General features: G+C 47.2%; 2 protein-coding genes, 2 long non-coding RNA genes and 4 pseudogenes across 7 annotated transcripts; 4 read left to right on the top strand and 4 right to left on the bottom strand.

Annotated features, from left to right (window-relative positions):
- Positions 1–10044: 10044 nt before the first annotated feature.
- Positions 10045–12167, bottom strand: LOC147978295 (uncharacterized; annotated as a pseudogene).
- Positions 12168–12970: 803 nt separating this feature from the next.
- Positions 12971–20051, top strand: LOC125542584 (uncharacterized). Its single transcript, XR_007297962.2, has 3 exons — positions 12971–13287; positions 13366–13452; positions 18427–20051. It is a non-coding gene; the product is annotated as an uncharacterized LOC125542584 (long non-coding RNA).
- On the bottom strand, positions 15938–18371 carry LOC125542583 (uncharacterized). Its single transcript, XM_048705666.2, has one exon. It carries the CDS (start codon positions 17981–17983, stop codon positions 16049–16051), a length of 1935 nt encoding a protein of 644 aa, XP_048561623.2. The 5' UTR covers positions 17984–18371; the 3' UTR covers positions 15938–16048.
- Positions 20052–22480: 2429 nt separating the features above from the next.
- On the top strand, positions 22481–22906 carry LOC147978296 (uncharacterized). The gene has a single exon (XM_087514701.1). The coding sequence runs from the start codon at positions 22481–22483 to the stop codon at positions 22904–22906; it is 426 nt and encodes a 141-aa protein (XP_087370827.1).
- Positions 22907–23210: 304 nt separating this feature from the next.
- LOC125546569 (G-type lectin S-receptor-like serine/threonine-protein kinase SD2-5) lies at positions 23211–88796 on the bottom strand (annotated as a pseudogene).
- Positions 88797–96815: 8019 nt separating this feature from the next.
- LOC125542586 (uncharacterized) lies at positions 96816–112487 on the top strand. 4 transcript variants are annotated; one of them, XR_007297964.2, is made up of 5 exons: positions 96816–97170; positions 97242–99804; positions 99886–99955; positions 110804–110944; positions 111513–112487. It is a non-coding gene; the product is annotated as an uncharacterized LOC125542586 (long non-coding RNA). The 4 variants fall into 4 exon arrangements; XR_007297963.2 differs by lacking the exon at positions 110804–110944; XR_015618057.1 differs by lacking the exons at positions 110804–110944; positions 111513–112487 and adding an exon at positions 103583–106361.
- On the bottom strand, positions 101161–103575 carry LOC125542585 (G-type lectin S-receptor-like serine/threonine-protein kinase SD2-5 pseudogene; annotated as a pseudogene).
- Positions 112488–123777: 11290 nt separating the features above from the next.
- On the top strand, positions 123778–126241 carry LOC147978297 (germin-like protein 11-1; annotated as a pseudogene).
- Positions 126242–144179: the final 17938 nt, after the last annotated feature.

Genomic DNA, 144179 nt, shown 5'->3' on the forward strand with positions numbered 1-144179 from the left:
TGTTTCCAGCTTAGATCACGCGATGAGATTGGACGTAGATCGGTAGGGGAGAGATCTCCGCGCGCACCCCAGTGTTCGAACCTCAAGGGTCTGCCAGAACCCGAAATCCGACATTTGGCGCGCCAGGTAGGGGTGCGCCGGAATCTTTCTTCCGCTGTTCGCGTGTGATCTTCCGTCGTGTCCATGGCTGACGCTTGTCGGGCCCGAGCTGAGCGCCGGGCTGCTCTCGCCACCCGCGTCGCCCAGACGGCACCCGTCGGCGGACGCCCTCGTCGTTCCTCGTCGCCTGCCAACAACACCGCCACCGGCCCGGCAGGGAACGAGCAGCAGGCCTCGTCCCAGCATCCTTCGGTGCGGCGGGAGGGCCGCACCGCCACACCGTCGCTAACTCCAGCCGCTTCGTCGTCCCACGCCCGTCGCGCCCCCACGGACGCGCACGCCGCGCTGCTCCTGGAAAGAGAGCTCTTGCACTACCATCCCGTCGACGACCTCTACGAGGACTGGCTCGCCTGCATCACCGAGCTCGTCAGCGCCGCAGGGGGCTCCTCCTTGCCGTCCCTCTCGCTGCCCCGCCCACCATTCCGTGCAGGAGGCGGGGTTCAGGAGGTGCGTCCACCACCTCCTCCCCAAGAAGGTGCCCTGGCTCCACGGCGCGCAGCCCCAGGGCGAGACCCTCCGCGTCCGGCGCTTGCGCAGCAAGAAAGGAGCTGCCAAGAGATCCCTCGTCCCCAAGAAGGTGCTCGCGCGCTCCCAGCGCCGGCGCTCCAAGATCGCGTCCCTGCACCTCCACGCCAAGACCCCGCCACTACTAGGGAAAAGGCTAGCAGCAGCGCAGGTTTTGTGCTCACTAGTAGCGCGGGTAGGCACGCTACTAATAAGGCGCTACAGCTATTTCTTAGCAGTAACGCGTGCCCGCACGCGCTACTGCTAGGGCGAATAGCTGCAGCGTTTGTTCACTCCCGCGCTACTGCTAATGTAACTACTGGCAGCGTGTTTTCTCGCCATCGCTACTAGTATTCTTTTTTTATTTTGTTTATTTTTAGTGTTTTTATGCGCCATAGGACAAATATTGGTACAATACCAGTAATGAGGTTTAAATCATTATGTCCATAACAGTGTGTCAAATGAAGGTGGATTAGGTTCAAGTGGAGGCAATATGTGGTGCATGTCAAAAATATACTACTAATCCAAGTTTGGACTAGTAGTACTTTCGATGTGCACCACATGTTGCCTCCACTTGAATCTAATCCGCTAGCACAAGCTATTTAATCATCATCATAGTCATTACCACCAACAATATTTATTTAATCACCACTAACACTAGCTAATAATAATCATCATAGTCATTACCACCAACACTAGCTATTTCATCATCATAGTAATAGTGTAGCACATCATCATCCTCAAACTCATTTCTAGCTAGCTAATCACACCTGCTGCTCTCTCTTAGGTAAAATAACATAAAACATGTGTAGCTCTCCTCCTTGATCAAGTTGGAGCATGCAGATGAACCTGTCTCCTAATCGTGGGTAGCGCATCTGTTTGCTGCCCCCTAGTACTTTTCTGCGCTTCTCCATCACACATTTAGTCCACTCTTGCACTATTAAGCATCCTTCGCTAATCTTGAATGCACTAAAGTAATTTGTAGGATATCTTGGCTGTAAGCTAATAATACTCATGGTACCTTTAGTCTCGATCCCATAAGGCACAACATTCATCGGGAGTCCCTGTTGAAGAACATCGTATGGTAACATACTTAGCAATGAAGTTTACCTTCAAAAATAATATATGGAAAAGATGCGCTGAGGACAAATAGTAAAAATCTTACCATCCTTCCTAAATAGATGTGACCATAGTTCATGACGAACACTATTGGTCGCACTTTTTCAGTACTAAGATTTCTAAGTCCAGGAAGAAAATTTGTCTTGACGGTATCAAGATCCTCAAGCCATGAAACATAATGACTTAGCTCCTCGCAGTTTAGTTCAGCCCTGGGACAGTAGTAGGTCCTGTCTACCAAGCGCTGGACATGTTTTGCATCCAAAACAGGTGTAGTCGTCTGAATTGTATAATTTTGCATGGAAAATATAACCATGCTCGGTCTTCAAATAAACTTTATTTACCTCCATAGTATGGCTGAAACCTATCTTATCCAATACAAAAACTCTTGCATGGCAGGGGATACGCTAGTAGAATAGTAAAAAATATATAAGTTGAAGCAAATGAAGCAGATGTCATGCTTAATTACGAAAAAAGACTTGTCGTTGTGACTTACTGTATCCACTTCGAAGTTCTCGTCCAGCTTGATGCTGAAGCGCCTATCATCATCTAGGAAGATTCCGTCGCACAGGCCGCGCTCGTCTTCGCAGTATTTGCAAATACCGAAATCCTTTTTGTCGTTAGACATTTCCTATGTTCATAGTTAAAACATTAATTGAAAATCGATAAAAGACAACTACCAGGATACTCAACACACAAATCCGGGGCACTCGATATTTCCTACATATTCTGGCAAAAGTCATGCCAAAATTCACGGAAAAATCCGGCATGACCTTTGCTAAAATAGGATATATCGAGCGCCTGAAATTTACCGGAACGGAAATGAATCAACACTCCGGCAAACACATAGGCCACTCGGAGGTGTAACCTGCAAACATGACCGGCCACTTGGATATTGAGCAACACAAGATATACATTTCAAAATATCTTATAAGACTCAAATTAGCATGCATTCAATAAGCAAAAGTAAATCATCTCATGCGTCCGTACATCGTCGAATATTATCACTAATACATCCCGAATAGTGTCATACATATAACATCACTAGTACAACTAAAACCCTAGCACACGACGGGTATCGGCGCGGGTGGTGGACACCCACAGAGAAGGAACCATCACGGGATCATAGCTCCAGTGAGATCCCTGGAGAACCTGCCAGGTATTGGAGAACCTGTGCTCCAACGCAAACAAGTAGCGACGGACGTGCGCGTCCTCCTCACTGACACGGTGACGCACCACCTCCGCGGAGTCCTCGAGCCTCTGGACCATCACTGGCCCACGCGACCGCCACCAAAGAAGGTTCGGGTCAACGACAGGCTGGCTCCTCACCAACCTGCGCCCCCCGGTAGGTAGCGCCTCCCAGTACCACCCCGGCGGAGCCCAGTCCCGGACATGGCCCATCTGGTCAAGCAGGTGTCGTCCTCCGCCGACTCGACGACGAGGATGCGGGATAGGCATCGTGCACATCGATGCGGGAAAATTGCTTTAACTAAAAAAATAGCAACAAGTTCTTACTAACTAGTTCTATTAATTCAACTAGTTCTTACTAAAAATAAACTTACTATAAATAAAAATATTCTAGTACCTAATTAGTACCTAGTTCTTACTAACTAATTAGTACCTAAGAACTACTGCCCTAATTACCATCTAATTTGATGAACCTATAGGGGTGGAAAGTGGTAGCGGATATTCCAATTATCCAACTATAAAGTGAAATAAGTGGTCAAATTTTACTCATTTTATGATTTATCTTAGAAATTTGATTCGTTTCCATCCTTACATGAACCCTAACTCATTTGAGCCACATCCGCATCCGATTTGTTTCCACCCTAACTAATTTGATGGAGGTAGAAACCCTAGGCAAAGGTAGGGGAGAGGGAGGAGCAGGCGTGCTCACCTCGGGTGCCTGCGATGAGGGAGGGGCAGGCGGCGTCGAGGTCGTGGTCGGGGCTCCGGTGCGGCGTTGAGGTCGGGGGGCGGGGGCGGCGTTGAGGTCGGGGTCGGGGGCGGCGTCCCAGGCGGCGTTGAGGTCGGGGGCGGGGCCGGCGTTGAATCTGGGGTCGGGGGCGGCGGGGGGAGAGCGCGCGGCGGCCGAGGGGTGACGGCGGCGGCGAGAGTGGAGTTGATTTGGGGGATGAAGTGGCCGTGGGAAAGGACGAACCGCGTGGTTAAGTCAGAAGTACCAGTAGCGCGTTCCAGGAAGGGCGCTACTGCTACGTTAGCTACAGCGCATTCTGGAATACACGCTGCAGCTAAGGAGATTAGCAGTAGCGCTGGGCCATTATACGCGCTACTGCTAGGTTGGGCTAGCCATGTGCGCCCAGTTCAAACGTAGCAGCAGCGCTTTTCGCTAGTACGTGCTACTGCTAAAGTCATAGCAGTACCGCGGTTTATTTACGCGTGCTGCTACTAAGTAGCAGCAGCGCTTGATTTTGTACAGCGCTACTTGTAAAATTCTGTGTATAGGCTTTTCCCTAGTAGTGCGCGCTGCTCCAAGCGGCGGCGCGCGGTAATCCCCAGGAACAAGCCCAGTACCAGCAAAAGGCACCGGTGGCCACAGCAGGCTGCAGCGCCCTCACCCCCGAGCTGCGCGGCGTCGCATGGCCAGGCAAGTTCAAGCCTGACCTGCCCCCCTTGCTACGATGGCACGCCGGACCCCGCGGAGTTCCTACAGCTCTACGAGCTATGCATCGAAGCCGCCAACGGAGACGAAAGGGTCATGGCGAACTGGTTCCCCATGGCGCTCAAGGACGGGACCTGCACCTGGCTCCTGAACCTGGCTCCTGGCACAATCTCCTCCTGGGACGAGATGTGCACTCGCTTCATCGCCAACTTTCAGGGCACTCGCGACCGGCCCCCGGCCGTGAGAGATCTGCGCCGCATCAAGCAGCAGCAAGGGGAAACCCTGCAGAAATACATCCAGCGCTTCAACAACGCTCGCCTCAAGATCCCCAAGGTGACTGAAGAAGCCATCATCACGGCCTTCTCCGATGGTGTACGTGACATCAAGATGAAGGAGGAGCTAGCAATCCATGAAGACCTGTGCATATCCCTGGAGCTGTTCAACTTGGCGACCAAGTGCGCCAGGGCTGAGGAAGGGCGCCTTTCCCTCCTCAAACTCCCGGCTGCCGACCCAGAAGAGAAGAAGCCCAAGGCCAAGGACATGAAGCGCAAGGGGGCTGCCGTGCTTGCGGTGGAGCCAGATACCAAGTGAGGCAGGGATTAGCCTGAGTCATCCAAGGGCAGCCGGTACTGCATGTACCACGACCTCCACACCCACAACACCAACGAATGTCAAGAGCTCAGGGCCGTGAGAGATGGACGTGTCGGCCGACGCCCCGAGCGCAACGACAGGGGCTATGGCTGAGGAGGAGGAAGAGGTGGCGGACAATGGGAAGACCGTGACCCTCGCCAAGGGTGGTGTGACCGACCTCGCGAGGATCGCTGGCAGGACCAGCCTCGCGAGGGAGGCTGGAGAGATCAGCCTCGTGAGGATCGCCCGCACAGCAACACATGCCTTCCTCCTCTGTCGCCACCGCGAAGGAGGAACGAAGGCCAACATCAAGACGAGGGGGCTGGGGGCTTCCAGGAGCCGCGCGCGATCGCTTGCATCTTGGGTGGCGTGCAGGCCCCAGCCTCACAGCGCATCTTCAAGCAGTTTGCTCGCGAGGTGAATGCAGTCCTCCCCAAGCTTGAGGCCATGCGCCCTCTCAGGTGGTCTGCGTGCGCTATCACGTTCAGCTCAGCGGATCAGCTCAAGTGCACGGCAACGACCGGAGTCCTCCCGATGCTTTGCTCCCTGGTCATCAGCAATGTGCAGGTCACCAGGACCCTCATTCACGGCGGAGCAGGACTCAACGTCCTGTCCGTCGAGACGTTCGACAATCTCCAAGTGCCGTACGATCAGCTTCAGCCGACCAAGCCCTTCTTAGGAGTCACTGATGGTTCCACTGTTCCAATAGGGCAGGTTCGCCTTCTAGTCACCTTCGGGCAGCGCAACAACTACCGCACCGAGCTCATCGACTTCGACGTCGCCCACATCCGTCTGCCATACAAGGCCATCCTTGGGTACCCAGCCCTGGTCAAGTTCATGGCAGTGACTCACCATGGATACAATGTCCTCAAGATGCCAGGAAGCGGTGGAGTCAATCACCGTACCCTGTGAAGAAAGGGACGCAGTGTGTTCGCTTGAGCGCGCTTCCAAGCCGCAGCAATCGAAGACCCGGACCACAGGAATGGAAGACTTCCCGAGGCGACCCTTAAGAAGAAGAAGGTTTCGCCTGGCCCAAGCCATAAGGAGGCAAGCGCCTCCGGAGGTGTTGCGTCAGGATTTGCGCCCAATCAGGGAGCGCCACCATCTCTCGCATAGGAAGGCGCGCCCGGCGCCCTCCTCGGGCAGGGCTCGGGGGCTCTTTCTTGGAGAGCCACCGACCTTGCCAAGGTCGCGAGGGAGGCGCTCGGGCACCACTTGGAGGGGTGCTTCCAGGCACGTTTCCCTCAGGAAGGTACAAGGCAAGGAAGACCAAACCCTCAGGAGCTCATCGCAAGAAACACCCAGGAGCTACAGGAGTCGAGAGTCATGCGCGGCAGCCACCGCTTGCCCGCCGTAGCCCCACATCCATGCGAGGATGGTGGGCCGCGCGTCTGCGTTGACGTGCCAGGGCTCAACCGAGCCGCATCTCAGGAGCGCCTCTGTCCTTCGCGCGCGGGGCGTTGCGAGGGTCCACCTCACAGCTACGTTCGCATGCCTTTTGGCCTGCCGAACGCGGTCGCCGCTCATCAGCGCCTGCTGAGGAGCATGCTGGAGGCCCAGGAGGTCAGGCATTGTGCAGTCCTGGTGGAGATGGAGATGGCCCTCGGAGACCCACCTGCGCCTCCGGAGCCTCTCGAGGCTCCTGGGCCTGGGGGCTCGTGAGGGTCGACGTCATCATCGCGCATCACCCACTTCTTCAACATCACTTCATCTTCAACGGCACCAGGTGACATCTTTCTAAGTTCCGTTTTTGGCTGGGAGCGCCCACATGGCCGCATCATTCCCAGGTCGCGTGGGTCCGTCCATGCGCCATGTATCCGTTTTGCTTATGCTCTTTACTTACCTTGTTGGGGGTGCCCCTCGGGCTGCATCACCCCCGAGCTGCTCGGGCCTGGCCCAGCGGCGTTTGCTTTTTTCGTGTCTATTTAAAATGAATTTCCTCCTGTGTGCTCAACATACCCGACCTAATCGCCTGCTCGATTGACGCCTACCTATGGAGCCGCTCACTCTGGCACGGCATTTGCGCACGGGTCCATCCCTGCAATGCCGATAAATCTGAGTGGTCGAGCTCTGGCCGCGGCAGCCCCGCAAGGCGCCACCTCACCAAGCCCTCAGTGCCCCAATCACTTCCCCGGAGCGACAAAAGGTTAGCTGGCAACCGTAACGACAGGTCTTGTTTCTCTTCATGATTGGTGTGCAGGACCTACTCCAGGAGCAACGCCGGGGATGTCGCGAGCTGTCTCTCCCTCTCTTCGGCACGGGCCGCTTGCACGTTAAAAGGGGAGCGCCTGAGCATCGCGACTCATGGGCTCCTACTGGCTCTCCAGCCCTCACCCACTGGCCTTGACCCACGGCATCGCGACCTGTCATACCAGCAGCGGCTGAGCTCGCTCGAGGGCCGGGAACTGAGGATGTAGAGCATTAAAGAAAGTGCGGGGGAGTGGGAAGAAGCTCGCGAGGACCTAACCCAGCAGCGCCTCAGCTGCCACCACTCGGGCCGGGCGCTTCATCGAGGAACTGCACCAAACTCAACAGATAAGTCACGCCCTTAGAAGAGTTGGACCAATGCAGCGCCAAACCCTCGCCCAGTGCGGCTCTGTCATGGCGACGTTGCCTTCCTTTCTCGCCCAGCAAGGGCTGCTTGAGCGCTAAAGGGGACCTCCCGAGCATCGCGACTCGGGGGCTCTTAGCGGACCTCGGGCCGCTCACCTCCTGGCCTTGACCACGGCATCGCGACCTGGCATACCAGCAACGGCTGAAGCCTGCCTGGGGACTGGGACCTGTCAGCATAGAGCGCCAAGTCCTTGTAAGGATAGAAAGGGGGAGCCGAGCTGAGACAGGACAAGCACCTCGCATTGATTCATATTAAGGATATAATGTTCACAAAAGACATGGTAGGCGCCTTACATCCCCCCACGGGGTGTTGCTTCGATTCCTCGTAGAGAACAAAAGTACTAATCCTAAGGAACGCTAATCGCCCACACCTCCGCAAGGGACGCCATCATCAACAGTGGGCTGCTCAACGTCAGCGCAAACCCCATCCAGATCAGTGGCGTCGGTGACTGGACGCAGCTGCCCCGCTCCGAGCACGGCGCGAGCTCGGGGGCTCGTAGCTATCGTCGCTCGTCTCTGGAGTCGCGAGGAGCTCAGGGGAGCCGCTAGATTCCCCAGCTCCTCTGTTGCTGCCTAAGGAGCTTGCTAGAGGGCCGATGGGTGGGCTAGGTCCTCGCCAGTTCGTTGCCCCTGCCGCTCTCCCTGGGGCAGCACTCTAGCCGGCGTCCTTCAGCATCGAAGACCTTGAAGAGCATCAGGGAGGGGCCGTCGTATTCAAGATGAATTACGAGGGCACCTACCGTCCGGCAGACCCGGGCGATTTCGCCCCAGCCCCGGGTCATGAAGACCTTGCCCGGAGCGACGACCGCGACCTCCGCTCCGGTCGCAAGGGTACTGTAGTCAGCGTGCTGCAGCCAGAGCTCCAGAGCCCCGTTTGACGGCATCTCGAAGGCGAAGGAGGGAGGAAGGCGGATCCAAGAGCTTGGAGGCATGGCGGCGTGGAGCACGAGCTCGCGAGAGGAGCGCTCGGCGTGAACTCCAGGAGGAACGACACGCACCACCGTGACTCTCCGGCATCGACGGAGGCACCGTCGATGTTGCTCGACGCCTTCTCCCCCAGGACCCACGACGTGGGCGTACAAGGGTAGCGGAAACCCAGGCGGCGGCCGCTCATACCAGGGCCTCGATGCCTTCGGCTGAGCACCCTCATCTCGATGGCAGAGGACCAGCCGCTTCTTCGACGGAAGTGGGTCAGGACCCTCTCGGGGGGCCTTTCCCTTCTCTTCTGCAGAAAATCGGCGGATTGGTGCCATTGGCGTAAGGAGAAGTAAGAACAAGGAAGGAGAAGGAAAGGAGCAGCAGGAAGGGATGAACTGAAGGGGCTCACGCAGCCCCGTACTTATAGCCGGAGGAGGCCAACCGCCGAGCACCACGATCACAGGTAATCATGACCGGTCTCTCTGCATGCAGGGACTTGTCAAGTCGTGCGGTCTCCAAGGCGTCGTGGGGAAGCGCAGACGCCCACGTCCAATCAATCGCCACGTGGCGCCCAAGGCCGCAGGCTGTTGGGGCCCGCGGCGCTTCGCGCTTGCCCCTTCACTTCCCTGCTAGGCCAAGCCCGGGCGCGCCTTGGGCCCGGGGGCTACTGTCGGTGTTCTGGGAACGGGGGTCCCCAGACTTGCCTGCCTGCAGCCTGCGGCGTGGCTCAAGTGGGGGCCCAGCGCGGCCCATCTTCATCAGCTCAAGCTCAAGACCCTCGCGAGGGGCCAAGCCTCGCGGGGCGGACGACAGAAAGCTTCCTCAGAGGCAGCCTCATCAGGCAGGCTCGCGAAGAGGCAGAGAGATCAAGGCAGGGGTACCTCGCGAGGAGCCCGTGACGCAAGCCATGATGATCGAGACCAGGCGGGCGCCTGCCTGCGCACTGTTCTTGTTTCCCCTTTGGTGCAAAGGGGGCAAGCACAGGCCAAGGCATCGGGCAAAGGTTACCATTCCGGTGCAACGAGACCAAGACCAGCAGAGCGGCAGGATGGAGGTCACCGTGGAGCCCAAGACGGCGCTATCACCAATGCTTTTGGCAGCCGAAGACCATCTTTGGTCAGGATAACTTGTACTAGATGTTCCCCTTCAAAATGGCCAATTGTTGACGCCTTTCCCGCTCATTATTTGGGAGAGGCCCAGGGCCTCTATAAATAGAGCTAGCCACCACAGAGTAGAGAGACATCGAGAGATCCGATAGAACCCTAGCAGAGAGAGAGAGAGGCGACTGAACTCACCAAAGCAGTTCATCGCACCAGCTCAAGAACGCCTCTCGCGAGGCTGTTCTTCCCTTGTACTGTTCATCATCAGCCCCTGAGGCAATCCACCACACCACACACTGGAGTAGGGTATTACACCACAACGGTGGCCCAAACCAGTATAAACCTCGTGTCCCTTGTGTTGTTCGTTGTTTCCAGCTTAGATCACGCAAGGAGATTGGATGTAGATCGGTAGGGAAGAGATCTCCGCGCGCATCCTAGTGTTCGAACCTCAAGGGTCTGCCGGAACCCGAAATCCAACATACACATGTCAATGGTCTTCCATAGCACCCATGTGGCAACACCATAGCAATTGATACTCCTCTGCCACATTTGTAATTGTGGGCAAGACAATATGGCGAAGCCAACCGCACCATGCTCAGCCTGGATGATCCAATGGCTGCCACGTGGGAAATCAGCATCTATAACGGGAGGCCCACTAATCACAGCTAGGCTCTGCTCATCCAAATCAAACTTACGCATGCCGTCGCTTATAGATTCCAGCAACCAGTAAAGTGCATTATCAACAAGCAACCCAGAGATACCTTCATAAAAAAGGTGACATGTAACGGTTCCTGAAATGATATCACCCCATACGCCAGTCTCTGAAGAGTAAACACAAGCGATAGGTGGGTCATATGCTCCGTTATCAGAGATCAACACCACGTTGAAGGGGCTCGAGTGGCAGCTTCCGTGCACGTGGTTATGGTGGACGGAAGCGCAGAGCATAGCCCTGTTGATGCGTCTTCCTACGAACTCTGGCGGAAGGGCTATGCGGCGCTGCCCGCCGGTGATAGGGTCGCTCACGATGACCTCATTCGGCCGATTGTACGTGAACGTGAGGACGCGGCCGTGGCGGCAATCAAGCAGCTGGAGCATCCTTGCTGCGGTCGCGGAGATGCAGGTCGAAATGGCTGGGAGGGATTCGGTCGGGACGGTCCATGATGGGGGTGAAGAAGAAATCATCCTTGCCTTGGTGGAAGAGGCTGAGGAGGGGCGGCTTCCGGTGGTGGAGGCGGAAGCGGTGGAGGAACTTGGGGTCGGTGGCGGCGCACCGCCACTGCTTGCAGACCGCGGAGGCCCGGACGAGCGAGGAGGGCCGCGGCGGAAGACGGAGGAGGATCTCCCTCAGGAGGTCGTCGTCTTCGATCGGCGAGGCCAGCGCCGCCGGGACGCAGATCACTCTAGCGCCCTCGCCAGTCGCGCGGATCTGGGAGCGGGGGCGGGGGCGGGGCGAGCCACTCCAGCTTCCTCCTGGCTCACCATAACATGGGGATGACGGCGGGTCATTCCGACGGCCTCCTCACTCGAGTGGGTTTGGGGGCTGCGGCGGCGAACATCCCAGCAGTTTGGACATGTATCTTGTAGGAAGATTCTATATTTTTTTTGCAGGTGAAGAAGAAATTTGAGTTAGTAGTTGCTGGTTGCTGCAAGTATATATATAGTGAAACTGAGTAAAAGTGGTGACCAGTCTATACATATTGCAGCACTGTACAAATAGTAAGATATTTGGTCAAGATAACACGGCGATTCACAAAACCATGCCCCCAAAAGTGAGATCCTTCTTTGCATATTTGCACAGCAACACAATATAATATAGTCAAACATATGGAAAAATTATTTGCATGCCGGAATATCATTAGAATCCATTGATCTGAAGAAATATATAAATACTTGTTTTATTTAATTCAATCATAAAAAGTATATTGGTTCAGGAATATGAGTTAATCTGATGCATGTATCTTGTTCTAAGCTTCTCCTCTCTGGCTGCTTTCTCCTCCTTCCGATTGCTCTGTTGAGATTCTCTTTAAGAACATTCAGTAGAAGGAAAAATGACTTCAAAGGAGAGACGTATTTCGAGAAAGAAACTGCAAAAATTCAGTACTGGTTTAGTAGCTTCAGAAAAATATGCAATTGATACACATCATTTTGTTGTGTGCTTAAGAACAATACCAATTAGGAGTACAACTTAGGGTTGCTTCTTGTGCGACTGAATTTCCCTAAAGCCAAATTGGCAATGGATTTCAGAGTGCATGTACATTAGAGAATAGGTTAAAGCATCTTACATCAAATACATGTGGACTCGGGAGTTGTGAAGGGCTGTAGAGAGCACGAACGCCCAATAACGAAGAACAAAGACTCAAGAAAACAACATGAAAAATAGATCGAAGCATACATACGACTGAGGATGCGGCAGAATTTCTCAGAGATGAACACAAACTTCGAGGCACAACAGATCGATAGAAGGACCTGAATCTGCGGCTGCTCCCCCGCACACGGACCGCCATGCTTCTTCCTCCTGTAGACATGGGAATTAGTATTCAATGATCATCCGATGAAGTACAAAAAAAAGATGGAAAAGAGAGAGCACCTGTGATGAACACAAACACGCAGGCAGCTTCAGCTTCCCATTGTTCTCGTCTTGGCCGCGACCACGCCTCTGCTCGTTTGGCAACCTGGACAAGCGACAATCAGAGAGAGCAGTACAAAAGAAGGGGGCGAGATTACAGGGATTAGTAGCGGCAAGAATGGAGGGGAGCTGCCAGTGCAGCGCATCCCCAGCATCGGTGTGAAGGGAGGCAACATTGAAGGGGCGGAAGAGTGGGGCGGCAGTACGCGGTGGGCGTCGGCAAAGGGCAGGCCGCGCGTGGAGTGGATCGGCGATGGCGGCCGCAGCCAGGTCACCGCACCCGCGATGCCCAGGCCGCCATGCGACGCCTAGGCCATTGTGTCCTTCTCAATGAACGGCATCATCGCCGTGCTTCCCTTAGATCTCTGTCCCTCTTCTATGGCCGGCGCAACGAACGGGGCCGGTGGCAACCCCCTCGTCTAGATCCACCACAACAAGGAATGTGGAGCGGTTTTGTAAAATAGAACCGGACCATGGGAAAGAAGGAAAGACACAGGAATACGTGGGTGCGGGGTCACTTGTGGCAGCGTGGGTAAAACATGGTTGGCGTTAAACATCCAAGCCACATGAATCGTAGGATTCAACCCTTTCGATGGATGAGATTGTTTGGTTCTCCGCCTTCTCGTGCTTTTATTAGAAACAGAGCTGAAGCGCTACAAAAAACTGTTCTACATTCCGTGGGCTGCATAGGCTGGGCTTTCTACGCCTGCATGAGGCAGGGGCCTGCTCATACCCTTCCTCCTTGCCCCTAAAAAAATCTAAGAAGAAAAAAACACCTTTCTCCTCCAGCCGTTGCCGGCGGCGCCCCATCCGCGGCGAAGTCGCCGGTGAGCTGGGCCGTCCGGAAGCAGGGCATTGCTGCCGCCATTCCTCCCGCCCAGTACCACATCTTTCCACTACGCCCCATCAGCAGGCGCGCCGCCCCTAATCGCCGGCCTCCAGCGAGGGGAACCGCGTTGCCGACTTCGGCTTCATCCCCTCAATCCTCGTCGGCGGAGGTAATTAACCAACTCGCTTATCAATTACTCGCTCGGCCAGCAATTCAATGATGAAACACTCACGCATGGGTTCTTCAGTAGGGACAAGCATGGCAGGTCAAGGATAAGGATGGGGATGGGGATGAACCACACCAACGCCAGGCAATTCAATGTATTGCAATCTAGGTATGCGATAATTTGGTGCAACAGCATTACATTACGTCATGAGTCCAAAACCGAATGGGATTAAACTTGGCGTAGCTGATGTAGATGTAGTCATGTGTATATGTCTTGCTGATGTAGTGATGTGTATATGTCTTGGTACAGTAGAACATTTTCATGGCTTGGGTTCATCTGTTGGCGGGTGGTGCAGAGGAAAAAAACCAATTGTTAGGAGGCATCATTATAGTTGACAAGTTTACTTACCGATTCCAGTTCTTGCCCCGTGATTATTTTGTCACGAAGCTTATCTTGGCTATCAAACCATGGACCGTCATCCAACTCCTCCTACTCAGCATTTCCATCACAACCATGCCACAGCTGTAAACATCTGACTTTGAAGATGTTGTTCCAAACTTCAGAAAATATTAGTAGCATTTAAATATTTCTGAGCACGACAAGTTAAACAGTTGAAAGCCGTATTTTTCATCTTTTGAGAAAGCCGAGCCATCTTTTTAGACATAAGAACTTGATGCACATCACTACCTCCTCTGCCCTCTGGTCATCATTGTATAGCAAATATCTCATTGTGCAGTTATTTTTATTAAAAAAACTCTGAATTTCAGCAGTCCCCATAAAATGAGTCATTTTTTTCTGAAACAGAAGTTCTAGTATTGCAGAAGGGTGTAAAGTCCATTTGTAGCCCTCTTCGCAAAATAAGAATTTTTGTCAGATCTGCATGATGGCCTCTCCATGTAAAACTGAAGTATCACATAGGAACTGTGAAGCAACAAAGAGAGCTTAGAGACCAATAAAGGAACTCACTGCGTTTCCAAACTTAGTGGATTATTGCTAGTACAAAAAGCACTTGTTGATACTAAACATTTGGTGCTTATTAGTGTCTCGAAGTCCTAATTTGCTTTCATACGGTGCATCTCTCTGCTTTCTCCGCACATGTGGAAAATTTAAACACGCTATTAATTTCAAGTACAATTACTAGAAACAGATTTGCACGGGAGAAACTGGACAAAAACAATAAAATTGACTTATTCATCTGCTGTAGAGGCTCAGAAGCTGCTAGGAATCAGCTCAAGACCAAGACGTCTTTACCGACGAAAATGTCTTATTCACTATGATGGTTCTGCGGTTCCCGTGCAACAGAGAAGGATGGCCAGAGCCTTGTTATCTTGGGTTCTCTGGCCAATATGTAAAGAATGCAAACCAGGCTTCTTAATATCCTGGAGTACTGGAGCAGCAACCTTGAGTTAACAGTTGATTAGGTCCTTGAAGTGCTTCCTTCGCTGGTGAATACGGTTACAGGGCAGGGATAGTGTTATGTTTAAAAGAACCTCATGGGGCAAAACACAGGAAATATGTTTCAAGATTGAAGATCCGTGGGGCACTGTGACCTTAATTGATGAAAACGATATATGTGTGTAGATACTGGAAAAATCTGGGCAATTTATAGTTAGTTTATAAACTTTGCAAACTAAATTTTAATCTGAGTTCCTCGTCCTACTCACATCTTTGCAAGCTACGAATCTGTATTCTTTGTATTGAAAATGTAGCAAAATCCTTTCACAGTCCATGGAAGCAAGAATAAACATCTCATCAATTATCAACACTTTTTGGTTATCTGGGATTTAAGAAAGACAAAAAATTATTAATGCACGTACATTTTACAGTTTTCTCGTAACGCCGTACAATAGCTTTGAGCTACCTTTTCTTCTTTTGAGGAAATCAAGCTGTACCTAATGTCATAAAAACCAAGTGGACATGTTGCAGAACATAAAGCCACTTGCGCTAACTAACATACCAACTGACCGATGTTTATTAGTTAGTCCCTCGGATACAATTACAGGGCTGGGATAGTGTTAGGGTCAGAAGAACCTTATGGAGGGAACCCGGGAAATATGGATCAAGATCCAGGAACTGTGTGACACTGAATTGATGAAAATGATATATGTGTGCGGTTACTGGAGAAATCTAGGCAATTTACAGTTAATTTCTTAGATTTGCAAGCCAAGTCTCAAATAGAGTTCCTCTTCCTATTCACAATTTAGCTAAAAATCTGAAATCTTTGGATTGAACATGTAGCAAAATCCTCAGTCAATGGAAACAAGAACTAATAAATATCTCACCAATTATCAAACTTTTGGTTATCTGGAGTGTTAAAAAAGGGCAAAAAATATCAAATGCTTGTAGCATTTTACAGTTTTCTCAAAATGGCTTACAATAGGTTTGAGCCATCTTTTCTCATTTTGAGGAAATCAAGTTGTACCTAATGTCATAAAACGGCAGTGGAAATGCTGCAGAACATAAAGGCACTTGTAGTAACTAACATACCAACTGATTGATGTTAATTAGTTAGTCCCTCAGATTGCCAATTTGCTTTTACTCTGCATTTATCTGCTTTATTGGAGCTACGAGAAGTTTAAAACTTGTTAGTATTAATTTCAACCATGATAGCTCAAAGCAGGTTTGTGTTACAAGGAAAACCTGAACAAAGGAATACAAATAAGTTCATCTGATTGTAATAATTTGAGAAAATACAGCAGATCATAGCTTTGGGAGAATCCCCTACTCACAATCTAATTGGCTACCTTGTCAGGATCGTCTTGTTTCACCTGGGGCCTGATACATCTGAAGCTAGAGGTGGAGCTGAAGAGCTCACATTTGCAACACTACCAAAATTTGCTGGATTCACAACAAAGTTATGATCTATGTTGATGTCTATATTCATCGCACCTTCCAATACTTTTACCACCTCAGACATTTTAGGCCTTTTTTTGCAATCAATCTGCAAGCACCACATTGCAAGCATCATCATCTGAATTGCGTCTTGTTTGTGTGCTTGCATGTCGTTGCTGTTATTGTCAATCAAATCTACCAACCGATCACTCTTCACCTTTTCCTCCAATAGGCTGATGAGATGGATGCTCTCTTCTGACCGGGAAGTGTCGAGGTTCTTTCTTCCACTGATGATTTCCATGACCACGACACCGAAGCTGTAGATATCCGCCTTTTCCGTGATCTGTGATGTCAACCATTCAGGAGCTAAATATCCAGGTGTGCCTCTCATTCTGGTAACCACTTGGCTCATATCCCTGTCTATGAGTTTGCATAGTCCAAAATCAGAAAGTTTAGCATTAAAGTCATCATCTAAGAGGATGTTTTGTGGTTTGACATCCAAATGAGCAATTCGTTTTGTGCACTCCTCATGAAGATAAGAGAGGCCCTTAGCTATATGAGTTATAATCTTGCACCGCGTGCTCCAATCCAGAGGAGAAGCATCATTGTCATGTCGACAATAGACCCATCTGTCCAAGGATCCTTTGGGCATGTACTCATATACCAAGAGCCTGTGGGATTTCTCTGCACAGAAACCAATCAATCTCACCAGATTAATATGGTGAATGCTGCCAATTGTCTGAACCTCTGCCGAAAATTCTCTTTTCCCCTGGCCAGATCGATCCAAACGTTTTACCGCAATCCTTTCATCAGCAAATTGTCCCTTGAAAACAGACCCAAATCCTCCTTCCCCGAGCTTGTCTTTGAACTGCTCAGTTGCTGCTTTTAGCTGTTGAAATGTGAATCTCATTGGTGTTCCTTGTAGCTCCCCAAACTCTTCCTCTTCCTCTTCCTCCATCTCATGCCGTTGTTGGGTTCTTCGTTTACAAAAATAGAAAGTGACGAGGAACAGAAAGATGAAGCCGCCTATAGGAGCTAAAATTGCAACTACTGTTCTTACAGTGGAGGATTTTGGTTTCATGGTTGTTGGCCCACTAGGTGTTACCACAGCCGGGGGTGCAGGCAGAGGACTCGGCGGTATTGCTTGATTGGTCAGGGGACAAAAGACTACCTTGTAGTTGGTGCCGGCCGGGCAACTGAAAGTGCTGGTGGCATCATCCATGGGGTAGCTGTAGGCATCTGGGCACAGCCGCTTAAAGAATTTTGAGTAGTTCGTGGGGACGCAGTTGCTTGTCGCGCTCCCAGTACAGCAGTAAGTGTCCCCCCCGAAGATCCTGCATGGACTGTTACAACCCCCCGGCACCATCAGCTCGTCTGGGCACTGATATGTGATGTTGGCTGCGCACCTTGGGCCCCTGCTGCATTCTGACCTTCCCTGAACCAGCACCGGCAGAAAGTCCATGGGCACGTTGAAGCCATCGATGAGGGAGATGTCGAAGAAGTCACTCGTTTGGCCTTGGCCAAGCGTGAACTCGCCCATCGTGTTGGGCGGTTGACCATTGTCCTTGCAGGCGAGCAAGCCGCCACAGCCGCCAGTTTGGCACGACCCGTTGCCTTCGCCATTGAATGAGCAGCCTGTGCGTGCCCAGATGCGCCCGCTCGTGGTGCCAGCGGGAACGTCCATCTCCCACATCTCCCCCGGATCGAGCTTCACGCCACCACCAACCGGAACAGCGGCTGGCCACACGGTGTAGGAGCATCGGTTGATGACACTGAATGTGGTGGCCTCGCTGGTGGCAGCGAGGAGTAGGAGGACGAGAAGGAGAGGCAGGCGACAGAGAGCCGAAGAGGTACTCGCCACTGCCATTTGTGTTATGATTTTGCTTGCACCGAACTTGAATCAGAGTTTGAGTTGCGAACTTGCAACTGGGCTCCTGTGACAGCTAACAACATGGAAGAATGATAGGGGATTGCCGACAGGGACTGCATCTGTGTGTTGAATCATTCAACGATCAGCATAAAAACAGCCTAACATGCTCTGTAGCGATGACTGTTTGATAGGACTAGACTTGCTTGCGGTGCTTGTTTTCTTGTTTAGTCCCTTTCAAATTTGTACCTGTACTGAGTCTTCCAAAAAAAAGGGAATCTGTGCATGTGTATAATCTATTGTTTGATTAATTTTGCTGCCTAAAAAAAATCTTGAAGCTGATGTGGAATGGAATTTTGTTTTATGTTTGCCTTTCATGAAAATCGTTAGATTGCACATCCTAATTTGTTCATTCCTGATCTGCTGTGTTATGGTTTTTATAGCTACAGTCAGACCCAGAATCTTGAGTCAGCAACCATCTAGGTACCTGGTGGTTGGGGACAAGCTGAAGTTGACAGCGGTTGGCAGCTGCCTGGAAGCAGCTGGAGTCCTCCTTCACTCGTCAACCCGTCCTCACTCGCCATAACTCTGCGGTTTGCGTGCAAACGTGGGTGGGCGAAAACCTTGTGATCTTTGCGAACATCTCTGTTAATTGTTAGCTGTTTACTTTTAACACATTTTGTAGGGCCGAATCTTAGGTTGCACGACCTTTTTGGTTGTGCCGTTGATAGAAATGAATCTAGCAGCTGGTATTAGCTGGTTGGAATTCTATTTCTCAGTACTGGTATGTACCTTGTCTCTTCCAAATTAATTGTAGTTCTAGTTTGTTAATTTTTTAGCCTGGTACCACTGTCAAGAAGGGAAAACCACCATGGTTTATTTTAAAATTGCTGAGCAGTCAGCATTGCATTAACACATGAGCAGGTTAATTAATTAAGAGTTCCATTGAATGAACTGGATTACTGGAATAAACAAAGACTTGACCAAGGCTATACCATCTATGTGGCTGCGATTGTCCTACTGAATTACCCCGCCTCATATATATCACAACTGAAAGATATCCCATAATACGAGTATTTGGCAAGCTTTGTTATTTGTTTTAATTCTAAGCATGCTTGCCCTTGCTCCTGAGATAGTCTGAGTGCATGAATTCGAAAGTTGGAGGACTAACCCAACACCATTAACCTTGCTACCCAGAGAATAGACGCCAGCTTGATCAAGATGATCTTCAAGTACCCCGGGTCTGAAGAAGACTAATCTATCCTCTATTTCAGTCTTTATCACGAGTAGCTTGCCAGGATGTCGGGGTCTCGTGGGTACTTCTGTCTTAAATTATAGTATCAAATTGTTGTTATGTTTGTAGTTCTGTTCTAGCAGGTTCAAGCTTACTGATAACGCATCTGATGCGTGAAAGGAATGGATGTGATGGACGCTGACAAAAATGGCTCCTGCAAGAAGCATTTCTCAATACTCCTATCAGCCGACCTACGTATCTCGCTGAGAATTAAACTAGAGTTTTCTGTGGTTCTCCCTACGATGTCGAAATGGCTACCGAAAGAGATCATACCGCAAGAATGGTTACATTTTAGTTCATGCAGCATCAGAGATTTATATATAGTACAGAAATATATTTAATGGTTGATCTAATGAAGCAGCTAATGGTGAACCTGATAAAATTAATTTGGTGCTGACTAGGGTGGCAAAAGCCTTGTGGGAATGCATGTTTTGCATATTTTTATCTTTGAGAAAACCCCAAAAGCTTTGCAACTAGATGTATTGATAGAAAAAGAGGTTATGCACAAGCCGAAGAAAGGGCAAAACCCAAAATTACAACGCTACCCCAAATACATGTAGCATTTTACTTTCTATTGCAACAAAGTTAGGTTCAAGCCATATTTTCCCTTTCTGAGGAAATTTAAGTATTAAACCATATTTCCCCTTGTAGAAATTAAGCCATATTTTTAATGTTCGGCACTGCCTATGTCATGAAAACCAGGTACAATCGGTGCAGAACTTAAAGGCACTTGTGGTAACTAACTGATCAATGCTTATTAGTTACTCCCATAAATACCCAGTTTAATCCCATGCCCCCTTCCCCTCCCGGGTCGCACGCGCGGGCGACCCCGGGGGGACGAAACCCTAACCAGCAAGCCACCTACCCCAGATCCACCAGGCCGCCGCCGCCGGTCCTGGCGGTGGTGGCGGCCCCCTAGCCGCCGAAGGCAGCGGGGAGGAGAGCGCGCCCGGCGGGACTGTCTTCGCGTGAAGGAGGGCTTCATCGGGCGGTGCTGTGAGGCGGTGGGTGGCGAGAGGAGGGTCGTGGCGGAGCTGCGTGAAGGCTGGCGGAGGACCCGGAGCTCGGAGGGGTGAGCGGCCATGGAAGCGGCGGCGCGGGCCTGGATGCGGCGATGCAGAGGCTGTGGCGCGAGGTCTGCGTCCGTGCGGCTTCCTCGGGCCATGGAGGCGGAGCTGGCAGCGCCGCGGCCGTCGGTGGTGCTTCCTGGAGGCGGCGGAAATCGTAGTGGAGCTGCCACCAGCGGCCATGGAGAGGGTGCTGCGGGCTAGATCTGGGCCCAGCCAGGGCCCGATCTGGGCTGGGGCCCCGGTCTGTACGGCTGCTGTCAGGAGCGTGACATCAGCGTGCGGCCGTCCCTTGACCACAGGAGGTGCTCGACGGTGGGGGTTGTGGGTGCTCGGCCAGATTGGAGTTGGTAGAGAGGTGGGCTCTCGTCGTGCGGGTCGTCGGTGTTCCATGACACATCGGCCACGACATTGATTTCCTGCGGCGGCGGCGGTGTGAACAACGTGGATGGCTGCCCCATTCCGGTGGGCGAGGAGGATGGTGTGCGACGTCACAGACGAAAGTCTTTGTCCGCCTTCGGTCGGGGCCGGCGACGACGACGACGCCCGTGGGTGTCGTTTCCCTCCTTGGAGGCGTCGCCGAGGTGTGTCGACACGGTACTTGCTTCATTGTGGTATGGTTGATGTCTCCGGGCGAAAGCCTAGGTTTGCAGTTGGACCGGCGCGATAGTGGCGTCCTCGACGTCGTTCCTCTCTTGGGAGTATCGTGTTTGGAGACACGGCTTGTAGGTCCTAGGTTGCTTTCCTCCGGCGCTTGCTGCTTTCCAAGATCGTTCTGTAGGGGCGCTATGCACACCATTTCTAGTGTGTCCAAGACGACGCCTTTCTCGGGATGGACCAAATTCCGCAATCCACCCTCTTTAGGATGGCGCGTCAACGAGGAAAGTCAAGATGAAGATGTTCTTTTTGGAGGTGGCGGCATTGGTTGAGACGCGGCCTTGCTGCTCAGTTTAGGACAGGCTTTTCTTCTTGTTGTTGTTGTTGTCATGTGTGGGGGGCTGTCTTCGGACTGGCCGGTGTGGAGTGTTGTGACAGGTTGTGCGCAAGGGATTGTTATTTTCGTGTATTCAAACCTCTATCTTCTATAAAGCTAAGGTACGCAATTTGCGTACTCTCGAGAAAAAAAATACCCAGTTTACTTTCATTTTGTTTATTTTCTTGTTTTTCTAGTTATGATTGTTGCTATTAATTCAACTGTGATAACTAGAAGCAGATGTGCATTTATAGAGGAAAACTGGATACAGGAATAAAAGATGAGTTTATGTATGGTATAGTACAGGGCTGCCTCTCGCCGTCCGCAAGACCTGCTCGACGAGTCTCGAGTCAATCATCGACAAGCTCGGCCACAAGCTATCCACCTGGCGAGCCTCCATGCTTTCTCAAAGCGATCGCCTTGCCCTAGTGCCGCACGTCCTCTGCGCCATCCCCACGCATTTCCTCGCGGCCATCGCCTTCAACAAAACGGCCATCAAGAAGGTGAATCGGATCATCCGCGGATTCCTTTGGGCAGGCCACAAGGAGGCCAACGGAGGCCAATGCCGCGTCAACTGGCAGCGGGTGTCCCGCCCCATCTCCCTCGGCGGCCTTGGCGTACGCGACATCTACCGCACGGGCCTGTCCCTGTGCGTCCGCTGGCTGTGGCTCCAGCGCACAGACCCCTCACGACCTTGGAGCCACCTTCCTACCCCCCACGACGCCGACGCAAACGCCATCTTCCGCGCCTCCACAAGCTGGCAGCTTGGCTCAGGCAACACTTGTCGCTTTTGGACTGACCACTGGATCAACGGCAAGTCCGTGGCTGAGATCGCCCCTCTCGTCTACACCCTCGTCCCGCGCCGCCTCCGCAAGGACCGCAGCGTGCGCGACGGCCTTCACCTGCGTTCTTGGGTCCAAGACATACGAGGCGCTCTTGGCCCGGCGGCCATGGTGCAATACGTCGACCTCTGGCGCCAGGTGCGACACACACCGCTTTCCTCCACGCCGGACGTGCTCTCCTAGCATTGGACTGTTTCCGCCTCTTACTCGGCGAGCTCCTGCTACAAGGCACTCTTCTTTGGTGCTTGCAAAGATCCCCACTGGCGACTCACCTGGCGTCCATGGGCGCCTCTCCGCGTCAGGTTCTTCCTTTGGCTTGCCATGCAAGACCGCTGCTGGACCGCGGAGCGACTTGCCCGCCACGGCTTGCCACACGAGGATGCATGCGCTCTTTGTGATCAGGAGCTCGAGTCCATGCACCACCTCCTCGCGACATGTTCGTTCTCGCGGCAGGTTTGGCACGAGGTTCTCGGCTGGGCTCGCATGGCCGTCGATCTTCCATCTGCGGACACACCTTTCCAAACTTGGTGGGGTTCCTGCATCGACCGCTCGCCGGCCCCTGTGCGAAAGGGCCTCTCCTCCCTCATCATACTCACGGCATGGTGGCTCTGGAAACACCGCAACACGTGCATCTTCGACCGAGCCACTCCCTCCATCACCCTAGTCTCCGGCACCATTAAGGATGAGGTGCGCCTATGGGCAAAGGCAGGCGCCAAAGGGCTGCTTAACATCATCCCCGGCGAGTAGCTGCTCGGCTAGACTTTAGGGCTGAGCAGACCCTTGGTTCCAAGTCTGCTCCAACGCTCGTGCACCATGCCTCCGGCGTTCATGGCCTTGTAAGCATTGTAATCCTATGCTACATTCTCCTTCTATCAATACAAAGATACGCAGCTTGCGTATTCGCGAAAAAAGAAGATAAAAATAACCCGAGATAGGGGTTTCAAATTGTAGTAATTTCAGCAAATAAATACTACAGATCAGGGCTTCTGTTCTAAGTAACAAAATCTACTGCTCACAGTCTAATTGGATATCTTCTCGGGACGGTCTCATTTCACCTGGAACCTGATAGATCTGAGCCTACAGGTGGAGCTGAGGAGTTCACACTTCCATCATTACCAAAATTAGCTCGACCTGTTGCGACAAAGTTATAATCTATGTTGGTGTCAACATCCATGGCACCTTCCAGGACCGTGACGACTTTGGACATTTTAGGCATTTTTTTGCAATCAATCTGCAGACACCACATTGCAAGCATCATCATCTGAGTTACATCCTGCTTGTGTGCTTGCATGTCATTGCTGTTATTATCAATCAAATCTACCAAGCAATCACACTTCACCTTCTTCTCCAATAGGGTGATGAGATGGATGCTCTCTTCTGACCTCACCTTTTTCTCCAATAGGGTGATGAGATGGATGCTCTCTTTTGACCAGGAAGTGTCTAGGTTCTTTCTTCCATTGATGATTTCCATGACCACGACTTCAAAGCTGTAGACATCTGCCTTTTCTGTGATCTGCAATGTCAACCATTCTGGAGCTAAATATCCAGGTGTGCCTCTCATTCTGGTAACCACTTAGCTCATCTCCCTGTCAATGAGCTTGCATAATCCAAAATCAGAAAGTTTAGCATCAAAGTTGTCATCTAAGAGAATACTTTGTGGTTTTACATCCAACACTAGTAGAAAAAGGGTCAAATGTGAAGCACATTAGTGCCGGTTTGAATTTGAGCCGGCACTAATGTGTCCATTAGTGTCCATTAGTGCCGGTTCCAACGGCTAGGCAGGCGGACATCATTAGTACCGGTTCGTGGCGAACCTTTAGCACCGGTTCATGCCACGAACCGGTACTAAATTGAGTGGTGGCAGGATGTTGTCAGTCCGGGGCCCCTCCAGCACCTTTAGTACCGGGTCGTATCACGAACCGGTACTAAAGGTGGTCCTACATACACCCTTCGTCCACCCGAGCTCGCTCTGTTCTTCCCCTTCCCCTCTCCTCTTTGTTCTTTCCCTCTTCCTCTCAAACTCATCACACATTTTGCCCAAAATTTGTCAAGATTTGAAGGCCCCCATCCATTCAAATGATCACAAAGGTTAGCAACTTTGTCCTTTCATCTCTCATTGCTAGATTAGCTCTTGCAATGCTTTATATAGTGATTGATTTGTGAGTTTAGTAATTTGGGAGGAATTATATATATGTGCTAGTATTTGATTTTTATGCAATTTGAGGTCAAAAATAACACTTAGTTTGCATATGTAGGTGTGGTTTACTTAGTGCCTTCTAAATCTCCGTCGTAACCACCGTCGATCGCCCGCAACGTCCCATCGCCGGCACCACCTTGTGGTGAGCCTCTTGTTCATGAATGTTTTATATAAAAAAATGATGTTTGTGTGATTTGGATATATAGTTACTCGTATAATTATCTTACCCATACGTTGTTTGTTATACATAGTGCCATGGTTTTGATATCTGTCCCCGTCGGCCCTTGTCTGGGTTATGATTCAGATGTGGTATATTCTCTTTTAAAACTATTTATTGCATTTCGTGTTTATGACAAATTATGCCCATCAAGTTGACATAGATATTTGTTTGTAGGAGGTAGTTGAACCGGAAATTCCAACCGACCCTATTGTCGAGAGGTTAAATTTAGTTGAAAGAGAAAACGAGGATTTGAAGGAAAAATTGAAAAGAATTGAGGGGGAGAAGATGGAATTGGAGTTGCATGTTGCCGATGTCGTCGATGATAACAAGAGTAAGATGGAGAAAATGCGCTTGAAGATTAGAAAGATTAGAAAATATGCCATTCATAGTGAGGCTTGGTATCATTATGCTGTTGGATCAATTGTTACCTTAGTTGCGATCTTGATCGCATTTGTTGTTGCATTTAAATTCTTTAGCTAGAGAGTTATTTGTTTGTTGCATTTAAGTGTTGTATGAACTTTATGTATGAACTTGTATTAATTTGGTATTTTTCGGTGTTGTGTAATGAAGATGAGACGACAATGGATGTACGATGACCAATACTCTCCCGAGTTCATTAATGGCGTGCAAACTTTTCTGCTTGCGGCTGAGGCAAACAAGCGGGCGGATGGTTTTATGCCTTGTCCATGTGTTGGATGTAAGAATGATAACAATTACTCTAAGTCAAGAACCATTCACGTCCACCTGTTTAAGTCCGGTTTCATGCCCCGCTATAATGTTTGGACCAAGCACGGAGAAAGAGGGGTTATGATGGAAGACAATGAAGAAGAAGAGGATGAAGACAACTATCCTGGCCATGATGGGTTCCCTGAATACGATGATACTGTTGGAAATATGCCCTAGAGGCAATAATAAATAGTTATTATTATATTTCCTTGTTCATGATAATCGTTTATTATCCATGCTATAATTGTATTGATGGGAAACTCAGATACATGTGTGGATACATAGACAACACCATGTCCCTAGTAAGCCTCTAGTTGACTAGCTCGTTGATCAATAGATGGTTACGGTTTCCTGACCATGGACATTGGATGTCATTGATAACGGGATCACATCATTAGGAGAATGATGTGATGGACAAGACCCAATCCTAAGCCTAGCACAAGATCATGTAGTTCGTATGCTAAAGCTTTTCTAATGTCAAGTATCATTTCCTTAGACCATGAGATTGTGCAACTCCCGGATACCGTAGGAGTTCTTTGGGTGTGCCAAACGTCACTACGTAACTGGGTGGCTATAAAGGTACACTACGGGTATCTCCGAAAGTGTCTGTTGGGTTGGCACGAATCGAGACTGGGATTTGTCACTCCGTGTAAACGGAGAGGTATCTCTGGGCCCACTCGATAGGACATCATCATAATGTGCACAATGTGTTCAAGGAGTTGATCACGGGATGATGTGTTACGGAACGAGTAAAAGAGACTTGCCGGTAACGAGATTGAACAAGGTATCGGGATACCGACGATCGAATCTCGGGCAAGTATCGTACCGCTAGACAAAGGGAATTGTATACGGGATTGATTAAGTCCTTGACATCGTGGTTCATCCGATGAGATCATCGTGGAACATGTGGGAGCCAACATGGGTATCCAGATCCCGCTGTTGGTTATTGACCGGAGAGTCATCTCGGTCATGTCTGCATGTCTCCCGAACCCGTAGGGTCTACACACTTAAGGTTCGGTGACGCTAGGGTTATAGAGATATTAGTATGCAGTAACCCGAAAGTTGTTCGGAGTCCCGGATGAGATCCCGGACATCACGAGGAGTTCCGGAATGGTCCGGAGGTAAAGAATTATATATAGGAAGTGCTGTTTCGGCCATCGGGACAAGTTTCGGGGTCACCGGTATTGTACCGGGACCACCGGAAGGGTCCCGGGGGTCCACCGGGTGGGGCCACCTGTCCCGGGGGGCCACATGGGCTGTAGGGGGTGCGCCTTGGCCTATATGGGCCAAGGGCACCAGCCCCAAGAGGCCCATGCGCCAAGAGAAGGGGGAAAGGAAGAGTCCTAAAGGGGGAAGGCACCTCCGAGGTGCCTTGGGGAGGAGGGACTCCTCCCTGGCCGCACCCTTCCTTGGAGGAAGGGCCAAGGCTGCGCCCCCCTCTCCCTTGGCCCTATATATAGTGGGGGAAAGGGATGGCAACAAAACCTAAGCCCTGGCGCCTCCCTCTCCTTCCCATGACACATCTCCCTCCTCCCGCAGCGCTTGGCGAAGCCCTGTTGGAATCCCGCTACTTCCACCACCATGCCGTCGTGCTGCTGGATCTCCATCAACCTCTCCTCCCCCTTGCTGGATCAAGAAGGAGGAGACGTCGCTGCTCCGTACGTGTGTTGAACGCGGAGGTGCCGTCCGTTCGGCGCTAGGATCATCGGTGATTTGGATCACGACGAGTACGACTCCATCAACCCCGTTCTCTTGAACGCTTCCGCGCGCGATCTACAAGGGTATGTAGATCCACTCCTCCCTAGTTGCTAGATGACTCCATAGATAGATCTTGGTGACTCGTAGGAAAATTTTGAATTATTGCTACGTAACCCAACATTGGCATCATGAGCTAGGTCTATGCGTAGTTTCTATGCACGAGTAGAACACAAAGTAGTTGTGGGCGTTGATTTTGTTCAATATGCTTGCCGTTACTAGTCTAATCTTGATTCGGCGGCATCGTGGGATGAAGCGGCCCGGACCAACCTTACACGTACGCTTACGTGAGACCGGTTCCACCGACTGACATGCACTAGTTGCATTAGGTGGCTGGCGGGTGTCTGTCTCTCCCACTTTAGTCGGATCGGATTCGATGAAAAGGGTCCTTATGAAGGGTAAATAGCAATTGGCATATCACGTTGTGGTTTGCGTAGGTAAGAAACGTTCTTGCTAGAAACCCATAGCAGCCACGTAAAACATGCAAACAACAATTAGAGGACGTCTAACTTGTTTTTGCAGGGTATGCTATGTGATGTGATATGGCCAAAAGGATGTGATGAATGATATATGTGATGTATGAGATTGATCATGTTCTTGTAATAGGAATCACGACTTGCATGTCGATGAGTATGACAACCGGCAGGAGCCATAGGAGTTGTCTTAATTTATTTATGACCTGCGTGTCAACATAAACATCATGTAATTACTTTACTTTATTTCTAAAGCGTTAGCCATAGTAGTAGAAGTAATAGATGACGAGATAACTTCAAGAAGACACGATGATGGAGATCATGGTGTCATGCCGGTGACGTTGATGATCATGGAGCCCCGAAGATGGAGATCAAAAGGAGCAATATGATATTGGCCATATCATGTCACTATTTGATTGCATGTGATGTTTATCATGTTTATGCATCTTGTTTACTTAGAACGACGGTAGTAAATAAGATGATCCCTCATAATAATTTCAAGAAGGTGTTCCCCCTAACTGTGCACCGTTGCGACAGTTCGTTGTTTCGAAGCACCACGTGATGATCGGGTGTGATAGATTCTAACGTTCACATACAACGGGTGTAAGACAGATTTACACACGCGAAACACTTAGGTTGACTTGACGAGCCTAGCATGTGTACAGACATGGCCTCGGAACACAGAAGACCGAAAGGTCGAGCATGAGTCGTATGGTAGATACGATCAACATGAAGATGTTCACCGATGATGACTAGTCCGTCTCACGTGATGATCGGACACGGCCTAGTTGATTCGGATCATGTAATCACTTAGATGACTAGAGGGATGTCTATCTCAGTGGGAGTTCATAAGATGAACTTAATTATCCTGAACATAGTCAAAAGGTCTTCGCAAATTATGTCGTAGCTCGCGCTTCAGTTCTACTGTTTAGATATGTTCCTAGAGAAAATTTAGTTGAAAGTTGATAGTAGTAATTTTGCGGACTAGGTCCGTAAACTGAGGATTGTCCTCATTGCTTCATAGAAGGCTTATGTCCTTAATGCACCGCTCAGTGTGCTGAACCTCGAACGTCGTCTGTGGATGTTGCGAACATCTGACATACACATTTTGATAACTACGTGATAGTTCAGTTAAACGGTTTAGAATTGAGGCACCGAAGACGGTTTTGAAACGTCGCGAAACATATAAGATGTTTCGAGGGCTGAAATTGGGATTTCAGGCTCGTGCCCATGTCAAGAGGTATAAGACCTCCGACGATTTTCTTAGCCTACAAACTAAGGAGAAAAACTCAATTGTTGAGCTTGTGCTCAGATTGTCTGAGTACAATAATCGCTTGAATCGAGTGGGAGTTGATCTTCCAGATGAGATAGTGATGTTTCTCCGAAGTCATTACCACCAAGCTGCTAGAGCTTCGTGATGAACTATAATGTATCGGGGACATATATGATGATCCTTGAGATATTCGCGATGTTTGACACCACAAAAGTAGAAATCAAGAAGGAGCATCAATTGTTGATGGTTGGTGAAACCACTAGTTTCAAGAAGGGCAAGGGAACAAAGGGATACTTCATGAAACGGCAATTCAGCTGCTGCTCTAGTGAAGAAACCCAAGGTTGAACCCAAACCCGAGACTGAGTGCTTCTGTAATAAGGGGAACAGCCACTGGAGCAGAATTACCCTAGATACTTGATAGATGAGAAGGCTGGCAAGGTCAATAGAAGTATATTGGATATACATTGTGTTCATGTGTACTTTACTAGTACTCCTAGTAGCACCAGGGTATTAGATACCGGTTCGGTTGCTAAGTGTTAGTAACTCGAAATAAAAGCTACGGAATAAACGGAGACTAGCTAAAGGTGAGCTGACGATATGTGTTGGAAGTGTTTCCAATGTTGATATGATCAAATATCGCACGCTCCCTCTACCATCGTGATTGGTGTTTGCGTTGAGCATAGACATGATTGGATTATGTCTATCGCGATACGGTTATTCATTTAAGGAGAATAATGGTTACTCTGTTTATTTGAATAATACCTTCAATGGTCTTACACCTGAAATGAATGGTTTATTGAATCTCGATCGTAGTGATACACATGTTCATGCCAAAAGATAGTAATGATAGTACCACCTACTTGTGGCACTGCCACATAAGTCATATCGGTATAAAACGCATGAAGAAGCTCCATGTTGATGGATCTTTGGGCTCACTCGTTTTTGAAAAGTTTGAGGCATGCGAACCATGTCTATTGGTGTATATGCATGAAGAAACTCCATGCAAATGGACCGTTTGGACTCACTTGATTTTGAATCACTTGAGACATGCAAATCATACCACATGGGCAAGATGACTGAAAGCCTCGTTTTCAGTAAAATGGAACTAGAAAGCAACTTGTTGGAAGTAATACATTTTGATGTGTGCAGTCCAATGAGTGCTGAGGCATGTAGTGGATATCGTTATGTTCTTACTTCACAGATGATTTGAGTAGATGTTGAGTATATTTACTTGATGAATCACGAGTCTGAATTATTGAAAGGTTCAAGTAATTTCAGGGTGAAGTTGAAAGATCGTCGTGACAAGAGGATAAAATATCTATGATATGATCATAGAGATGAATATCTGAATTACGAGTTTGGCACAGAATTAAGACATTGTGGAAATTGTTTCACAACTAATACAGCCTGGAACACCATAGTGTGATGGTGTGTCCGAACATCATAACTGCACCCTAATGGATATGATGCATACCATGATGTCTCTTATCGAATTACCACGATAGTTTATGGGTTAGGCATTAAAGACAACCACATTCGCTTTAAAAGGGGCACCACGTAATTCCGATGAGATGACACCGTATGAACTATGGTTTAGAGAAACCTAAGCTGTCATTTCTTAGAAGTTTGGGGCTGCGGCGCTTATGTGAAAAAGTTTCAGGCTGATAAGCTCGAACCCAGAGCGGACAAATGCATCTTCATAGGACACCCAAAACAGTTGGGTATACCTCCTGTCTCAGATCCGAAAGCAATAAGGGATTGTTTCTAGAATCGGGTCCTTTCTCGAGGAAAAGTTTCTCTCGAAAGAATTGAGTGGGAGGATGGTGGAGACTTGATGAGGTTATTGAACCGTCACTTCAACTAGTGTATAGCAGGGCACAAAGAGTTGTTCCTGTGGCACCTACACCAATTGAAGTGGAAGCTTATGATAGTGATCATGAAACTTTAGATCAAGTCACTACCAAACCTCGTGGGATGACAAGGATGCGTACTACTTCAGAATGGTACGTAATCCTGTCTTGGAAGTCATGTTGCTAGACAACAATGAATCTACGAGCTATGGAGAAGCGATGGTGGGCCCGGATTCCGATAAATGGCTCGAGGCCATAAAATATGAGAGAGGATCCATATATGAAAACAAAGTGTAGACTTTGGAAGAACTACTTGGTGGTCGTAAGGCTGTTAGGTACATATGGATTTTAAAAGGAAGACGGACAATGATGGTAAGTATCACCATTAAGAAAGCTCGACTTGTCGTTAAGATGTTTTCCGACAAGTTCAAGGAGTTGACTACGATGAGACTTTCTCACTCGTAGCAATGCTAAGAGTCTGTTGGAATTATATTAGCGATTACTGCATTATTTATGAAATCTTGCAGATAGGATGTCAAAACATTGTTTCCTCAATGATTTTCTTGAGGAAAGGTTGTATGTGATACAACCGGAAGGTTTTGTCAATCCTGAAAGATGCTAATAATTATGCAAGGCTCCAGCAATCCTTCTAGGGACTGGAGTAAGCATCTCGGAGTTGGAATGTATGCTTTGATGATGATCAAAGATTTTGGGTTTATACAAAGTTTATGAGAAACTTGTATTTCCAAAGAAGTGAGTGGGAGCACTATAGAATTTCCGATGAATATCTGTTGTTGACATATTGTTGATCAGAAATGACGTAGAATTTCTGGAAAGCATATAGGGTTATTTGGAAAGTGTTTTTCAATGGAAAGCCTGGATTAAGCTACTTGAACATTGAGCATCAAGATCTATAAGGATAGATCAAAACGCTTAATGGTACTTTCAAATGAGCACATACCTTGACATGATCTTGAAGGTGTTCAAGATGGATCAGTCAAAGAAGGAGTTCTTGCCTGAGTTGTAAGGTATGAAGTTAAGACTTAAAGCTCGACCACGGCAGAATAGAGAGAAAGGACGAAGGTCGTCCCCTATGCTTAAGACATAGGCTCTACAGTATGCTATGCTGTGTACCGCACCTGAAATGTGCCTTGCCATGAGTCAGTCAAGGGGTACAAGAGTGATCTAAGAATGGATCACAGGACAGCGGTCAAAGTTATCCTTAGTAACTAGTGGACTAAGGAATTTTCTCGATTATGGAGGTGGTAAAAGAGTTCGTTGTAAAGGGTTACGCCGATGCAAACTTTGACACTAATCCAGATTATTCTGAGTAGTAAACTGGATTCGTATAGTAGAACAGTTATTTGGAATAGCTCCAAATGTAGCGTAGTAGTTGCATCTACAAGATGACATAAGAAATTTGCGAAGTACATACGGATCTGAAAGATTCAGACCCGTTGACTATAACATCTCTCACAAGCATAACATGATCAAACCCAGAACTCATCGAGTGTTAATCACATGGTAATGTGAACTAGATTATTGACTCTAGTAAACTCTTTGGGTGTTAGTCACATGGGGATGTGACCTTGAGTGTTAATCACAAATCGACGTGAACTAGATTATTGACTCTAGTGCAAGTGGGAGACTGTTGGAAATATGCCCTAGAGGCAATAATAAATAGTTATTATTATATTTCCTTGTTCATGATAATCGTTTATTATCCATACTATAATTGTATTGATGGGAAACTCAGATACATGTGTGGATACATAGACAACACCATGTCCCTAGTAAGCCTCTAGTTGACTAGCTCGTTGATCAATAGATGGTTACGGTTTCCTGACCATGGACATTGGATGTCATTGATAATGGGATCACATCATTAGGAGAATGATGTGATGGACAAGACCCAATCCTAAGCCTAGCACAAGATCATGTAGTTCGTATGCTAAAGCTTTTCTAATGTCAAGTATCATTTTCCTAGACCATGAGATTGTGCAACTCCCGGATACCGTAGGAGTGCTTTGGGTGTGCTAAACGTCACAACTTAACTGGGTGGCTATAAAGGTACACTACGGGTATCTCCGAAAGTGTCTGTTGGGTTGGCACGAATCGAGACTGGGATTTGTCACTCCGTGTAAACGGAGAGGTATCTCTGGGCCCACTCGGTAGGACATCATCATAATGTGCACAATGTGTTCAAGGAGTTGATCACGGGATGATGTGTTACGGAACGAGTAAAAGAGACTTGCCGGTAACGAGATTGAACAAGGTATCGGGATACCGACGATCGAATCTCGGGCAAGTATCGTACCGCTAGACAAAGGGAATTGTATACGGGATTGATTAAGTCCTTGACATCGTGGTTCATCCGATGAGATCATCGTGGGACATGTGGGAGCCAACATGGGTATCCAGATCCCGCTGTTGGTTATTGACCGGAGAGTCATCTCGGTCATGTCTGCATGTCTCCCGAACCCGTAGGGTCTACACACTTAAGGTTCGGTGACGCTAGGGTTATAGAGATATTAGTATGTGGTAACCTGAAAGTTGTTCGGAGTCCCGGATGAGATCCCGGACGTCACGAGGAGTTCCGGAATGGTCCAGAGGTAAAGAATTATATATAGGAAGTGCTGTTTCGGCCATCGGGACAAGTTTCGGGGTCACCGGTATTGTACCGGGACCACCGGAAGGGTCCCGGGGGTCCACCGGGTGGGGCCACCTGCCCCGGGGGGCCACATGGGCTGTAGGGGGTGTGCCTTGGCCTATATGGGCCAAGGGAACCAGCCCCAAGAGGCCCATGCGCCAAGAGAAGGGGGAAAGGAAGAGTCCTAAAGGGGGAAGGCACCTCCGAGGTGCCTTGGGGAGGAGGGACTCCTCCCTGGCCGCACCCTTCCTTGGAGGAAGGGCCAAGGCTGCGCCCCCCCTCTCCCTTGGCCCTATATATAGTGGGGGGAAGGGATGGCAACAAAACCTAAGCCCTGGCACCTCCCTCTCCCTCCCATGACACATCTCCCTCCTCCTGCAGCGCTTGGCGAAGCCCTGTTGGAATCCCGCTACTTCCACCACCATGCCGTCGTGCTGCTGGATCTCCATCAACCTCTCCTCCCCCCTTGCTGGATCAAGAAGGAGGAGACGTCGCTGCTCCGTACGTGTGTTGAACGCGGAGGTGCCGTCCGTTCGGCGCTAGGATCATCCGTGATTTGGATCACGACGAGTACGACTCCATCAACCCCGTTCTCTTGAACACTTCCGCGCGCGATCTACAAGGGTATGTAGATCCACTCCTCCCTCGTTGCTAGATGACTCCATAGATAGATCTTGGTGACTCGTAGGAAAATTTCGAATTATTGCTACGTAACCCAACAGATACAACAATGGGGGAAGAAGCTGAGCCGGTAATGCGGGAAGAAGCTGAGCCGGCAATGCGGGAAGAAGCTGAAGAAGAGGCATCAGATGAGCCCGTTGATGATCTAGGTCGGGCCATTGCCGATGCAAAGAGAAATTGCGCAAGTGATTTGGAGAAGAAGAAGTTGCAGCGCATGTTAGAGGATCACAAAAAATTGTTGTACCCGAATTGTGTAGGTGAAAAGAAAAAGCTGGGCACCACACTGGAATTGCTGCAATGGAAGGCAGAGAATGGTGTATACGACAAGGGATTTGGAAAGTTGCTGGTAATGATAAAGAATATGCTTCCAAAGGACAACGAATTGCCTGAGAGTACGTACGAAGCAAAGAAGGTTGTCTGCCCTTTAGGGTTAGAGGTGCAGAAGATACATGCATGCCCTAATGATTGCATCCTCTATCGCGTTGAGTACGAGGATTTGAACGCTTGCCCGGTATGCGGCGCATTGCGCTATAAGATCAGCCGCGATGACCCTGGTGATGTCGAGGGCGAGCGGCCCAGGAAGAATATTCCTGCCAAGGTGATGTGGTATGCTCCTATAATACCACGGTTGAAACGTTTGTTCCAAAACAAAGAGCATGCCAAGACGATGCGATGGCACAGAGAAGACCGTAAGAAAGACGGAAAGTTGAGAGTACCCGCTGACGGGTCGCAGTGGAGAAAAATCGAGAGAAAGTATGGGAAGGAGTTTGCAGATGACGCAAGGAGCGTATGGTTTGGTCTAAGCACAGATGGCATTAATCCTTTTGGGGAGCAGAGCAGCAACCATAGCACCTGGCCTGTGACTCTATGTTTGTATAACCTTCCTCCTTGGTTGTGCATGAAGCGGAAGTTCATTATGATGCCAGTGCTCATCCAAGGCCCTAAGCAACCCGGCAATGATATTGATGTGTACCTAAGGCCATTAGTTGAAGAACTCTTACAGCCGTGGAATGGAACAGGTGTACGTACGTAGGATGAGCACATGGGGGAAGAATTTGACCTAAAGGCGTTGCTGTTCCTGACCATCAGTGATTGGCCTGCTCTCAGTAACCTTTCAGGACAGACAAACAAGGGATACTGCGCATGCATGCACTGTTTGGACGATACCGATAGTATATATTTGGCTAATTGTAAGAAGAATGTGTACCTGGGACATCGTCGATTTCTTTCGAGCAGGCATGCCATAAGAAAGAAAGGCAAGCATTTCAAAGGTGAGGCGGATCACCGGACGAAGCCTCGCCACCGTACTGGTGCTGATGTACATGATATGGTCAAGGATTTGAAGGTAGTCTTTGGAAAGGGTCCTGGCGGACAACCTGTTCCGAATGACGCTGACGGACACGCACCCATGTGGAAGAAGAAATCTATATTTTGGGACCTGCCCTATTGGAAAGACCTAGAGGTCCGCTCCGCAATCAACGTGATGCACGTGACGAAGAATCTTTGCGTGACCCTGCTTGGCTTCTTGGGCGTGTATGGGAAGACAAAAGATACACCTGAGGCACGGGAGGACCAACGACGTATGCACGGAAAAGACGGAATACATCAGGGTCATGCCAGCTACGCTCTTACCAAAGAAGAGAAGGAAATCTTTTTTGAATGCTTGCTCAGTATTAAGGTACCGTCTGGCTTCCTGTTGAATATAAAGGGAATAATAAACATGGCAGAGAAAAAGTTCCAGAACCTAAGGTCTCATGACTGCCACATGATTATGACGCAACTGCTTCCGGTTGCATTGAGGGCGCTTCTACCGGAAAACGTTCGATTAACCATTGTGAAGCTATGTGCATTCCTCAATGCAATCTCTCAGAAGGTAATCGATCCAGAAATCATACCAAGGTTAGAGAATGATTTGGTGCAATGTCTTATCAATTTGGAGTTGGTGTTCCCACCATCCTTCTTCAACATCATGACGCACGTCCTAGTTCACCTATGCGAAGAGATTAACGTTTTGGGTCCTGTATTTCTACACAATATGTTCCCCTTTGAGAGGTTCATGGGAGTCTTAAAGAAATATGTTCACAACCGTGCTAGGCCAGAAGGAAGCATCTCCAAGGGCCATGAAAATGAGGAGGTCATTGAGTTTTGTATTGACTTTTTTCCTGACCTTAAGCCGATTGGTGTTCCTGAATCGCGGCATAAGGGCAGACTGGATGGAAAAGGCATGCTAGGAGGGGATCAAATAATATGTATGGACGGGCATTCTCTCACTGAAGCACACTACACAGTTCTACAGAATTCCACCTTGGTGGCTACGTATATGGACGAACACAAGAATTTTCTACGCTCCAAACACCCAGAGCGGTCTGATGACTGGATTACATGTGAACAAACCAGGAGTTTCGCCGGCTGGTTGCAGACACGTACCATGCATGATGCCTCCATTGAAGATGACATGTACTCGCTGTCTCAGTTACCATCTTTGAATATAATGACTTTCAAAGGGTACGAGATAAATGGTAATACATTTTACACGATCGCCCAAGATAAGAAGAGCACCAACCAAAACAATGGTGTCCGCTTTGATGCAGCAACCGAGACGGGAAATGAAACATATTATGGTTATATATAGGGCATATGGGAACTTGACTATGGACGTGGTTTGAAGGCCCCTTTGTTTCGGTGCAAATGGGTCAATATGACACGAGGCGGGGTAACGGAAGACCCGCAGTACGGAATGAAAACAGTGGATCTCAACAATCTTGCATATGCAGACGAACCATTCGTCCTAGCCAATGATGTGGCACAGGTTTTCTATGTGAAGGACATGTCTACCAAGCCGAGAAAAAGAAAAGATAAGGAAGTGAATGCATCATACGATGAGCCAAAGCGGCACATAGTTCTTTCTGGGAAGAGAAACATCGTGGGAGTGGATGACAAGACAGACATGTCAGGAGATTATGAAAATTTTGATGAAATTGCTCCATTCACAGTGAATATTGACCCGAGCATCCCGTTAAATGATGAAGATTTTCCATGGTTACGGCGCAAAGGGACACACGTGAAGAAAAAGTTTCACACCCAAAGATCTGGGATGTGATCGGCTTCACTATCATCACTGTCTTCTGTGTTTCACACCCAGGAGGGAACCTCTGTAATAGTTAGGGTAGTTATGTGTTTTGGCATTTGAAACGCGAAGAAATTTTATGTGCAAACAAATTCTTTCATTCATTTACTGATTTTTTCAGCTAAATTGAAAAACACTTCAAATGAACTCTGAAAAGGTTGAAAGTTGGCATGGTATCATAATTTCACCCACATAGAATGTGCAAAAAAGTAGAGAGGGTTACGGCAAAAACTGGATACACTCCGTGTACAAAATGGACAATCTCTTTCGAACTATTAGGGTTCCGGACGAAAACTCATATGTTACAAAGGCATTTCATTTTTTTTAAATAACCTAAGCATTACCAAATTGAATATAATGATAAAACACACTAATATTAAACATAATAAAAAAAGAATCACTAAAAAATGTATTTTTAAAGTTAAGTTATTCACAAACTAGTGATTCACACAAATTTCAAATAATTCAAAATTTAAACTATTCAAATTTGAAAACTACCGGCATTAACTGAAAGTTTCTAAATTTTTGTACCTAAAGCAAAAATATTCACAAAGAAACTCTAAAGACAGCAAAAAATAACTAAAAAATAAATAAAACTAAATAAATAAAGCAGAAAAGAAAAAACTAAATGAAAAAAGCCCACCTACTGGGCCACAGCAGCCTGCATACGACTAGAAACCAAATTCTAATTGGGTTAGAATGCAGGCCCGCTAGCCCAATAGGCCCATCAAGGCATAGCAGCAGATGTAGGCCCGGAAGGCCTGCTTAAGAGACGAGCTCGAGAGAGCTACCGCACTGGGGCTTATAAACCAGTGCGGGCGCCCCTCGGCTAGCGAGGTGGGACTAAACTTGTCGCACCGCACCTGCGCCAGCGCACCACCTTTAGTACCGGTTGGTGGCTGGAACCGGTACTAAAGGGTTGGTCTTTAGTACCGGTTCCAGCCACCACCCGGTACTCTTTAGAACCGGTTTCGTCGTCCGTGTCGCCGGCCCGTCCCCGTCCCCGCACCGGCCCGCATCCCCGTCCCCGCACCAGCCCGCGTCGCCGTCGCCGTCGCCGTCGCCTCGACCTCTCCCGCGATGTGAGCCTCAGTCCCCCCTCTCCTCCCTCCAATCGAAGCCGCCGCGCGTGCCGCCGGCGCCGTCGATCGCCTTGGCTCGCCGTCGCGGGCGTCCCCGGTTCCCGCACCGCCGCCTGCACACACAACACACACACATACACACACATATAGAATTTTTGTTTCGTTTTTAGTTTTTAGTTTTCTATTATTAGTTATTAGTTTTTCTATATTAATGTTATAGAAATGTTAGTTATATATAGAAATGTTAGTTTTTTCTGTATTAATGTTGTAGAATTGTTAGAAATGTTAAATAAAACATTTGTTATAGAAATGTTAGTTTTAGATATGGTCAATGTTTTTTTAGTTTATTATATTTTTAGTTATAAAATTTAGAATTTGCATATATGAAATCACAATCCATCATTTAAAAAATGTTACTTTACTTCTCCGGCGTATAGTATTTGTTGTCGACGATGCCCGGCCCGCATCCTTGCCGTCGACCCATTCGCGACGACGTCCTGCTTTAGAGGATCCATGTCCGGGACTGGGCTCCGCCGGGCTGGCACTGGGAGGTGCTACCTTCAGGGGCGTGACGCTTGGTGAGGAACCCGGCTCCGGGCCCCATCGTCGACCCTGATCTCCTTTGGTGGCGTTCGCGTGGGCCACTTTCAGTGCGGAGGGAGCCGGCCCCGCCAGAGGTGGTACGTCGCCATGTCAGGGAGGAGGACGAGCACGTCCATCGCTACATGGCTGCTATGGACGTCAGGTTCTCCAATAGCTGGCAGGTTCTTCGGCGAGATCACCCGAGCTATGATCTAGTGATGGTTCCTTCACATTGGTTGTCCACCGCCCGCGCCTCAGGAACCACGAGTGGCCTAGATTACTCTCTAGTATTCGATCTTTATTAGCTAGCTAGCTAGCTAGTGATGTATTCGATATATAATATTCGAGATGATTTATTCGAGATTATATATATTATTCGAGACGATGTATTCGGGATTATATCTACTATTCGAGACGACGTATTCGAGATTATATTCGATGATGCTTATTATGTACTATGATTGATTCAGTTTTTCCTTATTAATTGATTGCATCCATGCATTGTAATTTGAATATATTTCTTTTGGATTAGTTAAATAAAAGCTATGGCGTACAATACCGGCACAGAGGGAGAAGAGGCCCTGTTCAATATCATATGCAATCCTCGCGGGCCAGATGATGATCAGAATGAAGAAGATTATGACGGCTCCGAATATCTAAACAACATCGGGGAGGGTGATATGATATTCGATCGCGACGACCGAGTTGATGAAGTCATGAACTATGAACATGACGAAGAAAATGTTGATCTTGAAACAACAAAGACCGGCGAGGTATATTTATATAAGCAGGCATCTGGTGATCATCACATGTTTTAAATGACTTGAAGATATATTAACGAATCGATCTTTCTTCTTTCAGCCATACGGATCGAGCAAATCTTCAGGCAGCAAGACAGTACGAGGCCCGAACAAAAAGTCGAAGGAGGGCGTAAAGTACAATATCGTGGCCATCAAACCTAATGGTGAACCATTAGCGCCTAAGAAGATTGCGGACAAGTTCATTTGTCAGTGCGGAGTTCTTGTGAAGGACCAACTCCCGATCTCCCTTCAAGAATGGAGAGACCAAGCAAAGCCACGTCCAGATTTTACTTTTGTCAACGACAGACAAAAAGTTCTACTTTGGGAAACTCTCATGGAACATTTCACCCTACCAGATCATTTCACAGATGCAGAAGTGGAGAAAGTCAAGGACGCTGCTCTTAGGAAGATGGTGGTAGAATTGAACAACCATAAGAAACGTGTATGGGCCCAGTACATGAAGGGAGGAAAGAAGACTCCAGTATTCAAGGGAACACTAGAGAAGCAAAGTGCTCATTGGGACGATTTCATGAAATTCAAGGAATCGGAATTATCTAAGGAACGATCGAGAATAAACAAGGCCAATGCCGCAAAAAAGGATAAGTTCCATAAGCTGGGGCCAGGTGGCTACGCGGTGGCAATGCCTAAGTGGGATAAGTCTGAGAAAGAGATGGAGGATGCAGATGTCACTCCAGTTACATTGAGCTGCCCCCCTAGGTGCAGGACTTGGTTCTATGCGCATGGGGGGGAGTTGGACCCGAAGACAGGCTTAGTTTCGAAGAAGGCATGTCTGAACGGAGCCGAAGATAAGATACTTGTTGCAATAGAAGAGGCTCGATCGGGGGTGTTCGAGCCCAATAGAGAGAACGACGAACTTACGCGTGCCCTGGGAAATCCTGAACACCCGGGAAGAACACGAGGCAAGGTGTCACAGCCCTAGCATTAGCCTTGCTTGTCATTGCATCATCATCTTGCATCATGTTTAAATTCCTTTTAAACTTGAAATGGGGATTGTTGAAACCCTAGCACCAGATCAAGTCAATAGGTTCAACCTAAAATAATCTTCAATGATTCCAAAATGCCTTTGAAAATGTTCATTATTTTTGTTAAAGGTGAAAACCTCTGCCAAAAATGATGCAAATATTTTTAGGCCATTCTGGATAATTGAACTAATTCATAAAGTATTTGAATTGGGGCATTTAATTGCTATAAATATTATTAAATGCTCCAGAAATTATGGAAATAGCTAAGGGCCTCTGAGAAAGTTCAGTTATTGCCCATAATTAATTTCAGGATTTATAGAAATGATTTGGTGTTTTTGCTAAATCAAAAACTAATTGCAAAATTAAAAAAACTGAAACAAATAATAAAAGAGAGGTAGAGAAGGCCACAGGGCCACCTACCTAACCTACCTGGCGGCCCAGCTGCGGCCCAGCACTGTTGGCCCAGCCTAGCAGGCGCCCCCACTGTCTTCAACCTCCTGCCAGTAGGCAGGAGGGCGTGTGCTCGCCGCGCGCCGGCACGCGCCGGCCACCTCCTGCCTCCCTGCCTGTCTCCCCATCGCCCTGGCGTTGCCACGCACCCCCCTGAGACCCCTCTCTCCCCCCCCCTCACTCGCTGCTCTCTCTCCCCTCCCCTGTCTTGCTCTCTTCCCCACCACCGAGCGTGCCCGCCGCCGCCGCTCGCTACCACGGCATCCACCGGCCACCCCTTGACCCCTCTCCGTCTCCGGGAGCTCCTCCATCGTCTACTACATCTCCTCGACGACGAAAGCAAGCCCGGATGCCCGGAAGCGTCGCCATCAAGCTCGTCCCCGCCGCCTCTGCCCGGAGATCGCCGCCGCCGTTCCGTCGTCACCAAGCCGTCCCCGAGCCCACTTAGCGTCTCATCCGACTCCTCGTGAGCTCCTCTTCCCCTCCCTCACTCCGTGCACTCGATTTCGTCCCCTAGCTAGCTGCCCCGCCGGACCCGAGAGCTCACCACCGCCGGACCTCACGCCGCCGTTTCCGTCGCTCTTGAGTACGCGGACGTGCTCCTAGCATCTCTAGGGAGCTAACCCGCAGCCCATCCTGCCCCCTAGCGCACCGCAGCACCGCGCCCGCACGCACCCGAGCTCCGGCCGCCGCCGGCTCATCGCCGTCGCTGTTGCACGCCGCCCCAGCACCCGCAGCTGCCACCGTCCGACGCGCCTCGTCGTGCTGGTCCCGTAGAACCCATCCGCATGACCTCTTGTCGCCGGAAACGGCCGGACGAGGACCTCCGTCGTGTCCTGCTTAGCGTCGGCGGCTAATCGCCGGTTAGCCGACGTGGACATCATTAGATTAGGGGCTAACTAACCCTATTAGTTTAACACTAGACACTGACAGTGGGACCCGCTTTGTTAGTTTACTGGATAACAAAAATAATTAGATTACTTAATAAAACCAGCGGGACCCACGCGTCAGAATTGACCTGCTGACGTGGCCGTTGACCAGGCCCACATGTCAGCGACTCTAACCAGTCCTGTGTCACTGACCAGTGGGCTCCACTGGTCAGGTTTGACCTGGATGGCCCCTGTTGACCTGCTGAGGTCAGCATGACGTAATGCTGATGCAATAATGTAATTTCTGGATTTATTTCTATTCAGGAAATTCCAGAAAGTAGCCAAAACTTCTAAAATTCATAGAAAATTATCTATAACTCAGAATGAAATAAATTATATATGAAAAATTATCAGAAAAATTCAAGGAATCTATTTATGGCATTTGCATGCATGTTTGAACAACCTAGGGTTGCTGTACAGGGCAATTTGCATAATTGACATTTAAATAAGCACATATGGAGTTTGAATTTGAACCCTTGGTTCAAACCAACTTCATTTAATATGATTGCTAGTTGCATTAGCTCAATCAACAGCATATTGCCATGACATTATCATGCATCATAATTGTTGCATTGCATTGATTGTGTTCCTCTTTGTTTGCCGGTATTTGCCCCCTCTCGATAGACGTGGTTCTGACGATGAGTTCGATGACACCGATGAAGAACTATACTATCTTCAGAAGTGCCAGGCAAGCAAAACCCCCTTGTTCATTCCGATACAATCCCACTCTCTCGCTCCTGCTCTCTTTTACTGCATTAGGACAACAACGATTCAACTGTTACTTGCTGCGGTAGTTGAACCCTTATCCTCTGCATGACCTGTCATTGCCACAGTAAATAGATGAAACCCACTAGCATGAGTAGGAGTTGTTTGAGCCCTGATGTGCCTACTCATTCATGCTTGTTTGTCATGCCTGCTATTGCTTAGAGTTGTGTCAGGTCTGATTCATTGGGGATGAATTGGAACAGTGATGAACATGTCCTACTGTGTGTGAGCTAAGTGTGTGAACACGATTTGGTAAAGGTAGCGGTGAGAGGCCATGTAGGAGTACATGGTGGGTTGTCTCATTGAAACCGTTCTTAGGAACTGAGTTCTGTGTTTGTGATCCATGACCAGCTACTACCACGCATTGGGCCCAAAACCAATGGACCCTCTCGACTTATTAACTGCCCTTGTCCTCTGTCCAGGAGTTGCAACTAGTTTCTTCTATTTGTAGGATATGTGTTGGCGGCCGTGCATAGCGCTGACCCTAGGGGTGGGCTATGATGCGGTAGATACACCATGGCACGGTGTACCGGGCGCCCGTTTGGTGTCTCGGGAACCCTGTACACATCGTTTGGGGCTGTGAGAGAAACTCCGGCCGGATCTCCTCGCGGATGGAACCCGAATAGGCGATAAACCTGGACTAGAGACTTGTGTGGTTAGTCAGGTCGTGGCCGACTCCCTCGCCAGGCTTCCGCTTGAAGGTTGCCGAGATACATGACGTGTACATGGTGGTAAGTGGCGAGAGCGTGTGTGAAGAGGTACACCCCTGCAGGGTTATAAATGATCTATTCGAATAGCCATGTCCGCGGTAAAGGACTTCTGGGTTGCCTATAACAGTTCATAGACAAGTGGAAGTGGATACTCTAAAACCCGCAAGATAAGTGTGAGTGCTATGGATGGCCTTCTCATAGGGAGACGGGAGCGGATCCATAGTGGTGTATTGAATGGTGAATATGTGGACTCGTGTGCGCCACCTCAAAAGAGTTACTTGGAGTCGTAGTTCAAGTTAGCCACTGAGTCAAAGCTGGCTTGCTGCAGTCAAACTCCACCACCCCCCCTTGTTGATACCGATGCATATGTAGCTAGTTCTGATGTAAGTCTTGCTGAGTACCTTTGTACTCACGTTTGCTTAATTTATGTTTTGCAGAGAGACTTCAGTCTCGCTAGTAGTTCCGTGTGGACTTCGACGTTTAGCTTGCTGCCTCAGCTACGATCTTGTGCCCTCGGCAGGTCTGGTAGATAGTCAGGCTTCTCAGCCTTTTCATTTGTAGATGTCTGTCCCCAGACATGTTAAGCTTCCGCATGTGTTTTGATTTGTATGCTATGATTGTTGGGTCATGAGACCCATGTTTGTAATATCTCGCTCCTCGGAGCCTAATGAATAAATACTTGAGTCGTAGAGTCTTGTTGTGATGCCATGTTGTATTTACACATATCGAGCATATTGTGTGTATGATTGAAATGCTTGGTATGTGTGGGATCCGACAATCTAGTCGTTTATCCTTGGCAGCCTCTCTTATGGGGAAATGTAGTCTAGTGCTTCCTTGAGCCATAGTAGTCTGCTACAGCCCGGTTCACCGGAGTCCTGCTAGCCCAGCACTACTACTCAGGACACTTGACTGGCCGACATGTGTTTCACTTCGTTCCTGTGTCTGTCCCTTCGGGGAAATGTCACGCGGTGACATCCGGAGTCCTGCCTAGCCTGCTACAGCCCGGTTTACCAGAGTCCTGTTAGCCCAGTGCTACAGCCCGGATTCACACACTGCTGACCGACATGCTCGAAGTTGATTCATGTATGCCTGTCTCCATGGGTTAGTGCCGCTTTGGGTTCACGACTAGCCATGTCGGCCCGGGTTCTCCGTCATATGGATGCTAGCGACACAATCATATACGTGAGCCAAAAGGCGCAAACGGCCCCGGGCCATGGTAAGGCGACACCCGTGGGAATACCGTGCGTGAGGCCGCAAGGTGATATGAGGTGTTACCAGCTAGACCGATGTGACTTGGAATCGGGGTCCTGACAGCTTTGGTATCAGGGCCTGACTGCTTGTAGGATTAGCAAGCCAACTAGTCGAAGTCGTGTCTAGAAATGCTTTAGTTATATAAGGGAATTGATTGTGGAAGGGAACGTAAGGCTCTTTTTACTCCTTATACCTTATGCCTTCTGATCTGAGTCACCCTCTTCTTTTCTGCGGGGGTTAAGAACTAGGCTTCTCTTCTATCTCTCAGGATGACGTGTTACTAAACCGTAGTTGCCTAGGATTGTTGAGTTCAAGCCTCAGTTCAGTTCTTACTACTTCCATATGTCATAGCTGGCCTCAGAACTTTGATATGATGTTGTTGAGTGGTTATGCCACCATTTTGCAGAATGTCTCAAATATGTTTGAGCATTTACAGCCGTTATGCTGTCCGCGTCATCCCAGGTCTCTAAATAGTCTGATGCATTTGCAAATCCTTTCTTTCCATTTCTGATATCCTTTGGGCCAGATTAACCACACTAATCGGTGAGTTGAGGCACTCTGTTGCCTCGACATATAGGTTGGAGCTAGTATTATGACCCTAGGTGTCTTAGAGGATCACCTAGTAATCTAGCCATGTCTTGTGTTCTCAGTATGATGATTCTGGCCATCATTCTCGAAAGCATCCCGTGATGCCATTTAGTTAGTAGGTATTCTATTCCTGGGTTTTTGAACCCAAGATTCACCGTACTTCATGTTGTTAGTATTTGCTAGTTCCCTTAAGATATTAGTAACCTTTGCGATAGTCCTTGAGGTCCGTGGTATTTCCTTCTTCCAAATACCATGAACCATTAAGGCGGAAGTTCTTTGAACCAAAAGATCACCATTAGAGTACTCCTGAGGAGTTCTCCATTCATAATTGTGATTCTGCCAGTTCTACCTTTCTGCATGGGTTATCCAGAAGAAATGTTGAGCTTGCTCGACATACTAATCTATGGATCCACAACTCAGAAAGATATATGTTCCTTTGAGTCGTTCCTCTTTAGTTGTTTCCTGACCTTTGTCTATCAATTGATAGTCAAGAGTATGTGTGCATTCGTGTTCATCGATGCCTATTATTCTTGTGGTCCGTCAAGCCATTCTATTCCGGAATGACTAGGAGAAACAAACTCCAGTACCTCGCCACTTCTAGGATTGGGTCAACGTAGTTGTATTTCGCGGATTAAAATGCCAATCCAGCTTTTGCTCTGTTCTACCTTGGAGCATTACCATATTATGTCAAGAATGTCATGGGAATTGCACATCGTCTTATGAATTCTTGATACAGTGATACTTCTCGCCATCATTATTCATTCCTCGGTCCCGTGTTGTCGCAACCAGAATGCCGGCAAGTGAACCATGATGTGTGAAATCAATACTCCTAGCAACTAGTTGCTAGGTAGCTAATGGATAATAATTTCTTTCTTAGTGTGTTGGTTATTGAATCATCATCCTAAGATTGATCGTGCTACCTAGTCCAATTTTCCTGGTGCACTCTTCGATCAATGAGTTAGGATTGTGTCAGTCCCTCGCTCTCTTGATCATATTGTCTTTCTCTGAAAAGCGAGATTGTTCCCGAGCTTAGAAACATATCGGTGGTTCGTGATTTTTTGAATATTTCCTCGGAAGTATCACTAGGTTGCCCCCTGACTGTTATGTTGAGCTCGTGATCAAGTTGGTTTCTTGTAAACCACCCCTTCTCCAAGAATCTGTGTTGGATACCCTGAGCTAGTTGGTTAAGCTGAACAACAACTTGGAGAGTTGGAAGATGAAAGCTTGTCCGGCTCAGTTCATTCCAAGGGATATCCTTGTGTGTGTGTGTGTTGAAGAAAGATGATATTTTTATCGATTGTTCCTCGGGATCGGTTGTTGAATCTATCGTCTTGTCCAAACCTTGATTTGAGTGTGGGCTATCGTCAAGTCAAATAAGAACCAACGATGTTCATAATGTTGTCTTACTCGTGGGTTTCCTCGAGCATACACCGTTATATCTTTTTGGGTCTGACCAATGCTATCACCTTGTTCACATAATTATGGAATTCCATCTTCACGAAAATCTGGATGACCTGTTGTTGAGCCCATCGACAATATTTTCATCTTATCCATGATTCATGTTGAACATTAAGCTAGTGTTGGAAACTTTGAATGCATTTCTTCATGCTAGCTCATGAAGCATATGTTTGGTATAAGAAGTGACTTCCTCTAGTTCACGTGCATTTGAAGCAAGTTGCCGCCATGAATTTGGAAAAGTTTGTTTCGCTTTCTCTGGAATCATCCCAAGTCAGTCATGCATACGTGCGAAGTATTCTGTGGTCTGGAGACTTGCAACCTTCATTCTATGTGAATCCCTAGCACACCAACCCACTGATTGATTTGTTCAAGGAGAAGAAGTTTCTTCTTAAGAGTTAGACTTATGCAAGGACTTCGATATCCTCGATGATGGTTCCCACCTGAACTCGGTATTATTTTATTATAAGACTACTATGTGGTCATGCTTGTTTGGGACAGCATGTTCACATGTGTTTTTAGCAGAACCAGCTCATGTTTTGGAGCATGCTACCGTAGTCTATTTCCCGAGAATCCTGCAACGTCATCTCGTCGACTTGTGTTGCAAAATTTCGTTTTTCTCTCTAGACTTGATGAGTCTGGAATATCCTCACACCAACCAGATCTGAATCTCAGGCAGATATGATGGTTGGACCTTTTCCCAGGAATTATAATGTTGGTCTTTCTAAACCGGTAAGGTGGATGTCGTGGCCAACAGACCCAGCTGGAAGACCTATCATTGTAGTATCTTGATTGAGGAAGTTGGCCACCTCCCCATAAGGATTTCGTAGGATTTACTCCAGTAGTTATTCCTTATGGATTCTTGTGCTCCCGAAGTCCGACCTTTTACTTGATGTTCTAGATACCAAACCATATCTATAAATGGGTTACGCTACCACATCAAGGAGAACATTAGAAGCGGAGTGCTAAATGTCTCTCGGTCGAACATCCAGATTTCGTTTCCTTGGCATCGCTAAGGTGAAATCTGAGAAAGTGTTGTCCTCCTTTGTATCTGCATTAACCATCACTATTCATCATGGTAGTAGGATGTGTTGCCAGGATCCTCGGCACGGAGAACATATCCCCCCGAGGTGGCGGACGTCGTTGCTTTTACAAATCCCCCCGAGGCAACCTTCCATTGCAACCCGATTCCAGTGGGCTATGCTCGTGTCTTGGTTGATGAGGTGGTGGACCAATATTCGGGGCTAGAGCTTGACATTCCTGGAGGTGACGAGGATCACACACTGGGAGAGGCCAAACATCGTATCATCCTATGGAGAAAGGATTGCATCATCTTTCGAAGGCCACCGACACCGCGTCAGCCGACTCCTCGTCGAAGTCCGCCATCGAGTCTGCAGACTCCGGCTCCTCCAAGTCCAGCAATGCGTCAGGCCACTCCTCCTCCTCCAAGTCCGGCAAAGCGTCAGGCCACTCCTCCTCCAAGTCCGACACAGCGCCAGACCACTCCTCCTCCAAGTCCGGCACAACTTCAGGCCACTCCTCCTCCAAGTCCGACACAGCTTCAGGCCACTCCTCCTCCTCCAACTCAGCCACGTCTGTCGTCCCCGCCGCCTCAGCAATCACGGAAGAGAGCCGCCGCAGCTATGGTGCGTAGCGGTACAAGTCGAGGTAGTACGGGAGGTACAGGCGGAGGCAAGCAATTTCAATATGGTCCAAGCCTCGCGCCTCTTCCGTAGAGGCCTTATGACATGTCCGAGGAGGAAAACACAGCCATAGTGAAGGCCCATGTGGAAGCCCATTTTGCACTGAAACCGCCACCGCCGCCAAGGGAGAAAGTGCTTGAGGAAAAGATTGACCACTTTATTCGTATGGCTAGAGCACCAGCTCCCAAGCTTGTTGACACAGACTATGAGAGCCACCTCAGGATGTTAAATCGAGCACGTCTACAGAACGAGGCGAGCTCGAGCTCGAGCAAATCAGCTGGCAAAAGGAGCGGTAAAACCGTTCCCCAGCTGGGAGAACAGGCGGCGCAATCAATCCCCCGCTGTGCCAACAACACATGAGAGTACGCGCGCCCAATATTATTGTGGGCAAACCGTTAACGTTCCCGGGCTGGGCGATGTGGTAATAACCGAGGAGCATATTGAGCAGGCTGAAAGGCTCATGATCACCGTTGGACAACTCCTCGATATCGAGCCCATGTCTCCTCTTAGAGAGGAGGAAATAAAACGGAAATATGTTCGGAGCCAACCTTTGGTCGAGCCAGACGAGGTCAAGAAGCTCCCAACGAGAATGTATGAATTGCATCAATGGTACATGAACATTACTAAGATTTCTAATCGAGAGTCCCTCATGGTGATTGTCAAGAAGGATCATTACTTCCATGAGAAAGTTGTGTCCGTTGAGTATTCAGAACTATTTCTGTTATACAATCAAGACGCACTCGACAAATCTATCCTCAGTTGCTATTGTCTGTAAGTGATTTCTTTATGTAATTTAAGTCTCAAGCTAGCTGTAGTGATCATTTTGATCAATCATTACCTGTAATTATCCTCAATATATTCTTTTCTATGGTATTATGCAGGATGAAGATGTATGAAATGAAAAAAGGTGCACGCTATGGCATTGGGTTCATTGACCTAAATACCATCAATGAATACACATGGAAATTAGATACATATTATCGAGCAAGTGTAGAGGAAAGCATGCTAGAGTTCTTCAAGCGCCTCAAATACAATGACGATATACTACTTCCTTACAACTTCCTGTGAGTCACACTGTCTTGTACTACAAATTCTATTTTTGCTTACTAGCTACCTACATGTTTTTGCTTACATATATATGCCCGCTTAATTAAGACATGCAAACGTGTGTGCATGTAGTTTTCACTGGATCTTGTTAATCATTAAAGTTGATGAAGGAACTGTTGGGGAACGTTGCAGAAAACAAAATTTTCCTATGGTTTCACCAAGATCCATCTATGAGTTCATCTAGCAACGAGTATCGGATGCATCTACATACCTTTGTAGATCGCGAGCGGAAGCGTTCAAAGAACGGGGATGAGGTAGTCGAACACGACGTGATCCAAATCACCGGAGATCCTAGCACCGAACGGACGGCACCTCCGCGTTCAACACACGTACGGTCAGCGTAACGTCTCCTCCTTCTTGATCCAGCAAGAGGGAAGGAGAGGTTGAGGAAGATGGCTCCAGCAGCAGCACGACGGCGTGGTGGTGATGGAGCTGGAGTACTCCGTCAGGGCTTCGCCAAGCGCTATGGAGGAGGAGGAGGTGTTGGAGAGGGAGAAGGAGGCAACCAAAGGCATGGATGAAAAATCCCTCCTTCCCCCACTATATATAGGAGGGCCTAGGGGGGCGCCGGCCCTAGGAGATCCAATCTCCTAGGGGGGCGGCGGCCAAGGGAGGTTTCCCTCCCCCCCAAGGCACCTAGGGGTGCCTTCCACTTGTGGGACTCTTCCCCTTTGGAAACCCTAGGCGCATGGGCCCCTTGGGGCTGGTGCCCTTGGCCCATGTAGGCCAAGGTGCACCCCCTTACAACCCATGTGGCCCCCGGGGCAGGTGGACCCACCCGGTGGACCCCCGGGACCCTTCCGGTGGTCCCGGTACAATACCGGTGCCCCCGAAACTTGTCCCGATGGCCGAAACAGCACTTCCTATATATAATTCTTTACCTCCGAACCATTCCGGAACTCCTCGTGACGTCCGGGATCTCATCCGGGACTCCGAACAACATTCGGGTTACTGCATATACATATCCCTACAACCCTAGCGTCACCGAACCTTAAGTGTGTAGACCCTACGGGTTCGGGAGATATGTAGACATGACCGAGACAACTCTCCGGTCAATAACCAACAGCGGGATCTGGATACCAATGTTGGATCCCACATACTCCACGATGATCTCATCGGATGAACCACGATGTCGAGGATTCAAGCAACCCCGTATACAATTCCCTTTGTCAATCGATATGTTACTTGCCCGAGATTCGATCGTCGGTATCCCAATACCTCGTTCAATCTCGTTACCGGCAAGTCACTTTACTCGTACCGTAATGCATGATCCCGTGACCAGACACTTGGTCACTTTGAGCTCATTATGATGATGCATTACCGAGTGGGCCCAGTGATACCTCTCCGTCATACGGAGTGACAAATCCCAGTCTTGATCCGTCTCAACCCAACAGACACTTTCGGAGATACCCGTAGTCTACCTTTATAGTCACCCAGTTACGTTGTGACGTTTGGTATACCCAAAGCACTCCTACGGTATCCGGGAGTTACACGATCTCATGGTCTAAGGAAAAGATACTTTGACATTGGAAAAACTCTAGCAAACGAACTATACGATCTTTAAGCTATGTTTAGGATTGGGTCTTGTCCATCACATCATTCTCCTAATGATGTGATCTCGTTATCAATGACATCCAATGTCCATAGTCAGGAAATCATGACTATCTGTTGATCAACGAGCTAGTCAACTAGAGGCTTACTAGGGACATGTTGGTGTCTGTTATTCACACATGTATTACGATTTCCGGATAACACAATTATAGCATGAATAAAGACAATTATCATGAACAAGGAAATATAATAATAATGATTTTATTATTGCCTCTAGGGCATATTTCCAACAGTCTCCCACTTGCACTAGAGTCAATAATCTAGTTACATTGTGATGAATCGAACACCCATGGAATTCTGGTGTTGATCATGTTTTGCTCTAGGGAGAGGTTTAGTCAACGGATCTGCTACATTCAGGTCCGTGTGCACTTTACAAATATATATGTCTCCATCTTGAACATTTTCACAAATGGAGTTGAAGCGACGCTTGATGTGCCTTGTCTTCTTGTGAAACCTGGGCTCCTTGGCAAGAGCAATAGCTCCAGTGTTGTCACAGAAGAGCTTGATCGGCCCCGACGCATTGGGTATGACTCCTAGGTCGGTGATGAACTCCTTCACCCAAATTGCTTCATGTGCTGCCTCCGAGGCTGCCATGTACTCCGCTTCACATGTAGATCCCGCCACGACGCTCTGCTTGCAACTGCACCAGCTTACTGCCCCACCATTCAAAATATACACGTATCCGGTCTGTGACTTAGAGTCATCCAGATCTGTGTTGAAGCTAGCGTCGACGTAACCCTTTACGACGAGCTCTTCGTCACCTCCATAAACGAGAAACATTTCCTTAGTCCTTTTCAGGTACTTCAGGATATTCTTGACCGCTGTCCAGTGTTCCTTGCCGGGATTACTTTGGTACCTTCCTACCAAACTTACGGCAAGGTTTACATCAGGTCTGGTACATAGCATGGCATACATAATAGAACCTATGGCTGAGGCATAGGGGATGACACTCATCTCTTCTATATCTTCTGCCGTGGTCGGACATTGAGCTGAGCTCAATTTCATACCTTGTAACACGGGCAAGAACCCCTTCTTAGATTGATCCATATTGAACTTATTCAATATCTTATCAAGGTATGTGCTTTGTGAAAGACCTATGAGGCGTCTTGATCTATCTCTATAGATCTTGATGCCTAATATATAAGCAGCTTCACCAAGGTCCTTCATTGAAAAAATCTTATTCAAGTAGGCCTTGATGTTGTCCAAGAGTTCTATATCATTTCCCATCAAAACTATGTCATCTACATATAATATGAGAACTGCTACAGAGCTCCCACTCACTTTCTTGTAAACGCAGGCTTCTCCATAAGTCTGCGTAAACCCAAACACTTTGATCATCTCATCAAAGAGAATGTTCCAACTCCGAGATGCTTGCACCAGCCCATAAATCGAGCGTTGGAGCTTGCACACCTTGTCAGCATTCTTAGGATCGACAAAACCTTCCGGCTGCATCATATACAATTCTTCCTTAAGGAAACCATTAAGGAATGCCGTTTTGACGTCCATTTGCCATATCTCATAATCGTAGAATGCGGCAATTGCTAACATGATTCGGACGGACTTTGGCTTTGCTACCGGTGAGAAAGTCTCATCGTAGTCAACCCCTTGAACTTGTCGATAACCCTTAGCGACAAGCCAAGCTTTATAGATGGTCACATTACCATCCGCGTCTGTCTTCTTCTTAAAGATCCATTTATTTTCTATGGCTCGCCGTTCAACGAGCAAGTCAGTCAAAGTCCATACTTCGTTTTCATACATGGATCCTATCTCGGATTTCATGGCTTCTAGCCATTTGTCGGAATCCGGGCCCGCCATCGCTTCTTCATAGTTGGAAGGTTCACCGTTGTCTAAGAACATGATTTCCAAGACAGGGTTGCCGTACCACTCTGGTGCGGAACGTGTCCTTGTGGACCTTCGAATTTCAGTACGAGCTTGATTAGAAGTATCTTGATCATTATCATTAACTTCCTCTCTAGTCGGTGCAGGCACCTCAGGAACATTTTCTTGAGTTGCGCCATTTTCCGGTTCAAGAGGTAATACTTCATCAAGTTCTACTTTCCTCCCACTTACTTCTTTCGAGAGAAACTCCTTCTCTAGAAAGGATCCATTCTTGGCAACAAAGATCTTGCCTTCGGATCTGAGGTAGAAGGTATACCCAACAGTTTCTTTAGGGTATCCTATGAAGACGCATTTTTCCGACTTGGGTTCGAGCTTTTCAGGTTGAAGTTTCTTGACATAAGCATCGCATCCCCAAACTTTTAGAAACGACAACTTAGGTTTCTTACCAAACCACAATTCAAACGGTGTCGTCTCAACGGATTTCGATGGAGCCCTATTTAAAGTGAATGCGGCAGTCTCTAAAGCATAGCCCCAAAAAGATAGCGGTAAATCGGTAAGAGACATCATAGATCGCACCATATCTAATAGAGTGCGATTACGACGTTCGGACACACCATTACGCTGAGGTGTTCCAGGCGGCGTGAGTTGTGAAACTATTCAACATTTTCTTAAGTGTGTGCCAAATTCGTGACTCAAGTATTCTCCTCCACGATCTGATCGTAGAAACTTGATTTTCCTGTCACGTTGATTCTCAACTTCACTCTGAAATTCCTTGAACTTTTCAAAGGTTTCAGACTTGTGTTTCATTAAGTATACATACCCATATCTACTCAAGTCATCAGTGAGGGTGAGAACATAACGATAGCCACCGCGAGCCTCAACACTCATTGGACCGCACACATCAGTATGTATGATTTCCAATAGGTTGGTTGCTCGCTCCATTGTTCCTGAGAACGGAGTCTTGGTCATTTTACCCATGAGGCATGGTTCGCACGTGTCAAATGATTCATAATCAAGAGACTCTAAAAGTCCATCTGCATGGAGCTTCTTCATGCGTTTGACACCTATGTGACCAAGGCAGCAGTGCCACAAGTATGTGGGACTATCATTATCAACCTTACATCTTTTGGTACTCACACTATGAATATGTGTATCATTACGCTCGAGATTCATTAAGAATAAACCATTCACCATAGGAGCATGACCATAAAGTATATCTCTCATATAAATGGAACAACCATTATTCTCGGATTTAAATGAGTAGCCATCTCGAATTAAACGAGATCCCGATACAATGTTCATGCTCAAAGCTGGCACTAAATAACAATTATTGAGGTTTAAAACTAATCCCGTAGGTAAATGTAGAGGCAGCGTGCCGACGGTGATCACATCGACCTTGGAACCATTCCCGACGCGCATCGTCACCTCGTCCTTCGCCAGTCTCCGCTTATTCCGCAGCTCCTGCTTTGAGTTACAAATGTGAGCAACTGCACCGGTATCAAATACCCAAGAGCTTCTACGAGTACTAGTAAGGTACACATCAATTACATGTATATCACATATACCTTTTGTTTTGCCGGCCTTCTTGTCCCCTAAGTATTTGGGGCAGTTCCGCTTCCAGTGACCACTTCCCTTGCAATAAAAGCACTCAGTCTCGGGCTTGGGTCCATTCTTTGGCTTCTTCCCGGCAGCTTTCTCGCCAGGCGCGGCAACTTCCTTGTCGTCCTTCTTGGAGTTCTTTTTACCCTTGCCCTTCTTGAACTTAGTGGTTTTATTTACCATCAACACTTGATGTTCCTTCTTGACTTCTACCTCTGCTGATTTCAGCATTGCAAATACCTCAGGAATGGTCTTTTGCATCCCCTGCATATTGAAGTTCATCACAAAGCTCTTGTAGCTTGGTGGAAGCGACTGGAGGATTCTGTCAATGACCGCGTCATCCGGGAGATTAACTCCCAGCTGAGTCAAGCGGTTATGTAACCCAGACATAGTGAGTATATGCTCACTGACAGAACTATTTTCCTCCATCTTACAGCTGAAGAACTTGTCGGAGACCTCATATCTCTCGATTCGGGCATGAGCTTGAAAAACTATTTTCAGCTCTTCGAACATCTCATATGCTCCATGTCTCTCAAAACGCTTTTGGAGCCCCGGCTCTAAGCTGTAAAGCATGCCGCACTGAACGAGGGAGTAGTCATCAGCACGTGTCTGCCAAGCGTTCATAACGTCTTGGTTCTGTGGGACGGGTGGATCACCTAGCGGTGCTTGTAGGACATAATCTTTCTTGGCAGCTATGAGGATGATCCTCAGGTTCCGGACCCAGTCCGTATAGTTGCTGCCATCGTCTTTCAGCTTGGTTTTCTCTAGGAACGCGTTGAAGTTGAGGACAACGTTGGCCATTTGATCTATAAGACATATTGTAAAGATTTTAGACTAAGTTCATGATAATTAAGTTCATCTAATCAAATTATTCAATGAACTCCCACTTAGATAGACATCCCTCTTCTAGTCATCTAAGTATAACATGATCCGAGTCAACTAGGCCATGTCCGATCATCACGTGAGACGGACTAGTCAACATCGGTGAACATCTTCATGTTGATCGTATCTTCTATACGACTCATTCTTGACCTTTCGGTCTTCTGTGTTCCGAGGCCATGTCTATACACATGCTAGGCTCGTCAAGTCAACCTAAGTGTTTGCATGTGTAAATCTGTCTTACACCCGTTGTATGTGAACGTTAGAATCTATCACACCCGATCATCACGTGGTGCTTCGAAACAACGAACTGTCGCAACGGTGCACAGTTAGGGGGAACACTTTCTTGAAATTATTATGAGGGATCATCTTATTTACTACCGTCGTTCTAAGTAAACAAGATGCCAAACATGATAAACATCACATGCAATCAAATAATAATAGTGACATGATATGGCCAATATCACATAGCTCCTTTGATCTCCATCTTGGGGCTCCATGATCATCTTGTCACCGGCATGACACCATGATCTCCATCATCATGATCTCCATCATTGTGTCTCCATGAAGTTGCTCGCCAACTATTACTTCTACTACTATGACTAACGCGTTTAGCAATAAAGTAAAGTAATTTACATGGCGTTTCTCAATGACACGCAGGTCATACAAAATAAAGACAACTCCTATGGCTCCTGGCGGTTGTCATACTCATCGACATGCAAGTCGTGATTCCTATTACAATAGCATGAACATCTCATACATCACATATATATCATTCATCATTCATCACAACTTTGGCCATATCATATCACAAAGCACTTGCTGCAAAAACAAGTTAGACGTCCTCTAATTGTTGTTGCAAGTTTTACGTGGCTGAAGTGGGGTTCTAGCAAGAACGTTTTCTTACCTACGTGAAAGCCACAATGTGATTTGTCAACTTCTATTTACCCTTCATAAGGACCCTTTTCATCGAATCCGCTTCAACTAAAGTAGGAGAGACAGACACCCGCCAGCCACCTTATGCAACTAGTGCATGTTAGTCGGTGGAACCGGTCTCACGTAAGCGTACATGTAAGGTTGGTCCGGGCCGCTTCATCCCACAATACCGTTGAAGCAAGATAATACTAGTAACGGCAAGAAAGTTGACAACATCTACGCCCACAACAAATTGTGTTCTACTCGCGCAAGAAGAACTACGCATAGACCTAGCTCATGATGCCACTGTTAGGGAACGTTGCAGAAAACAAAATTTTCCTACGGTTTCACCAAGATCCATCTATGAGTTCATCCAGCAAAGAGTGATCGGATGCATCTACATACCTTTGTAGATCGCGAGCGGAAGCGTTCAAAGAACGGGGATGAGGTAGTCAAACACGACGTGATCCAAATCACCAGAGATCCTAGCACCGAACGGACGGCACCTCCGCGTTCAACACACGTACGGTCAGCGTAACGTCTCCTCCTTCTTGATCCAGCAAGAGGGAAGGAGAGGTTGAGGAAGATGGCTCCAGCAGCAGCACGACGGCGTGGTGGTGATGGAGCTGCAGTACTCCGTCAGGGCTTCACCAAGCGCTATGGAGGAGGAGGAGGTGTTGGAGAGGGAGAAGGAGGCAACCAAAGGCATGGATGAAAAAGCCCTCCTTCCCCCACTATATATAGGAGGGCCTAGGGGGGGGGCTCCGGCCCTAGGAGATCCAATCTCCTAGGGGGGCGGCGGCCAAGGGAGGTTTCCCTCCCCCCCAAGGCACCTAGGGGTGCCTTCCACTTGTGGGACTCTTCCCCTTTGGAAACCCTAGGCGCATGGGCCCCTTGGGGCTGGTGCCCTTGGCCCATGTAGGCCAAGGTGCACCCCCTTACAGCCCATGTGGCCCCCGGGGCAGGTGGACCCACCCGGTGGACCCCCGGGACCCTTCCGGTGGTCCCGGTACAATACCGGTGCCCCCGAAACTTGTCCCGATGGCCGAAACAGCACTTCCTATATATAATTCTTTACCTCCAAACCATTCCGGAACTCCTCGTGACGTCCGGGATCTCATCCGGGACTCCGAACAACATTCGGGTTACTGCATATACATATCCCTACAACCCTAGCGTCACCGAACCTTAAGTGTGTAGACCCTACGGGTTCGGGAGATATGTAGACATGACCGAGACGACTCTCCGGTCAATAACCAACAGCGGGATCTGGATACCAATGTTGGATCCCACATACTCCACGATGATCTCATCGGATGAACCACGATGTCGAGGATTCAAGCAACCCCGTATACAATTCCCTTTGTCAATCGGTATGTTACTTGCCCGAGATTCGATCGTCGGTATCCCAATACCTCGTTCAATCTCGTTACCGGCAAGTCACTTTACTCGTACCGTAATGCATGATCCCGTGACCAGACACTTGGTCACTTTGAGCTCATTATGATGATGCATTACCGAGTGGGCCCAGTGATACCTCTCCGTCATACGGAGTGACAAATCCCAGTCTTGATCCGTCTCAACCCAACAGACACTTTCGGAGATACCCGTAGTCTACCTTTATAGTCACCCAGTTACGTTGTGACGTTTGGTATACCCAAAGCACTCCTACGGTATCTGGGAGTTACACGATCTCATGGTCTAAGGAAAAGATACTTTGACATTGGAAAAACTCTAGCAAACGAACTATACGATCTTTAAGCTATGTTTAGGATTGGGTCTTGTCCATCACATCATTCTCCTAATGATGTGATCTTGTTATCAATGACATCCAATGTCCATAGTCAGGAAATCATGACTATCTGTTGATCAACGAGCTAGTCAACTAGAGGCTTACTAGGGACATGTTGGTGTCTGTTATTCACACATGTATTACGATTTCCGGATAACACAATTATAGCATGAATAAAGACAATTATCATGAACAAGGAAATATAATAATAATGCTTTTATTATTGCCTCTAGGGCATATTTCCAACAGGAACAGTTGAAGTACTGGACTCACTACTTAAGAAACAAAGTGACTACACCATCGTGAAGGGGATAGTAAACAGGTAATTTCAATCATTATTAACTATATCTCGGCCTATTTAATTAGTTCGTCATTTCCTGGTAAAAACTATTTAATAACTCCTTTATTCATTTTCTTTGTCGGCGGGCAGGGCTTGGGCAAAGTTCATCAACGTCACTCCAGGCCAATGGAAACAAAACCTGAAATGGTATCGACCCAAGGTAAGTAATTAAGTAGTACTAGCTAGCTAGCTGCCATCTCTTTAATTATCATGCTTGATTAATTGTTATCTGATCAAATTCCATTCTCGTAAAGGCCCTGAACCAGGCGCTGGGGAATAATCTGTGTGGATACTACGTTTACGAGAACATTCGCATGATGGCGTCCGAAAGGAGCAGATCTCAAAGACAGGACTAGGTACGTTTGTCAGAACACTATTCACAATTTTTACACCATTATCAATATCTAGTCACACAACTAATACACATGCATATTGATATCCTTCTTAACAGTTCAGAGAGGTGCGGGACAAGCTCCTACCAACGGAGCGCATAAAAGCAATTAGAGAGGAAATAGCGGGATTTTTGCTCGACCAGGTCATAGATACGAACGGAGAATACTATTACCCGCTACCGTCCCCATGAACCACTTTCAATTGTCATCGTACTCCGAAGGCACCAATTAGGCTAATTCCACTGGCTCCGAAGGCACCAATTAGGAGAAATTGTATATAGCTAGCTAATTGTATATATATATACATGTGTGTATGTGTGAATTAATGGTGGTTGTGAGACATTCGATGATATATATATATATATATGATCGGTTCTACTCGAAATTCTATTTAAATATATGCATAACGTGTACAATATGTCGTATCGTAAAATACCAGGAAACGAAAAAGAATTAAATGGAAAACACAAAATTAAATGAAAAATAAATCATAAACCCAAAACCCCCCAACCTTTTAATACCGGTTGGTGTCACCAACCGGTACTAAAGGGCTCCCTGCCCCGGAGCTGGCTCATGGCACGTGGTTGCCCTTTAGCACTGGTTCATGCGGAACCGGTACTAAAGGGGGGGGCCTTTAGTCCCCACACTTTAGTGCCGGTTACCGAACCGGTGCTATAGCCCGGTTCTGCACTAGTGCAAATGAGCAATTCTTTTTGTGCACTCTTCGTGAAGATAAGACAGGCCCTTAGCTACGCGAGTTATAATCTTGCACCGCGTGCTCCAATCTAAAAAAGGGGCATCATTGTCATGTCGACAGTAGATCCATTTGTCCAAGGATCCTTTGGGCATGTAGTCATATACCTAGAGCCTATGGGATTTCTCTGCACAGAAACCAATCAATCTCACCAGATGAATATGGTGAATGCTGCCAATGGTCTGAACCTCTGCCGAAAATTAACTTTTGCCCTGACCAGTTTGATCCAAATGTTTTACTACAATCCTTTGACACCAAATTGTCCCTTGAAAATAGACCCAAATCCTCCTTCCCCGAGTTTGTCTGCGAATTGCTCGGTTGCTGCTTTTAGCTGTTGAAATGTGAACCTCATTGGTGTTCCTTGTAGCTCCCCAAACTCTTCCTCTTCTTCCATCTCATTCTGTCGTTGTGTTCTTCGTTTACATATAAAGAAGATGCTGAGGAACATGATGGTGAACAAAATGAAGCCTCCTACAGGAGCTAGAATTGCAACAACTATTCTTACGGAGGCAGATTTCAGTTTCATGCTTGCTGGCCCGATAGCTGCAGGCAGAGTACCTGGGGTCGGGGGTGTTACATCCGTTAGACTTAATCTTGATTCCTTGTATCTGCATGTTTGAGTTTTGCATATAGTTTAGTCTAGGAGTAGAGAGTCCTGCTAAGTTTCAGCGAAGGTGTGACGGGGAGGCGAGATGCCGCGCTGCCGTGCGATACGGTGAGTATGGCGAGATATCGAGGCGGTGTGAAGCCGTAGCGCTGCGTGAAGCGGCAAGTCGCGCAAGGGGCTGGTGCGTGACAGGTTGAGCTGGGTGATCCGGTATGCTCTTGTCCGGTTGTTAGATGCATGCGTACGGATGCTAGCCATGTGACTTGGTTGGTTTGTTAGCCTGCATGACTGGCTAGGTAGCAGATGGAAGCCTGGCGGAAGTGCTGGACTTACGTGCATGTAGATATATATTTGTTAGTTGCATGCATGAGCCGTTAGCTACACAGCTGCGTCTTGTTGACCTTGGAGAGATTCCAGGAGATGTAGTGCGTGGAGTTTGTTGGGTTAGTGGCGTATTAGATGGATTAGTGGGTTAGTGGCCAGAGAGTGCCGGCTAGTTTTTTTTTTGCAATCAATTCAGAGAGCTTTATTCAAACAAGAGCATTCCTTGGACAGTCAACCATAAGGCTTGTCACAAGGAAGTTGGGAGTCTCATCAAGTCAGCTTTCCGTTACATGCAATGTGCAAGCACGCTTAGCACATAGATGAGCCGGAACATTTGCTGACCGATTTACATGTTGAACAACAAAAAGAGAAAAATCACGAGCTAGCTCTCCAATCTGAACTAAGATAGGTGCCACAATAGATCTCGAATTGTGGCGAGAATTCCAGAGATCAACCATCTCCATGCAGTCTATTTCCATTATCACATGTGTGAAGCCTCGAAGTCTTGCAAACAACACCCCGTCACGAAGTGCATAAGCTTCAGCCAAGAGGGGATCGGTGATTCCCATGTATGGTTTACACCAAGCTCCTAACATCTTGGTTGCCGAACGAGCCACACCACCTGCACCTCCAGTGCTTGTGTCGAAGTCAATGGCGCCATCTGTGGTGATAGAAATGTGATCAAACTCAGGTGGCCGCCACCCATGCCCCGCCATGGTCATAGTAAGATTCCGAGGAAGATCTACAATGGCGAGAGCCTCTCTCGTCAGACGCATTGATGTTGCCGGATCTGTTCCTTCCTCATTGTGTTTGATTTTGTTGCGGGAGTGCCAAATGGCCCACATGATCGTAATGATCAGTGGCCTGTCCTTCTCTGAGAAACGATCATGACATAATATATCCCTCGCCCAAGAGTCTGGATGGAGCTGAGGTAGATGTAGATCAAACCATGACCGAGCCTCGTGCCAGAACCTCTTCGCATGTGAACAGTACATCAAATCATGTTGGAGGTCTTCATCTCTAGCTAAGCAGATATTGCATCTGCTATTCTCACTTATATGTCGCCTCTTGAGTGTGTGCTCATCTGGAAGAATGTCGCGGATAACTCTCCACCAGAACACCCTCACCTTCGGGACAACATTGAGCTTCCAAAGTGCAGACCACAACTGTTGATCATCCCATGAAGTACTGGTATCCGTCCATTCCTCTAGAGCTAAACGCTCTTTCTGAGTCATAAGAGCACGGTACGCCGTCATGAGAGTATAGTTGCCTGACTTATCGAGCGCCCAAGCGAGAAAATCTTCACCACCGCCTTGCCTCAATGGAATATTAAGAATGGCCTAGGCATCTGGCGCAATGAAATTGTCTCGGACCACCTCCTGTCGCCATGACCAGTTATCACTATCTATCATATCAGAGACCTTGTCGAGTGTGGTAGGCGATGGTTGCAGCAGTGGCATCATGGAGATGGTTCCCGGAATCCATCTGTCAGTCCATATAGAAGTGGATGTGCCATCTCCAATTCTTTTGATCAAACCGGCTTGGAGAGCTTCCTTGCCCGCCATAATTGCCCGCCATGTCTTGGAAGCTGACTTGGGCAGCGTAGCATCCATGAAATCAACTTCCGGGAAATACCGTCCTTTTAGCACCCTTGAGCACAATGTATCCGACTGTGTGAGCAGCCTCCACCCTTGTTTGCCCAACATAGCTAGATTAAACTGGTGCATGTCCCTGAAGCCCATGCCCCCTTTGCACTTTGGCGTCGTCAATTGTTCCCATGAGACCCAATGCATTGCCTTCCTGTCAAGAGAGCTGCTCCAAAAAAAATTGCCATTGGGGAGGTAACACTCTTGCATACCTTCTTGGTTAGAAGAAAAGTGCTCATACTAAACGTTGGTATGGATTGCACCACTGATTTCATCAATGTTTCTCTGCCTGCACATGCCAATAAACGTTCAGACCACCCTTTCATCTTCCCTCGAGCCCTGTCACCAATGTGGTCGAAAGTTTCACTTGGGATGCGCCCCACAGCAGTAGGAAGACACAGGTACCGTTCGCTAAAGGCCTCAACTTGAATGTCCAGCATCGCCTTGATTGTTTGCCGCACCGAATCAGGGGTGTTTGTACTGAAGTAAATTGTGCTTTTATCTCTATTAACCCTCTGTCCGGAGGCATTGCCATAAATCTCCAAAATCGTATTCAATCTGTCCACGCTTTGTCCACTTGCACTGATGAATATAAGACTGTCATCTGCAAACAATAAATGACTGACCCAAGGTGATCTGAAGCTAGCTCTGATCCCCCTGTCAATATATCCCCCATCATATGACTTGATCAAGGAAGATAAGCCCTCTGGACAAATTAGAAATAAATATGGTGATACGGGATCTCCCTGCAGCAAACCTTTCGAAGGGGTGAAAAAAGGAAGAAGCTCCCCATTGACCCGAATCGAGAATCTGAGAGAAGATACACGCTTCATAATGAGTCTAGTAAAACTCATAGAGAAACCCAATCTCAACATGATGGCCTCCAGGTAGTGCCATTTGACTCTATCATATGCTTTCATCATGTCAAGCTTGACAGCACAGGAATAATTCTTCCCCTTCTTCCTCCGCTTCATTGTGTGCACACTTTCATATGCAACTAACACATTGTCGGTGATCAAGCGTCCAGGAACAAAGGCACTCTGTTCTTCACTAATAATTTCATCCATAATACTCCGCATGCGATTAGTGATTGCCTTGGCAGCAATCTTATACAGAACCGGACAGAGAGCTATAGGGCGGTATTGAAGAATTGTCTGTGGATGCCGTACCTTGGGAATAAGAGTGATCAAAGTGTCGTTAAATCCGGTAGGCATGTCACCCCCATTCAGAAAATCCAAAACTGCTCGTGTCACGTCCTCCTGGATAACACTCCAGTGACGTTAATAAAAACCCGCCGTAAACCCATCAATGCCCGGGGCTTTGGAGGCCGCCATTTGGAATAGAGCCTCTGAGGGAGTCCTGGATTAGGGGGTCTCCGGACAGCCGGACTATCTCCATTGGCCGGACTGTTAGACTATGAAGATACAAGATTGAAGACTTCGTCTCATGTCCGGATGGGACTCTACTTGGCGTGGAAGGCAAGCTAGGCGACACGGATATGGATATCTCCTCCTTTGTAACCGACCTGGTGTAACCCTAACCCTCTCCGGTGTCTATATAAACCAGAGGGTTTTAGTCCATAGGACAACAACCACAACATACAATCATACCATAGGCTAGCTTCTAGGGTTTAGCCTCTCTGATCTCATGGTAGATCTACTCTTGTACTACCCATATCATCAATATTAATCAAGCAGGATGTAGGGTTTTACCTCCATCAAGAGGGCCCGAACTTGGGTAAACATTGTGTCCCCTGCCTCCTGTTACCATCCGGCCTAGACGCACAGTTCGGGACCCCCTACCCGAGGTCCGCCAGTTTTGACACCGACATTGGTGCTTTCATTGAGAGTTCCTCTGTGTCGTCACCTTTAGGCCCGATGGATCCTCCGATCATCAACAACGATGCAGTCCAGGGTGAGACTTTTCTCCCCGGACAGATCTTCGTGTTCGGCGGCTTTGCACTGCGGGCTAATTCGCTTGGCCATCTGGAGCAGATTGAAAGCTACGCCCCTGGCCATTAGGTCAGATTTGGAAGTTTGAACTACACGGCCGACATCCGCGAAGACTTGATCTTCGACGGATTCGAGCCACAGCCGGGAGCGCCGCACTGCCACGACAGGTATGACCTAACTCTGCTGCTGAACAGTACCCCAGAGGCCGCGCCCGCATCAGCACCGACCCTTAGCTCGGAGCCAATTGCGCCAATCGAGGACGGGTGGCTAGATACCGCCTCAGGGGCCACAGTCTCAACGGCGATCGAGCCGAACACCAGCCTAATCCTCTGCGAAGCCCGTGACTCCAAGGTGCCGGACTCTTTTCCAGACTCCGAACCGTCCGCGGCCCTGCCAATCGAATCCGATTGGGCGCCGATCGTGGAATTCACCGCCGCGGATATCTTTCAGCACTCGCCCTTCGACGACATTCTGAATTCACTAAAGTCTTTCTCTTTGTCAGGAGAGCCCTGGCCGGACTATGGCCAATAGGATTGGGATGCGGACGACGAAGAAATTCAACGCCCACCCACCACCCACTTCGTAGCCACTATCGATGATTTAACCGACATGCTCGACTTCGACTCTGAAGACATCGACGGTATGGACGACGATGTAGGAGATGAACATGAACCAGCGCCTATAGGGCACTGGAAAGCCACCTCGTCATATGACATATACATGGTGGATACACCCAAAGAAGGCAATGGCGAAGAGATAGCGGAGGATGACCCCTCCAAGAAGCAACCCAAACGTCACCGTCAGCGATGCCGCTCTAAGTCCCGCCAAAGCAAAAGTGGTGATACCGGCACAGGAGATAATAACACTCCGGATAGTGCCGAAGACAACAACAATCCCCTCCAGCAAGATTCAGAGCAGGAGGATGGAGGAGCCAGCTCTCCTGAGAGAGCGGTAGATGGAGAGGAGGAGGATGACAATTACATGCCCCCTCCGAAGACGAGGCATGCCTCGGCGACGATGAATTCGCTGTACCAGAGGATCCCGTCGAGCAAGAGCGCTTCAAGTGCCGGCTTATAGCCACGACAAATAGCCTGAAGAAAAAGCAGCAGCAGCTTCAAGCGGATCAAGATCTGCTAGCTGACAGATGGACTAAAGTCCTCGCAGCCGAGGAATATAAACTCGAGCGCCCCTCCAAGAATTACCCAAAGTGCAGGTTACTACCTCCACTGGAGGAAGAAGCGTATGATACGGCTGATCGGCCACCTCGTGGCCGTGATAGAGAGGCATTCCAGCCAAAAACTCAGCCTCCACCTCGACGCCACTCAAATAAAAAGGCATGGGGAGATACGCCAGACCTGCAAGACATATTGGAGGACAAAGCAAAGCATGCAAGATCGATCTACAGATCACGAGGGCGCACCACTCTGCGAGACGATAAACGTCACGCCGGATACAGTAAAAGCAAATCCGGCCGGGCCGAACACAGCGGGCAAGACCCATTCGGGTTGCGTCGCGATATAGCTCAATACAGAGGCGCCGCACACCCCTTATGCTTCACAGACGAAGTAATGGATCATCAATTCCCAGAAGGTTTCAAACCTGTAAATATTGAATCATACGACGGCACAACAGATCCCGCAGTATGGATCGAGGATTTCCTCCTCCATATCCACATGGCCCGCGGTGATGACTTACACGCCATCAAATACCTCCCACTAAAGCTCAAAGGACCAGCGCGGCATTGGCTTAACAGCTTGCCAGCGAACTCCATTAGCTGTTGGGAAGATCTGGAAGCCGCATTCCTCGACAACTTTCAGGGCACTTATGTGCGACCACCAGACGCCGATGACTTGAGCCACATAATTCAACAGCCAGAAGAGTCGGCCAGGCAATTCTGGACTCGGTTCCTTACAAAGAAAAATCAAATCGTCGACTGTCCGGATGCAGAGGCCTTAGCGGCTTTTAAACACAACATCCGAGACGAGTGGCTAGCCCGGCACATTGGTTAGGAAAAGCCGAAATCTATGGCAGCTCTCACGACGCTCATGACCCGCTTTTGTGCGGGAGAAGACAGCTCGTTGGCTCGCAGTAATAACATATCAAAGAACCATGGTACCTCGGATACCAAGGACGGCAATAGCAGGTCACGTCGCAACAAACATAAGCACCGCATTAACAGCGAAAATACCGAGGATACGACAGTCAATGCCGGATTCAAAGGCTCTAAACCCAGTTAGCGGAAAAAACCATTCAAACAAAGCACGCTGGGTCCGTCCAGCTTGGACCGTATACTCGATCGCTCGTGTCAAATACACGGTACCCCAGACAAGCCAGCCAATCACGCCAACAGGGATTGCTGGGTGTTCAAGCAGGCCAACAAGTTAATTGCCAAAAACAAGGACAAGGGGCCGCATAGCGATGACGAGGAAGAGCCCCGGCAGCCGCACACCGGAGGACAGAAGAGGTTTCCCCCGCAACTGCGGACGGTGAACATGATATACGCAACCCACATCCCCAAGAGGAAACGGAAGCGTGCGCTCAGGGACGTATGCGTTGGAGCCAGTCGCCCCAAAGTTCAACCTTTGGTCCTGTTGTCCGATCACCTTCGATCGCAGGGACCGCCCCACTAGTATCCGTCATAGCGGATTTGCCGTACTAGTCCTAGACCCAATCATTGACGGATTTCACCTCACTCAAGTCCTTATGGATGGCGGCAGCAGCCTGAACCTGCTTTATCAGGATACAGCGCGCAAAATGGGTATAGACCCCTCAAGGATCAATCCCACAAAAACGACCTTTAAAGGCGTCATTCCAGGTGTAGAGGCCCATTGCACAGGCTCAATTACACTGGAAGTGGTCTTCGGATCCCCGGATAACTTCCGAAGCGAAGAGTTAATCTTCGATATAGTCCCGTTCCGCAGTGGTTATCACGCGCTGCTCGAGCGAACCGCATTTGCTAGATTCAATGCGGTACCGCATTATGCATACCTCAAGCTCAAAATGCCAGGACCTCGCGGAGTTATTACAGTCAATGGAAACACAGAGCGCTCTCTCCGAACAGAGGAGCACATCGCGGCCCTCGCAGCAGAAGCGCAAAGCAGCCTCTCAAGGCTATCAACCAGTTCGGCGCTTCAAAGCCCGGACACCTTCAAGCGCGCTCGGGGCAATCGGCAAATAGACCGCCTAGCGCGATCTGAGCTCGCGTAGCAATACGGCGGCCACCCCAATCCCAGCCCAACGGCGAAACTCGTGCCGCGCGTACATAATTACGCTTTAAAAAATACCATGGGCACAGGTTGGGAGGGGGGCACAACTGAGACACGCCCCAAGACGCGGCCTAAACCGCACTAGGGGCTTCCCGTTTGGTTATTTTTCTTTTTTTCAGGACATTAATCTCTGGAAACACTGTCCGGCAACACTATTGCTGAACACATGATGCAGCAACCAAGGAGGCAGACAGCTACGCCATACCATGGAATTCCCAGGTGGATTACAGTAACGAGCGAAATTTTCGATTTAATATCATTCCTCAGCTTGCCCTTGGAAGGGACATAGTCCTACTCTTTGCTTATCACACTATCTATCTCACTCTGCTTTAACGCAATTTTTTGAATAAACAATGCATGACAATTACGACTATTATTGCATTCTTGTTATATACATATCTATGTGTTCATTAATGATGCATTGCAACCGTACACTTTGGTACGGCTAATACACCAGGGGCTTGCGTACCCCACAATACGGTGTGAAAAGTCCGAACACTTTCACAAGTGCGGCACCCCGAACTTATAGCATTATATGCATCAGCTCCGAATCATGTCTTTGGTCAAATGTTGGGTTTGCTCGGCTCCTATGTTTTGGTACCTTACGTTCCGCTCTATCGTCTAAGGTAGCGCTAGGAGAACTACTGCGATTGTGCCCCGGTTCTGTTGGGTTCAGCACCTCAGTAGAGAAAGCTAAAACTGACTGTCATGATAAGGCGAGAGACTGGTCGCTGTTCGGCGAGGTTTTCGAGTCCCTAAAGACTTATGCCGCTTAGAGCGAGGGGCCGGCCCTGTCCAACTTAAAGGCGTGTATCGCGCCCCAAATTCGGCCTTCCGAATACCAGGGGCTTCGCCGAAATTTAAAATTATAAAATTCTATTGCTAAGTGAGAGTGATAAAGCATTATTAGTCCGGTTGCCTTGTTCGCTGTGCTGAGCACCTCCCTCGAAGGACCCAAACATGGGAACAAGAGTGCTCAGGTTTATCCCGAACACCCCAGCACTTGTGGCATGGGGGCAGAAGCCGAGGACTAGCCATCTCTCAGATTGGATAAACAACCAAACAGAAGGTAATATTTTAAATTCAAACAAGCGTTGCATAGTGCATATGAAACAAGTTTTCATAAATACAGGATAAACGAGCAAGTCTCACTCAAATATTACATCTTTTGAACACTCGTCCGCTATGAGACGGGCACCCGGCAGAACACCCTTGTAGGACATCTCGGGGTGGCGGTGCTCCTTGCCCTCCGGCGGCCCCTCCTTGATCAGCTTCACGACATCTAGCTTGACCCACTGCAATTTCACATGGGCGAAAGCCCGGCGTGCACCTTCAATGCAGACAGATCGCTTGACAACCTCCAGCCGCGGGCAGGCATCCACAAGCCGCCTCACCAGGCCGAAGAAGCTGTTCGGAAGGGCGTCGCCAGGCCACAGCCGGACTATAAAGCTCTTCATGGCCCGATCGGCCGCCTTATGTAGCTCGACCATCTGCTTCAGCTGGTCGCTCATTGGCACCGGGTGTTCGGCCTCAGCATACTGAGACCAGAACAACTTCTCCGTTGAGCTTCCGTCCTTGGCCTGGTAAAATTGTGCGGCATCGGACACGCTGCGGGGCAAATCTGCGAATGCTCCTGGAGAGCTCTGGATTCGGGTAAGTAATCGGTAATTTACTTTTACATGCTTGCTTTGCATATAGAAAGCCTTACCCGCCGCTATCTTCTTCATTGCGCCGATCTCCTGGAGGGCCTTTTGGGCTTCGACCTTGGCACTTCTTGCGCTCTCGAGGGCCGCGGCAAGCTAAGACTCCCGCGTCTTTGAGTCAAGCTCCAACGCCTCGTGCTTCGCCATGAGAGCCTGGAGCTCTTCCTGCACCTCGCCCACCCGAGCCTCGTGCTTCTCTCGCTCAGTGCGCTCCTTGGCCACGTTATCTTCGGCCTTGGTTAGCGCTTGCTTCAGGGTTGCCACCTCGGTCGTGGCCCCTGGCAAATATACGTTGATCCTATCATTTTGCAATCGCGTCTTCTTTTATATATACATATCTATAGATAGGGTATTACTTACCCTTGCTCTCCTCGAGCTGCCTCTTGGCAAGGCCAAGATCTTTCCTGGACCCCTCGAGGTCCTGCTTCAGTACGGCGACCTCCGCAGTCAGTGGGGCGGACGCCAGCAGCGAAGCCTGCATATGCATATTGACATACTTATATTAGACTCCTGCGATATTATTTGATCCTCTGTTCGGCTTTTCTTTGTGAACACCGAACAAAGCATCAGGGGCTACTGTCTATGCGGTAATATTTCTACTACATTTTAAAACACTTACCTCAAAGCCTGTTAGAAGGCTGGCACAGGCTTCAGTCAACCCGCTCGTGGCGGACTGAACCTTCTGGACCACCGCACTCATAACAGTATGGTGCTCCTCGTTGATGGAAGACCAACCAGCAGATTGTCCGGCGCCTCTGGATGGACAGAGGTCACCAGCACAGGCGTCTTGCCCCTCTTAGAAGGAGGCCTCCTGCCCGAGCCTGAAACCGCTGGAGGTTCCGGCGTGGTGTTCGGCTGAGGGCCGAACTCGGAGCTCTTAGGGGCCCCGTCCCCTCGGCTCCCGGAGTCCGGAAGGTCGCCTTGAGGCGCCTCCGGGACTGTCTCCCCTCGATCCAGTGCCTCTCAAGACAACACCTCGGCGTCGTCGGCAGGATGAGGGGAGGTGGCGGTCGGGACTAGATCGCTATCCATGTCCAACGAGCCCAGGGAGCCGTCCGATGATACATCGATGCTAGCTCGTGGCGGCCTGCATAATTATGTTTGGCGTTAGGGAAAGAAGTGCGACGAGGGAATGCTATGAGTTATTCTGGTATCTGAATACTTACAATCTCCCCGGGGCTTGGCCTATGGGATTTCTCTGCACAGAAACCAATCAATCTCACCAGATGAATATGGTGAATGCTGCCAATGGTCTGAACCTCTGCCGAAAATTAACTTTTGCCCTGACCAGTTTGATCCAAATGTTTTACTACAATCCTTTGACACCAAATTGTCCCTTGAAAATAGACCCAAATCCTCCTTCCCCGAGTTTGTCTGCGAATTGCTTGGTTGCTGCTTTTAGCTGTTGAAATGTGAACCTCATTGGTGTTCCTTGTAGCTCCCCAAACTCTTCCTCTTCTTCCATCTCATTCTGTCGTTGTGTTCTTCGTTTACATATAAAGAAGATGCTGAGGAACATGATGGTGAACAAAATGAAGCCGCCTACAGGAGCTAGAATTGCAACAACTATTCTTACGGAGGCAGATTTCAGTTTCATGCTTGCTGGCCCGATAGCTGCAGGCAGAGTACCTGGGGTCGGGGGTGTTACATCCGTTAGACTTAATCTTGATTCCTTGTATCTGCATGTTTGAGTTTTGCATATAGTTTAGTCTAGGAGTAGAGAGTCCTGCTAAGTTTCAGCGAAGGTGTGACGGGGAGGCGAGATGCCGCGCTGCCGTGCGATACGGTGAGTATGGCGAGATATCGAGGCGGTGTGAAGCCGTAGCGCTGCGTGAAGCGGCAAGTCGCGCAAGGGGCTGGTGCGTGACAGGTTGAGCTGGGTGATCCGGTATGCTCTTGTCCGGTTGTTAGATGCATGCGTACGGATGCTAGCCATGTGACTTGGTTGGTTTGTTAGCCTGCATGACTGGCTAGGTAGCAGATGGAAGCCTGGCGGAAGTGCTGGACTTACGTGCATGTAGATATATATTTGTTAGTTGCATGCATGAGCCGTTAGCTACACAGCTGCGTCTTGTTGACCTTGGAGAGATTCCAGGAGATGTAGTGCGTGGAGTTTGTTGGGTTAGTGGCGTATTAGATGGATTAGTGGGTTAGTGGCCAGAGAGTGCCGGCTAGTTTTTTTTTTGCAATCAATTCAGAGAGCTTTATTCAAACAAGAGCATTCCTTGGACAGTCAACCATAAGGCTTGTCACAAGGAAGTTGGGAGTCTCATCAAGTCAGCTTTCCGTTACATGCAATGTGCAAGCACGCTTAGCACATAGATGAGCCGGAACATTTGCTGACCGATTTACATGTTGAACAACAAAAAGAGAAAAATCACGAGCTAGCTCTCCAATCTGAACTAAGATAGGTGCCACAATAGATCTCGAATTGTGGCGAGAATTCCAGAGATCAACCATCTCCATGCAGTCTATTTCCATTATCACATGTGTGAAGCCTCGAAGTCTTGCAAACAACACCCCGTCACGAAGTGCATAAGCTTCAGCCAAGAGGGGATCGGTGATTCCCATGTATGGTTTACACCAAGCTCCTAACATCTTGGTTGCCGAACGAGCCACACCACCTGCACCTCCAGTGCTTGTGTCGAAGTCAATGGCGCCATCTGTGGTGATAGAAATGTGATCAAACTCAGGTGGCCGCCACCCATGCCCCGCCATGGTCATAGTAAGATTCCGAGGAAGATCTAGAATGGCGAGAGCCTCTCTCGTCAGACGCATTGATGTTGCCGGATCTGTTCCTTCCTCATTGTGTTTGATTTTGTTGCGGGAGTGCCAAATGGCCCACATGATCGTAATGATCAGTGGCCTGTCCTTCTCTGAGAAACGATCATGACATAATATATCCCTCGCCCAAGAGTCTGGATGGAGCTGAGGTAGATGTAGATCAAACCATGACCGAGCCTCGTGCCAGAACCTCTTCGCATGTGAACAGTACATCAAATCATGTTGGAGGTCTTCATCTCTAGCTAAGCAGATATTGCATCTGCTATTCTCACTTATATGTCGCCTCTTGAGTGTGTGCTCATCTGGAAGAATGTCGCGGATAACTCTCCACCAGAACACCCTCACCTTCGGGACAACATTGAGCTTCCAAAGTGCAGACCACAACTGTTGATCATCCCATGAAGTACTGGTATCCGTCCATTCCTCTAGAGCTAAACGCTCTTTCTGAGTCATAAGAGCACGGTACGCCGTCATGAGAGTATAGTTGCCTGACTTATCGAGCGCCCAAGCGAGAAAATCTTCACCACCGCCTTGCCTCAATGGAATATTAAGAATGGCCTAGGCATCTGGCGCAATGAAATTGTCTCGGACCACCTCCTGTCGCCATGACCAGTTATCACTATCTATCATATCAGAGACCTTGTCGAGTGTGGTAGGCGATGGTTGCAGCAGTGGCATCATGGAGATGGTTCCCGGAATCCATCTGTCAGTCCATATAGAAGTGGATGTGCCATCTCCAATTCTTTTGATCAAACCGGCTTGGAGAGCTTCCTTGCCCGCCATAATTGCCCGCCATGTCTTGGAAGCTGACTTGGGCAGCGTAGCATCCATGAAATCAACTTCCGGGAAATACCGTCCTTTTAGCACCCTTGAGCACAATGTATCCGACTGTGTGAGCAGCCTCCACCCTTGTTTGCCCAACATAGCTAGATTAAACTGGTGCATGTCCCTGAAGCCCATGCCCCCTTTGCACTTTGGCGTCGTCAATTGTTCCCATGAGACCCAATGCATTGCCTTCCTGTCAAGAGAGCTGCTCCAAAAAAAATTGCCATTGGGGAGGTAACACTCTTGCATACCTTCTTGGTTAGAAGAAAAGTGCTCATACTAAACGTTGGTATGGATTGCACCACTGATTTCATCAATGTTTCTCTGCCTGCACATGCCAATAAACGTTCAGACCACCCTTTCATCTTCCCTCGAGCCCTGTCACCAATGTGGTCGAAAGTTTCACTTGGGATGCGCCCCACAGCAGTAGGAAGACACAGGTACCGTTCGCTAAAGGCCTCAACTTGAATGTCCAGCATCGCCTTGATTGTTTGCCGCACCGAATCAGGGGTGTTTGTACTGAAGTAAATTGTGCTTTTATCTCTATTAACCCTCTGTCCGGAGGCATTGCCATAAATCTCCAAAATCGTATTCAATCTGTCCACGCTTTGTCCACTTGCACTGATGAATATAAGACTGTCATCTGCAAACAATAAATGACTGACCCAAGGTGATCTGAAGCTAGCTCTGATCCCCCTGTCAATATATCCCCCATCATATGACTTGATCAAGGAAGATAAGCCCTCTGGACAAATTAGAAATAAATATGGTGATACGGGATCTCCCTGCAGCAAACCTTTCGAAGGGGTGAAAAAAGGAAGAAGCTCCCCATTGACCCGAATCGAGAATCTGAGAGAAGATACACGCTTCATAATGAGTCTAGTAAAACTCATAGAGAAACCCAATCTCAACATGATGGCCTCCAGGTAGTGCCATTTGACTCTATCATATGCTTTCATCATGTCAAGCTTGACAGCACAGGAATAATTCTTCCCCTTCTTCCTCCGCTTCATTGTGTGCACACTTTCATATGCAACTAACACATTGTCGGTGATCAAGCGTCCAGGAACAAAGGCACTCTGTTCTTCACTAATAATTTCATCCATAATACTCCGCATGCGATTAGTGATTGCCTTGGCAGCAATCTTATACAGAACCGGACAGAGAGCTATAGGGCGGTATTGAAGAATTGTCTGTGGATGCCGTACCTTGGGAATAAGAGTGATCAAAGTGTCGTTAAATCCGGTAGGCATGTCACCCCCATTCAGAAAATCCAAAACTGCTCGTGTCACGTCCTCCTGGATAACACTCCAGTGACGTTAATAAAAACCCGCCGTAAACCCATCAATGCCCGGGGCTTTGGAGGCCGCCATTTGGAATAGAGCCTCTGAGGGAGTCCTGGATCAGGGGGTCTCCGGACAGCCGGACTATCTCCATTGGCCGGACTGTTAGACTATGAAGATACAAGATTGAAGACTTCGTCTCATGTCCGGATGGGACTCTACTTGGCGTGGAAGGCAAGCTAGGCGACACGGATATGGATATCTCCTCCTTTGTAACCGACCTGGTGTAACCCTAACCCTCTCCGGTGTCTATATAAACCAGAGGGTTTTAGTCCATAGGACAACAACCACAACATACAATCATACCATAGGCTAGCTTCTAGGGTTTAGCCTCTCTGATCTCATGGTAGATCTACTCTTGTACTACCCATATCATCAATATTAATCAAGCAGGATGTAGGGTTTTACCTCCATCAAGAGGGCCCGAACTTGGGTAAACATTGTGTCCCCTGCCTCCTGTTACCATCCGGCCTAGACGCACAGTTCGGGACCCCCTACCCGAGGTCCGCCAGTTTTGACACCGACATTGGTGCTTTCATTGAGAGTTCCTCTGTGTCGTCACCTTTAGGCCCGATGGATCCTCCGATCATCAACAACGATGCAGTCCAGGGTGAGACTTTTCTCCCCGGACAGATCTTCGTGTTCGGCGGCTTTGCACTGCGGGCTAATTCGCTTGGCCATCTGGAGCAGATTGAAAGCTACGCCCCTGGCCATCAGGTCAGATTTGGAAGTTTGAACTACACGGCCGACATCCGCGAAGACTTGATCTTCGACGGATTCGAGCCACAGCCGGGAGCGCCGCACTGCCACGACGGGTATGACCTAACTCTGCTGCTGAACAGTACCCCAGAGGCCGCGCCCGCATCAGCACCGACCCTTAGCTCGGAGCCAATTGCGCCAATCGAGGACGGGTGGCTAGACACCGCCTCAGGGGCCACAGTCTCAACGGCGATCGAGCCGAACACCAGCCTAATCCTCTGCGAAGCCCGTGACTCCAAGGTGCCGGACTCTTTTCCAGACTCCGAACCGTCCGCGCCCCTGCCAATCGAATCCGATTGGGCGCCGATCGTGGAATTCACCGCCGCGGATATCTTTCAGCACTCGCCCTTCGACGACATTCTGAATTCACTAAAGTCTTTCTCTTTGTCAGGAGAGCCCTGGCCGGACTATGGCCAACAGGATTGGGATGCGGACGACGAAGAAATTCAACGCCCACCCACCACCCACTTCGTAGCCACTATCGATGATTTAACCGACATGCTCGACTTCGACTCTGAAGACATCGACGGTATGGACGACGATGTAGGAGATGAACATGAACCAGCGCCTATAGGGCACTGGAAAGCCACCTCGTCATATGACATATACATGGTGGATACACCCAAAGAAGGCAATGGCGAAGAGATAGCGGAGGATGACCCCTCCAAGAAGCAACCCAAACGTCGCCGTCAGCGATGCCGCTCTAAGTCCCGCCAAAGCAAAAGTGGTGATACCGGCACAGGAGATAATAACACTCCGGATAGTGCCGAAGACAACAACAATCCCCTCCAGCAAGATTCAGAGCAGGAGGATGGAGGAGCCAGCTCTCCTGAGAGAGCGGTAGATGGAGAGGAGGAGGATGACAATTACATGCCCCCTCCGAAGACGAGGCATGCCTCGGCGACGATGAATTCGCTGTACCAGAGGATCCCGTCGAGCAAGAGCGCTTCAAGTGCCGGCTTATAGCCACGGCAAATAGCCTGAAGAAAAAGCAGCAGCAGCTTCAAGGGGATCAAGATCTGCTAGCTGACAGATGGACTAAAGTCCTCGCAGCCGAGGAATATAAACTCGAGCGCCCCTCCAAGAATTACCCAAAGTGCAGGTTACTACCTCCACTGGAGGAAGAAGCGTATGATACGGCTGATCGGCCACCTCGTGGCCGTGATAGAGAGGCATTCCAGCCAAAAACTCAGCCTCCACCTCGACGCCACTCAAATAAAAAGGCATGGGGAGATACGCCAGACCTGCAAGACATATTGGAGGACAAAGCAAAGCATGCAAGATCGATCTACAGATCACGAGGGCGCACCACTCTGCGAGACGATAAACGTCACGCCGGATACAGTAAAAGCAAATCCGGCCGGGCCGAACACAGCGGGCAAGACCCATTCGGGTTGCGTCGCGATATAGCTCAATACAGAGGCGCCGCACACCCCTTATGCTTCACAGACGAAGTAATGGATCATCAATTCCCAGAAGGTTTCAAACCTGTAAATATTGAATCATACGACGGCACAACAGATCCCGCAGTATGGATCAAGGATTTCCTCCTCCATATCCACATGGCCCGCGGTGATGACTTACACGCCATCAAATACCTCCCACTAAAGCTCAAAGGACCAGCGCGGCATTGGCTTAACAGCTTGCCAGCGAACTCCATTAGCTGTTGGGAAGATCTGGAAGCCGCATTCCTCGACAACTTTCAGGGCACTTATGTGCGACCACCAGACGCCGATGACTTGAGCCACATAATTCAACAGCCAGAAGAGTCGGCCAGGCAATTCTGGACTCGGTTCCTTACAAAGAAAAATCAAATCGTCGACTGTCCGGATGCAGAGGCCTTAGCGGCTTTTAAACACAACATCCGAGACGAGTGGCTAGCCCGGCACATTGGTCAGGAAAAGCCGAAATCTATGGCAGCTCTCACGACGCTCATGACCCGCTTTTGTGCGGGAGAAGACAGCTGGTTGGCTCGCAGTAATAACATATCAAAGAACCATGGTACCTCGGATACCAAGGACGGCAATAGCAGGTCACGTCGCAACAAACATAAGCACCGCATTAACAGCGAAAATACCGAGGATACGACAGTCAATGCCGGATTCAAAGGCTCTAAACCCAGTTAGCGGAAAAAACCATTCAAACAAAGCACGCTGGGTCCGTCCAGCTTGGACCGTATACTCGATCGCTCGTGTCAAATACACGGTACCCCAGACAAGCCAGCCAATCACGCCAACAGGGATTGCTGGGTGTTCAAGCAGGCCAACAAGTTAATTGCCAAAAACAAGGACAAGGGGCCGCATAGCGATGACGAGGAAGAGCCCCGGCAGCCGCACACCGGAGGACAGAAGAGGTTTCCCCCGCAACAGCGGACGGTGAACATGATATACGCAACCCACATCCCCAAGAGGAAACGGAAGCGTGCGCTCAGGGACGTATGCGTTGGAGCCAGTCGCCCAAAAGTTCAACCTTTGGTCCTGCTGTCCGATCACCTTCGATCGCAGGGACCGCCCCACTAGTATCCGTCATAGCGGATTTGCCGTACTAGTCCTAGACCCAATCATTGACGGATTTCACCTCACTCAAGTCCTTATGGATGGCGGCAGCAGCCTGAACCTGCTTTATCAGGATACAGCGCGCAAAATGGGTATAGACCCCTCAAGGATCAATCCCACAAAAACGACCTTTAAAGGCGTCATTCCAGGTGTAGAGGCCCATTGCACAGGCTCAATTACACTGGAAGTGGTCTTCGGATCCCCGGATAACTTCCGAAGCGAAGAGTTAATCTTCGATATAGTCCCGTTCCGCAGTGGTTATCACGCGCTGCTCGGGCGAACCGCATTTGCTAGATTCAATGCGGTACCGCATTATGCATACCTCAAGCTCAAAATGCCAGGACCTCGCGGAGTTATTACAGTCAATGGAAACACAGAGCGCTCTCTCCGAACAGAGGAGCACATCGCGGCCCTCGCAGCAGAAGCGCAAAGCAGCCTCTCAAGGCTATCAACCAGTTCGGCGCTTCAAAGCCCGGACACCTTCAAGCGCGCTCGGGGCAATCGGCAAATAGACCGCCTAGCGCGATCTGAGCTCGCGTAGCAATACGGCGGCCACCCCAATCCCAGCCCAACGGCGAAACTCGTGCCGCGCGTACATAATTACGCTTTAAAAAATACCATGGGCACAGGTTGGGAGGGGGGCACAACTGAGACACGCCCCAAGACGCGGCCTAAACCGCACTAGGGGCTTCCCGTTTGGTTATTTTTCTTTTTTTCAGGACATTAATCTCTGGAAACACTGTCCGGCAACACTATTGCTGAACACATGATGCAGCAACCAAGGAGGCAGACAGCTACGCCATACCATGGAATTCCCAGGTGGATTACAGTAACGAGCGAAATTTTCGATTTAATATCATTCCTCAGCTTGCCCTTGGAAGGGACATAGTCCTACTCTTTGCTTATCACACTATCTATCTCACTCTGCTTTAACGCAATTTTTTGAATAAACAATGCATGACAATTACGACTATTATTGCATTCTTGTTATATACATATCTATGTGTTCATTAATGATGCATTGCAACCGTACACTTTGGTACGGCTAATACACCAGGGGCTTGCGTACCCCACAATACGGTGTGAAAAGTCCGAACACTTTCACAAGTGCGGCACCCCGAACTTATAGCATTATATGCATCAGCTCCGAATCATGTCTTTGGTCAAATGTTGGGTTTGCTCGGCTCCTATGTTTTGGTACCTTACGTTCCGCTCTATCGTCTAAGGTAGCGCTAGGAGAACTACTGCGATTGTGCCCCGGTTCTGTTGGGTTCAGCACCTCAGTAGAGAAAGCTAAAACTGACTGTCATGATAAGGCGAGAGACTGGTCGCTGTTCGGCGAGGTTTTCGAGTCCCTAAAGACTTATGCCGCTTAGAGCGAGGGGCCGGCCCTGTCCAACTTAAAGGCGTGTATCGCGCCCCAAATTCGGCCTTCCGAATACCAGGGGCTTCGCCGAAATTTAAAATTATAAAATTCTATTGCTAAGTGAGAGTGATAAAGCATTATTAGTCCGGTTGCCTTGTTCGCTGTGCTGAGCACCTCCCTCGAAGGACCCAAACATGGGAACAAGAGTGCTCAGGTTTATCCCGAACACCCCAGCACTTGTGGCATGGGGGCAGAAGCCGAGGACTAGCCATCTCTCAGATTGGATAAACAACCAAACAGAAGGTAATATTTTAAATTCAAACAAGCGTTGCATAGTGCATATGAAACAAGTTTTCATAAATACAGGATAAACGAGCAAGTCTCACTCAAATATTACATCTTTTGAACACTCGTCCGCTATGAGACGGGCACCCGGCAGAACACCCTTGTAGGACATCTCGGGGTGGCGGTGCTCCTTGCCCTCCGGCGGCCCCTCCTTGATCAGCTTCACGACATCTAGCTTGACCCACTGCAATTTCACATGGGCGAAAGCCCGGCGTGCACCTTCAATGCAGACAGATCGCTTGACAACCTCCAGCCGCGGGCAGGCATCCACAAGCCGCCTCACCAGGCCGAAGAAGCTGTTCGGAAGGGCGTCGCCAGGCCACAGCCGGACTATAAAGCTCTTCATGGCCCGATCGGCCGCCTTATGTAGCTCGACCATCTGCTTCAGCTGGTCGCTCATTGGCACCGGGTGTTCGGCCTCAGCATACTGAGACCAGAACAACTTCTCCGTTGAGCTTCCGTCCTTGGCCTGGTAAAATTGTGCGGCATCGGACACGCTGCGGGGCAAATCTGCGAATGCTCCTGGAGAGCTCTGGATTCGGGTAAGTAATCGGTAATTTACTTTTACATGCTTGCTTTGCATATAGAAAGCCTTACCCGCCGCTATCTTCTTCATTGCGCCGATCTCCTGGAGGGCCTTTTGGGCTTCGACCTTGGCACTTCTTGCGCTCTCGAGGGCCGCGGCAAGCTAAGACTCCCGCGTCTTTGAGTCAAGCTCCAACGCCTCGTGCTTCGCCATGAGAGCCTGGAGCTCTTCCTGCACCTCGCCCACCCGAGCCTCGTGCTTCTCTCGCTCAGTGCGCTCCTTGGCCACGTTATCTTCGGCCTTGGTTAGCGCTTGCTTCAGGGTTGCCACCTCGGTCGTGGCCCCTGGCAAATATACGTTGATCCTATCATTTTGCAATCGCGTCTTCTTTTATATATACATATCTATAGATAGGGTATTACTTACCCTTGCTCTCCTCGAGCTGCCTCTTGGCAAGGCCAAGATCTTTCCTGGACCCCTCGAGGTCCTGCTTCAGTACGGCGACCTCCGCAGTCAGTGGGGCGGACGCCAGCAGCGAAGCCTGCATATGCATATTGACATACTTATATTAGACTCCTGCGATATTATTCGATCCTCTGTTCGGCTTTTCTTTGTGAACACCGAACAAAGCATCAGGGGCTACTGTCTATGCGGTAATATTTCTACTACATTTTAAAACACTTACCTCAAAGCCTGTTAGAAGGCTGGCACAGGCTTCAGTCAACCCGCTCGTGGCGGACTGAACCTTCTGGACCACCGCACTCATAACAGTATGGTGCTCCTCGTTGATGGAAGACCAACCAGCAGATTGTCCGGCGCCTCTGGATGGACAGAGGTCACCAGCACAGGCGTCTTGCCCCTCTTAGAAGGAGGCCTCCTGCCCGAGCCTGAAACCGCTGGAGGTTCCGGCGTGGTGTTCGGCTGAGGGCCGAACTCGGAGCTCTTAGGGGCCCCGTCCCCTCGGCTCCCGGAGTCCGGAAGGTCGCCTTGAGGCGCCTCCGGGACTGTCTCCCCTCGATCCAGTGCCTCTCAAGACAACACCTCGGCGTCGTCGGCAGGATGAGGGGAGGTGGCGGTCGGGACTAGATCGCTATCCATGTCCAACGAGCCCAGGGAGCCGTCCGATGATACATCGATGCTAGCTCGTGGCGGCCTGCATAATTATGTTTGGCGTTAGGGAAAGAAGTGCGACGAGGGAATGCTATGAGTTACTCTGGTATCTGAATACTTACAATCTCCCCGGGGCTTGGCCCTGGGCAACCACTCGTCTTCGCCTTCGTCGGCAGTGGTGGAGCTGTCCGGAAGGAGAGTCCTTCCCTTCTTGGACCCTTCGGCCCCCCAGTTGGGGCGGCCTTCCTTTTCTTATCTCCCCCGGTAGGAGGGGGAGCATTTTCTTCTTCTTCCTTGTCTTCGGGGGAGGAGTGCGCCACAGAGTCATCGGACGGTGAGTCCGACGACGCCTGGCGTCGGGAACTCTTTCGGGTTCCCTTGGCCTTCTTGGTCTTCTCCGGCACCGTATAAGGAGCCGGAGTCAGCATCTTCGCCAGAAGAGCGTCTGCTGGGCCTTCGGGCAAAGGAGCCGAACATTCGATCTGTCCGGCCGTCTCCTGCCAGTCCTGTCAAAGGTCCGGGGGTTTAGATCCCGCATGGAGTCAATCTATAAAAAATAAGTATCCTGTGAGAGGTAAAGCAGCTTACCGCTTTGGCCTGGCACTTCACGCTGAATCTGCGATCCTTAGTAATGGGAGGGGGGACCTCAGCGCTTTTGAACAACACCCTCCAGGCATCTTCGTGAGTTGTGTCGAAGAGCCTGTTCAGAGTTCGGTGCTGCGCCGGGTCGAACTCCCACAAGTTGAACTCCCGTTGTTGGCACGGGAGGATCCGGCGGTGGAGCATGACCTGGACCATGTTGACAAGTTTGAGCTTCTTGTTCACCATGTTTTGAATACATGTTTGGAGTCCGGTCAGCTCTCCCGAACTACCCCAGGACAGGCCCTTCTCTTTCCAGGAGGTGAGCCGCGTGGGGATGCCAGATCGGAACTCGGGGGCCGCTGCCCATGCAGGGTCGCGTGGCTCGGTGATGCAGAACCACCCCGATTGCCACCCCTTTATGGTTTCCACAAAGGAGCCCTCGAGCCATGTTACGTTGGGCATCTTGCCCACCATGGCGCCTCCGCACTTCGCCTGGCAGCCGCCCACAACCTTCGGCTTGACATTGAAGGCACTACTAGGAAAACGGCTATAGATGAAATGATCACTAAGGACGCACCACGTGTGTGGTGCGCCATTAGAATATAGCAATGGCGCACCACATACAGGTACGCCATTAGTAATATATTACTAATGGCGCACCTGGTGTGCGGTGCGCCATTAGAAGTTTTGAAAAAAAAACAAAATTTGTTACTAATGGCGCACCGTGGGTGTGGTGCGCCATTACTAGTTGACATAGTAATGGCGCACCACACCCATGGTGCGCCATTAGAAGTTTAACTAGTAATGGCGCACTGTCCACTGATGCGCCATTACTATGTTTTTTTCAAAAAAAATCAAAAAAAATTTCAAATTTTTTTATATTTTTTTTCAAAACTAGTAATGGCGCACTGTGGGTGTGGTGCGCCATTACTAGTTTAACTACTAATGGCGCACCACTCCACGGTGCGCCATTACTAGTTTGCCCGGCTTCCACCGAATGCACCCCCCCTGGACCGCCTTTTCAGTTTAAAAAAAATAAAAAAAAATGATAAAAATGTCAAAAAAATAAAAGAAAATAAGTTTGCCATGTGATATGTGGTCTAGTTGTTGGGAAAATTTACAAATATAAATTTCGACTTTATTTGCAAAATCTCTTTGGAAATTTGTAAAATGGGCATAACTTTTGCATACGAACTCGGATTAAAAAGTTTTATATATGAAAAATCATCTACTCGAAAAGTTACATCCGAATTTAACTGGGGGAACCCCGTTAAACATTTTCAAAATCCCCAAAAACCTAACACAAAAAAAGTTACGGGGCTTTCAAGATCTAGAGGCAAAAAAATATAAAAAAAGGTTTTGAAATTTTTTTAAATTTTTTTTTCAAAAAATGATACGTAATATGACCGGGAAGTTTGAAATATTTTTCAAAATTTCATCATAGTCATGAACATTAACAAAGTCTTAGACATCAACAAGGTATAATAGGATTGATATGCTAGATATATCAACAAGTGCCTGTGAAGTGAGCTGTTGCTGGGGTTGGATAGAACTCTGAAGTTAAGCGTGCTTGGGCTGGAGTAGTGTGAGGATGGGTGACCTTTTGGGAAGTTTGACCACGGAGTGCGATTTGACTTGAGATTAAGCATATTAACCCGAGATTAAGACATAATGACTTGAGATTAATAAAAAAATGGAAAAAAAATTAAAAAAAATTCTGAAAAAAAGTTTAAAAAAAATTGTTACTAATGGCGCACTTCTATGTGGTGCGCCATTAGTATACCAGATACTAATGGCGCACCGTGGGCCATACTAGTGGCGCACCAGTAGTGCGCCATTAGTAGCGAAAATAGGTGCGCCACTAGTAGCCCTTTTTCTAGTAGTGAGGTCTTCAACCATAAGCCGAAGTGGGGCTTGATGCGGAGGAAGGCCTCGCACACGACGATAAACGCCGAGATGTTGAGGATGAAGTTCGGGGCCAGATCATGGAAATCCAGGCTGTAATAGAACATGAGCCCCCGGACGAATGGATGGACAGGGAATCCCAGTCCGCGGAGGAAATGGGTGAGGAACACTACCCTCTCATGGGGCCTGGGGGTGGGGATGAGCTGCCCCTCATCTGGGAGCCGGTGCGCGATGTCGTCGGGCAGGTATCCGGCTCTCCTCAGTTTCTTGATGTCTCCATCCGTGACGGAGTAGACCATCCACCTGCCTCCCGCTCCGGACATGGTTGGAGAAGGTTGAGGTGGGAAGTGCGGACTTGGGCGCTAGAGCTCGAGTGTGCGAAAATGGATGAGCAAAGGAGGAAGAAGGCGTGGATAGAAAGGTGAATCCTTATCCCTTTATGTGGGCGGGCGAAACTAAGCATCCCCACTTGCCTGGTAAAACTCGCTTATCCCCCAAGCACCGTAATCGATGGCGCGGTTGGGTTACCCACGCCCGTATTGATGAGAATCCTGTAATAAGGGGACACGATCTCTGCTTTGACAAGACGTGTCGAAAAACTGCCTCGCGTTATGTGCGGGGCTGGTTAAAGGAAACGGTTCGAATAATCATCGGGCCATGACATAACGTCATACTGTCAAGACAAGTCAGCAAATTAGAATTGCGAAAATATTATTCTCTCTACGGTGGTATGTGGAACTTATTTTGCAGGGTCAGACACTATCCTCGTATTCAAATTCTTTTGTGATGTATTCGGAGAAGGAATCCGCCTTGCAATGCCGAAGACAATACTGCGCGCCGGATTCATCGTCATTGAAGCATGGTTCAGGGGCTACTGAGGGAGTCCTGGATTAGGGGGTCTTCGGACAGCCGGACTATCTCCATTGGCCGGACTGTTAGACTATGAAGATACAAGATTGAAGACTTCGTCTCGTGTCCGGATGGGACTCTACTTGGCGTGGAAGGCAAGCTAGGCGACACGGATATGGATATCTCCTCCTTTGTAACCGACCTTGTGTAACCCTAACCCTCTCCGGTGTCTATATAAACCGGAGGGTTTTAGTTCGTAGGACAACAACCACAACATACAATCATACCATAGGCTAGCTTCTAGGGTTTAGCCTCTCTGATCTCGTGGTAGATCTACTCTTGTACTACCCATATCATCAATATTAATCAAGCAGGACGTAGGATTTTACCTCTATCAAGAGGGCCCGAACCTGGCTAAACATTGTGTCCCCTGCCTCCTGTTACCATCTGGTCTAGACGCACAGTTCGGGACCCCATACCCGAGATCCGCCGGTTTTGACACCGACAGCCTCCCTCACCTCGGTTGCATCATATGGTTTATTCATAAGATCATTCATAGCCTGTGTTACTTTCACCGGAACAAAGTTCAACAAATTATTAACATCATAAAAACCTTGGGACTCATACAAGTTTTGGTAAAAAGCTTGCACTTCCTCCTTGTCCTCTCTTTCTGTTGCACAAATCGAGCCATCCTGACGCCTGAGATCGGCAATTCTATTTATGCCTTTTCTCACTGCTGCTTGTGCTTGAAAGTAGGATGTATTACGATCTCCTTTGCGTAATCAACGGACACGCGAATGTTGTTTCATCCATATCTCTTCCTGATGCATAGTCTCCTGGAGTTTTGTGACCGTACATTTCTCTTCATCTGTCGGGCCACGTCCAACAAACTCACTCCGGAGCTTATTCAACTTTTTCTGAAGCTATCTCACCGTACGTGTGAGGCACCCGAACTCCTTTGCTCCCCATGGACCAAGAGTGCGCCTGAGAAGATCAAGCGGATCTGATATACCTTGCAGTCCCGGGGCGCGAGCATGACCACGCCATGTTTCTGACACAAGCTGATCATAATCCCTGTGTGTTTGCCAAACGTTTTCATATCTAAACTGCCGTGTATGCTGAGATCTACCCGGCAGAGAAGCTTGCACATCCGCTACAACAAAACAGTGATCCGATTCACATGCCGCAAGATGCTTCACTCGGATATACTCATAATGTTGCCGAAACTCCTCATTTGCAAAGGCTCTATCCAGCCTTGCTTTGACATTGGACAGGCCTGCTTGCCTGTTATCCCATGTGTACGCACAGCCTGACAAGCCAAGGTCTTGTAACATACAGTCATCTATAACCTCCCGAAAAGCTCGCATCTGCCCCTCCGGCCTGGGTGTTCTACTGAAGTGTTCTGATGCGAAAAGCGTCTCGTTGAAGTCCCCCATGCACAGCCACGCCGAGCGTGGAATACCGAATAAGGTGCACAGAAAGCGCCAACTATGATGTCTGTTTTCCACTCTAGGAGCGCCATAAAATCCTGTGAATCGCCACTCCAGAGAGTTTTGATTCAAGTCCTTCACCATCACGTCAATATGACTGATACTAAAATTCTTCAGCTCAACTGAAACATCCTTTGTCCAGAACAGACCAATACTGTTGGTGCAAACCCGGAAACCATACGCACAAGATAACCCAACTCGAGCATGAACTCAGAGCAATGGCGACGAACGCCGCGCCCGCGGACCAGCCTGTATCTTGGCAACCTTTATTCACTGGGTTTGGCACTTCAACAACACGATTACACGACCCCTTTTAAAGGCTACGGCAACGCAACAGCCAAGCAATCCACTCCTAAAATGCCTCCACTAGCTAACTAACTCATGCATGCACCAACTGCACGCTCACCGCACCAGCCACTACCTGCATGCACGCCCAGTTCCAGCCTCTTCCAACGGCCATATGACCGGCCATGCATATAGCTAAGCCAGCCACGGCTGCTCCACTCAACGCGGCCAGACCAACGGATCTCTACAGCTGCTACAACACACGCCATAATACATTCATGGTTTATTTTCTAACATACTCTCCCTAAACCACGACATCGTTATCGTCGAAGTTGGTGTAGCTCCCGTCATCGATGTCACCACGACCGTGACCCAGCCCGCAGACCCGACCTGGCGCACCGACGCCAGTTCCACCGTGCTCCGTCACGTCTCCGGTGACATACGCCGAGCTCCTCCTCCGCCGACGACACACGCCTGACGTTCCGCACGCCCCGCGCGCACCCGACGCGCCCGACCACCCCAGTGCGTCCCGCGCGCATCCGACGCGTCCGACGAGCCCGACCACACCAGTGCGCTCACCGCGCGCCCGTGGTCCCGACCCGACGCGTCCAGTGCGCACCCATAACACGCACCGGTCGCGCCCGGCTCGCCGCCGCGGCTTATTGCCCTACACCGCCGCGGCCTCCATGCCGCCATGCAGTGCCTCCATGCCGCCATGCCGTGCTGCGCCGCCGCGCCACCACGCAGCGCCTCGGCGGCCTCCGCAGTCGCCGCACGTACGACGTCACCGCCCGCCGCCTCCGCCACGCGCCATGACAGCCACAGCGCCGCCCACCTCCATGGGCCGACACACGGCCCGGAGCTCCGTCGCGCAGCTGCCAGCGAGCGCCGCCATCGCTGCCACGCCTCCGGCACGGCAAGCACGCCCAAGACACCAAGCTCATGATACCAATTGTTGGCGCAAACCCGGAAACCATACGCACAAGATAACCCAACTCGAGCATGAACTCAGAGCAATGGCGACGAACGCCGCGCCCGTGGACCGGCCTGTATCTTGGCAACCTTTATTCACTGGGTTTGGCACTTCGACAACACGATTACACGACCCCTTTTAAAGGCTACGGCAACGCAACAGCCAAGCAGTCCACTCCTAAAATGCCTCCACTAGCTAACTAACTCATGCATGCACCAACTGCACGCTCACCGCACCAGCCACTACCTGCATGCACGCCCAGATCCAGCCTCTTCCAACGGCCACATGACCGGCCATGCATATAGCTAAGCCAGCCACGGCTGCTCCACTCAAGGCGGCCAGTCCAACGGATCTCTACAGCTGCTACAACACACGCCATAATACATTCATGGTTTATTTTCTAACAAATACCTCCGCTCAACCCTTCACTGTTGACTGCATAGCAGCCACTGAAACCAAGTCCATATTTCAGAAATTCAACACGCTTGCCTCTAATCTTTGTCTCCATGACGAAGAGAAGAGAGGGTCCTTCTTGCTTCACTAAACTGCGAAGCTCTCGAACTGCCTCGGGGTTCCCAAGCCCCCGGCAGTTCCAACTCATGCATCTCATTGGGACAGGCAGGACCGCGCCGCGGTCTCTGCCGAATTTTCAGGTGTAGGCTTCTTCTTCTTTGGCTCACGTGCAAACTCTCTCCCCTCCCCCTCCTTGTCGTCCAGCTTTCCATCAGATATGATTGGGTCTTCTGAATCCTTGCTGTGTTCGCCCTGGCCCGAAGTTAGGGTGTGCGTGAGGCAAACCTCCTGTGTATATAAGTATGGCATTGAGTTAATGAGAAAATGAGGCCGTGAGGGCTGCAGCCACAGTGTAGTGTTTGTTTTCACAGAGAGAGCCTCTTGGCAAAGCTAGCGGTTGGTTTCTCCCTTGGTGCATGTGTGCGTGCGTGTGTGTTCTCATGTGTTCTTGAGAGAGACAAAGAGAGAGGATAGAGTTGTGTGAGGCAGCTCAAAGGTAGAAGAAGAAACGGCGCTGCACCGCAAGGAGGCGGCGCCAACAACATCGGCCGGGGGCGCAAGCAGGGGACTTTCAGCTGTAGAAGATATTGCTTGATTAATCAGGGGACAGAAGATGACCTGGTAGTCTGTGCCAGTCGGGCAAGTGAAAGTGGAAAAATCGTTGGGATTGCTGTAGGCATCTGGGCACATCTGCTTAAAGAAGACCGAGTTAATTGTGTAACTGCAATTGCTTTCCGCACTCCTAATACAAGGATTGTTACACCCTCCCGGAGCCTTCAGATCTCTTGGGCACTGCAATGTGATGTTGGCTGCACAGCGCGGCCCCTTGCTGTACCCTAACCTTCCCTGAACCGGCACCGGCAGGAAGTCCATGGGCACATTGAAGCCATCAGTGAGCGAGATGTCGAAGAAATCATCATCACTTTGGCCTTGGCCAAGCCTGAACTCGCCTAGCGTGTTTGGCGATCGACCACTGACCGTACAGGCGAGCAATCCGCTGCAGTCGCCAGTTTGGCATGACCCGCCTTCGCGAAGGAGTGAGCAGCCTGCGCGCGCCTAGATGCGCCCTGCTGAGGTACCAGCGGGCACGTTCAGTGCCCACGTCTCCCCCTGATCGAGCTTCACGCCATCTCCCGGCAAAGCGGCTGGCCACGCGGTGTAGGAACATTGGTTGATGATTTTGAATGTGGTGGCCTCGCTGGTGGCAGCGAGTAGGAGCACGAGGAGGAGAGGCTGGAGCTGGAGAGCCGAAGAGGTACTCGCCACTGCCATTTTTGTTACGATTTTTTGCTTGTACGCGTTAACTTGAAACAGAGTCTGAGTTGGAAACTTGCAATAGGGTTCCTGTGATGGCTAACAGGGTGGAAGAGTGGTAGGGGATTGTAGATAGGGACTGCATCAGTGTGTTGATTCATCCAACGGTCAGCATAAAAACAGCCTAACATGCCTATAGCCATAACTGTTTGATAAGAACAGACTTGTTTGCTTGCTTGGTCTTGCTTGGTCCCTTTCGAATTGTAGCTGTACGTCTTCCAAAAGAAAAAGAATGGGAATCTATGCATGTTGTTTCATCAATTTTTCTGCCTAACAAATTCTATAAGCTGATGTAGGCCTAAACCCTAACTGCACACTTTTCTGCCTTTCAGGAAATTGTTAGGTTGCACATCTTTAATTTGTTCATTCCTAATCTGTTGTTATGATCTGTCGTGGCATTCCTGATCTGGAATCTGCAGTCAGCAACAGTTTAGAGGCAACCTGGTTGTTGGGGGCAAGCTGAAGCTGACAGCGGTTGGCAGCTGCCTGGAAGCAGCTGGAGGCCTCCTTCACCCGTCGACGACTGGCCCAGCTATCATACGCCGTCAACCACATGGAACCATGCATGCATGTCTCACTCATCATAACTGTTATGACCGACATATTAGGGGCTTAGTTCAATGGGCTGTGACCCAAGTTATTTTATAGTTATTAGGGGTTTAGCCCAATTATCTTATCGTTATTAGGGTCGTTTGCTTAGGTGTCAAGTAAACCTCCTTATATAAGGAGAGGAGATGTATCAATCTAATCAAGTAAGAAGTAATCAGTATTTGCTCAGCTTCCCTTAGGGAGCCGGGAGACCTAACCCTAGCTGCCTCTTGCGCCGCCGCCGTCTCTTCTCCACCACGCAAGGACGGCGCCCAGCCGTCGGCCGCCGCGCCCTCGACCTCGTCTTCCTCCATCTTTCTCCTACAATCTTCGCCCTAGAACCGGCAGAACCCTAGCTCCTAACACTTTGGTATCAGGTAGCTCAGTTCCTATCATGTCTTCGCCGTCGCCCATCCCGTCGCTTCCGCTGCCGAGCGTCACCACCGCGCCGCTGCCCTCCCCGTCCGCGCCGCTGGTCGCATCCTCCGGTGCCACCACCACCCAGATGACGATGCCCTCCACCGCACCACCGGCCGCCGTCTACTCCCCGGCGGAGATCATCGGGGTCCTCAACGATCTCGTCACCGCCGTCCAGGGGATACGGCTATACCTAGCCGGCCCCTATGGGCCGCTGGCCGCCGCGATCGGCCCAGCCGCCCTGCCATGGTATTCGGCACCCGCGGCGCCGACCGGGCCTCTACACCACCACTGGCCGCTTTAGCCGCCGCCCGCCGCCGCGCCCCAATGGCCGCAGTGGCCGGCGCCGGCCCTCGCCGCGTCACCCACGCTACCCGGGTCCTCGCCGCCACCGCCCTGGCAGCCCTGGTAGCCACCGCACCCCAGGGCCACCGCGACGCTGGTCGGGCCACTGCAGCCCTCGCTACAGCTACAACCAGCCCCCGCCACCGCCCTGATCTGGCCACAATGGCTGGCCGCGGCCATCGCCGCGCCCGCCGCCTCCGCCGTTTCCAGGCAGCGGCAGCTGCCGCTGCCGGCGCCTCCGTCGCCCAGCACCGGGCTGACTACAACCGCGCCGGCGGGTGTGCCGATTCAGCAAGTGCGGTACCCGCCCTCGCCGTCCCAGCTTCCGGCCTGGTTGGCCGGACGTCACCGCCGCCAGTCTACACCATGGCCGCGGACCAGCAGGCGCCCTCCCTGCCGTATGACGGGCCCTCCGGCTCCACAGGTTTCCACACTAGCTTCGACGGGCCATCGCTTTCCTGCGGACCACCTGTGCACAACGGACCAATGCCATCTTCTTCGCTGCTCCATATCGTCGAGCCATACACTCACGCGGTCATGCTCAGACACAGGCAAGGCTTTTGCATCTTTCAACAAAAGAAAAGAAAAAGCTTTAGACCCGGCCTGTGATGTATGAACTCTTAATGTGGCTGTCATTAAGAGCCTACAGAATAAATTAAGTTCTTTTTTTTGTGATGTATGAACTCTTAATTTATATACTAACGAATAAATTAAGTTCTGCTGTAGAGCAAGAAGGTTTGTAATGTTAAAACATTTTGTATGTAAAATTAACTCAAGAGAAGCGGCTTTAGATTGTACTAATTTAGAAAGATTCAACATACAAATCTTTTACTCATTTCACTTGGCACGTGATACAATGGACAAATCTTTCACTCCAGATAAGCGGTTCATATTTTCATTGTCCTACTATTCTATTTTTAGTTTTAAATTCATGAATATTTTTAAATAATTTGAATTAATGAAGTTTTATAAGTAGAAAAATATTTTTAACTCGTGGACATTTTTAAATTTGAATAAACTGACCGAAATAAAAAAAACCAGCTAGAAAAATCGCTGAAATAGAAACAGAGCTTTTTTAGTGCTTTTTTAGGCATATTTTTTTGAGGTGTTTATGAGGGATACATAGAAAGAGAGCTTTTTTTTAGGGGTATAGAAAGAGAGCTTTTTTATCAGGGGTTGCGACATTCCGTGGGCTGCATAGATCGGGCCATATACGCCCGCATGAGGCAGGGGCCTGCGCTCAAGAAAAGAATAACTAAAAGGACAAGTACCTACCCTCGAGTTTAGGGTTTCACGCCTCTGGCGGCGCCGCCCATCGCCATCTAGAGTTTCCGTCCGATCTACCGCCGGTGTGTTCCCCGCTCGAGCCCGCCCTGGTGCTGGCGAACGGAGGGAGAGGACAGGCTAGCTGTTTGGCCTGACTTGGCGAGCTGTTTCGAGGGTAAACCCTAGATGGCGGCCGAAGCAGGATCGTCCTCCGCAGGTTGGTCGGGGAAGAAGCTGGAGGAGATGCTGCAACACCTGGACCTCAAGGATGATGAACTTGATGATGTGATCGTGGGAGAGGAGTAAACAAAGAAGTACGCAGCCGATGCGCGTTGGCTGGTGATCGGGAAGGTTAACACGACCCGACAGTTCAGCTCATCATCGATGTTTGAGACCATGAAATCCATCTGGGGATTAGCACAAGTGCCAAAGTACAGAGAAGCGGGTGAGAACCTTTACATCTTTCAGATGTTCTGCTTGGGAGATTGGAAGAAGGTTGTTCATGGAGGACCCTGGTTATTCAGGGGGATGGGTATGCTCATTGAGGATTATGACGGGAAGCAAGATCCAGCATCTTTCGTCTTCGATGGCTTGTATGTATGGGCGCAGATCCACAATATTCCAGAATTGTATCGCAAGATCGAGGTAGTTGATCAACTAGCACGGCGGATCAGCCGGGTTAAGGAAACACAACTTTCACCTAGACTTTACTACGAGGGTGACTATGTATGGGTCCGTGCTAGGGTTCTGGTCAATAAACCCCTTACAAGGGTGACTCCGTTGAGTGTGGCAGGTGAAGGCAGGAAATTCCTCCCTGTCAAGTATGAAAAGATACCCTATTTTTGCCAAGTCTGCGGTCTCATGGGTCACAACCATGAGGAGTGTGGAGATGGAGTTTGGGAGGCGAAGGACAAGCAATGGGGTGGCTGGATGCTGGCGCAGCGAAGGGAGATACCCCAGGAGCAGCCAGGTGGCCGAGCTCCTCGAGGAGGCCGCTTTGGAGGCCGAGGCAGAGGAAGATCAGGCCGGGGTGCTGCACCAACCCGCCAAACATCTCCAGTGCGTAAACGCTCATCTCAGGAGGCGGGTCTCTCGGATGCAAAAGAGGGAGAAGAAGATGTTACCAGCCCCTTGAAGCCGATCGACACCAAGGGGAAAGATCAAGGTGAGCCATTGGGGGCCCGTAGAAATCTGGATTTCAACCTGTCTGATACACAGGGCCAAGACCAGCAACCAAAGGTACCTGATGCGGGCATGACAAGTCTGGGGGACAAGAATCAGTCTTTGGTGATTGTCCCTCCACTACCCCCACAGTACGTATCTCCCAGATAATCCAAGAAGGCAAAGACAACAACCTCACCCAAGAAGTAGAACACAAACAAGATGGCATCAGTGGCGGGCTCCGACTCGGAGCGCCGCCAGGCCCAATGAAAATCTTGAGCTGGAACTGCCACGGGATAGGCGATCCCGCGACAGTTCGTGAACTCCGCGACCTCGTGGAGATTAGTTCGCCATCTATCTTATGTTTAGTTGAAACTCAGTTGCAGAAGAGTCGTGTGGAAGGTCTTCGGACATCTTTAGGTTTTGATTTCAGTTTTGGAGTAGGGAGTAGTGGTCGCAGTGGCGGCCTTTGTATATTTTGGAAGAACTCTTTGGATGTTGAAATAAAAAATTATTCCGAGTATCATGTTGACACCTGGGTCAAGGAACCCGGGAGGGAGCAATGGAGGATGACATGTTTTTATGGGGAAGCGACCAGAAGTCTGCGCTACAAGACATGGAATACTATGAAACACCTGAGGGGGGAGAGCACCCTCCCGTGGATGTGTATAGGCGACTTTAATGAGATTCTGCGGCCTGAAGAGCAACATGGTCCCAATGAACGCGACAGCTCTCAGATCGAAGCCTTCCGGGAAGCAGTGGATGTGTGTGGTCTAGCGGACTTGGGCTACCGCAGCCTCGACTAGACCTGGGAGAAGAAGGTAGCCGGGGGACATTATTGTCGTGTTCGGTTGGATAGAGCTTTGGCATCACCTTGCTGGTCTACTCTTTTCCCGTTCGCCTCAGTTGAGCACCTTACCGCAGCAAAATCTGATCATTGCCCGATCCTCCTGGAGACTGACCGGAATGCTGCATGTGTGCGGGCAAAACAGAAACAATTTCGCTATGAGTGCATGTGGGAGCGGGACACGCGTTTCGAAGACATGCTCACCGAGGCATGGAATTCAACGGGAAGAGCGCAAACAGTCACAGAATTGTCAGACAAGTTGTCGGTGTTAGCCGACAGGCTACAACGCTGGGGGAAAACCACTTTCGGTGCAGTCCGGGCCGAGCTCCGCCGTCTACGCAAGCAATTAGAGGAGCTGCGTTCACTTCCTAATCGCACGGGACCGTCGGATGAAGAGGAGCGGGTGGAAACCCGCATGATAGAACTCTGTCTGAGGGAAGAGATTATGTGGCGCTAGAGGGCGCGAATTCAGTGGCTTGCGGAAGGAGACAGCAACACAAAAAATTTCCATCGCAAGGCGAGCGCTCGCAAGGCCAAAAACCGCATTGTTGAGCTGCAACGGCCGGACGGCTCTACCTGTACGGATGAGCATGAGATGTCGGACATGGCCACATCCTTTTACAGCAACTTGTATGCCTCAGAGAACACGGTGGGCATTGAGGAAGTGCTTTCGCACATACCCTCAAGAGTGGACGCTTCCATGAACGCTTCACTAAATGCACAGTATAGCAATGTTGAGGTAAAAACTGCTCTATTCCAGATGTTCCCAACCAAGGCCCCTGGGCCTGACGGTTTCCCTGCACACTTTTTCCAATGGCACTGGGAGTTGTGTGGTGATGAGGTTACTGCTATGGTGCTTCGAGTTCTTAATGGAGAGGATTCCCCGGAGGAGATCAACAAAACGTTCATTGTTTTAATTCCCAAGATTGCTAGTCCAAAAAATTTAGCACAGTTTCGACCGATAAGCCTCTGCAATGTGATTTACAAGATTGCATCCAAGGCATTGGCAAACCGGCTCAAGCTTATTCTCCTCCATATCATCTCCGAAGAACAGTCAGCATTTGTACCAGGACATCTTATTACGGACAACTTCATTTTAGCCTACGAGTGTCTCCACTATATGAAAACAAGGAAGCTAAAGGGTAACAGGTACTGTGCCTTAAAACTTGATATGATGAAGGCTTATGACAGGCTCGAATGGAATTATTTGGAGAGGGTTATGCTCAAATTGGGCATCAGCCCATGTTTCACACAAACAGTCATGAGGTGTGTCACATCTGTCTCTTTTTCGGTTATCTTCAACGGAGGCAAACAGGAGGAGTTCAGGCCCTCCCGAGGCCTCAGACAGGGCTGCCCTATATCTCCATATCTATTTCTTTTAGCTGCTGAAGGGCTCTCTTGCCTCCTGAAATCCACAAACCCTGATGAGATTGCGAATGGAATCACGGTGGCGGCTGGTGCACCATAGGTAAATCACTTGCTTTTTGCAGATGACAGTCTCTTATTCTTCAATGCTACACCGGAGATGGCAAACAGAGTGGATACCCTTCTTCAAAAATACTGTGCGGCATCAGGGCAGCGTGTTAACAAGGAGAAATCCTCCATATTTTTTAGTAAGGGCTGTTCTGAATCCTCAAGGCAAGAGATAAAACAACTTCTTCAAGTTCAAAATGAAAAGCTTTCCGAAAAATATCTTGGACTTCCTGCCGATGTGGGCAGAGCCAAGGAGGGATCTTTCAAATATTTGAAGGACAGGATTTGGAAGCAAGTACAAGGCTGAATGGAGAAAGCACTTTCTGTGGGAGGAAAGGAGGTGCTCATCAAGTCTGCGGCTCAAGCAATTCCCACATATTCCATGGCCTGTTTCAAGCTTCCGAGAGGCTTGTGCCACCACATCAACGGCATCTTGCGGAAGTTTTGGTGGGGATCTAAAAATGGCAAGAGGAAAACTGCCTGGGTCTCCTGGGAAGTCATGACATAGCCAAAATTCATGGGGGGCATGGGATTCCGTGACATTGAGCTTTTTAACCTAGCCCTGCTTGCGAGGCAAGCGTGGCGTCTCCTCCAGGAACCAAATTCCCTGAGCGCTTGAATTCTCAAGGCTGTTTATTATCCCGCCTCGTCAATCCTTGAAGCTGAGCTAGGCAGGAACCCGTCACAAGTTTGGCGCTCCTTGATAGAAGGACGAGACACACTACAATTGGGGCCCGTGAAACGTATTGGCTCTGGCGAGGACACCAACATTTGGGTGGACAACTGGATACCACGAGATTTTAAGCTCCGACCGGTGTGCCCGAAGACGTCTAACCCTCCACAGATGGTGTCAGAACTCATCAACCCTGTCACCCTTTCATGGGATGTCGATGTGCTTGAAACATACTTCTATACAATGGACAAGGAAGCGATCCTCAATATCCCTCTCAGCTCTCGAGTCCGCGATGACTTCTGGGCGTGGCATTATGAGCGCAAGGGCGTTTTCACGGTAAGGTCGGCCTACAAGCTCTTATCCTCTACAAAACAGCAACGTACAGACTGGCTCGAACACAATGAGGGGCACTCGCACGTCGATGCTGATCGCCGGTCTTGGGCCAGACTCTGGGGTGCTGCAATGCCCTCGAAAGTACGGGTTTTCGCCTGGAGGTTGGCCAAGAGTTCGATCCCTACCGGGGATGTCCGAAAACACCGAAGTATGGCTGATTCTGCTGAGTGTGCGATTTGTCACGCGGCGGTCGATACATGGCGCCATTCCCTCTTTGATTGCCGCATGGCCCGATGTGTTTGGGCCCTCTCCGATGAGGACCTGACGGAAACAATAATAACAAACAGGGAGAAGGACGCCAAGCTTTTGGATGCTTTGGTTGGTTGATACCCTACCTTCGGCTGATCTAGCACGTGTATTGGTTACAATGTGGGCCATATGGTGGGCGAGGCGCAGAGCCATCCATGACAACCAGTATCAGAGCCCACTGAGTACCCATACTTTCATCGACAAGTTTCTAGCAGAGCTCGAGATGTTGCCAGACAAGAAAGTACACCCCAAGGACCTACATGTAACTTCCAGGGACCTGCATGTGAATTCCAGGGACCTGCATGTGACTAGAGATGGCCATGGGGTCCGCCTTCGGCTGTGTGGCTCCCGCCGAAGCATCATGATGTCAAGATGAATTTTGATGGCGGCTTTTCGAAGATCAGAGATCGGGCAGCAGCAGCAGTGATATGCAGGGATAAACGCGGCAACTTTCTAGGTGCCTCGGCCATCATCCACGAAGGCCGCCTTGATCCAACGATTATCGAAGCACAGGCCTGTTGCGAGGCCCTCTCCCTCGCCTCTGATTTGCAGGTCTTTTCTCTGTGTGTGGCCTCGGACTGCTTGGAAGTAGTGATGAATATTCAAGAGGAAGTTCCCTGCCGATATTTCTCCATCCTACAAGACATCAAGTACCAGAGGAGTCAATTCCACGATGTAAAGTTTCTTCATGAGAGTAGGAAGCACAACGGTGAAGCACATGCCTTAGCAAAGGCAGCTGCCTCCCTTAGCCCCGGGCGCCATGTGTGGCTTGGCATTTTGCCCGATATTATCTGTATTCCCATGTGTTTGAACTGTTAATAAAGGATGCAGTTGCTCAAAAAAAAAGAATAACTTTTGTCTCAAAAAGAATTAACCTTTCTCCTCCAGCCATTGCCGGCGGCGCCCCCATCCGCGGCGAAGTCGCCGGTGAAGTTGGTCATCTGGCCGCAGGGCATTTCTGTCGCCATATCTGGCGCCCAGTACCACGTATTTCTACCGCGCTCCATCAGCAGCCGCGCCGCCCCTAATCGCCGGCCTCTAGCGAGGGGAACCGCGTTGCCGTCTTCGGTTTGATCCCCCTCAATCCTCATCGGTGGAGGTAAACTCCCTTATCAATTACTCACTCGGGCAGAAATTCGATGATGAAACACTCACGCATGGGTTCTTCAGTAGGGACAAGCATGGCAGGTCAAGGATAAGGTTTGAGATGAACCACATGAAGCGTCAGGCAGGTCAATATAACCTCTATATTGCAATTTACGCGATGATTTGGTGCAACGGCATTGCATTATGTGGTGAGCCGAAAACCAAAAGGGATTAAACATGGCATAGCTGATGTAGTGATGTCTATATGTCTTGCTGATGTAGTGACGTAGTGATCTCTGTATGTCTTGGTATAGTTGGACATTTTCATGGCTTGGGTTCATGGTTGGCGGGTGGTGCGGAGAAAAAACCAATCATCAGGAGGCATCATTATAGTTGACAAGTTTCCTTACCGATTCTAGTCCTTGCCCTGTGATTATTTTGTCACGAAGCTTATCTTGGTTATCAAACCATGGACCGTCATCCGAGCTCCACCTACTCAGCATTTCCAACACAACCGTGCGACAGCCGTAAACATCTGACTTGAAAGATATTGTTCCGAAGTTCAGAAATTATTATACTCCATCCGTCTCCAAATAAGTGTCGTTGATATAGTACAAAGTCGTACTAATTTTGTACTAAATCAGCGACACTTATTTTGGGACGGAGGGAGTAGCATTTAAATATTTTCTGAGCACGACGAGTTAAACAGTTGAAAGCCATATTTTCCATCTTTTGAGGAAGCCGAGCCATCTTTTTAGACATAAGAACAGGATGCATATCACTACCTCCTCTGCCCTCTGGTCATTGTGCAGTTTTTCATTCAAAAAGCTCTGAATTTCAGCAGTCCCCACAAAATGAGTCATTTTTCTAGACAGAGGTTTCACTATTGGAGAACTGTGTGCAAAGTCCATTTTTTTGCCCTCTTCTGGATTTTTTTCTGTTATGTCTGTATGATGGCCGCTCCATATAAAACTGGAGTATTACATAGGAACTGTGAAGGAACAAAGAGAGCTTAGAGATGATTAAAGGAACTCCCTGCCTTTCCAAACTTAGTGGATTATTGTTAGTACAAAAAGCACTTGTTGATACTAAACATTTGGTGTTTATTAGTGTCTCGAAGTCCCAATTTGCTTTCATACGGTGCATCTCTCTGCTTTCTCCACACATGTGGAAAATTTCAAGTACAATTACTAGAAACAGATTTGCAATGGGAGAAACTGGACAAAACAATAAAATTGACTTATTCGTCTGTTGTAGAGGCTCAGAAGCTGCTTGGAATCAGCTCAAGACCAAGACGTCTTTACTGACGAAAATGTCTTATTCACAATGATGGTTCTGCGGTTCCCGTGCAACAGAGAAGGATGGCCAGAGCCTTGTTATCTTGGGTTCTCTGGCCAATATGTAAAGAATGCAAACTAGGCATCTTAGTATCTCTGGAGTGCTGAAGCACCAACATTGACTTCACTGTTGATCAAACCCTTGAAGTGCCTCCCTTGCTGGTGAATACGGTTACAGGGCTGGGATAGTGTTAGGTTTAGAAGAACCTCATGGGGGAAAGCCCAGGAAATATGGATCAAGATCGAAGATCTGTGTGGCACTGTGACCTTAATCGATGAAAATGATATTTGTGTGTAGCTACTGGACAGATCTAGGCAATTTACAGTTAGGTTATGAACTTTGCAAGCTAAATTTTAATCTGAGTTCCTCCTCCTACTCACATCTTTGCAAGCTAAGAATCTGAATTCTTTGTATTGAAAATGTAGCAAAATCCTTTCACAGTCAGTGGAAGGAAGAATAAACATCTCATCAATTATCAACACTTTTTGGTTATCTGGGATGTTTAAGAAAGAGCAAAAATTTATCAATGAGTGTACATTTTACAGTTTTCTTGTAACGGCTTACAATAGGTTTGAGCTACCTTTTCTCCTTTTGAGGAAATCAAGCTGTACCTAATGTCATAAAAACCAAGTTTGACATGCTGCAGAACATAAAGGCACTTGCGGTAACTAACATATACCAACTGATCGGTTTTTGTTAGTTAGTCCCTTGGACTGCCCATTTACTTCTCTGCTTTATTGGAGCAATGAGAATTTTACAACATGTTAGTAATTTTCAATTTCAACCATGATTACTCAAAACAGATTTGCGCTACAGGTGGAGCTCAAGAGCAATACACGTGGAGCTCAACGGAAGCAAATGAGCTCAAAGGAACATTTTAAAATTATTGAACATTTTTCAGCTGGAATACATTAAAATCAGAGAAACAGCCGAAATAAAAACAGAGCTGAAGAGCTACACAAAAAATCTGGGTGCGACAATCCGTGGGCTGCATACTTGGCTGGGCTGTCCATGCCCGCACGAGCCAGGGGCCTTGCTCCTCTTACCCTTCCTCCTCCGACGCTCAAAGAAAAAGAAAAGGGAAACCTTTCTCCTCCAACCATTGCCGGCGGCGGCCCTATCCGCGGCCGAGTCGCCGGTGAAGTGGGCCGTCTGGCCGCAGGGCATTGCCGCGCCATTCCTTGTGCCCAGTGTCACATCTTTCTACCGCGCCCCATCCAGCAGCCGCGCCGCCCCTAGTCGCTGGCCTCCAGAGAGGGGAACCGCGTTGCCGTCTTTGGTCTGATCCCCTCAATGGTCGTCGGCTGAGGTAATTAGCCAACTCCCGTGTTAATTACTTTCTCAGGCAGCAATTCGAAGATAAAAGACTCACACATGGGTTCTTCGGTAGGGAGAAGCATGGCAGGTCAAGGATGAGGACGGTGATGAACCACGCGAACAACAGGCGCAGGCGGTTCAATGTAAGCAGCAGCCTCTCCATTGCAAATTATTTGATGATTTGGTGCAACGCCATTACATTATATGGTCAGTGGAAAACCAAATGGGATTATGGTCAGTAGCATAACTGATGTAGTGATGTAGTATATGGCTAGCTAATTAACAGTCCAAGAGTAACCAAGTACAGTGTAGTTGGACATCTTCATGGCTTGGGTTCATCGGCTGGCCCAGAAACAGAGCAGATTGCCTACCAGTCATTGTTAGACTTGGCAAATTTACTCACTGATTCCAGTTCTTGTCCAGTTATTAACTTTTTCTCACAAAGCTCATTTTGCCTATCAAACCAAGGGCCATCATCTGAGTTCCTCCTCCTGCTCACCATTCCCAACACAAGCATATGCCCTGCCGTTATTAACATCTGACTTGTAGTATAGTTTTCCGAAGTTCAGAAAAATATTTTTGTTCTGGTGAGGCATTGCACTGTTACTGTAGCTGCAGTCAGTGTGATTGTGATGATTCCCCACAAAAAATAAGAAATGTGATTGTGATGATGCTTTCATCCCTAGCACACAGTTTTGTAAGCCCCAAACCTTGAATATTTAGATTTAGATTGAAATTATAGAAAAACCATCTAGCTGCCAACAGAACAAAAAAAATGCTTCCTTTGTTTACATTTAGCAAATTCCTATTTATATAGCCTTTAAAAATTTCTGAGTACGACTGGTTGAACAATTGAATGCCATATTTTCCATCTTCTGAGGAAACCGAGCAATCTTTTTAGACACAGGAACTTCATAGACATCACTACCTCCTCTGCCCTCTGGTCACCATTGTATACCAAATATCTCATTGTGCAGATTTTTTTTTCTTCAAAAAACTCTGAATTTCAGCAGTCCCCACAAAACAGCCATTTTTCTGAAACAGAAGTTCTACTATTGCAGAAGTGTGTGTAACGTACATTTTTTCCCCTCTTCTCAAAAGAAGAAATTTTGTTATATCTGAATGACGGCCACTCCATATGAAACTGGAGTACTACATAGGATCTCTGAAGCAACAAAGAGAGCTTAGAGATCAATAAAGGAACTTCCTGCCTTCCCAAACCTAGTGGATCATTGTAAGGACAAAATTTTAAACATGCTATTAATTTTAAGTACAATAACTAGAAACAGATTTCCATTGGAAGAAACTGGACAGAACAATGAAATTTAGTTATTCATATGTTGCAGAGGCTCAGAGGCTGCTTGGAATCTGCTCAAGACCTGGATGTATTTACTAACCAAAATGTCTTATTCACCATGGCTCTGATTCCTGTTCAACAGAGAAGGATGGCCAGAGCCTCACTATCTTGGGTTCTCTGGTCAATATCTAAAGAATGCGGTCTAGGCATCTTAATATCTCTGCAGCACTAAAGCAACAACATCGACTTCACATTGATCAGGTCCTTGAAGTGCCTCCCTCGTGGCGAATACAATTACAGGGCTGGGATAGTGTTAGGGTTAGAAGAACCTTCTGGGGGGAGCCCAGGAAATATGGATCAATATCCAGGATCTGTGTGACACTGAATTGATGAAAATGATATATGGGTGTATTTGCTGGACAAATCTAGGAAATTTACAGCTAACTTCTTAGATTTGCAAGCTGAGTCTCAATCTGAGTTGCTCTTCAATATGAGCTCCTATTCACAATTTAACTAAATATCTGAAATCTTTGGATTGAACATGTAGCAAAATCCTCCCAGTCATTGGAAACAAGAAAAAATACATATCTCATCTATTATCAACACTTTAGGTTATCTGGAGTGTTAAAAAGGGCAAACAATATCAATAGATGTAGCATTTTACAGTTTTCTCAAAACGGCTTAGAATAGGTTTGAGCCATCTTTTATCGTTTTGAGGAAATCAAGCCGTACCTAGCATCATAAAAAGGCAGTGGAAATGCTGCAGAACATAAAGGAACTTGTAGTAACTAACATACCAACTGATTGATGTCAATTAGTTAGTCCCTCAGATTGCCAATTTGCTTTTACTCTGCATTTCTCTGCTTTATTGGAGCTATGAGAAGTTTAAAACTTGTTATTAATTTCAACCATGATAGCTCAAAGCAGATTTGTGTTACAAGGAAAACCTGAACAAAACAATACAAATAAGTTCATCTGATTGTAATAATTTGAGAAAATACAGCAGTCCATAGCTTTGTTTTACATAAGAGAATCCCCTACTTACAATCTAATTAGCTACCTTGTCAGGATTGTCTCGTTTCACCTAGGGCCTGATACATCTGAGGCTAGAGGTGGAGCTGAAGACCTCACATTTCCAGCACTACCAAAATTTGCTGAATTCACAACAAAGTGATGATCTATGTTGATGTCTATATTCATGGCACCTTCCAATACTTTTACTACCTCAGACATTTTAGGCCTTCTTTTGCAATCAATCTGCAAGCACCACATTGCAAGCATCATCATCTGAATTACATCTTGCTTGTGTGCTTGCATGTCGGTGCTGTTATTGTCAATCAAATCTACCAACCGATCACTCTTCACCTTTTCCTCCAATAGGGTAATGAGATGAATGCTCTCCTCTGACCGGGAAGTGTCAAGGTTCTTTCTTCCACTCATGATTTCCATGACCACAACGCCAAAGCTATAGACATCTGCCTTTTCCGTGATCTGTGATGTCAACCATTCAGGAGCTAAATACCCAGGTGTGCCTCTCATTCTAGTAACCACTTGGCTCATATCCCTGTCAATGAGCTTGCATAGTCCAAAATCAGAAAGTTTAGCATTGAAGTTGTCATCTAAGAGGATGTTTTGTGGTTTGACATCCAAATGAGCAATTCGTTTTGTGCACTCCTCGTGAAGATACGTGAGGCCCTTAGCTATATGAGTGATAATCTTGCACCATGTGCTCCAATGTAGAGGAGGAGCATCATTGTCATGTCGACAATAGATCCATCTGTCCAAGGATTCTTTGGGCATGTACTCATATACCAAGAGCCTATGGGATTTCTCTGCACAGAAGCCAATCAATCTCACCAGGTTAATGTGATGAATGCTGCCAATTGTCTGAACCTCTGCCGAAAATTCTGTTTTGCCTTGACCAGATCGATCCAAACGTTTTACCGCAATCCTTTCATCAGCAAATTGACCCTTGAAAACAGACCCAAATCCTCCTTCCCCGAGCTTGTCTTTGAACTGCTCGGTTGCTGCTTTTAGCTGTTGAAATGTGAACCTCATTGGTGTTCCTTGTAGCTCCCCAAACTCTTCCTCTTGTTCCATCCCATGCTGCCGTTGTGTTCTTCGTTTACGTATGAAGAAACTGACAAGGAACAAGATGGTGAGGAAAATGAAGCCACCTACCGGAGCTAGAATTGCGACAACTCTTCTTACAGAGGGGGGGTTTGGTTTCATGCTTGTTGGCCCAATAGCTGCAGGCAGAGTACTTGGGGTCGGTGGTGTTACCTCGGCCGGGGGCGCGGGCAGGGGACTGTCAGCTGTAGATTTGGTGCAACGGCATTGCATTATATGGTGAGCCGAAAACCAAATGGGATTAAACATGGCATAGCTGATGTAGTGATGTCTATATGTCTAACTGCCATGCTTTAAGCTGATGTAGGCCTAAATCCTAACTGCACACTTTTCTGCCTTTCAGGAAATTGTTAGGTTGCACATCTTAATTTGTTCATTCCTAATCTGTTGTTATGATCTGTCGTGGCATTCCTGATCTGGAATCTGCAGTCAGCAACAGTTTAGAAGCAACCTAGTGGTTGGGGGCAAGCTGAAGCTGACAGCGGTTGGCAGCTGCCTGGAAGCAGCTGGAGGCCTCCTTCACCCATCGACGACTGGCCTAGCTATCATACGCTGTCAACCACATGGAGCCATGCAGGCATGTCTCACTCACCATAACTCTGTGTCTTGCGTGCAAACAAGGGCGGTGAAAACCTTGTGATATTTGCGAACATCGCTGTTAATTGGTAGCTGTTCTTTCACTACCAGAATAAACCCCTATGCCTACGGCCCAGGCCATAGGCATAGCCCTGATTCCCATCAGGACAGGCCTATGCCGACGGCCCCCGTAGGCATAGGGCCGTCGGCAACATATGCGTCGGCGTATCCCGGGATGCCGTCGGCATAGATGATATGCCGACGGTGTCCGTACATCTATGCCGACCGCCAGGGTCGTCGGCAAAGTTCCATGCTAACGGTGGCTGCCGGCGTCGCCGTCAAGTGCTGCCCATAAAGGAGATGCCACGTGGCAGGGCTATGCCTACGGTTGTGCCTTTGGTATTTTTGTAGCGCTGGATCTAAGGTTGCACGACATTTTTGGTTGCGCCCTTGGTAAAATTAAATCTCACAGCTAGTATTAGCTGATTGTAGTTCTATTTCTGAGTACAGTACTGGTATGTACCCTGGCTCTTCCAAATTAATTGAAGTTCTAGTTTTGTTCATTTTCTAGCCTGGTACTACTGTCAAGAAGGGAAAACCACCATGTATGGTTTATTTTGAAATTACTAACCAGTAAGCATTGTGTTAACGACACATGAGCAGGTTAGTTAAGAGTTCCATTGAATGAACTGGAATAAACAAATACTTGACCAAAGCTATGCTCCCTTTGTTGTGGCCGAGACTGCCCTACTGCATTAAACCGCCTCCTATATATCACAACTGAAAGACATTCCATGATATGAGTATTTGGCAAGCTTTGTTCTTTCTTTCATCTCTAAAACATGCATGCTTGCCCTTGTTCCTGAGATAGCTAGTCTGACTTCATGAATTCCAAAAGTTGTTAATTTTAGTTAAGAAAAGAGCAAGATTAAAACAAATATAAGTATTGGATAAAGAATATAAGTAGCTTTGAGATTTCAAACCTGTAAACTAAGTTAGTAGTTGACATTTGATTATACATATTTACTAATCTGACAATTGATTTGGATATCCCAAGAATTAAGACAACAGCATTGAATGATAACATACAGCTAGTAGGAACGGTTGTAAGTTAGGTTTGACTGTCAAACAAAGGGACGATTGCTAATCAAGCCCAAGGCCATGACTTAAGAAGCAGAATGAAGATGTCTGAGCCTGGTCTCTGGTTTGTAAGCCTAAGGATAAGGGAGGCATGGGAGTCATTAACCTGCAGATTCAGAATAGAGCTCTGTTATCCTAAAAAAAAGAATAGAGCTCTGTTAACCACAAAGCTGCACAAATTTTCAAATTTTACACTAAAGTTGATGTGCCAGGAAAACCACACTCCCCTGGCGCCGCCCCGCTCAGGCGACTCACGGGGCAAAAACACTAGCCGTGCCGTCGACCCCCCTTCTCCCCTAGCCTCTCCCTCGCCACATCCGCCAAGGATGGTAGCGGCGGGGCCTCCTGCTGCCCTGCTCTCCCGCGGGGAGCTCTAGATCTGGAGCGGTGGCTCCCCTGGTGAGGCACTACCGGCACGGTGAGCGGCGGTGCGGGCGTTGGTCCCGATGCCCCTGGCCGCGTGGGCGATTGGAGCTCGGTGGATGTGGGCGGGCACGTCATGGCTGCTTCGGCTGCCGGCGGTGCTAGATCTGGTGCCTCCCCTCCCTCCCCTGCTTGGCGTGTGTTCCCTCCTGGCTTGGTTGTGCTTTCCTGGGTCGATGGCCCTCGGGCAGGAGGTGCTGGTGGTGGTGGAGAGCTCTGGCTGGGAGAAATCCCTGTCCGGACATGGTCCGCCGCAACGGCGACGCCTGAGGGCGCCGTTTCCTTTCCCGGAGGCATCGGTTTGGTCTGGCTCCCCCACTTTCCCCTCCCCTTGGTCTCCCGGGCGAAAGCCCTAACTCTGTTAGGCGGCGGCGACGCTCTCTATGCCGCTTTGGGAGCTCTGTGGGTGGTGGGCGCTTTTGGGTGGTAGGTGGCAGCGGTGATGAGGCCCTCTTCGTCCTAGCGTGAAACTTCCTCCTCTGGTGGCCGGATGTGCGCAACGGCGACAAGGAGAGTCTCCGACGGCTTGGTGCGGATGCGCCGACCCTCTCTATGTGACCATCTTCCGATGACATCCAGCCCATCCTGCAACGGTGCGGCGCCTTCGATCCAGGCGAGAAGGTAGTGGCCTTCTTCGAGGATGGTGTGCTGGATGTGCGGTGCTTGGGTCCGTAGCTACTTGGCGACGGCATGCCCCGCTGGAGTCGGACCTTCTCCCCTTCGAGCCGGTGCATTCCTGTTTTTGCTGCAGCATTCATGGAGTAGGACCTCGACGTCTTCCGCTACTGTATCCATTGTATATCCTCGTTGTTCGTAGCGTCTGAGGCTTACTTTGATGTTGTCCAATGTCTTTGTATCTTGCCGCATTATTCTTCTTTCTCTTTGCCCGTGGGCATGCTTGTAATCCTGGCCGGTTGACGGCTTTGTTAATTCAAAGTTGGGCTAGGCTTGAGCACCATCTCGGGCTCGGTTGATGCCTTTTATCTAAAGTTGATGTGCCATGGGTATCTCTTATTTGGAAGACATATTATGATGGAGTGGTTCCTCATGCAACTGTTTTGGTTCTTTTGTGGAGGGATGTTATGAAACTTAGTGATGTTTACAGAAGTATTAATGTTGTCAAGGTTAATATGGGTGACTCCATCCTCTTCTGGTCTGATGCTTGGTTACCCAACGGATCGGTTCAGCCTATGCATGAACGTTTTGCCAAGCTTTTCTCATTTTTGCTGGATGGCAAGATATCAGTCAAGGATTTCTTGGATTCTGGTGATCCTATTTATTCCTTTGCTCTTCCTCTCTCAATTGAGGCCATGGGAGAATACAGTTCCTTGCAACAGGCCATTTCTAATCAACCCAGGTATGCTTCAATTCCTGGCATTTGGTCCTGGCCAGATAAGATGGGTGCATATTCGGCCAAGAGTTTCTATGAGATTATGCACAACCACCTTCCAGTTGATGAGCAATGCACGTGGATTTGGAGTAGTAGATGCACCATGAAAAATCAAGGTTTTTGGGTGGCATCTGTTAAATGATACTCAACACTAGAGATATGCTGCTACACAGACATTGGAGATCAACTCAGGATGGAAATTTCAGTGTCTAATGCCCCACTCATACACATGAGACCAGAGATCATCTATTCTTCGCCTGCAATTTCAGCATCGGAGTATGGACTACTTGCAGATCTACTGGGGGTGGTTTTAACATCACATAATGTCTTTTTGCAGGCAGGAGGGATTTCAATAACCCTCTTTTTTGAGGTGGCCTTGATTGCTACTTGAAACATACTCCCTCCGTTCCGAATTACTTGTCTTAGATTTGTCTAAATACGGAGGTATCTAGCACTAAAATGAGTGTAGATACATCCGTATCTAGACAAATCCAAGACAAGTAATTCGGAACGGAGGGAGTAGATCATTAGGAATGGTATGGTTTTTAGGAGTGAGAGACCCAATTTTGCATTCTAGAGATACAAATTCATTCATGATATTCTTTGATGCCTCGTAGGATTAATTCCTCTGTTAAGCCTTTGTTACTTGCTTGCATTAACTCTCTTCCTTACCTTGTAACTTCCTGTATAGGTCAGTTGCCTACCTTGTAAATATTTCTACATTATCATCCTCAACATAACCCACTGCAATGTCCATCCACCTCGTCCTTGACCCAATGTTAGGAGGGGTTTTGAATGTTGCGCATTATGCCCTGCAGAAAGAAACAACTGAATTCTTGATACCTTGCAATCCTAGCAACAAGCTACTCCCAGATTCCGATCATCTCTAGCTAAATAGTATACCAATGTTTCTCTTGGAAGCTTATATATGTACCTTTGAAACCTCAGATGGAAGCATTTCATGTATGTGTGTGCCTTCAATGTCCATGGTCGGTCGCCTTTGCAAGTCGAAGAGATCGAGTGTCACTAGAGTCATCATTTCCCACCAAACAGTTGTTGGCATCTATTTATAGGTGGTCTAGACATCATGCAAACTAATGCAACTATATTATTGTCACTTCAGTTTGCTTACAAATAGAAATGAGAAATGCTGGAAAATAACAATGCACTAGTTTATAAAGTGTTGTAGCAGCCCTAAACAAAATGACACTGCTCCTTTCGTTTATCATTTCTTAAGTTTTTTTTGCAAAATTCATCTAGGCTTGTAAACTACTGACTTCGTTCTGTTCTTGGAATGGATGCCGAGGAAGCAAGGTAAGAACAGAGGCTTAGAACATCCACTCCCAACCTAAAAAAGATAACCTATAATTGACAGACCACAGTTCACTATTGCAGATCACCATTCTTTGAGCAGATCAGGCTTAAAAAAATATTGTTATATGTCCCTCCGTCCCATAATATAAGATCCTTTTGCAAGCTAAAACAACTTGAAAACGATTTTATATTATGGGACCGAGGTAGTAGATTTTTAATTTTGTAGACTTAATTTAGTTTTAAAACAACACAACATTTTATACACTTTTTCTGTATTGTGCGACTGGGCGAACAGCCAGGCACAGTGTTGTGCAGTGTCACATGTTAAATAAGCCAACATTTTCAATGTAGAGCAACCATGAGCCCACTAGATAATAGTCAGTCTCACCAATGATATCATTAAACACAAAGAACATATTTGTATGCAGTAGTTTTGGAATAATTTTGCACTGCTGAGCTCATAAGTTTGCTGGCACCATGGATCGACCATGTTACAGAAGGTACAACAATTAGGTTGATATGCACGAGCTGCCGTAAATGAATTATCTATCACCCCAAGCCCAATGGCATACATGCAAGCCCCCAGTTGGCAGCCAAGATGGCGTATACGACGTACCCTGGAGGCTTGGATGGCATTCTCTATACCTAAGCTACACCAAACTATTCTCGTGAGAGCTTTATTTGTATGGCATCCCAACTTAGGATGGACGTATGTGCCTTTAACATGGAGAAGGGCATTGGTGGTTGCCATCAAAATCAGTGAGGCTGGGTAAAGTGGAATTCATCTTTCTCAACCACCCTTGTGTATGCAATCGGTTTGAAGTCATAAGGTCTTCAAATAACTTGAAAACAATACACAAATCCGAATTGTAGGATAATATCTAGGCATACATATGTCATTTCCTAGCTTCAAACAATTGTGTCCACTTTCCTTTTTTCACGAATACACACGGAGACGTATCATTTGATTGATAGGTAGAAGGGAGTACAGGGTAGTAACCTCACACAGCGTACACTGAGAGGCGCCGATGAAGTTACAACTGGACAGAGAGGAATGGGTTGCTCGGCCCCGGTACAAGGAGACCAGACTGTAGGGAGAATCCTAGTTAGTCCCTTGGCACCCGCGCGTTCCAATCGCCGGGCCTCGTCCTTGATGCCGGAGATCAGCTGGGCGTTGGAGGGGCGCTGGAGGGGTGCATACCCGCGTTTCCACTTTCCTGATATAGATCATCTTGACTTGCTTTTTCTGCATCTAGAAAACGACACTTTCTGTAAACTTGTTTGAAATTTTCATAAATAGCAGCCACCTTAAATTCTGCATTACTAATACAACTAGCGCCTGTTAAAACGATGTAATTCAGTGCAATATTATTGTAATTGTATTGGAGATGGAGTAACTAGATATATTGATCCAAAGGTTCAGAAAAATGAATGAGCCCCAAGAATATTGCAGCAACATGCAAATTCACAGTCCCAGCAATCAAGATACATACACACCATCCTAGAATATCAACCTATGAGCTTTTTATGTTTTTGTGTTTTTTATGCTGGCCCAAGCAACCAATTTTGCCAAACTAAGAATCACCTCTCAATTGCAAGGCCCGAGTCGAGGAGATATAACAACTTTGGATCTTTGGCTCCACTTGCTACAACACCATCACTGAGACCATAAAGTACTAGCAGTGCCCTTTGCTTCCTGAGAGAGAACAAAATAGCACGCTGCCTGGACGATGATTTGGTCGTTTCCGAGGTAGGCTGCAAAGCCAACAATAATCAACAAACATACATTCATCAGTTGTTCTCTATATTATTTTAGGCATTCCCGTCTCTGAATCAACTCAGGTCGTCAGCCAGCATAGGTAATCAACATGAAGGAACCCTAGCCATAGTCCTCTTGTTTCCAAGGTAGGAAGCAAAATCAACAAACCACGTTTTCATCTCCATCCCTGCGTATGTTGTTCTATTCCGCTCGTCATGTCCAAATTCATACCAATCAAAAACGACATCAGGTCCTCTGATTTTTGTGGTTTCCTATCTCTTTCTGTAATTCAGGACTTCCTTTTTCGCTGAGCAAAGACAACATGTTTTTTTTTAAGCACAAACCGTAGAACAATTGTTCTAGGGTATTTTTCATTAATTAAGAACAGAAGAAGTACAATATATACAAAGTAAACTCAAAGAAAAAAGAAAAAACTGTCAGGATTAGCCAATGCCAGTTCTTGTGACTATCATGTTCAAATTCCAATTGATAGGTTGCTAGTGCAGATCATCAAAGATGTGCACCAATCCATCCTTGTGGAACAACTAGGTGTTTTGCCTTGATTCTGTGCTTCGGTAGTTTGAAGTCCTATTTGAGTTTAAACTTCCAGCAATTTACAATAGGTACCCCATTTCTAAAGAATTTTCCATTCCACGGAATCCGTATGTTCTAGCAACCTTGAATGACAATTTCCATAGCAATTTGAGGGGGAAGCAGCTGATGGGCTAATAAGATATCATCCAAAACAGAGTTACCTAATTTATTTTAGGAGAGGATATTGTTCCATCAATCTTTGGAGAAGCAACAATCCCAAAAAAGATGTCTTGAAGTTTCTTCGGTGTTTCCATTACAAAATACAGAGTCATACCAATCCAGATGGAAGGATTTCCTTTTCAGTAGATTTCTGGAGTTAACGCTATCATATAAGAGTAGCAGAAGAAAATCTTATGTTTTTTTTGCAGGGAGAAAATCTTATGTTTGAGCTTACAAGAACACTTCCAGATCCATTTGAATAACATAGGTTCATCCTCCTTGGGGCAAAGGTCATTGTAGAACTCCACGCACCAGTCAGTTCACCCAAAAGCTCAAGCTATTGGGAAAAGGTGGGCTATGCATTTATACTTCAATATTGCCCCTCACGCGTGGCTCCCTTGGGCCTAAACATGGACCGAAAATGGGCTGCAATCTTATTTTTAAATTGCATCAGCCGGGTGTTAAACTCAAGACTTCTTGGCTTTGATACCATGTAAAATTGCACGCATCAGCCAGTTTGCCCAAAAGCTCAAACTATGGGAGAGGGCCCGACATTATACTCCAATAGTCATGATACATTTTAATTGAGGATTATTTATTTCTCTGCCCACATCATTTCCATAGATCATTAGCATGAGGTTACTTTTCTGATTAATCAGACTCTGAAGCTCAATGAACTAGTTTTGTAGTCTTGAGCAAACAAAGGAGTTTGGAAGAATTGAGTTGAATCTTCAGAATTTATCCAAGTAGCCACAGTTTGATTATCATTTATCACAAAGGAATGCAGTTGTGGAAATTTTTGCCATAAAGGTTGATCACACCGTCATGCCACAGAAGAGTAGCTCTCCCATTACCTAATTGACATATTGCAAAGAAAACATGTTCTGGCAATAATATTAAAATTTGGTCCGTCTGCAGATCTAATGGAGAATTTTGGCCAGGCCTAAGAGGATTACGTGTACACGAAGTTGGGTCGGATCATACTTTGGATGCATTTGGGTTGTACTGAAGAAGGTGGTGTACTGTATCAGATTTTTTTTTCTTGAAAAAAATTGACTGGTGTTTGTATCAGTTTTTCTAGGCAGAAAACAAAACTATATAAAATATAAATGGTATGGAATCTTGCATATGAAAGATTATTTTATTTGTCTCTCTCTGTCCCTCAAAATAAGCTATACTATATAAAATATAAATGGTATGGAATCTTGCATATGAAAGAGTATTTTATTTGTCTCTCTCTGTCCCTCAAAATAAGCTATAGTGTTTGTCTCTGCAGCTTAATCTTCCATTAGTTCCATGCGCTTAACACACATATGTTCCTGGTTCCTAGCACATGTTCAACTATTGTAGAGTGGTGAGCTACCTCATGTGACTTTGACTTGGATGAACCATGGGAGAAGAAGACGGAGAAGGATTCAGGTGAAGAACAACTAGCTAAGCTACACGACAAGGATAGGCTGTATCTGGAGTGCAGATAGGGCATGTGGTTTCTGGAAGCTGCGGTGCCTTCGGAGAGGCTTCGTGCAAAACGTTAAGCCCCTGCAAGACACTTTGATACGGAGAGTCCATTCTGTATGAAGGGTACATATTGCCCAGTACATCAGTACATGTGGTGCCCTCTAGTTCATACGAGATCCTGCTTCAGACGAAACAGCTAAATTCTTGATACCTTCCAATCCTACCAAAAGCATGCATAGTCCCAAATACCAATCATCTCTAGCTAGTACAACAGAGTTTCACTTGCGAGCTTATTTATGTACCTTCAAAGCTTCAAATGGAAGCCCTTCATGTATGCGCCTTTAGTGCGCCCATTGCCAGTCGTAGTCGCAAGTGGAATAGATCGAGTGACTAGAGTCGTCCTTTCTCACCAACCAGCTGATAACGTTTATTTATCGCGTGTCCAGACATTACGTAAAATTTATGTGCAACTGCATTGCTGTCACTTTGGTTTGCTCAAAAATAGATATGAGAAGTGCTGAAAAATAATGATGTACAAGTTTATGGAGCATTGTAGCAGTACTAAAAAGTAATCAAAACTCATTTCAACTAACACTTACAAATTTATTTTTAAAAATTCAAAACTTGCTATGTGAACAGTTATAATCAGCTAACTTGCTAACTCCTTATTTTGAAATTTACTCCCTCCGTTCCTAAATATTTGTCTTTTTAGAGATTTCAACAAGTGACTACATACGAAGCAAAATGAGTGAATCTACACTCTAAAATATGTCTATATACATCCGTATGTTATAGTCCATTTAAAATCTCTAAAAAGACAAATATTTAGGAACGGAGGGAGTATAAAAGATGCAATTACATGTTTTAAATAAACATGTGCAAAAATCTCGTGTGTAGTTGTGAAAATACATTATGGATGAGCGATGTTTCATGGAATACTAGTTTTGTTTGTCATCTGCAAAGAAAAACAAAATGTGGTAGTAGGTAACTACCATAGCCCGCGCGGCGGCACGCCGCGCCCGGTGAAGCATTGTATTTATACGGACCATAAAGACCATTGTTATATTTTTAATGATAGAATTGTACATGACTAAAACCCAAAAAGAGTAATGAAAGATGAAAAAGGAGTACATTTATTGCAACCATGTATGATAAATACCGATGAACGGAAGGGTACTACTAATAAGGTCTACTTATTGGCACCATATACATCCCATTCTATGGAACGTATCATATAGGATGATGCAACCGCATGAAAGTAAATGATTGCAGATGGCCCTAGTTCTGTTAAATCATCTTAGTGTAGCCTCATTTAGGATAGTGCTTGTAATGAAGTGGTAGAGAGCTTTTGCAAATTCCTGTATCTGTCCAAACGGTGTCTTTGCTCCTGTGTATGTCATTATGGTGAACTATGCACTTGAATATAAATTAATACATAATTATCTAAAGCTCGTTGTAAACTATCATAAGATGATAGAATTTTTTTTGAAGGGAAGATGACTGAACTCGAAATGAGATTTGGAACACCAAATTGACCAACACCAGAGATAGAACTTCCAGAAATATTCTCTCTCATATCACCAACATCATCAACAGCAACCATTTCTACAAAATATAAAGAAGGATGAGCAACACAGAACAAATACAAAAAATAATCCTAAAATATACCAGACATCTTTTTTTTGCTTCTCACTAATGAAACTCACCCTTAATAACATTAAACAAAACATCGTCTAAATCTGTATATTCTTTCGAAAGAATGAAAACCAGCGACCAGTAAACGTCACTGAAGCATGGTCATGCTTTTTGTAGCTCATGAACGCTTTGGACCGTGTGACCACGTCCACATGTAACTCTCGAGAACAGTTCAGTCTGAATTCTGAACATAAGATTTTGTCCATTTGTATACTCTACGCACTAACAAAGATCATATTGAAAAGCAAGGGCTCGCCTAAAAGTGTCGCTGCTTCTTGAACACACACACATTGTTTAGAGAGTACTATCAAAGGAGCGCGCCCGCCATGTAATTCTTGAAGAACTATTCAGTCTAGAATCTGAATAGGAGCCCTTCTGCATTTGTTATACACCACACATTGACTCCTGTTGAAAAATAAAGAGTTGTCTACCCTAAAATTGCAAGTGAATTTAGGTGGAAACGTCGTACTTCGTGCGCCGGGTGGGAGTAGGGATCCAGTGCCGCACGGCAGGGCTAAACTGGATGGACACCACGCACGGTAGGGGTCCAGTGGAGCATGCGCAGCTCGATGATCGGCGGGAACGTCAAGCACCAGGGCACCTTGTATTGGTTGATGGAGGCGCCATGAGAGATAGCGTAGTCCATCAGCTCCTCGGACGTGCCGGGCCGGATGACGCGGACCTCGAGCAGCCCGATGGAGCCGTCCGCCACTCTACCATGCATGCACACCGCATTCAGTCCCTCATCCATCTCAAGCGTCGATCGTCGATGGTCTCCTTGTCCACCGTCCAGCCGGCGCCGGCGCCGACCGTCTCCTAGTAGATGAAGTAGTGTCCGGGGATGCTCTTTGTGCTGGTGTACTGTGTACAACGCCATGGACACGCCATGGGGGGAGCCTCGCGATTGCACTGCAAGGAGAGCCATCCACAAAGCAAATGCTATCGCTATGGATAGAAAGACATGGAAGGCAACACACAAAGAAGAGGCACCTCGACTGCTGCCGCCATTATCCGTGCATGCCTCCCACCTACATCTCTCCGTGTAAATCCTCATATGCAGCTCGACGTGCTTGTGGCGCCGTTGCGATACCGCCGCAGCCGTTGCTCTTTTCCGCGAGCATTAGCAGGGGTAATGTGTGTGTGGCCGGCGACACGCTTTACTTCCCCGGACCTGGTGTGTAGGGCGCATGCATGCATCATGTTGGAGGACGTCGTGTCCCGTGTCTGTGACCCGTAACCAGCCACCATCGACTCGGGCAGCTGCGCCGCCGCACCGCAAAGTCTCTTTTACCGGCAACGGGAGCTACCGGGCAACGCACAGCCACTGGGATTCTGCCACATGGTGTGTACCCCCGATACAGTGGCACGTATTTGATATCTTTCCCTGGCTTTAAGCGTTAGTATTTCTCTCTTGTGGGTTCCACCATTAGCAGATAAAGGTAGTATGCATTGTCCTATACTTTTTTTTTCTGACATGGGTACAGGTTATGACACATTCACTCTCTCCTCTCCCACCAACAAACCCATCATTTTATTCACCCCATGACAATTTTAATCATTCATATCTTTTAACTTATAATTTTGTTTATGAAATAATTTATATATTTGAATTAATTGCGCCAAGACATTTAGAACAAGAGCAATCTTGGATATATTTGAAACAAGTTTAATTTTCAACGTTTCAATTAATATATTTCACTCAATATATTTTGTGTGGAACTGCGTATTTTAATGTTTGATACTGATATTTGTGATCAGTGAAATACGTTTCCATTTTGTCAGAAATATGTTTCCATTTGTGATCATTATAGAATTTTTTTATAGATTCAAATTCCTTGCAACATGATCTTCAGAACAAGATCAATCTTGAATATTTTTAAATTAGATTTCAAAACAACATGTTTCATTGTCTTCAAAAAATATCTCGTTACATAGATTTCACTTAGTTCAAAAAATAAATTTCACTAAGTTCATAGATATAAATTATTCCAAAGAATTGAAACATACATTTTGTAACGAGTGAATCACTTTTTACAAACAAGTGAAATATAGTATTTCAATTGAATGACTGTAATATATTTTCTGAAACTAGTGAAATGAGTGAAATCTATCTTTTGTAACAAGTGAAATCACTTTTTTGAAACAAGAGAAATATAGTATTTCAATTGAATGAGTGTAATATGTTTTCTGAAACTAGTGAAATGAGTGAAATCTATCTTTTGTAACGAGCGAAAGCACTTGTAAAGAGATTGTTTTTGTAAAGAGCGAATCAGTTTTCCAAATCACAGAATTGTGTTTTTTCAAACTTGTGAAATGCTCATTTCGGAATGAGTGGAACTATATTCTTTCAAATGAGTGAAACAGTAAAAGTAATTTTTGAGATATATTTTGTAATGAGTGAAAACAGATCTCCAATTCAGCGAAATGCTTTTCTTCAAATATTCTTTGAGATATATCTTGTAATGAGATATATTTTGTAATCGGTTTTCTGAAACAAGTGAAATATAGTTTTTTAGTTGAGCTAGGGTAATGCATTTTCTGAAATAAGTGAAATAAGTTGTTTGAAATAAGTGAAATATATCTTTTTGTTGTGAAACGGCCTTTTTCATTTTTGTCATTTCACTCAATTTTAAGCTCGTTTAAATTATAGCATTGCAGCCCGCGTATTTCTCTCAATTTTTTTAGTATGTTTGTCAAGATGGTTATTCCACTATGGCAACATGAGTGGAAGCAGTTTTTTAAAATGAGTGAATTTTTTTTATTGAGTGAAATATGTTTTTATATAATGAGTGAAATTTGTTTTATGAAATTGGTAAAAATAAAGCTAGTTCAAATGCATCCATAATTGATCTTGTTCTGACGATCTTCTCGCTACGAATTCAAATATAAAAAAAGTTTCAAAACGGAGATTTAGTTCAAAATATATCGATCATTCAAAATATGACTACAAAATAAAATACCCACCTTTGGCATAGAGAGAGAGAATGCATGCAATTGTCCTTCTACCCACTCTCTGGCTCTCTCTGGTGTTAAAGCCGACACAAGCTGACACACCATTGTATTCCTCTCTCCAAGCTTACGTATAACATTAGAAAAGATATCTCATGTTATACATGCAAAGCAAGCACAAATCCCAATATAAGCAGTGGACGGCGGATGCTTCACTGCTAGCTCCCGACACCGGTAAATTTACTTAGTCGGCCGCCGCACGTCCTTTCAGGAACGCGCGTGCAAGGTCGCGGCGCTATACGGCCTCGCCCAGCCGCTGGTCCGCGTCACTGCGCGGAGCTTTGCCCGTCGCCTCATCCAGCAGCATGTCGGCGTCGCACGTCGCGCCCCTGCGTGTGCTCTAGCGGCAACACCCCATGTAGTGCCTCATAGCATGCACCAATCAAGCTGCCTTGCCGCACCACCTTGCTTCAGGCAGTCGCTGCTTCTCCTGCCCTGGTTCCTACCCGTCGGCTAAGGCAGGAACCGACGGTGAGGTGGGATGTAAGGTGCTGCTGGGAGTTGGGAGACGTGCACAGCAACGCAGGTGAGCTCCAGTGACCCGATGAGGAAAGAGGCCGGCGTTTTATACTCCCTCCATTCTAAAATATAGTGCGCCCGCGTTTTCCGAGGTTTCACTTTGACCATAAATTTAACCAACACTACAAGAATCTTGTTAATCCATGACAGAATAAGTCCGTCACAGACCTGTGTAGAACTGTCGTGGAAGGGTGTTCATGACGGAATTGGAATCCGTCATGTATATCGCGTCATAATTTGACCACTGTACACTCCATGACGGATCTTGGCTGTCATGGATGGCACTTAACGGACAAGCTCAGGACGTCGTTAACTTTTCAGCCACGTCAGCATCTGACATGGCGGCCCATGTAGAAATGGGCCATCTAAATATTTTGGCCCGTAAAATTTCAGCAACGTCCATGAGTGGCAGCCCATATAGTAATAATCAACCCAATTAGTATTTACATCCATTAATTTCAGCATAGGCCCACTACTTTCGATCCAGAAAGTTAGTCCATCTCTCTTTCATCATGCATGGAAATTTTAATCCAATAAGAATGGAAATTTTAAGCCAATAAGAATTTGACAGAAAACATATGCTCACATTATTAAAAAAATGAAAATTACATAAACACACCCCAAAATACACCTATACAGGAAATAAAAAAGTTAAGTTTTACAAGTATGTCTCTGAGAAAACTATGCTAATCTATAGCCATGTGGTCGCAGATCCACTTGTCCATGTCGAAGTCTTCAGAACACATGTCTCTTGTAGAAAATGCTCCCCATAAATCAATATCTGCCACATGAAGAAACATTTGTCACTTTAAAAAATATTATAGCCATTAGGTAAACTAGACGAAGTAGCTTACTAATGTCATCAAGTTATATATTTTATTCACTCCCAGGATGCAAAGTAGTGCAACAAATTTGATCTAAAGTGTGAAAAGAAACAACTAGTGGCAGTAGCCCACAGCCAAATCATATCAGCATATTTACAACATTAGATATTTATAGATAATGAATAAATAGTAGTAAAAATAAGAGAATTAGAACAAACATAAAAATGAATTACATGCTGTCCTAAATTCTTAGATGTTACAATGCCTACAAATGAGAATAACGAAGTATCTACTATAAAACAAGAATAAACATGATATTGCTTAAAAGTTAATCCAAAGAAAAGTGCGTGAACTGAAAGTATAATCAAGTTGGCCTATGAGCGATAGAGCAACAAAATATCACAGAACTCCAAGTACAACAGCAACCATTGAGGACATAAATCAGTAAAAAAGATGGCATGACTACCATACAGTATCCACCACACGGACACATGAAATTGAGTGATGGACTTGAATTAATGGCCCTTAAACAAATTTCAGAAACTTCGCATCAACTACAATGAAAAAATTCACATATGCACTACATTCACATTCTCTTTAAATTCGCAAGCCATTGAAATATTCACCGTATAAGTACCATTCAACATATCAATTAACACAAAAAATTTCTTAGTAAGAGAAAGGGAAAATATGCTCTGGACCTATCATTTTGAGTATGAATTGAATTATAGCCAAAGATAGCACAGCAATTAACCATTCATACACAATTGAACATACAATTCTCAGAAAAATGATTGCTCACTAATGATGTCGATGAAGATACATATATAATTAACAAAGCCAATGTATGATAGATTGGAAGACAAAACTTGCAATAGGACTCTGTAAACAATTACAGAGAATGGATGGCTTGCATGATGGCCAACTACCACCAGTTGACAATAAATCAAACACACCTTTACGATGTAAATTTCTGCACAATCAAGTACATCACAAGCATATACCACAACATGTGAGCTTCTGTATACATACAGATATATCCAGCAACTTAAGTTTATGGTGTGAATCTTTTTTGCAGAACACCTTATACCATTAGTTATTCAAACACACATCTATCTTGTATCTTCCATTGCACACTCAACCAAACACCAGTACATCAATTAACAAGCATGTTACCAGAGGAACATCAAAACGTTTCATGTTATGCTAGCAGTAACCATCCGTGCAAAATACGAGGAATACAAAAGTAGCAGGTTCTATATTTAGATCCAGCGTATGTAGATAAACCGGCCATAGCTGAGAAAAATAACAAGTGGGCGTGGGAAGGGATCAAACTCACGATGTGTATCTGCCGTCGTCCGGACACACCGCAGCTGCCCTGGTCCTTACTTTATTGACCGTGTTCATCGGCCTCCAGTCCAATGCGCCGAGCCGGCAACAAGTGGAGACTAGGGTTCGCTGCAGAGCCGCTCTGCTTTGACAAATCTAGTGTCGGGGTTTAGCTCCATGCCGGATCTAGCACACCCAAGACCAGCCACCGCAGAGCCGCTCTGCTCTGACAAATCTAGTGTCGGGGTTGGTGCCGCCATCGAACTCGTGTGATCTACGACACAGGCTGCAGATTAGCCATCGTTATGGAGGAGGGGGCAGAGGAGTGTGGGGCCGGCGGGAAAGGTAGAGGATGGTGGAGGAGGAGTGGGAGTGGAGGCGGAGGAGGTACGGGAGAGGCCGGGGGAGAGAGAGGGCGCAACCAGGAGGTGGAGGAAGGGATGGTGAAAGGAGGGGCCGCCAGATCGAGAGGAGGCAGAGGAGGGAGAGGATGGGGATGAAGACGATGGGGGCGGCGGCGACGGCGGAGGGAGAAAGAGATGGGGGAAGAGAGGCAGAGACTTAGGGTTAGGTCTTATACGGTGAATGATTTAGATGGGCTTTAGTGGGCTCAAAAATTTTACCAACGCGCTAATGAAATTCCAGGCGCGCCCTGCATCCTCCTCGCGTGCAACCTCCTGGCGCCCTCCAAATTCAAGTGCACCCTTCCTTTCTTTTAGTTTTTATATATAATCATCCACACTGACATGTGGGACAAATAAAAAACACGTACAACACATCAACAAGAACCACCCGTGACTGTGTGGATGGTGTATAAACAATGAAAAAAGTGAGGCCTAGCTATCAATCCATGACAGTATTCGTGACGGAACCTCGGTGTCCGTCATAAAGGAGCTACCGTTTTGGCTGTCGTCCGTCTCTTGCTGATTTGTGACGGTTTTCATGACGGTTCCCAAGAACGTCATCAGAAATCCGTCATAGATTAACTGATTTCTTGTAGTGCAACGAGACCAACTGCGGCGGGAGAAAAAATTATATAATTGAAAACTTCTTTCGAATACGAATTCACTGATATAATTTTTACTCCCGCCGCAATCGGTCTTGATAGTTAAATTTACGGTCAAAGTTGAAACACGGGGATGAAGGGAGTACTTGCGTACGGCGGTCAGGCGGTTCAGCGGTGGCACGAGGTTTTGCTCGAGTCTTCAAGAGAGAAAAATATCTGAAGGAAAGGGGCGAGCATTAATTGAAACATCCACATAAGCCGGGTCTAGAAACAACAATTAAAGCGGCACCGCCAATAGAATAACGTGGGCAGGTCACATGCACATCGTAATCAACTGTTGCACCGCCTGCTGCTCTGATTACAGTGCGTGCATGCGGTCGCTGGCTCGCCCATGTTCCTTTGCCGTCTTAGACCTCTCCCAATGCAATGGTGCTTAGATGAGGTGCTAAGTGCATTAAATACCTTATCAACTCAACTCCTCAATGCATAGGTGCTTAACTTGTTGTTGCTAAGCACACTTTATTTAATGAGTTAACACCTAAAGTCTTTCATGCATTGGTCAAATTGTTTCATTTAAGTGGTTTGCCTAGGTTCTCGCGCTTGGCATTGGTTCTTCCTAGGGTCACCAAAGTGCTCTCTCCCCTCTTTAAATGATGTGACATGTCATTTTTCCGCTTATGTGGCATGCTTAGCACCTGTCCACGATGAAGCACTGGGAAGGGCTTTATAATTGGACCCAGCTACCCATCCCTGGTCACCGCTTCGCCCAGTTGCTATTGGTCAGAGAAAGGGATAGATCGACCGAAGAAGCACCGAAGAAGGAAAGGTGTCAGGCCACAAATCTCAACGTGACAGCGACAACAGTTAATCACAGCAACCTGCCCCACATGCAATGGAAAAACGCTAAGCCAACCAAATCGAATGCCACACCCGTTCAAAAAATTTGAATGAAATAAATGGATCCACGAGGCGTTTGTACACCACCACATCCCAAATTAATACCACGTGCCATGTATAGGTTTACCGTAAGGTCTTTTTCAGCCAAGTGGGTGAATCTTGAGGCAAAAACCTTCTCTGGAATAGATGCTTGGGTATTTTCAAAGGTGCATTTCAGATCACCAATTTTTATGCAGGTCACACATAAAAAATCTGTTAAATCTATCAAATGTTTAGTGCACGCTGGCATGTACACATTGGAGTATTGTCTATATTTTGAGGCTATAAGTATACTCTCTTTGTTCTAAAGTATAAGGTGCAATATTTTATTTTGAAAGTCAAACTTTGCTATGTTTAACCAGGTTTTTAGGAAAAATGTCAATTTCGACAATACCAAATTGGTATCATTAGATCCATCATGAATTGTATTTTCATATATTTTTATGGACAAATCCAATCCAATGAGCCTTCTGTTTGTCCACCACGCCATCACCCTGGTTGCGCTTGATTGCTAGAAATGCGACAACTGCCGGGGGAAGCACCCGTTGTACCTGCGGGAATGAAAATGACATATGAGGAGACGAAAGGAAAATAGGATCGGGATCGAGATGCCTCTCTCTGGGTCCACCCCGCGTGAGTCCCAACAAAATCTCACCTGCAATAGTGTAGCACTCTCCCAGTGCACGATCCTAAACCAAGGTGTGCGAGACATGGGCGCCATATATGATTGGGGAGTGCGCAATCTAGAATTAGATTTTGCGTTGGTTTAAATATATTGCAACTGCTGAGAGTAGTCGTACTTGCCACCACAATTAGGATAAAATCATCACAAACAACTCCTTAGTTATAGCAGCATAATATTGATTAGATTTGGTACTTTTAGTGAATATATTTTTAGGAAGTGGTTCAGTTCTCTATGCAAAATATATTAGATCAAACAAATTGAAACAGACACGAGCGAGATCCATCATGAAACAAAAGGTTACATCGTGATTTTCTGAAGTTCATCTATCAACAATTTTTTGCATATCATTTACATTTTTATAAGAATACATTTTTTCACATTTTAAGAGATTATTTCACATGCATACTATGCTTTCTTAGGGTACTCGCGATCTCTTTGTGTTCTTATTAGGGGATCCTCTTGCTTCTTTTTTGTTTTGGTTTTTGAGATGAGGGGATCCTCTTGCTGATTCTCCGCGATCTGTGGCCCTTGTGGGAATACTGCAGGCCCACTAAAAGCCCGGGGGCAAGGTTTGGTAGGCTATTGTGCTGGCCCCTCCTGCGCCACCCTAGTCCCTACCACCGCCGACATAGCTCCGGCGAGGCCTGCAGCGGCGGCGATCTCGAGCCTCTCCTACTCCTTCCATTCGTCTAGAAATCTAATGGAGAATTTCGGCCAGACCTAAGAGGATTACGCATACACGAAGTTGGATCACATCATACTCTGTATGTATTTGTGTTGTATTGAAGAAGGTGGTGCACTGTATCAGTAGTTTTTTTTCTTAAAAATTGACTATGGTGTTTGTATCAGTTATGTCTAGGCAGAAAATGAGAGATTTCCGGATGAAAACAAACTATATAAATGGTATGGAATCTTGCACATGAAAGATTAATTAATCCATGTCTCTGTGTCCCTAAAAATAAGCTTCAGCGTTTGTGTGCAGCTTAATCTTCCATTAGTTCCATGCGCTTAACACACATATGCTACCGGTTCCTAGCACATGTTCGATTATTGTAGAATGGTGAGCTACCTCTGCTTTGACTTGGATGAACCATGGCAGAAGAAGACGGAGAAGGATTCACATGAGGAACAACTAGCTAAGCTACACGTCAAGGATCTGCTGTATGTGGAGTGCAGATAGGGCATGGTGTTTTTGGAAGCTGCAGCGTTTTGGAGAGGCTTCGTGCAAAACGTTAAGCCCCTGCAAGGCACTTTGATATGGAGAGTTCATTCTGTACCAAGGGTTCATATTTCCAAGTACATTAGCACAAGTGGTGCCCTCTACTTCATACTAGATACTGCTTGAGGAGAAATAGCTAAATTCTTGACACCTTCCAATCCTAACAAAAGCATGCATACTCCCAAATCCCAATCATCTCTAGCTAGTACAATAGAGTTTCACTTGGGAGCTTATTTATGTACCTATGAAGCTTCAAATGGAAGCCCTTCATGTATGCGCCTTCAGTGCGCCCATTGCCAGTCGTTGTCGCAAGTGGAATAGATCAAGTGACTAGAGTCGTCCTTTCTCACCAACCAGCTGATAACGTTTATTTATCGGGAGTCTAGACATTACACAAAATTTATGTGCAACTACGTTGCTGTCACTTTGGTTTGCTCAGAAGTAGTAAGCGATCCCTTATGCACCGTGACTATTGCCGATTTGTCAACTGCTGTGAAATCTAATGTGGTACCTTCGCACTGCATGTTCGCAAGCAGCAAAAAAGTTAGTTCAGTCATACCTTGGTTGATCTCTCTATGAGCGACCGATTTTTACCAGTACAATTGCAAACTCTTGCAGTATCTGATGCCACACAGATTAGGCATTGAGTTACTTGAGTTGAGCATCAAGTGCCCTATACATTAGGCATTTCTGCTGTGTGCCAAGTCTCAAGCATTTTCAGGATCAGCTTATCATTTTTTTTCTAGATCTGCAACTTAGTCTGAGAACTTCACATTAACAGGTTCACCCTTTTGCCACAATTCAGAGATGTTCTCTGTAAGCGCTTACTTTGGCCCCAATCCAAAGCAAATTCTCAAGTGAACTCCAAGAAATGTGATACAGGTTACACAGATTTGCCTTTGGCTGCACTCCTTTCTCATCTCATTATTTAGGAGTACTCCATTATTTAGACCCATGATTTTCTACTCCATCTCGGTGTCCAAGAGATGAAGCTCTTCAATGTCCTGTTTTCCTACGTTCTCCTCCTTGTCCTTGTCCTCTATACACCAGCAAGCCTATCAGATAGTCCACCTCTTCAAGATGTGTGCCCTATGGCACCTCAGAGTGAAAGGAAGCTGTTCATGAACGGTCTGCAAGAACCCGATCGAGCACCATACAGGCTTATGATTTCAAGACACTGCTTCTCAACCATGCTGGGAAACTAGACAACATGGTCCGGTCATTGGCGAACATCGTCACTGCTGCTGAGTTCCCTGGCCTCAATACCCTTGGCATGTCGATAGCATGGACCGACATCAACCCCTACTGGTTAGTGCTTCCCCACTCTCACGGTCTCACCCAAGGGCATCCGAGATGATGTTTGTCCACGATGGCAGTGTGCTGGCCGGTTTCTTGGACTCAACAGGTAAGCTGTTTCAGAAGAGACTGTGTGAGGGGGATGTGTTCATCTTTCCCCGTGGTTTGGTTCACTTCATCATGAACTATGGTCTCCGTCTTGCGACAACGTTCTCGATGCTCAACAGTCAGAACCCTGGTGTGGTTGGCATCACCCATGCGATGTTTTCATCAGATTTAGATGTAGTTGAGGGGCTGATGGGTAGAATGATGAAGTTCAGAGAGATGGAAATCCCTGGCAACAACACTGCTGATTTTCCATGGACTTACTAGTGGATCCAATTATTATGAAGTTGATCCATGGATATGATTTTCACGTTTCAATTTGGTTATGTATATGGACATGATTTCAGTCTAGTGATGTGTCTATACTCTATGCTGTATATACCATGTGATGTAGCTGATTAATTTCTGTAGGAATTATAAAGATCAGTATCGCGGCACACAGATTTTTTTGGAAATTTTTGACACACAGATTGGGAGCAGAACCTTCTATCTGTTTACCTTACAGGTGGCTTGTTAAGCCTGGACCCTTGTTGTGATGATAATAGTAACAATAATCCTGGAAGCTATGCATTATCTCTCTATGGTGTTGTTTCTTTGTCGTTAGTGTTGCACAAGAACAACAAAGTTTTTCAGCCTTATTTCAGCTGTGACATGAGATTTCCGTCAAGCGACAGCCCACCAATCTCTTTGATTCGGCATCACCAAGGTTGGCGTCCTTCGTACTGTATGTGTCGTAGCCTTGCTTTTCCTTTTGCTTTACTCAATGGAACTCCATGCTGTTTTTCTAGTGTTGTTGTCTTTTGCTCCTTGCAGTTGAGGAGGTCCCTTTCTTTCCCATGCCTTCTATCTCACTCTGAAAGCTCCCCTCCCCTACTTGCCAATGTAATGTACACTAGTTTGTGAGATGCTTTTGTAGCTGAGAAAATGCTCACTGCTACTAGATGCCAATACTTAAAGTGGAAAAAGAATGATTTTGGTTTCACATATCGACTTGAGAGAGAGAAAAAATCAGCAATGTCCGTCCCCTTTCTCCGCTGACGCCTGTCACACTGCACCGGGGGAGCTCCCGCGGCAGTGATCTGGACCATCTTCCCGGTTCCAACTTCTTTGGGACTAGAATTGCAAAATGTTGTGAAATTTGATGTCATATACCTTGGTATGGAGCATTACATGGTCACAGCACTAGCAGAGATAATTCAGTCCGACTCGATACACCTAGGCATGGTTGGTCTTTCCTTAAGCAGGAAAGTAATTCATGACTGGCTTCTCGTGTACAGTACGCTAGCTGTGTTGTGTGACTTGTGTCTCTGTCATACATCTTAAAGGCTAATTGAGATGAAACTTAAATGTCATATACAATACAATACACTTCCCTTATAAAAAAAATACAATACGCTTTCCTAGGCACAACAGTACCTGTGTATTGTTAGTACCTTCTAGGACTTTGACAACCTCAGACATTTGAGGCCTTCTCTTGCAATCAATTTGTAGAGACCACATTGCAAGCTTTATCATCTGAATTACTTCTTTCTCATGTGGTTGCATGTTGTTAATGTTCTTGTCAATCAAATTTACCAACTGATCAGTCTTAACTTTTTCATCCAATAGGGTAATAAGATGGATGCTCTCTTTAGACCGGCAAGTGTCGAGTTTCTTTCTTCCACTCATAATTTCCATGATCACAATGCCAAAGCTGTAAACATCATCCTTCTCTGGAGGCCATAGTCTGGAGTGAAAATCAGTGATCAGTTTGGAGTCAGACTTATGCGGCAGCTATGCCGAATCAGTAGCAGCTCCAGGGCTGGATGTCTTTTTGAGTGGTTGATCTAGTCGTCCATTAATAAGTTGTAAGTCATGCCTTTTCCGATGGACTAAAGAAATCCGTTGCTGGTGGGTAAAGAGTACACCCTCTGCAGAGAATATATCTATTCGAATAGTCGGGTCCATGGTTAAGCACTACAGTCTGGGATGGGTCAAGTGTCGGTTTTAGTGTCGGTCTTCGGAGGAAAAATTGCTAAACCAGAACATGAATCATGACTTGTGACTCATGATGGTTATGATTACTATTATTATGAACTAACCATTTACATCATTGAATTATTGAGTATCCCTGGGACGGTTCTACCTCCTGAATATTCATTGTGATTACTCTCATATAAGCCCTTTATGTGGTGTCGCGGAGACGCCCGACTGTGGCATGCTTGTTATTCATTTACTTTATAAGCCCTTTATGTGGTGTCGCTGAGACGCCCGACTGTGGCATGCTTGTTATTTAATTACTCTATAAGCCCTTTATGTGGTGTCGCGGAGACGCCCGACTGTGGCATGCTTGTTATTCATTTACTTTATAAGCGCTTTATGTAGTGTCGCTGAGACGCCCGACTGTGACATGCTTGTTATTTAATTACTCTATAAGCCCTTTATGTGGTGTCGCACAGACGCTCGACTGTGGCATGTTTGCTTCTTATTTCCTTTATAAGCCTTTTATGAGACGTCGCTCAGACGCCCGACTGAGGCATGCTTTATATTATTATCCTTTCGAGGTGTCACTTCAGACACCCGATCGGTGCATTCTACTTCTACTCCCATATTACATATTCATGTTGTATAATGAATAGTCCGCTTGCGTGCATCATGGACATTTATTTTGTGATTGACGTATGATCATAGAATAATTCAGGGCATGATTATAATTTGTTATATTATACCCGTGTTCATAATGTTTGCGAGTACATTCAAAGTACTCACTGGCTTGTCCCTGGTTATTGTCTTGGCCAGATTTCTTACGTGGAGAGGAGCGTTGCGATGACAGCCCCGGAACCTACGCAATGGTGATAGCAGCCTCGCGAATATAGGAGTTATTCAGGTCAGCTGTTCCTGTGAGAAGTGGAGTCCCATAGACGCTGATGAACCGCAAACCGCTTCCGCCATCAACCACTACAAACCATTTGTTGTACTCATAGGCCAGAATGGTCTTGTACTACATATTTTGTATTTTGCTTGGAATTTTTGTATCGAGTTGGTGCCTCATCAGCTAATAGTAATCCTGAAGGAAATATGCCCTAGAGGCAATAATAAAGTTATTATTTATTTCCTTATATCATGATAAATGTTTATTATTCATGGTAGAATTGTATTAACCGGAAACATAATACATGTGTGAATACATAGACAAACAGAGTGTCACTAGTATGCCTCTACTTGACTAGCTCGTTGATCAAAGATGGTTATGTTTCCTAACCATAGACATGAGTTGTCATTTGATTAACGGGATCACATCATTAGGAAAATGATGTGATTGACTTGACCCATTCCGTTAGCATAGCACTTGATCGTTTAGTTTGTTGCTATTGCTTTCTTCATGACTTATACATGTTCCTATGACTATGAGATTATGCAACTCCAGTTTACCGGAGGAACACTTTGTGTGCTACCAAACGTCACAACGTAACTGGGTGATTATAAAGGTGCTCTACAGGTGTCTCCGAAGGTACTTGTTGGGTTGGCGTATTTCGAGATTAGGATTTGTCACTCCGATTGTCGGATAGGTATCTCTGGGCCCTCTCGATAATGCACATCACTTAAGCCTTGCAAGCATTGCAACTAATGAGTTAGTTGCAGGATGATGTATTACGAAACGAGTAAAGAGACTTGCCGGTAACGAGATTGAACTAGGTATTGAGATACCGACGATCGAATCTCGGGCAAGTAACATACCGATGACAAAGGGAACAACGTATGTTGTTATGCGGTCTGACCGATAAAGATCTTCGTAGAATATGTGGGAGCCAATATGAGCATCCAGGTTCCGCTATTGGTTATTGACCGGAGACGTGTCTCGGTCATGTCTACATTGTTCTCGAACCCGTAGGGTCCGCACGCTTAAGGTTTCGATGACAGTTATATTATGAGTTTATGAGTTTTGATGTACCGAAGGAGTTCGGAGTCCTAGATGAGATCGGGGACATGACGAGGTGTCTCAAAATGGTCGAGACGTAAAGATCGATATATTGGACGACTATATTCGGACATCGGAAAGGTTCCGAGTGATTCGGGTATTTTTCGGAGTACCGAAGAGTTACGGGAATTCGCCGGGGAGTATATGGGCCTTATTGGGCCATACGGGAATAGAGGAGAGAGTCCAAAAGGAAGGAGGCACGCGCCCCCCCTCTGGTCCGAATTGGACAAGGGGTGCAGCCCACTTTTCCTTGTTCCTCTCCCCCTCTTTCCTTCTCTCCTACTCCAACAAGGGAAGGAGGAGTCCTACTCCCGGCGGGAGTAGGACTCCCCCCTTGGCGCGCCCTCCTCCTAGGCCGGCCGCCTCCCTCCCTTGCTCCTTTATATACGGGGGCATGGGGGCACCCCATAGACACAACAATTGATCATTGATCTCTTAGCCGTGTGCGGTGCCTCCTCCACCATAGTCCTCGATAATATTGTAGTGGTGCTTAGGCGAAGCCCTGCGATAGTAGAACATCAAGATCGTCACCACGCCGTCGTGCTGACGGAACTCTTCCCCGACATTCTGCTGGATCGGAGTCCGGGGATCGTCATCGAGCTGAACGTGTGCTAGAACTCGGAGGTGTCGTAGTTTCGGTGCTTGATCGTTCGGGCCGTGAAGACGTACGACTACATCAACCACGTTGTGCTAACGCTTCTGCTTTCGGTCTACGAGGGTACGTGGACAACACTCTCCCCTCTCATTGCTATGCATCACCATGATTTTGCGTGTGTGTAGAAATTTTTTGAAATTACTACGTTCCCCAACAGTGGCATCCGAGCCTAGGTTTTATGCGTTGATGTTGTGCACGAGTAGAACACAAGTGAGTTGTGGGCAATATAAGTCATACTGCTTACCAGCATGTCACACTTTGGTTCGGCGGTATTGTTGGATGAAGCGGTCCGGACCGACATTACGCGTATGCTTACGCGAGACTGGTTCTACCGACGTGCTTTGCACACAGGTGGCTGGTGGGTGTCAGTTTCTCCAACTTTAGTTGAACCGAGTGTGGCTACACCCGGTCCTTGCGAAGGTTAAAACAACACCAACTTGACAAACTATCGTTGTGGTTTTGATGCGTAGGTAAGAACGGTTCTTGCTTAGCCCGTAGGAGCCACGTAAAACTTGCAACAACAAAGCAGAGGACGTCTAACTTGTTTTTGCAGGGCATGTTGTGATGTGATATGGTCAAGACATGATGCTAATTTTTATTGTATGAGATGATCATGTTTTGTAACCGAGTTATCAGCAACTGGCAGGAGCCATATGGTTGTCGCTTTATTGTATGCAATGCAATTGCGCTGTAACGCTTTACTTTATCACTAAGCGGTAGCAATAGTCGTGGAAGCATAAGATTGGCGAGACGACAACGATGCTACGATGGTGATCAAGGTGTCGCGCCGGTGACGATGGTGATCATGACGGTGCTTCGGAGATGGAGATCACAAGCACAAGATGATGATGGCCATATCATATCACTTATATTGATTACATGTGATGTTTATCTTTTATGCATCTTATCTTGCTTTGTTTGACGGTAGCATTATAAGATGATCTCTCACTAAATTTCAAGATAAAAGTGTTCTCCCTGAGTATGCACCGTTGCCAAAGTTCGTCATGCCCAGACACCATGTGATGATCGGGTGTGATAAGCTCTATGTCCATCTACAACAGGTGCAAGCTAGTTTTGCACACGCAGAATACTCAGGTTAAACTTGATGAGCCTAGCATATGCAGATATGGCCTCGGAACACTGAGACCGAAAGGTCGAGCGTGAATCATATAGTAGATATGATCAACATAATGATGTTCACCATTGAAAGCTATTCCATTTCACGTGATGATCGGTTATGGTTTAGTTGATTTGGATCACGTGATCACTTAGATGATTAGAGGGATGTCTATCTAAGTGAGAGTTCTTAAGTAATATGATTAATTGAACTTTAATTTATCATTAACTTAGTCCTGGTAGTATTAGCATATCTATGTTGTAGATCAATAGCTCGCGATGCTGCTCCCCATTTAATTTTTATATGTTCCTAGAGAAAACTAAGTTGAAAAATGTTAGTAGCAATGATGCGGATTGGATCCGTGATCTGAGGATTATCCTCATTGCTGCATAGAAGAATTATGTCCTTGATGCACCGCTAGGTGACAGACCTATTGCAGGAGCAGATGCAGACGTTCTGAACGTTTGGCTAGCTCAATATGATGACTACTTGATAGTTTAGTGCACCATGCTTAACGGCTTAGAATCGGGACTTCAAAGGCATTTTTAACGTCATGGAACATATGAGATGTTCCAGGAGTTCAAGTTAATATTTTAAGCAAATACCCGAGTTGGGAGATATGAAGTCTCCAACAAGTTCTACAGCTAAAAGATGGAGGAGAATAGCTCAAGCAGTGAGCATGTGCTCAGATTGTCTGGGTACTACAATCGCTTGAATCAAGTGGGAGTTAATCTTCTAGATAAAATAGTGATTGATAGAATTCTCTAGTCACCATCACCAAGTTAGTAGAACTTCGTGATGAACTATAATATGCAAGGGATAACGGAAACGATTCCCAAGCTCTTCGCGATGCTTAAATCGACGAAGGTAGAAATCAAGAAAAGCATCAAGTGTTGATGGTATACAAAACCACTAGTTTCAAGTAAAGGGACAAAGGGAAGAAAGGGGAACTTCAAGAAGAATGGCAAGCAAGTTGTTGCTCAAGTGAAAAACCCAAGTCTGGACCGAAGCTTGAAACTGAGTGCTTCTACTGCAAAGGGACTGGTCATTGGAAGCGGAACTACCCCAAGTATTTGGCGGATAAGAAGGATGGCAAAGTGAACAAAGGTATATTTGATATGCATATTATTGATGTGTATTTTACTAGTATTCGTAGAAACCCCTCGGTATTTGATACTAGTTCAGTTGCTAAGAGTAGTAACTCAAAACGGGAGTTGCAGAATGAACAGAGACTAGTTAAGGGTGAAGTGACGATGTGTGTTGGAAGTGGTTCCAAGATTGATATGATCATCATCGCACACTCCCTATACTTTCGGGATTAGTGTTGAACCTAAATAAGTGTCATTTGGTGTTTGCGTTGAGCATGAACATGATTTGATCATGTTTATTGCAATACGGTTATTCATTTAAGTAAGAGAATAAATTGTTGTTCTGTTTACATGAATAAAACCTTATATGGTTACACATCCAATGAAAATGGTTCGTTGGATCTCCATCGTAGTGATACACATATTCATAATATTGAAACCAAAAGATGCAAAGTTAATAATGATAGTGCAACTTATTTGTGGCACTGCCGTTTAGGTCATATTGGTGTAAAACGCATGAAGAAAATCCATGTTGATGGGCTTTTGGAATCACTTGATTATGAATCAATTGATGCTTGCGAACCATGCCTCATGGGCAAGATGACTAAGACTCCGTTCTCCGGAACAATGGAGCAAGCAACAGATTTGTTGGAAATCATACATACTGATGTATGTGGTCCGATGAATATTGAGGCTCGCGGCAGGTATCATTATTTTCTGATCTTCACAGTGTTGGGGAACGTAGCAGAATTTTAAAATTTTCTACGCATCACCAAGATTAATCTATGGAGTCATCTAGCAACGAGGGAGTGAGGAGTGCATCTACATACCCTTGTAGATCGCGTGCGGAAGCATTCAAGAGAACGGGGTTGATGGAGTCGTACTCGACGTTATCCAAATCACCGATGACCTAGTGCCGAACGGATGGCACCTCCGCGTTCAACACACGTACGGTTGGGAAGACGTCTCCTCCAACTTGATCCAGCAAGGGGGAAGGAGAGGTTGATGAAGATCCAGCAGCACGACAGTGTGGTGGTGGAAGCAACGATGATCTCGGCAGGGCTTCGCCAAGCGTAGGGACACGGGGGAGTGTCATGGGAGGGAGAGGGAGAGGCCAGGGGCTTGGGTGCGGCTGCCCTCCCTCCCCCCACTATATATAGGGTGCCTAGGGGGGCGCCGGCCCTAGGAGATCCAATCTCCTAGGGGGGCGGCGGCCAAAGGGGTGCCTTGCCCCCCAAGGCAAGGGTGGCGCCCCCCACCCCTAGGGTTTCCAACCCTAGGCGCAGTGGGAGGCCCAAGGGGGGCGCACCAGCCCACTAGGGGCTGGTTCCCCTCCCACTTCAGCCCATGGGGCCCTCCGGGATAGGTGGCCCCACCCGGTGGACCCCCGGGACCCTTCCGGTGGTCCCGGTACAATACCGATTACCCCCGAAACTTTCCCGATGGCCGAAACTTGACTTCCTATATATAAATCTTCACCTCCCGACCATTCCGGAAGTCCTCGTGATGTCCAGGATCTCATCCGGGACTCCGAACAACTTTCGGGTTACCATATGCTAATATCTCTACAACCCTAGCGTCACCGAACCTTAAGTCTGTAGACCCTGCGGGTTCGGGAGACATGCAGACATGACCGAGACGCTTCTCCGGTCAATAACCAACAGCGGGATCTGGATACCCATGTTGGCTCCCACATGCTCCACGATGATCTCATCAGATGAACCACGATGTCGAGGATTCAATCAATCCGTATACAATTCCCTTGGTCAATCGGTACGTTACTTGCCCGAGACTCGATCGTCGGTATCCCAATACCTCGTTCAATCTCGTTACCGGCAAGTCACTTTACTCATACCATAATGCATGATCCCGTGATCAACTACTTGATCACATTGAGCTCATTATGATGATGCATTACCGAGTGGGCCCAGAGATACCTCTCCGTCATACGGAGTGACAAATCCCAGTCTCGATTCGTGCCAACCCAACAGACACTTTCGGAGATACCTGTAGTGTACCTTTATAGTCACCCAGTTACGTTGTGACGTTTGGCACACCCAAAGCACTCCTACGGTATCCGGGAGTTGCACAATCTCATGGTCTAAGGAAATGATACTTGACGTTCGGAAAAGATACAGCAAACAAACTACACGATCTTTGAGCTATTCTTAGGATTGGGTCTTGTCCATCACATCATTCTCCTAATGATGTGATCCCGTTATCAATGACATCCAATGTCCATAGTCAGGAAACCATGACTATCTTTTGATCAACGAGCTAGTCAACTAGAGGCTCACTAGGGGCGTGTTGTGGTCTATGTATTCACACATGTATTATGATTTCCGGATAACACAATTATAGCATGAACAATAGACAATTATCATGAATAAAGAAATATAATAATAACCATTTTATTATTGCCTCTAGGGCATATTTCCAACAGTCTCCCACTTGCACTAGAGTCAATAGTCTAGTTACATTGTGATGAATCGAACACCCATGCAGTTCTGGTGTTGATCATGTTTTGCTCTAGGGAGAGGTTTAGTCAACGGATCTGCCACATTCAGGTCCGTATGTACTTTACAAATCTCTATGTCTCCATTTTGAACACTTTCACGAATGGAGTTGAAGCGACGCTTGATATGCCTGGTCTTCCTGTGAAACCTGGGCTCCTTGGCAAGGGCAATAGCTCCAGTGTTGTCACAGAAGAGAGTCATCGGGCCCGACGCATTGGGTATGACTCCTAGGTCGGTAATGAACTCCTTTACCCAGACTGCTTCTTGTGTTGCCTCCGAGGCTGCCATGTACTCCGCTTCACATGTAGATCCCGCCACAACGCTTTGCTTGCAATTGCACCAGCTTATTGCCCCACCATTCAAAATATACATGTATCTGATTTGTGACTTAGAGTCATCCAGATCTGTGTCGAAGCTAGCATCGACCTAACCCTTTACGACGAGCTCTTCGTCACCTCCATAAACGAGAAACATATCCTTAGTCCTCTTCAGGTACTTCAGGATATTCTTGACCGCTGTCCAGTGTTCCATGCCAGGATTACTTTGGTACCTTCCTACCAAACTTACGGCAAGGTTTACATCAGGTCTGGTACACAGCATAGCATACATGATAGACCCTATGGCCGAGGCATAGGGGACGACACTCATATTTTCTCTATCTTCTGTCGTGGTCGGGCATTGAGCCGTGCTCAATCTCGTACCTTGCAATACAGGCAAGAACCCCTTCCTTGACTGATCCATTTTGAACTTCTTCAATATCTTGTCAAGGTACGTACTCTATAAAAGACCAATGAGGCGTCTCGATCTATCTCTATAGATCTTGATGCCTAATATATAAGCAGCTTCTCCAAGGTCCTTCATTGAAAAACACTTGTTCAAGTAGGCCTTTATGATTTCCAAGAATTCTATATCATTTCCCATCAACAGTATGTCATCCACATACAATATGAGAAATGCTACAGAGCTCCCACTCACTTTCTTGTAAATGCAGGCTTCTCCATAAGTCTGCGTAAACCCAAATGCTTTGATCATCTCATCAAAACGAATGTTCCAACTCCGAGATGCTTGCACTAGCCCATAAATCGAGCATTGGAGCTTGCACACCTTGTTAGCATTCTTAGGATTGACAAAACTTTCCGGCTGCATCATATACAATTCTTCCTTAAGGAAACCATTAAGGAATGCCGTTTTGACGTCCATTTGCCATATCTCATAATCATAGAATGCGGCAATTGCTAACATGATTCGGACGGACTTCAGCTTCGCTACGGGTGAGAAAGTCTCACCGTAGTCAACCCCTTGAACTTGTCGATAACCCTTAGCGACAAGCCGAGCTTTATAGATGGTCACATTACCATCCGCGTATGTCTTCTTCTTAAAGATCCATTTATTTTCTATGGCTCGCCGATCATCGGGCAAGTCAGTCAAACTCCACACTTCGTTTTCATACATGGATCCTATCTCGGATTTCATGGCTTCCAGCCATTTGTCGGAATCCGGGCCCGCCATCACTTCTTCATAGTTCGAAGGTTCACCGTTGTCTAACAACATGATTTCCAAGACAGGGTTGCCATACCACTCTGGTGCAGAACGTGTCCTCATGGACCTACGAAGTTCAGTAGTAACTTGATCTGAAGTTTCATGATCATCATCATTAACTTCCTCTCTAGTCGGTGCAGGAACCTTAGGAACATTTTCTTAAGCTGCGCCACTTACCGGTTCAAGAGGTAATACTTCATCAATTTCTACTTTCCTCCCACTTATTTCTTTCGAGAGAAACTCTTTCTCTAGAAAGGACCCATTCTTGGCAACAAAGATCTTGCCTTCGGATCTGAGGTAGAAGGTATAGCCAACAGTTTCTTTAGGGTATCCTATGAAGACGCATTTTTCCGATTTGGGTTCGAGCTTTTCAGGTTGAAGTTTGTTGACATAAGCATCGCATCCCCAAACTTTTAGAAACGACAGCTTAGGTTTCTTCCCAAACCATAATTCAAACGGTGTCGTCTCAACGGATTTCGACGGAGCCCTATTTAAAGTGAATGCGGCAGTCTCTAAAGCATAGCCCCAAAAAGACAGTGGTAAATCGGTAAGAGACATCATAGATCGCACCATATCCAATAGAGTGCGATTACGATGTTCGGACACACCATTACGCTGAGGTGTGCCAGGCGGCGTGAGTTGTGAAACTATTCCACATTTTCTTAAGTGTGTGCCAAATTCGTGACTCAAGTATTCTCCCCCACGATCTGATCGCAAGAACTTGATTTTCTTGTCACGTTGATTCTCAACCTCACTCTGAAATTCCTTGAACTTTTCAAAGGTCTCAGACTTGTGTTTCATTAAGTAGACATACCCATATCTACTTAAGTCATCAGTGAGGGTGAGAACATAACGATAGCCACCACGAGCCTCAACACTCATTGGACCGCACACATCAGTATGTATGATTTCCAATAAGTTGGTTGCTCGCTCCATTGTTCCTGAGAACGGAGTCTTGGTCATTTTACCCATGAGGCATGGTTCGCACGTGTCAAATGATTCGTAATCAAGAGACTCCAAAAGTCCATCTGCATGGAGCTTCTTCATGCGTTTGACACCTATGTGACCAAGGCGGCAGTGCCACTAGTATGTGGGACTATCATTATCAACTTTACATCTTTTGGTATTCACACTATGAATATGTGTAACATTACGCTTGAGATTCGTTAAGAATAAACCATTCACCATTGGAGCATGACCATAAAACATATCTCTCATATAAATAGAACAACCATTATTCTCGGATTTAAATGAGTAGCCATCTCGAATTAAACGAGATCCTGATACAATGTTCATGCTCAAAGCTGGCACTAAATAACAATTATTGAGGTTTAAGACTAATCCCGTAGGTAAATGTAGAGGCAGCGTGCCAACGGCGATCACATCGACCTTGGAACCATTCCTGACGCGCATCGTCACCTCGTCCTTCGCCAGTCTCCGCTTATTCCGCAGCTCCTGCTTTGAGTTACAAATGTAAGGAACCGCACCGGTATCAAATACCCAGGAGCTACTACGAGTACTGGTAAGGTACACATCAATTACATGTATATCACATATACCTTTAGTGTTGCCGGCCTTCTTGTCCGCTAAGTATTTGGGGCAGTTCCGCTTCCAGTGACCACTTCCCTTGCAATAAAAACACTCAATCTCGGGCTTGGGTCCATTCTTTGGCTTCTTCCCGGCAACTTGCTTACCGGGCACGGCAACTCCCTTGCCGTCCTTCTTGAAGTTCTTCATACCCTTTCCTTTCTTGAACTTAGTGGTTTTATTCACCATCAACACTTGATGTTCCTTTTTGATTTCCACCTCTGCTGATTTCAGCATTGAATACACCTCAGGAATGGTCTTTTCCATCCCCTGCATATTAAGTTCATCACAAAGCTCTTGTAGCTCGGTGGAAGCGACTGAAGGATTCTGTCAATGACCGCGTCATCCGGGAGATTAACTCCCAGCTGAGTCAAGCGGTTATGCAACCCAGACATTCTGAGTATGTGCTCACTGACAGAACTATTTTCCTCCATCTTACAGCTGAAGAACTTGTCGGAGACTTCATATCTCTCGACCCGAGCATGAGCTTGAAAAACCATTTTCAGCTCTTTGAACATCTCATATGCTCCGTGTCTCTCAAAACGCTTTTGGAGCCCCGGTTCTAAGCTGTAAAGCATGCCGCACTGAACGAGGGAGTAATCATTAGCACGTGGCTGCCAAGCATTCATAACGTCTTGGTTCTCTGGGACAGGTGCGTCACCTAGCGGTGCTTCTAGGACATAATCTTTCTTGGCAGCTATGAGGATGATCCTCAGGTTCCGGACCCAGTCCGTATAGTTGGTGCCATCATCTTTCAGCTTGGTTTTCTCTAGGAACGCGTTGAAGTTGAGGACAACATGGGCCATTTGATCTACAAGACATATTGTAAAGATTTTAGACTAAGTTCATGATAATTAAGTTCATCTAATCAAATTACTCAATGAACTCCCACTCAGATAGACATCCCTCCAGTCATCTAAGTGAAACATGATCTGAGTTAACTAGGCCGTGTCCGATCATCACGTGAGACGGACTAGCCAACATCGGTGAACATCTTCATGTTGATCGTATCTCTTATACGACTCATGCTCGACCTTTCGGTCTTCCGTGTTCCGAGGCCATGTCTGTACATGCTAGGCTCGTCAAGTCAACCTAAGTGTATTGCGTGTGTAAATCTAGCTTACACCTGTTGTATTCGAACGTTAGAATCTATCACACCCGATCATCACGTGGTGCTTCGAAACAACGAACCTTCGCAACGGTGCACAGTTAGGGGAAACACTTTCTTGAAATTATTACGAGGGATAATCTTATTTAAGCTACCATCGTTCTAAGCAAATAAGATGTAAAACATGATAAACATCACATGCAATCAAATAGTGACATGATATGGCCAATATCATTTGCTCCTTTTGATCTCCATCTTTGGGGCTCCATGATCATCGCTGTCACCGGCATGACACCATGATCTCCATCATCATGATCTCCATCATCGTGTCTTCTTGAAGTTGTCTCGTCATCTATTACTTCTACTACTATGGGTAATGCTTTAGCAATAAAGTAAAGTAATTACATGACGTTTATGTTGACACGCAGGTCATAAATAAATAAAGACAACTCCTATGGCTCCTGCTGGTTGTCATACTCATCGACATGCAAGTCGTGATTCCTATTACAAGAACATGATCATCTCATACATCACATATATCATTCATCACATCCTTTGGCCATATCACATCATAAAACACTTGCTGCAAAAACAAGTTAGACGTCCTCTAATTGTTGTTGCAAGTTTTTACGTGGCTGCTATAGGATTCTAGCAAGAACGTTTCTTACCTACGCCAAAACCACAACGTGAATTGCCAATTTCTATTTACCCTTCATAAGGACCATGTTCATCGAATCCGATCCGACTAAAGTGGGAGAGACAGACACCCGCTAGCCACCTTATGCAACTAGTGCATGTCAGTCAGTGGAACCAGTCTCACGTAAGCGTACGTGTAAGGTCGGTCCGGGCCGCTTCATCCCACGATGCCGCCGAATCAAGATAAGACTAGTAACGGTAAGCAAATCGACAATATCGACGCCCACAACTGCTTTGTGTTCTACTCGTGCATAGTAACTACGCATAGACCTAGCTCATGATGCCACTGTTGGGGAACGTAGCAGAATTTTAAAATTTTCTACGCATCACCAAGATCAATCTATGGAGTCATCTAGCAACGAGGGAGAGAGGAGTGCATCTACATACCCTTGTAGATCGCGTGCGGAAGCGTTCAAGAGAACGGGGTTGATGGAGTCGTACTCGACGTGATCCAAATCACTGATGACCTAGTGTCGAACGGACGACACCTCCGCGTTCAACACACGTACGGTTGGGAAGACGTCTCCTCCAACTTGATCCAGCAAGGGGGAAGGAGAGGTTGATGAAGATCCATCAGCACGACGGCGTGGTGGTGGAAGCAACGGTGATCTCGGCAAGGCTTCGCCAAGCGTAGGGAGACGGACGAGTGTCACGGGAGGGAGAGGGAGAGGCCAGGGGCTTGGGTGCGGCTGCCCTCCCTCCCCCCACTATATATAGGGTGCCTAGGGGGGGCGCCGGCCCTAGGAGATCCAATCTCCTAGGGGGGCGGCGGCCAAAGGGGTGCCTTGCCCCCCAAGGCAAGGGTGGCGCCCCCCACCCCTAGGGTTTCCAACCCTAGGCGCAGGGGAAGGCCCAAGGGGGGCGCACCAGCCCACTAGGGGCTGGTTCCCCTCCCACTTCAGCCCATGGGGCCCTCCGGGATAGGTGGCCCCACCGGGTGGACCCCCGGGACCCTTCCGGTGGTCTCGGTACAATACCGATTACCCCCGAAACTTTCCTGATGGCCGAAACTTGACATCCTATATATAAATCTTCACGTCCAGACCATTCCGGAACTCCTCGTGATGTCCGGGATCTCATTCGGGACTCCGAACAACTTTCGGGTTACCGTATGCTAATATCTCTATAACCCTAGCGTCACCGAACCTTAAGTGTGTAGACCCTACGGGTTCGGGAGACATGCAGACATGACCGAGACGCTTCTCCGGTCAATAACCAATAGCGGGATCTGGATACCCATGTTGGCTCCCACATGCTCCACGATGATCTCATCGGATGAACCACGATGTCGAGGATTCAATCAATCCGTATACAATTCCCTTTCAGAGATACCTGTAGTGTACCTTTATAGTCACCCAGTTACGTTGTGATGTTTGGCACACCCAAAGCACTCCTGTGGTATCCGGGAGTTGCACAATCTCATGGTCTAAGGAAATGATACTTGACATTCGAAAAAGCTACAGCAAACGAACTACACGATCTTTGAGCTATGCTTAGGATTGGGTCTTGTCCATCACATCATTCTCCTAATGATGTGATCCCGTTATCAATGACATCCAATGTCCATAGTCAGGAAACCATGACTATCTTTTGATCAACGAGCTAGTCAACTAGAGGCTCACTAGGGACGTGTTGTGGTCTATGTATTCACACATGTATTACGATTTCCGGATAACACAATTATAGCATGAACAATAGACAATTATCATGAACAAAGAAATATAATAATAACCATTTTATTATTGCCTCTAGGGCATATTTCCAACAACAGATGATTTGAGCAGATATGAGTATATCTACTTGATGAAACACAAATCCGAAACATTTGAAAAGTTCGAAGAATTTCAGAGTGAAGTGGAGAATCATCGTAACAAAAATAAAAGTTTCTACGATATGATCGCAGAAGGAAAATATTTGAGTTACGAGTTTGTCCTTCAGTTAAAACATTGTGAAATAGTTTCACTACTCATGCCACCTGGAACACCACAGTGTAATGGTGTGTCTAAACGTCGTAACCGTACTTTATTAGATATGGTGCGATCTATGACGTCTCTTACTTATTTACCGCTATCGTTTTGTGGTTATGCATTAGAGACAGGTACATTCACGTTAAATAGGGCACCATCTAAATCCGTTGAGACGACACCGTATGAACTATGGTTTGGCAAGAAACCTAAGCTGACGTTTCTTAAAGTTTGAGGTTGCATTGCTTATGTGAAAAAGTTTCAACCTGATAAGCTCAAACCCAAATCGGAGAAGTGCGTCTTCATAGGATACCCAAAAGAAAATGTTGGGTACACTTTTTATCATAGACCCGAAGGCAAGATATTCATTGCTGAGAATGGATCCTTTCTAGAGAAGGAGTTTCTCTCGAAAGAAGTGAGTGGGAGGAAAGTAGAACTTGATGAGGTAACTGTACCTGCTCCCTTATTGGAAAGTATTTCATCATAGAAATCTGTTCCTGTGACTACTACACCAATTAGTGAGGAAGCTAATGATGATGATCATGTTACTACCGAAACCTCGTAGGTAAACCAGAGTGAGATTCGCACCAGAGTGGTACGGTAATCCTGTTCTAGAGGTCATGTTACCTGACCATGACGAGCCTACGAACTATGAGGAAGCGATGATGAGCCCAGATTCCGCGAAATGGCTTGAGGCCATGAAATCTGAGATGAGATCCATGTATGAGAACAAAGTATGGACTTTGATTGACTTTCCCAATGATCGGCGAGCCATTGAGATTAAATGGATCTTCAAGAGGAAGACGGACGCTGATATTAGTGTTATTATCTACAAAGATAGAATTGTCGCAAAAAGGTTTTCGACAAGTTCAAGGTGTTGACTACGATGAGAGTTTCTCACTCGTATCTATGCTTAAGTCTGTCCGAATCATGTTAGCAATTGCCGCATTTTTTGAAATCTGGCAAATGGATAAACAAAACTGCATTCCTTAATGGATTTATTAAAGAAGAGTTGTATATGATGCAACCAAAAGGTTTTGTCAATCCTAAAGGTACTAGCAAAATATGCAAGCTCCAGCGATCCATCTATGGACTGGTGCAAGCATCTCGGAGTTGGAATATACGCTTTGATAAGTTGATCAAAGCATATAGTTTTATACAGACTTGCGGTGAAGCCTGTATTTACAAGAAAGTGAGTGGGAGCACTACAACATTTCTGATAAGTATATGTGAATGACATATTGTTGACCGGAGATAATGTAGAATTATTCTGCAAAGCATAAAGGAATGTTTGAAAGGAGTTTTTCAAAGAAAGACCTCGGTGAAGCTGCTTACATATTGAGCATCAAGATCTATAGAGATAGATCAAGACACTTGATAAGTTTTTCAATGAGTATATACCTTGACAAGATTTTGAAGTAGTTCAAAATGGAACAGTCAAAGGAGTTCTTGCCTGTGTTACAAGGTGTGAAGTTGAGTAAGACTCAAAACCCGACCACGGCAGAAGATAGAGAGAAAATGAAAGTCATTCCCTATGCCTCAGCCATAGGTTCTATAAAGTATGCCATGCTGTGTAGCAGACCTATTGTATACCCTTCCCTGAGTTTGGCAAGGGAGTACAATAGTGATCTAGGAGTAGATCACTAGACAGCGGTCAAAATTATCCTTAGTGGAATAAGGATATGTTTCTCGATTATGGAGGTGAAAAAAGGTTCGTCATAAAGGGTTACGTCGATGCAAATTTTGACACTGATCCAGATGACTCTAAATCTCAATCTGGATACATATTGAAAGTGGGAGCAATTAGCTAGAGTAGCTCCATGCAGAGCATTGTTGACATAGAAATTTTCAAAATACTTACGGATCTGAATGTGGCAGACCCATTGACTAAACTTCTCTCACAAGCAAAACATGATCACACTTTAGTACTCTTTGGGTGTTAATCACATAGCGATGTGAACTAGATTATTGACTCTAGTAAACCCTTTGGGTGTTGGTCACATGTCGATGTGAACTATGGGTGTTAATCACATGGTGATGTGAACTATTGGTATTAAATCACATGGCGATGTGAACTAGATTATTGACTCTAGTGCAAGTGGGAGACTGAAGGAAATATGCCCTAGAGGCAATAATAAAGTTATTATTTATTTCCTTATATCATGATAAATGTTTATTATTCATGCTAGAATTGTATTAACCGAAAACATAATACATGTGTGAATACATAGACAAACAGAGTGTCACTAGTATGCCTCTACTTGACTAGCTCGTTGATCAAAGATGGTTATGTTTCCTAACCATAGACATGAGTTGTCATTTGATTAACGGGATCACATCATTACAGAATGATGTGATTGACTTGACCCATTCCGTTAGCATAGCACTTGATCGTTTAGTTTGTTGCTATTGCTTTCTTCATGACTTATACATGTTCCTATGACTATGAGATTATGCAACTCCCGTTTACCGGAGGAACACTTTGTGTGCTACCAAACGTCACAACGTAACTGGGTGGTTATAAAGGTGCTCTACAGGTGTCTCCGAAGGTACTTGTTGGGTTGGCGTATTTCGAGATTAGGATTTGTCACTCCGATTGTCGGAGAGGTATCTCTGGGCCCTCTCGGTAATGCACATCACTTAAGCCTTGCAAGCATTGCAACTAATGAGTTAGTTGCAGGATGATGTATTATGGAACGAGTAAAGAGACTTGCTGGTAACGAGATTGAACTAGGTATTGAGATACCGACGATCGAATCTCGGGCAAGTAACATACCGATGACAAAGGGAACAACGTATGTTGTTATGTAGTCTGACCGATAAAGATCTTCGTAGAATATGTGGGAGCCAATATGAGCATCCAGGTTCCGCTATTGGTTATTGACCGGAGATGTGTCTCGGTCATGTCTACATTGTTCTCAAACCCGTAGGGTCCGCACGCTTAAGGTTTCGATGACAGTTATATTATGATTTTATGAGTTTTGATGTACCGAAGGAGTTTGGAGTCCCGGATGAGATCGGGGACATAACGAGGAGTCTCGAAATAGTCGAGACGTAAAGATCGATATATTGGACAACTATATTCGGACATCGGAAAGGTTCCGAGTGATTCGGGTATTTTTCGGAGTACCGGAGAGTTACGGGAATTCTTCAGGGAGTATATGGGCCTTATTGGACCATACGGGAATAGAGGAGAGAGGCCAAAAGTAAGGAGGCGCCCCCCCCTCTGGTCCGAATTGGACAAGGGGTGCATCCCACTTTTCCTTGTTCCTCTCC

Source organism: Triticum urartu, chromosome 3A (genome assembly GCF_056163025.1).
Source record: "Triticum urartu cultivar PI428250 chromosome 3A, HENAU_Tu73, whole genome shotgun sequence".
Taxonomy (NCBI): Eukaryota; Viridiplantae; Streptophyta; class Magnoliopsida; order Poales; family Poaceae; genus Triticum; species Triticum urartu.

Coding starts and splice junctions, on each gene's coding strand:
- LOC125542583 (XM_048705666.2), bottom strand. CDS start 17,983: ATGGCAGTGGCGAGTACCTCTTCGGCTCTCTGTCGCCTGCCTCTCCTT.
- LOC147978296 (XM_087514701.1), top strand. CDS start 22,481: ATGCAAGACCGCTGCTGGACCGCGGAGCGACTTGCCCGCCACGGCTTG.